General features: G+C 42.8%; 4 protein-coding genes across 10 annotated transcripts; 2 read left to right on the top strand and 2 right to left on the bottom strand.

Annotated features, from left to right (window-relative positions):
- Positions 1-4,864: 4,864 nt before the first annotated feature.
- Positions 4,865-19,294, bottom strand: exosc2 (exosome component 2). Its single transcript, XM_078227574.1, has 9 exons — positions 18,915-19,294; positions 15,015-15,116; positions 13,755-13,800; positions 11,530-11,619; positions 10,313-10,378; positions 8,010-8,078; positions 6,909-7,085; positions 5,674-5,802; positions 4,865-5,005 (listed from the first exon to the last, which is right to left on the bottom strand). Exons 1-9 carry the CDS (start codon positions 19,028-19,030, stop codon positions 4,925-4,927), a joined length of 876 nt encoding a protein of 291 aa, XP_078083700.1. The 5' UTR covers positions 19,031-19,294; the 3' UTR covers positions 4,865-4,924.
- A 4,728-nt stretch (positions 19,295-24,022) lies between these two features.
- Positions 24,023-75,277, top strand: ciz1a (cdkn1a interacting zinc finger protein 1a). Of its 4 annotated transcripts, XM_078226230.1 has the most exons (15): positions 24,023-24,260; positions 32,521-32,696; positions 36,021-36,187; positions 39,238-39,364; positions 42,035-42,140; positions 42,962-43,050; positions 45,502-45,566; positions 46,886-47,065; positions 48,633-48,757; positions 51,364-51,451; positions 56,484-56,597; positions 62,470-62,640; positions 64,579-64,630; positions 68,303-68,424; positions 72,438-75,042. In XM_078226230.1, the coding sequence occupies exons 1-15, from the start codon at positions 24,118-24,120 to the stop codon at positions 73,128-73,130; spliced, it is 2,418 nt and encodes an 805-aa protein (XP_078082356.1). In that variant the 5' UTR covers positions 24,023-24,117; the 3' UTR covers positions 73,131-75,042. The 4 variants fall into 4 exon arrangements, with proteins under 4 accessions (XP_078082356.1, XP_078082358.1, XP_078082357.1 ...); XM_078226232.1 differs by lacking the exon at positions 46,886-47,065; XM_078226231.1 differs by lacking the exon at positions 56,484-56,597.
- A 7,149-nt stretch (positions 75,278-82,426) lies between these two features.
- bbln (bublin coiled coil protein) lies at positions 82,427-84,962 on the bottom strand. The gene is made up of 2 exons (XM_078226229.1): positions 84,463-84,962; positions 82,427-83,943 (listed from the first exon to the last, which is right to left on the bottom strand). Exons 1-2 carry the CDS (start codon positions 84,533-84,535, stop codon positions 83,765-83,767), a joined length of 252 nt encoding a protein of 83 aa, XP_078082355.1. The 5' UTR covers positions 84,536-84,962; the 3' UTR covers positions 82,427-83,764.
- Positions 84,963-89,067: 4,105 nt separating this feature from the next.
- Positions 89,068-107,986, top strand: ptgesl (prostaglandin E synthase 2-like). Of its 4 annotated transcripts, none has more exons than XR_013499327.1 (8): positions 89,068-89,365; positions 93,002-93,196; positions 96,375-96,430; positions 101,353-101,505; positions 102,403-102,603; positions 105,045-105,162; positions 105,942-107,207; positions 107,426-107,986. XR_013499327.1 is itself a non-coding variant. In XM_078226224.1 (7 exons), the coding sequence occupies exons 1-7, from the start codon at positions 89,096-89,098 to the stop codon at positions 106,071-106,073; spliced, it is 1,125 nt and encodes a 374-aa protein (XP_078082350.1). In that variant the 5' UTR covers positions 89,068-89,095; the 3' UTR covers positions 106,074-107,986. The 4 variants fall into 4 exon arrangements, 1 of the variants encoding a protein (XP_078082350.1); XR_013499326.1 differs by having other exon boundaries at positions 105,942-107,232; positions 107,473-107,986; XR_013499325.1 differs by having other exon boundaries at positions 105,942-107,248; positions 107,426-107,985.
- Positions 107,987-111,216: the final 3,230 nt, after the last annotated feature.

Genomic DNA, 111,216 nt, shown 5'->3' with positions numbered 1-111,216 from the left:
AAACCTGTTGGACTTTAACCTGGTGTTGTGAGACTTCTTACTATGCCCACCCCAGTCCAACGCCGACATCTCCTGACTGAGGGCAGTGGAAGGAATTTCAATATTAACTAGCAGGGGAGGGGGACTAATCGGAATAGACTGGCAGAGGGTCGAATGCTGTATGAATCTATCTTTTTTTTTGTATTCATTTTTTGGAATTGTTTCATAGAATTATAGAATCCCTACAGTGCAGGAAGAGGCCATTTGGCCCATCGAGTCTGCACTGACCACAATCTCACCAAGGCCCTATTCCCGAAACCCCAGATATTTACCCTGCTAATCCCCTGACACGAGGGACAATTTAGCATAGCCAATCAACCCAACCCGCACATCTTTGGACTGTTGGAGGAAACTGGAGCACCCGGAGGAAACCCACGCAGCCACGGGGAGAATGTGCAGACTCCGCACAGACAGTGATCCGAGGCCGGAATTAAACCTGTGATGCAGCAGTGCTAACCAGTGTGCCACTGATACCTCATGCCATCCCACAGCATGGGATTTTTATTTTTAAACGTATATCGGGGATGACTTTCAGCCTTTGGGTTAAACGAATGACGAAAGTTGTTGTGAAATTTTCTTATTGAAATGGGGAAGCACTGCCTGGAGAGGAGTCGACGTCAGCTCATACGCAAATAATCTCATCTTGATGTGTGTTTCATTACATGACAATGTGCCTCATTAGCTCAAATCAGTTGCTCATTGCTGCAAACTAGATAATAAGATGAGGGCATTTATTTGCAACATGCCACAATACGAAAGGGAAACTTCTTACATTGGGTTTCAATAGTTTAACTGCAGTCCCCATAGGTGGATCTTATCCCCATGGTATGGGATCTGTATTTTCTGTATAACTACCCATACAGAATCGCACATCAGACTTTAGCAATGGCTTCACTTACTCACTGCTAATTGGATTTGTCACACTGTTGACTTCACTACCAGACTCATTGAGTGAGGTTCCCTTGGCCATGTGGCCCTGTCACTAATACATACTCACCTCCTGACCTTTCAATCACTCCTTCGTTGCTACTCTTTACTCAGGTAAAACCCTCACTCTCTCAGCCCCTGGTACAGCCTGAAATCCACTTCCTCGCTCTAACACAATGTCATTTGAAAAGGGGACAGGAATGGTTTACATCATTGCAACACTCCTCTTCTGAAGCCCTCATACTTTCAAACTAGCGCCCCTTTCCAAGGTTGTTGAAAGTGTATTATCGCCCCCCCCCCCCAAATCCATAGAAATCATGGAAACCCTACAGTACAGAAAGAGGCCATTCGGCCCATCGAGTCTGCACCGACCACAATCCCACCCAGGCCCTACCCCCATATCCCTACATATTTACCCACCAATCCCTCTAACCTACACATCTCAGGACACCAAGGGCAATTTTTAGCATAGCCAATCAACCTAACCCGCACATCATTCGGATTGTGGGAGGAAACCGGAGCACCCGGAGGAAACCCACGCAGACACGAGGAGAATGTGCAAACTTCACACAGACAGTGACCCAAGCCGGGAATCGAACTCAAGTCCCTGGAGCTGTGAAGCAGCAGTGCTAACCACTGTGCTACCGTGCCGCCCATCTATACCTTTCCCCCAGTTCTATGTTTCAATCTCTCCAGTCAGATTTCCAGCACTAGCACAACCCCAGTCATTGTCTGTGACTGCTACCACAGTTCACAATGTCTCTGACTTCTCCAGTCTCGGAGAACACTCAACCATACCGCTCTTCCCCCTTACCTCTCTGCATTGTTGGAACTGCTGTCCTTCAGTTTAATGGCAATGATTCCTCAGTACAATTAAAAGAGGTCACCCAATATCTCATTCAACATTTTAACACTTAATACCACTAAAAACAGATTGTCTGTTTTTTATTTATCCCATTGTTGGTTGTGGGATTTTGTTGGGAGTAAATTGGCTGCTGAGTTTACCTTCAAAAATAATTTGATTCTGAAATATATTGAGCTTGTCTCAGCAGCATAGTGGTTATCACTGCTGCCTCACAGCGCCAGGGGCCTGGGATCAATTCCAACATTGGGTGACTGTGTGGAGTTTGCAGGTTCTCCCCGTCTGCGTGGGTTTCCTCCGGGTGCTCCGGTTTCCTCCCACAGTCCGAAAGGTTGATTGGCCATGCTAAATTGTCCTTTAATGTCCAAAGATGTGTAGGTTAGGGGATTAGTGGGGGAAATACATGGGGTTATGGGGACAGGGCCTGGGTAAGATGCTCCGTCAGAGTCAGTGCAGACTCGATAGGTCAAATGGCCTCCTTCTGCACTGTAGGACTTAGCCTTCCATACACTGCAAAAGGCACTTTACCAATGTTAATTTTTCTATGCTTTTGAGACACACTATGTCAGATGCCTCTGACATCCATCATTATGAAGTGCTTTGAAAGGCTAATCACAGCACAAATCAATTCCAGCCTCCCGGATTACCTGGATCCACTAGTTTGCCTACCGCCACAACAGATGCCATCTCCCTGGCCCTGCACTCAAACCTGGAACACTTAGATAACAAAGACACTTCTGCCAGACTCCTATTTATTGACTACAGCTCAGCCTTCAACACCATTATTCCTACAAAACTTATCTCCGAACTCCGTGGCCTGGGTCTCAGCTCCTCCCTCTGCAACTGGATCCTGAACTTCCTAACCCAACAGCACCTCTTTCACGATCATCCTCAACACCGGTGCCCCATAAGGCTGTGTTCTCAGCCCCCTACTATACTCCTTATACACCTATGACTGTGTGGCCAAATTCCCCTCCAATTCGATTTTCAAGTTTGCTGATGACACCACCTTCGTGGATCGGGATCCCAAACAATGACGGTACAGGAATGAGATAGAGAATCTGGTGAACTGATGTGACGACAATAATCTCTCCCTCAATGTCAACAAAACAAAGGAGATTGTCAATTTCAGGAAGCATAGAGGAGAGCATGCCCCTGTCTACATCAACGGGGATGAAGTGAAAAGGGTTGAGAGTTTCAAGTTTTTAGGTGTCCGGCTCACCAAGCAGTTGTCCTGGTCCCCCCACGCCGACACTATATCAAGAAACCCCACCAAAACCTCTACTTTCTCAGGAGACTAAGGAAATTTGGCATGTCAGCTACGACTCTCACCCATTTTACAGATGCACCATAGAAAGCATTCTTTCTGGTTGTATCACAGCTTGGTCTGGGCTCCTGCTCTGCCCAAGACCGCAAGGAACTACAAAATGTCGTGAATGTAGCCCAATCCATCGCGCAAACCAGCCTCCCATCCATTGACTCTGTTTAAACTTCCCCCTGCCTCGGCAAAGCAGCCAGCATAATTAAGGACCCAACACACCCCCGATGTTCTCTCTTCCATCTACATAAGTCTGAGGTCACGTTCCAACCAACTCAAAACAGCTTCTTCCCTGCTGCCGTCAGACTTTTCAATGGACTTAGCTTGCATTAAGTTGATCTTTCTCTACACCCTAGCTATGACTGTAACATAACATTCTGCACTCTCTCCTTCTCTATGAAAGGTATGTTTTGTCGGTATAGTGTGCAAGAAACAATACTTTTCGCTGAATGCTAATACATGTGACAATAATAAATCAAATATGTTTAGAATCTAATTCCTGAATGATGTGAGGTTATTCAAGAGACAGATGCAGTGATTTGGGAGGAGAGAAAAAAGCTTGGGAGCAATGAGCTTTGAGCCTCCCTTCTGAAATAAACCTCTTGAAATAGCAGACCAAATAATATAAGGGATGACGAATTCATTCATTGATAACAACACCAATTTGGTGAGAAAGAGAGGACACTAATTACAGATACTTGATCTGTATTCCTCAGAGGACAGATGGGTTACTGCTTCCATTCTGGTTCATTGCAGGCCAAGGCTGGTGAATTTTATGCAGGCCACAATACTCCTTCCGATCCACACCATAAGATACAATCTACCTACCCCACCAATAAAGGTTCCCTGTGTCTGTCAATGCATCAAAATTAAAGTTCTCATCCTTGTTTCCAAATCTCTCTGTTGCCTCATCCATAGAACCATAGAAAATTACAGCTCAGAAACAGGCCTTTTGGCCCTTCTTGTCTGTGCCGAACCATTTTATGCCTAGTCCCACTGACCTGCACTTGGACCATATCCCTCCACACCCCTCTCCTCCATGAACCCGTCCAAGTTTTTCTTAAATGTTAAAAGTGACCCCGCATTTACCACTTTATCCGGCAGCTCATTCCACACTCCCACCACTCTGCGTGAAGAAGCCCCCCCTAATATTCCCTTTAAACTTTTCTCCTTTCACCCTTAACCCATGCCCTCTGGTTTTTTTCTCCCCTAGCCTCAGCGGAAAAAGCCTGCTCGCATTCACTCTATCTATACCCATCAAAATCTTATACACCTCTATCAAATCTCCCCTCAATCTTCTATGCTCCAGGGAATAAAGTCCCAACCTATTCAATCTCTTGTCCATCTCTGTGTCCTCCTCCAGCCCTTCAACCTTCTTGTTGTATCAGCACTCCTCTACTTCTGGCCTCTTGTGTATCCCTGATTGCCATCATGCCACTATGACAGTTGTGCTTTTCGCTATCTCATCCCCAAGCTCTGACATTTCCTTCCCAAAGTCTCTCCTCCTCTTGTAGGACAAACCACCTCTTTGAATAAGCTTTTGGTCACCTGTCCGATGTCTCCTTGTTCAGCCTGGTGTCAGTGTTTTGTTTGATAATGTTCCTGTAAAGCACCTTGGTTAATTTTGCTACGTTAAAGGTGATATGGTAATGCAGTTGTTGTTTTCATTGCATAAGGGTCATTTGTGTTTTCTGTAACTCAAGAAACAAAGCCAGTCTCTATTGTAAAGTTTTATTCAAAATATATTACAGAGAAATTAAAAAATGCCTGTGCTCACGTCATCCTTCCTGATCAATGAGACGTTGTCTTGTCTCCATCACTATCTCTTCCATTATTTCAGGTTTCAGGATGTCTTTAATCTGCAATGAGATCAGACAGATGGGCAAGCGGAATTTACCCTGGACAAAACATTCCCCGAAATGAACATTCAATCACTGCAATGGAAGAAAACACAAAGGCTGGGGGCAAAGCAGTGCAAGATAAAACTGCTCAGTCTCTAGCGGACCGAATACAACAGGGTCCGTCAATCACTGACTTTGAAAGGTGCTTAAATGATTCAGAGAGCCTATATAGACACATTACTGACATGCAGTCAAGCAGTTCCATTAAAGTGTATTTTCTCTTAACAACTGCTAACAGACCTACTGTATATTTGCAACAGACACAGGCATAGAAAGGCAGACAGTGACTGCTCTATAAGAAATTATGTTTCTAAGTAAAGCCCAACTATAAATTAGTGACCAGCGTGATCACACAAGAGCACGTGTGCCTTCTCCTCTCCTATAACAACAGTATTTATAGCAAACAAGTCTAAAACTCCCTTAAACTAACGGAGAAGGAAATTTGAAAGAAGAACATTAAGTGTTTAAACAATAACATTGCTAAGAATAATACCTAAGCTATAAAGAAAATTGCTAATTGGAGCAAAGTGTTACAGGACGAGCTTCCAAACTGAGAAAACTATATGAATGCAAAAGCTGAAGACATTAAAAGTTTAAAATCCTTCAGAGCTAGCTGGAAACATTACCTGTTGACTCAGTGAAGCCTCATAGCTATACAGAACACTGGTATCATACAACAGCATCTTGTGAATGTTCAGGGCAATGATACAGTTGCGGAGTCGAGAGATCACCTCTCTGTCTGATAAAGGAACTGGCTGCAATCAGAAGCACAGACATTTTAGATTGAGTTGTTCTTACAAAGCCTTTACAATTAAAGTAACATTGCAGTAAATCAGCCCAGGTTAACACACACAATAATTTTAAACAGTTGAATCCGACTTAAAAATGAGGCTCTACAATAAATGACATCGCCAGATTGAATTGAAAAGCAAATCCCAGAGTTGATAATACACAGGAGACTGTATCTGAAAGCCATGGCTCTGTAAGTAGCCCTATTGCCTCTACACCAGAGGGTTCAAGTCTCACTCCAGTCACCTGAGAGTTTAGACCGACACTCCCAATGCACTACTGAGGGAGGGCACAGTAAGAAGTCTTACAAAACCAGGTTTATTTGGTATCACGAGCTTTTGGAGCGCTGCTCCTTTATCAGGTGAGTGAGGAAGGAGCAGTGCTCCGAAAGCTCGTGATTCCAAATAAACCTGTTGGACTTTTAACCTGGTGTTCTGAGACTTCTGACTGTGCCCGCCCCAGTCCAACGCCGGCATCTCCACATTATGGCTACTGAGGGAGGGTTGACTATCGGGGCTGCTGTCTTTTGGAGAAGATATTAAACCAAATCTCCATCTACTCTCTTAGATAGATATGAAAAACTTGCAGCATTAAAGAGCAGGGAATCTGGTGTACTGGCCAATATTTATTCCTTAAACAACATAGTTGAAAAGATTACTTGGCTGTTACCATATTTCTATTTGTGAGACCTTTCAGAGTGTAAATTCACTGCTATGTTTAAGATCTCATTTGAAAGATGGCATTTCCAGGAGTGCTGTGCTCGAACCCATCTCCTTCTGACTCAGAGGTGGTAGTGCGTAGCCACTGAGCACACCCGACACACTCAATAAGGAGCATGATTGATCAGAGGTTGTACTGCTGGAGGTTTTACTCTTAGTTTCTTTTTTAAGAGGCATGCAGGACCCAAGAACTACCTTGAAAATCATCCAACTGGAACGTTCTGGCAAGTCCAAACTGTCCCCTCCCCTTGTCCCCATCCCCCTGTCCCCTTCCCACCCTCTACCCTTCCCTCCTCCCTCCCCCTCCATCCCCTCCTCCCTCCTAACTTCCAAGCACACGTCCAATGCCTCACCTCCAAATTAGTCACAAATCCTCCTGCCTCATCATCTTTCTGTTCCATGATTGGATAAATCCAGATGTAGCCGTTATTTCCGAGGATGATGGCAGCTCCACAGGGCAGGTTGTGAAAGTGAGTCTTTCGACGTTTTACGAGTGAAGGGGAGACCTGCACCAGCGTCCCCTGGCCCAGCTGATCATGGAAAAGCAAAACAGATATAGGAATTATAAACATGCCATACAGCAGAAAAGAGTAGAATTCATCCACACACAAGCCCTGTAAGTAATTTACAGCAGCAATTTGGCATCATAGAATAGTACAACACAGACCATTCACCCATCGAGTATACAATACAAAGAGCTATCCAATTAGTCCCACTCCTCTGCTCTTTCCCCCATAAACCTGGAAAACTTTCTCTTTCGTATTGATCTAATTCCACCTTAAAAGGTCACCATTCAATTGTATCCAGCACCCTCTCAGACAGTGCACTCCAAACTCCAATCACTTGTTGTCTAAAGTTTTTCCACATGTCGCCTCTGGTTCTTTTCAATAATCTTAAAGCGGATTTGTTCCAATGACTGGCCACATATGTGTCTGGTAGATTTAGGCAGGCCCATGGTTTAGCAAATCCTTCAGTCGTTGAAATAGACATTTTATAAAACAGCTGCATAACAGACAATCCAAAATCATTACACTGGTTCAGTCCAGAAATGTCTCAATTTTGAATTTTCACTCATGTTCAGTCCCTCCAGGGCCTCACCCCTTCCCATCTCCAAGCTCCTCTAGCCCTACAATCTTCCAAGATCTCTATAGTCCTCCAAACCTAACTTCCTGGATTTCTATCACTTCACCACTGTTGGCCATGCCTTCAGCTAGGTCCCAAGCTCCGGAATTTCCTTCCCAAATTTCTCCACCTCTCTTCCTTTAAGACACTATTAAAACCTATTTTTGACCAAGCTTATACCTCAGTAACAAATTTTGTTGGGATAATCGATCGGATGAAGCACCATGAGATGTTTTACAAGAATAAAAGGCACAATGTAAATGCAAGTTAAAATGTTCATACAGCAGATTGTGTAAACTTGTGAATAACAGCATCACTAGAAGCTGCAGTACCTTGCCATACTTCAGACTCCTGGTGTGCAAGGATAGAGCTCCATCGGCAAACACAGCCTGTACCTCTGCCTGAGTGTGTGATAAGGAAAATCAACAATAAACAAAGGGTATTAAAAGATGTAGAACCAAGGACAGGTAAATAAAGTCGAGGTACAGATCAGACCATGATTGATTCTCCAGCCTCCCATCCATTGACTCTGTCTACACTTCCCGCTGCCTCGGAAAAGCAGCCAGCAGAATCAAGGATCCCACGCACCCCGGACATTCTCTCTTCCATCTTCTTCCGTCAGGAAAAAGGATACAAAAGTCTGAGGTCATCTACCAACCGACTCAAGTACAGCTTCTTCCCTGCTGCCATCAGACTTTTGAACGGACCTACCTCCCATTAAGTTGATCTTTCTCTACACCCTAGCTATGACAGTAACACTACATTCTGCACTCTCTCCTTTCCCTCTCTATGAACAGTATGCTTTGTTAGTATAGTGCGCAAGAAACAATACTTTTCACTGTATGTTAATACATGTGACAATAATAAATCAAATCAAATCTAACTGAATGGCTGAACAGACTTGAGGGGATGAATGGCTATCTCTTATTCTTGTGGTGGCGATGCACAGTACTGACGAGATGTCTCTCTCTAGTGATTCTCCATCGAGGGGCTTCACATTAGTGAGTGTGATGTCTGAATACTATCTGAACTCAGGATGTTCCAAGAGAGAACGTTTTTTAAAAGACTAAATTGTACCCGCCTCTATTTAATCTCTGGCACCTTGTTCCAGACACTCACCACCCTGTGTGTGAAAAAATTGCCCCTCTGGACACTTTTGTGTCTCTCTCACCTTAAACCTATGCCCTCCAGTTTTAGACTCTCCCACCTTTGGGAAAAGATATTGATTATCTAGCTAATCTATGCCCCTCATTATTTTAGACCTCTATAAGATCATCCCTCAACCTTCTACGCTCCAGAGAAAAAAGTCCCAATCTATCCAGCCTCTCCTTATAACTCAAACCATCAAGTCCCGCTAGCATCCTAGTAAATCTTTTCTGCATTCTTTCTAGTTTCATAATATCTTTTCTATAATAGGGTGACCAGAACTGTACACAGTATTCCAAGTGTGGCCGTACCAATGTCTTGTACAACTTCAACATGATGTCCCAACTCCTGTATTCAATGTTCTGACCAATGAAACCAAGCATGCCGAATGCCTTCTTCACCACCCTGTCCACCTGTGACTCCACTTTCAAGAGCTATGAGCCTGTACCCCTAGATCTCTTTATTCTATAACTTTCCAAAACGCCCTAACATTAACTGAGCAAGTCTTGCCCGAGTTCAATCGACCAAAATGCATCACCTCGCATTTATCTAAATTAAACTCCATCTGTTATTAATCAGCCCACTGGCCCAATAGATCAAGATCCCATTGCAATCCTAGATAATCTTCTTCACTGTCCACTATGCCACCAATCTTGGTGTCATCTGCAAATTTACTAACCATGCCTACTAAATTCTCATCCAAATCATTACTACAAATGACAAATAACAGTGGATCCATCACTGATCCCTGAGGCACACCCCTGGTCACAGGCCAGTTTGAAAAGCAACCCTCTGCAACCACCCTCTGGCTTGTGTCATAAAGTCAATTTTGTATCCAATTGGTTACCTCACCCTGGATCCTGTGAGATTTAACCTTATGCAACAACCTACCATGTGGTACCTTGTCAAAGGCCATGTGGACAACATCAACTGCACTGCCCTCATCTACCTTCTTGGTTACCCCTTCAAAAACTCAATCAAATTTGTGAGACATGATTTTCCACTCACAAAGCCATGCTGACTGTCCCTAATCAGTTCTTGCGTCTCTAAATGCCTGTAGATCCTGTCTTTCAGAATACCTTCTAACAACTTACCCACTACAGATGTGAGGCTCACTGGCCTGTAGTTCCCAGGCTTTTCCCTGCAGCCCTTTTTAAACAAAGTCACTACATTTGCCACCCTCCAATCTTCAGGCACCTCACCTGTGACTATCAATGATTCAAATATCTCTGCTAGGGGACCTGCAATTTCCTCCCTAGCCTCCCACAGTGTCCTGGGATACACTACATCAAGTCCCGGGGATTTATCTACCTTGATGCACTTTAAGACTTCCAGCATCTCCTAGAATGGCAGCCTGTAGGTCTGACCTGCTGCTCATTTAAATCAGTGGGCAGTGGCGCAGGGTTTACTGAAGAAGCTCACATCACATCAGCACCCCGTGGAGAAATCAGCCCCACACAAACTCCATGTTGGCCAGTGAAAAGGATACACTGATCAGGTCTCCCTCTTGCAGGTAATCCCTCATCATCAGCTCGTCCTCAGCAGATCTTCTTCTCTGTAAGGAGACAAAGTTTATGAAAGGGGAAGAGGAAATGAGAGCACATTCAGCCCCAGAGAAATGCCTGGACAAGCAAAATACTGAGGATGCTGGAAATCTGAAATAAAAACAGAAGATGCTAAACAGTCAGGCAGGTCTGTGGTGAGGGAGACCGAGTCAATGTTTCGAGTCCAATGTGACTCTTCAGAACTCATTGGTTCTGCCACAGATGCTGCCAGACCTGCTGAGATTTGCGAGCATTTTCTGTTTTTATATTAGCCAGCTTCAATACTATGAGAAGCCACACAGCATTTAAGCAGCCTTGAATCGAGAAATGAGACTGAGAAATTCTGCTGGGCAAGGTTCTGATGGAATGAAACAGGAAGCAGGGCTCCCAACAGATATTTGGGATGAATTGCTGCATTGAACTGCATGGCATCCAAAGCACACAGTACACACCACTCAGAAACCGGAGCATAAAAATCCAGACTGATACAATCCGTGCAGTATTCAGCAAGCACCGAACTGCTAGAGGTTTCGTTTTTGGGACATTAAATCTATCAGTTAGACACATCCATTATTTTCATAGAATCCATTGAATCCTACAATCCCTACATTGCAGAAGGAGACCTTTGGGCCCATCAAGTCTGCACCGACCACAATCCCACCCCCAGACTCTATTCCCGTAACCCCACATATTTACCCTGCTAATCCCCTGACACTAAGGGGCAATTTAGCATGGCCAATCAACCTAATCCGCACATCTTTGGACTGTGGGAGGAAACCGGAGCACCCGGAGGAAACCCACGCAGACACGGGGAGAATGTACAAACTCCGCACAGACAGTGACCTGAGGCCGGAATTGAACCCAGATCCCTAGTGCTGTGAATCAGCAGTGCTAACCACTGTGCCATCATGCCGCCCTAACGTTTTGAACAGTAGAGGGTGTTCTGACCAATATTTATCCCTCAACAAATATTACTAAAACACATTATCCAGTCAATATCACATTGCTGTTTACGGGAGCTGTCTGTGCATAGATTGGCTGCCACATACCTGGAGTTACAACAGCAACTACATTTCAAAAAGTACTTCATTGAGGCTGCAATGCGCTTTGAAACATCCTGAGGTAATGAAAGGTGCTAGAGAAATGCAAGTATTTTACTCACCAGTTCCCCTCCAGGAAGGTTAACAGATGAGAGAAGCAACACAGAGTCCAGTCTGGCGTTGGTCTCCACTTTCCATCGCTTCTGCTGTACCTACAATTATTGAGGAAGGTTCAGTTACATTGTTGTAGGACTCAAGCCAAGCCCTGGCCTTTCTCCAGCCTTCTTTCTCCAGACCAGAGGGTTCCTGATCCTGTGCCCAACAAAACGTGGGGGGTATGATTTACTCTAAAATATAGGCAGGGCAATGAACAACAAGCAGCTCTGTAACAGTCAGACACGCTGCATGCAGAGAGATGGTTGAGCACTTTATAGTATGGTGTGACAAAACAAGGGACAACAATTGGTGGGCAATGCAAAGCAAAAATAATTTAAATAAAGAATCTGAAGGCAGGAAGAGGGGTGACAATATAGTGGTGCTGGATGAGAGAATTCCAAAAAGGGTCCAGTACTTAGGCAACAGGTAGTAATGGTGAATCAAAAGTATTGAGGAGGATAGAGTCAAAGGGATAGAGATTATATACAGGGCGGCATGGTGGCACAGTGGTTAGCACTCCTGCCTCACAACTGTCTGTGTTGAGTCTGCACGTTCTCCCCGTGTCTGCGTGGGTTTCCTCCGGGTGCTCCGGTTTCCTCCCACAGTCCAAAGATGTGCGGGTTAGGTTGATTGACCATGCTAAATTGACCCTTAGTGTCAGGGGATTAGCAGAGTAAATATGAGGGGTTATGGGAATAGGGCCTGGGTGGGATTGCGGTTGATGCAGACTCGATGGGCCGAATGGCTTCTTTCTGCATTGGAGGGATTCTATATGCAAGGACATAGCATATAGAGGAAATTGCTGAGATAGATTGGGGTGTGTACATTAATTCACAAATGGTTAATAGTGTACAGCACAAGGAGGGAAGTGGTTAGGTTTCTCACTAAATGGAGTAGAGATTGCATCGCAGAGAAGGTAAATATTTCCAGTAGCAAATGGACGTGTTGAAATAGAGAAACTGGATTCAGCCACACAGATTTACTCAGACATGAGAAACGGTATCTGGGAAAAGCCATCTGTCAACCCAACAAAGTCCATTTTTGCAAGGATCAACCCACAACACCTTTCAATAACTTCTCTGCTTCTTTTTTTCGCTTCAGTGACCTGCCTTTATATACATATCAAAAATAAAAGCCTTCACCAGTCAGTCTTCCAAATCCCCTGTTTTAAAATCTCTGCCCTGTGTCTGAATACTTTGGTAGTCATGATGTGGATAGATTGGGTACACGGTATGTGGTACACGGTACATACTCTTGCAATTCGGCCAACGTTGTCGACCTGATACGCTGCAAGAAAGGATGTCCCGAGGCATGGTACATTGGGGAAACTATGCAGACGCTGCGACAACGGATGAATGAACACCGCTCGACAATCACCAGGCAAGACTGTTCTCTTCCTGTTGGGGAGCACTTCAGCGGTCACGGGCATTCGGCCTCTGATATTTGGGTAAGCGTTCTCCAAGGCGGCCTTCGCGACACACGACAGCGCAGAGTCGCTGAGCAGAAACTGATAGCCAAGTTCCGCACACACGAGGACGGCCTCAACCGGGATATTGGGTTCATGTCACACTATTTGTAACCCCCACAGTTGCCTAGACCTGCAGAGTTTCACTGGCTGTCTTGTCTGGAGACAATACACATCTTTTTAGCCTGTCTTGATGCTCTCTCCACTCACATTGTTTTGTTTCTTAAAGACTTGGTTAGCTGTAAGTATTCACATTCCAACCATTATTCACGTAAATTGAGTTTGTGTCTTTATATGCTCTGTTTGTGAACAGAATTCCCACTCACCTGAAGAAGGGGCTTAGAGTCCGAAAGCTTGTGTGGCTTTTGCTACCAAATAAACCTGTTGGATTTTAACCTGGTGTTGTTAAACTTCTTACTCTGAATACTTTACCGTAGTGATTAGTTTCCCCCAGGCAGGTTGTGCTGGGTCCCTCATCATGATGAATACTCAGCATGTCACAATTCCGATAAAAACAAAACACCCATTTCATCTCCAAGTATCTGTATTGAATTTCAAATTATCATCTTGATGCTCAGTCGAGATAGCTAATTGGCACGCAGACATGTTCACACAACCTTCACAGTTTTACCAAAAACACTTTTTTTTTTGCAATGTTCTCAGCACATGTCCTTCCTAGTAGCTAGAAGAGTTTTCCTCATACAAAACGGAGTGGTTTTAATTTACCTCTGTAATTCTGCCCACAACAACATCTCCAACTTCTCCATTGTACCTATTGAAATAAAAATTCAAAATCACTGTTATTAATCAGCTGTGTTCAAAGACATATCTTGCTTCCCGCGGCAACAACATCTCAAGTTTCTGCAAACTCCTCCAGCCCTACAGGGACTCCACATTCCTCCAGATCTAGACTCTTATACAGTCCCCACTCCTTTCACCCCACCAATGCAGTCTTTGCTGTCTAGACCTTTAGTTATGACCTCCATAAACCACTCCATCCCTCTCCCCCTATTAGATGCTGCTTTAAACCTTTCTCTTTAATCAAGAACTTAGTTGTCTGTTTCTACAGTTCAGTGTCAGATCCTGTGAAGTACCTTGGAATGTTTTACTAAGCTGTTCTTGGTTTCAGTTGGTTTATTTTTCCAGCTCAAATGCAAGTGCTTCCTTTAAATCATCAACGTAGCCACAGCTTTATGGTTTTTGTGATAAATTGGGCAATGCAATTTGCAAACCACCAGAAAAATTCTGGAACCAAAACCAATGAAAACACAATGTGACATATACAGTCACCGTAAACAAGTGACCCGATTAACAACCGTATATAGACCATGGTCCCTAAAGAGTCTTTATATTGTTAACTTGCCTTGTGACAGCAGTGCCCCAGTGGGGATGAGAAAAAAATCAGCCATGATTGATTGGCGGAGCAGACTTGATGGGCCGAGTGGCCTAATTCTGCTCCAGTGTCTTATGGTGTCACTTGAGTCAGAAGGTTGAGAGTTCAAGTCCAACTCTTGGATTTCAATATATAATCTATGCTGTCAGTCCAGTCATGGTGATACATCGCTGGAGTTTTTATCTTGTGGTTTTAAACAAGCCCCTGCCCCCTAATCCTGTCTGCCTGTTTATGTTGACAGGAAATACTTTATAACGGTTTGAAGCTTGGTGGGGGGGCAGAGGCTGGCAAAGGGAGTGAAAAATCAAAGGTGTCCTTTCCATGGAGTTAAGTCACATTGAAAAGGGGACTTACACAAGTTTTGAAAGACCTCAATATGACTTACAGAAAAGGAGCAGGGGCGTGGGACTAATTGTGTAACTCTTTCAAAAGAAACTACACAGGCACAATGGGCTGAATGGCCTCCTTTCAGATTCTAATACAGACAGTCTGTGAAACTGGAACAAAAACATTTTCTTTTCAATTGAAAAGGCTTGCCCCTCACTCAATGATCACATGCACACAGCAGAGACAATAAGTGTTGAAGACCTTGCCTTGTTTGAAGTGGCTTGACACATATCAATTTATTGACTCTTTCCACAGCCCCAGCGACCGATGCAATGAGTTTCTCATCTTCCATGTATGTGCCATGGCCTCTGGAAAAAGACAACATTTATACAATAATAGGAGTCTGCACAAAAGAAAAGAATCCAGAGCAGTTACACACTGAAGAAAGAGCATTGTTCAGTTGTTAGATTTGTCCTCTCCCAGTCAAGGGTTACTGATTGTCTCGGAGTTACTGATTCACGTCCTGGACATCGCTGCAAAAGCCCTGGGGGAGAATTCACAGGGAGGCTGAAAAAAAGAGATTTTTCATTTTCTTTGCTTTAGTCACAAAAATATTAAAAAGACAGGAAGCATTCAATTGGATAATAAAGATTGTTTTTTTTTAAATTCACTTGTTGGACATGGGCGTCGCTGGCTGGCCAGCATTTATTGCCCATCCCTAGTTGCCCTTGGAGGGTGGTTGAGAATCAACCACATTCCTGTGGATCTGGAGTCTCATGTGGGCCAGACTGGGTAAGGACATTAGTGAACCAGATGGGTTTTTCCGACAATGGTCATCAGTAGATTCTTAATTCCAGGTATTTTTTATTGAATTCAGATTCCACCATCTGCTGTGGCGGGATTCATACCCGAGTGCTCAGAACATTAGCTGAGTTTCTGGATCAATAACCTAGTGATAATACCACTAGGCCATCACCTCCCCATGAAATCACAAAGTATTTTACCGGCAACGTGAATTGTAGTCACTTGTTAACTTTAAATAAAAGATTTTTGTTATCCACAATAAACTACAAAAGGTCGTGAATGTAGCCCAATCCATCACGCAAACCAGCCTCCCATCCATTAACTCTGTCTACACTTCCCGCTGCCTCGGCAAAGCAGCCAGCATAATTACGCACCCAGGACATTCTCTCTTCCACCTTCTTCCGTCGGGAAAAAGGTACAACAGGCTGGAGGTCACGGACCAGCTGACTCAAGAACAGCTTCTTCCTGGCTCTTGTCAGACTTTTGAATGGACTTACCTTGCATTAAGTTGATCTTTCTCTACACCCGAGCTCTGACTGTAACACTACATTCTGCACTCTCTCGTTTCCTTCTCTATGAACGGTATGCTTTGTCTGCATAGCGCACAGGAAACAATACTTTTCACTGTATGCTAATACATGTGTCAATAATAAATCAAATATCGAAGGGCTTAAGGGATATGGGAAAAGTGCATGTCCAAAGATATGCGGGTTAGGTTGACTGGCCATGCTATTGCCCCTTAGTATCAAGGGGATTAACGGGGTAAACGTGGGGTTATGGGGATAGGGTGGGATTGTCGGTGTGGGCTCGATGGGCCGAATGGCCTCCTTCTACACTGTAGGGATTGATTCTATGTTCTATCTGTGTGTATGAGCTCACTAAAATGAGTAACAGGCTTGAAGGGCTAAATGGCCACCTCCTGTTCCTATGGCCCAAATTTTAACATCTTGTTGGTCTGAACTTCCCAATAAAATGTGTTGTTGTCCTTTAAAACTATTTCAACACATTTTGACATTATCATTATCTGTGACTTCTCCCTCTTCATCCCCATAAAGGTTACCATAGCAAGACTGCAGTTCTGGCAATAGGGTTAAACTACGAGGACTGGTTTAATTAGGATGTTTAAGATAATTAAAGGATTGATGGGATAAATAAAGATAAACCATTTTTTCTCGTAGCAGCAGAAGTGGGGCGGGGGAGGGAGGGAAGAGAGAGAGAGAGAAAAAAGAAGAAGGGAGGGAGGAGTGGTGGTGTGAGAGCATAACCTTAAAATTAGAGCCTGCCATTCGGGGTGATGTCAGGATGCACCTGCACACCAAAAGGTTAGTGAAAACCTGGATGCACCATCCAAAACAGGCAGCATGGTTAGCACTGCTGCCTCGCAGCATCAGGGACCCGGGTTCAATTCTGACCTTGAGTGACTGTCTGTGTGGTGCCTGCATGTTCTCCCCATGTCTGTGTGGGTCCAAAGTCCAAAGATGTGCGTGCTAGGTTGATTGGCCATGCTAAATTGCCCCTTTTTGTCATGGGGTCTAAAAGGGTAAATACATGGGGTTACAGGGAAAGGGCCTGGGTGGGATTGTTGTCGGTGCAGGCTCAGATTGGCCATAATTTGAACAGATGGGCTGAATGGCCTTCTTTTGCACTGTAGGGATTCTTTGAAGATGCTGAAGCTAGGGTGCCAATTGAAAATTTCACAACTGAGATTGGTAGATTTTTGGTAGAAACAGGGGTAGGCCATTCAGCCCATCTGTTCAAATTATGGCCAATCTGTGTCTAAACATTGTCCATCTACCTTAGCTCCATATCCTTTGGTGAGCATAAATCTAATCTCAAATTTGAAGTTATTAAATCATAATTTCTGAATTGTTTAGTTCTAATGTTAAGATTCTCTCACTTCTGGAAAACTGAATTAAAAATTACAGGAACAAGGCAGATAGATAAGAGTTAGATGCAGATTGACAAAGGCCCACAAACAGACTGCAGCATCGGGGAACAGAGGGAAATGTGAACTCTGACTCCCAAAGCCCCACCAGTGGAAATATTCTCTCTGCCTCTATCCCAATGAACCACTTCCATAATCTTTCAAAGTCATTGTTGGCCCAATATGCTCGCCACTCACAGCAGATTGGTGCTCTTGACTTTTAGAGCGACAGAATATGATGCACAGGATAATAACGGAAGAACCTGACTTTGTTTAGTTGTTGATTTTCACAAAACAGTTGAAGTACCTGACCGACAGATATCATTGCATGCCTGCCAATGAAAGTTTAATGTGCAATTTTAGCAAAATAAGTGGTGCAGCAAATTTCAAATATGCTCAACTTTCACCGAAATAGATGTTGATACTGTTGAAATGAGTGATATTGCTTTACAAGAGGAGATTTCAGGAGGGTAGCCACAAGCTAGAGGTCTATTAAATGTAGATGCAGGAAAGCAAGACAGGAGTCAGAGCACATAAGCAATTTGTTGATTCTTTTTCCTCACTGAGTCTTCGAATGTATCAATTCCGATTTTTTTGAAATCGGGACAATTTATTCTTGAAAAAAATGTGTTCTACAAAAGACTGGAGCACGCCATCAGAAATCAAACAGCTCGGTTAACAGATTGTCACCACCCTTTGAGTTTGCTTTGCAGACCAGTTGGGTTGCAAAACCTATTCGAAGCTGTTCCCACAGTGGCTAGGACTGCTGCCTCACAGCGACAGGGATGCAGATTTGATTCCTGGCTTAGGTCACTGTCTGTGTGGAGTTTGCACGTTCTCCCCGTGTCTGCGTGGGTTTCCTCCGGGTGCTCCAGTTTCCTCCCACAGTCCAAAGATGTGCGGGTTAGGTGGATTGGCCATGCTAAAATTGCCCCTTAGTGTCAGGGCGACTAGCTAGGGTAAATGCATGGGGTTTATGGAGATAGGAGCTGGGTGCGATTGTGGTCGGTGCAGATTCAATGAACCGAATGGCCCCCTTCTGCATTGTAGGTTCTATGAGTGGATAACACTGATGTAAACTCTTTTCTAAAAGAGTTCATGTCTGATCAGTCTTTCCTGATATTTATAACCTCTCATTTCAGGTACCAATCCGCCCCCTGCAATTCTGCACCTTCTCCATGTGGTTGAGGCCAGGACTGTCCACAGTGACTGCAGCTGTGCTAAATACCACCAGATGCTGAGTGTGTCCAGTTGTTGCACATTCATTTATATTTATGAAGATCGGATTTGAACCGTTATTACAGCTATGAACCGTCGATAAAAGTAATTTAAAGCCACAGGCCGAGTACTCGCCGCCTCCACACGTTTGATTTCCTGCTCTCTCGCTTCACTGTCACCTTTTAAACCATACTTTACCTCATGCTTTTTATAGTTTTACCTCATGAAGCCGGTATCGGTGGTGATGGTGTCTCCCGGTGACACCAGGTGTTTACCGACGTCCGCCGAGAGGGAGACGCGCTTTCGCGCCGCTGCTAATCGAATATCCACCGCCATCTTTTAGACTGGCAGCGCCCCATTCGTCCCCGGTTATAACCACCGCGCCATTTTTAATGCTGGCAAGTCAGCTCAAGACAAAGACTGTAACGCCGTCTTTCATATTGGCAGGCAACGTTAATTGATTGCGACTACATTTGACATCTTTAGCACTGGCGAGTGTCCTGCCAGTAAATCAAAAAATAAAATACTGCGGATGCTGGAACACTGAAATAAGAACAAAAATATTCAGCATGTCTGTCAGCATCTGCGTAGAAAAAAGACAGAATGAATGTGTCAGGTCATGAACTATGTTCATCATATTTAACTCTGAGTGATATGTTCGCCATGTTTAATGCTGGCAATCCGCTACCAGCCGCTGCCATGTTTCATATTGGCAAACCGCCATGTTGTGCTTCCGTCGCCATCTTTGTTACTGGCAGATGATTGATTTCGTCCCACTGCCACCGTCGCTTTAATTGGCAAACCGGGTTTCTCGGCTCCCTCTCAGCAACGGGGCGCCGACTTTTGGACGATGTCGCCGTCCGACTCTTCGATGGACTTGACTGAGATAGCGGGCGTATTGTTGCCCAAGTGGTATTGCAACACGTTTTTCTCAACAATAAAGTGATTCGATCGGTCTCCCCGGCGTCTGGAAATGGTGGGCGCCGCCATTTTGAGTCCACAGCCAAACCTGAACATGGTCTTCATGTTCATCATTCTTTAATCTGACAAAACATTGTCGAATGTTGTACACGTATTAGTTTCAGATCCAGAGGTTTGACCTTAGCCCAACATATTCTCTAACTCAACATACTCCCTAGCTATCCATAATACCCACAAAAACACATTGCTTAAGGTAATTATTGTGGCTACATTGCTGCCTCTTATTTACATAGTAAGAAGTCTCACAACACCAGGTTAAAGTCCAACAGGTTTATTAGGTAGCACGAGCTTTCGGAGCGCTGCTCCTTCATCAGGCTCCTTCATCACTCACCTGATGAAGGGGCAACGCTCCAAAAGCTCATGCTACCAAATAAACCTGTCACATTATGACTTGATGTTCTTAAGTTTCCTTTGTACTTTGATTTTTGTTCAGGCTGTTCCCCCTCCTTTTGGGGAGCTGCCCCTTTTACTTTGTCCTGATTTAATTTGAGCTTGTTTATTTGGTTTGACCTTAAAAGAGGCCGAATAAACCTGTTGGACTTTAACCTGGTGCTGTGAGACTTCTTACTGTGCCCACCCAATTGCAACGCTGGCATCTCCACATCTTATTTACATATACACAGAGTTTATAAGTTTCGACATAAGCATGCCTCTACTTTTTCCAAAAATGATTGGCAAAAGAACCAAAGGCCACATGAGGGAAGCAGCCAGTGGGAGAGAGTGACAGCCCTTGCTTCTTTCAGAACCTAGCAGGAACTACCTATAAGATTAGCTCCTCCCCTTAAGCACCAGACTCTGTCAATCAACCTAATCAAAACTCTATTCTGAAACCCCCGGAGGAGACAAAACAGACAAAAATGCATTAACTCAGATTAAAACAAACGCATTGTTAGCTAAAAATTAATCATTAACCTGCATTCTCAGCATGTGAGCTGCCCAGTGCCCAGACAAATTGGCACCGTGTAAAACTGCTGAATTTTAAACATAGCCCTTACAAGAAACATGATATGAATGCATTTCTTAAAGGCACAGTATCAACACACTAGCCAAAATGCTTTTGCAAAGAGGTGGCTTAGTCTCGATAGCTTGACTGACTCCGTGATTCTAAAACTCCCAATATGGTTGATATAGAAGGATGTATAAATATAAATGAGCCATATTGTTGGGGGGGAGGGGGGAATACCTATTCAGATGTTAGTTCCATGTCTTTTGTTGTACATTTACTAAAACGAGTTATACAGCACATTTCACATTCTCAATATCTCAAATCATTTAGGCAGTTTTTTTAAAGTGGAGTCACTGTTGTAATTAGGATATACAATCGCCCATTTGCTCACAGTAACATCCCACAAATAGGCATGTGATAATATTTTGAATGAAATAAATGCAAATTACTGTGTATGCTGGAATCTGAAACAAAAAAACAGAAAATGCTGGAAAATGTCAGCAGGTTTGACGGCATCTGTAGAGAGAGAACAGGGCTAACTGTTTCGAAACTGGATGTCCCTTCATCAGAGCTCTGTTCTTAGTGATGTTGTTTGAAGGATAATAGGCCAGGACACAGACCTCCATTGCTCTTGTTTGAGATAGTGCCGTAGAATTGTGTTCCACCTGAGGGAACAGACAATATCATAGAAACCCTACAGTGCAGAAGGAGGTCATTCGGCCTATTGAGTCTGCACCAACAACAATCCCACATATTTACCCCATCAATCCCTCTAATCTACACACCCCGGACACTAAGGGGCAATTTAACATGGCCAATCCACCTAACCTGCACATCTTTGGAATGTGGGAGGAAACCAGAGCACCTGGAGGAAACCCATGCAGACACAGGGAGAATGTGCAAACTCTACACAGACAGTGACCTGAGGACAGAATTGAACCCGGGTCCCTGGTACTGTGAGGCAGTCGTGTTAACCACTGTGCTACCATGCTGCCCATATCTTGGTTTACATCTCAAACAAAGACAACACCTCCTTTAGTGGTACTGAAGTGAATATTCAATAAAGTGAACTTTGAGGAGTGCAGTCATGCAGCCATCCTTGTTTGGCTGTATGCAAATACCTTTATGAACCCAGCCTTGATTCAATGAATGACCCTTTTCTAGTGGCTCCCGTTTAGCTGAGGGGTGCCTTGGCTCATATATTGCAGTGACTATTTAATAAGAAATATCTAATTTACTGTAAAGTATTTTGAGATGATCTGACGTTGTGAAAGGCACTACAGAAGTGCAAGTCTTTTATTCTTGCCTTGGAGTCAAACTTCAATCTCAACATCAGATAAAACAGAAAAATCTGGAAATCCTCAAGGTCTAACGGCCTCTGTGAGAGAGACAGGATTAATGTTGCAGGTCAACAATCTTCAGACCATTATCTGATGCTGCCAAAACCTACTATTTCCAGCATTTGCTGTTTTTGTTACAAATTTCCACGCAGCAACCACCAAATGTTGATGTTGATTTGCCTCCCTCCCGACCACTGAACCTGTAAATGCCTGCCACGAAGACCCAAGGCTAGACTTTTGCAGCAACAAATCAAAAGCAAAATACTGTTGCGGATGCTGGAAATCTGAAATAAAAATAGAACATGCTGGAAAAACTCAGCAGGTCTGGAGCATTTGTGATCTTTCATCAGAGCAGCATTGCTTTCCATTTCCCTCCTGATGCTTGATAAGGGCTCTGACAAAGAGTCACCCAGGCTGAAACGTTGGCTCTATTCTCTCCCCACAGATGCTGTCAGACCTACTGAGATTTTCCAGCATTTTCTATCTTATTTATTCGTGGGACATGCGTGTCACTGGCTGGTCAGCATTTATTGGAAGAGTTTTAACAACACCAGGTTAAAGTCCAACAGGTTTATTTGGTAGCAAATGGCTTTGCTACCAAATAAACCTGTTGGACTTTAACCTGGTGTTGTTAAAACTCTTCCTGTGTTTACCCCAGTCCAACGCCGGCATCTCCACATCAGCATTTATTGCCCATCCCTAGGTGCCCTTGTTCAGAGGGAAGTTGAGTCAGAGAAACATAGAAACTAGAAGCAGGAATAGGCCATTCAGTCCTTCGAGCTTGCCCTAGCATTCATGATGATCATAGCTGATCATCAAAATCAACGTCCTGATCCCCCCTTCCACCCATATCCCTTGTTCCATTCAGCCCCTGGAGCTATATCTAATTTTTTCTTGAAATCAGACAACGTTTTAGCCTCAGCTACTTTCTGTGGTAGTGAATTCCACACATTCTACAAAATACTACAAAAGGTCATGAATGAAGCCCAATCCATCACGCAAACCAGCCTCCCATCCATTGACTCCGTCTACACTTCCCGCTGCCTTGTCAAAGCAGCCAGCATAATTAAAGACCCCACGCACCCCAGGCATTCTCTCTTCCACCTTCTTCCGTCGAGAAAAAGATCCAAAGTCTCAGGTCACGTACCAACCGACTCAAGAACAGCTTCTTCCCTGCTGCTGTCAAGACTTTGAATAGACCTACCTTGCATTAAGTTGATCTTTCTCTACACCCTAGCTATGACTGCAACACTACATTCAGCACTCTCTCCTTTCCTTCTCTATGCAAGGTATGTTTTGTCTGTATAGCGCGCAAGAAACAATACTTTTCACTGTATGTTAATACATGTGACAGTAATAAATCAAATCAAAACATTCACCACCCTCTGGATGAGGAAATTTCTCCTCAGCTCAGCTCTAAAAGGTTTACCCCTTATCCTCAAACTAGGAACCCTAGTTCTGGACTCCCCCACCGTTGGGAACATTCTTTCTGAATCTACCCTGTCTAACCCTGTTAGAATTTTGTAAGTTTCCATGAGATCCCCTCTCGCTCTTCAAAACTCCAGTGAATATAATAGTCAATCACATTGTTGTGGCTCTGGAGTCACATATAGTCATGATGTGGAGATGCCGGCGTTGGACTGGGGTAAACACAGTAAGAAGTTTAACAACACCAGGTTAAAGTCCAACAGGTTTATTTGGTAGCAAAAGCCACCCAAGCTTTCGAGGCTCTGAGCCCCTTCTTCAGGTGAGTGAAGGGGCTCAGAGCCTTGAAAGCTTGTGTGGCTTTTGCTACCAAATAAACCTGTTGGACTTTAACCTGGTGTTGTTAAACTTCTTACTGTGTCACATATAGGCCAGACCAGGTAAAGACGGCAAATTTCCTTCCCTAAGGGACAATTTGTTGCTGCACCATCATTTGCTGATATCGACGCCATTTTTCTTACTGGTGTTGAATGGAGTGGGGAGCGCCATGTTTCATACTGGCATGAATGGTGGCCCTCCCGGCCACTGGCGGCGCTGTGCCGGGAGTCCCGCCCTGTAGCCGCTGGTTCCCCCCCCCCACCCTCAAACGGTGGCAGGTCGGCGAGGCGCGAGCTTCTCCTTGCTCGACAATAATAGAAAGCATCCGCTTTTCAAATCAAAATAAAGGCGAGATGTTCCCTCAACAACAACCGCAGCAACATTTCCAGCAGCAGCTACTCCAGCTCCAGCAGCTCATTCACCAGCAGCGGCAGCAGCAACACCCCCATCGGCACCCTCACCCTCATCCCCACCCGCCACAGGGAGGCCCTGGCCGGTAAGACATTCAAATTCAGGCCGGGGATGAGACTAGGCCCATTCATCGCCTCTCAACCTGAACAAGGGGAATGGTGGGGTTGGCGATATGGGATAAAAATGTGGCTCTTTAACGGAAAATGATATCACTTTTTAATTTTTAAAGAAAAATGTTTGTTTTAAGTTAAATTCCTTATAAAGCAGCTTTCATGATGTGAAATAAAAACAATAAGTGCTGGGAAAACCCAGCAGGTCTGACAGCATCTGTGGGGTGAGAAAGAATTAATGAGTCTTTCATTTTGGCTTTCACAATGTGTCCAGTTTTTTAGTTAATTTACAATACAGGCAAAATACTGTGGATGCTGGAATCTGAAACAGAAAATGCTGGAGAAATTCAGCAGGTCTGATAGCATCTGTGTATTCTCTCTCCACAGATGCTGTCAGATCTGCTGAGTTTCTCCAACATTTTCAGTTTTTGTTTTAGTCAGCCTGTGTTTGGCCAACTCTGGGGTGGAAAGCTGTCGGTCCTTTTCAATCTGTAAAATATGAAATAAACACCTGTGACATCTGTGGCCTGAATGGGAATTTGCATCGACCTGCGTTCAGAGAGTGGAGTCTGTAATCCAGGCTGACTCTCCCAATTGAAGGAGTGCTGCGTTGTCATTGGTATGGTCTTTCAGATAGGACGTTAAACTGAGACTCTTCTCAGACGGATATGAAAGATCCCATGGATGGCACTTATTTAAAGTGTGTTGCCCAATTTCTTGAGCCAATAGTTATCTCTTAGCCCACATCACCTGACACAAATTATCCAGTCATTTGTCACATTGCTGTTTGTAAGATTTTGCTGTTTGCAGATGTTTACTACATTGCAATAGTGACTACACTTCAGAATTATGTGTGAAATGGTTTGTGGTGTCCTGAGGTGCTATAGAAATGCAAGTGAAAACAGAAAACTGATGGAAATTCTCAGCAAGTTTAACATCTGTAGAGAGAAAAACAGTTAATGGAACTGATTCTATAGACAGTAAGTCAGTCAGTATCTGCAAAAGGTAATACTTCAGATGCAACAACATTCACAACTGAAAGATCACTCCATCTTTTCATTTCTGATGGATTTTGGGTCTTAAGTTTGATACATTTGAGACATCACTACATCTGGTCTCTTTACAAACCTCCCTGCGACTCTAAAGTTGATGTGTGTATACAATTTGAAGTTATGTGCTATTGTTCTTCACTGACTGTTACCATCAGCGTCAGGCTGATGCTAAATAGTTTCAAATCAGATCCAGTTAAAAACAGAAAGCAGAGATAAAAACCCTTTCAGCCCATCAAACCCTATGCCCTCAGGAGAGTGCAACATCAACTTGATGCTGCATGACAGTGTAATCAGAGAAAAATGTAACCGATATTGGGATGGTCTTAGGAGAAAGAGGTGGAGTGTTTTAGGGAGGGTGTTCCAGAGCTTACAGCCTAGATAGCTGAAGAGACAGCTGCCAGTGTTGGAGCGGAGGGGTTGTTGGGGATAAGAAAGGGGCTACAATCGGAGGAATGTGGCTCCCGAAGGTTTAGGATTGGGGAAAGCATATAGGGAGGGGTGAAGCCATGGAGAGATTTTAACACGAGGTGAGAATTTTAAAATCAAGGCTTTTGAGGACCGGGATCCAATGTAAGATAATGGTAGGTTGTTGCATAAAGTTAAATCTCATGGGATCCAGGGTGAGGTATTTAAATGGATACAAAATTGGCTTCTTGACAGAAGCCAGAGGGTGGTTGTAGAGAGTTTTTCAAACTGGAGGCCTGTGACCAGCAGTGTGCCTCAGGGATCAGTGCTGGGCCCACTGTTATTTGTCATTTATATTAATGATTTGGATGAGAATTTAGGAGGCATGGTTACAAAGTTTGCAGATGACACCAAGATTGGTGGCATAGTGGACAGTGAAGAAAGTTATCTCCAATTGCAACGGGATCTTGATCAATTGGGCCAGTGGGCTGACGAATGGCAGATGGAGTTTACTTTAGACAAATGCGAGGTGTTGCATTTTGGTAAATTGAACCAGGGCAGGACTTACTCAGTTAATGGTAGGCGTTGGGGATAGTTACAGAACAAAGAGATCTAGGGACACATGTTCATAGCTCCTTGAAAGTGGAGTCACAGAGTGGTGAAGAAGGCATTCGGCATGCTTGGTTTCATCGGTCAGAACATTGAATACAGGAGTTGGGACGTCTTGTTGAAGTTATGCAAGACATTGGTGAGGCCACACTTGGAATACTGTGTGCAATTCTGGTCACCCTATTATAGAAAGGATATTATTAAGCTAGAAAGAGTGCAGAAAAGATTCACTAGGATGCTACTGGGACTTGATGGATTGAGTTATAAGGAGAGGCTGAATAGACTGGGACTTTTTTCTCTGGAGCGTAGGAGGCTGAGGGGTGACCTTATAGATGTCTATAAAATAATGAGGGGCATAGACAAGGTAGATAGTCAATATCTTTTCCCAAAAGGTAGGGGAGTCTAAAACTAGAGGGCATAGGTTTAAGGTGAGAGGGGAGAGACAGAAGTGTCCAGAGGGGCAATTTTTTCACTCAGAGGGTGGTAAATGTCTGGAACAAGCTGCCAGAGGTAATAGTAGAGGCGGGTACAATTTTATCTTTTAAAAAGCATTTAGATAGTTACATGGGTACGATGGGTATAGAGGGATATGGGCCAAATGCAGGCAATTGGGATTAGCTTAGGAGTTTTTAAAAAAAGGGCGGCATGGACAAGTTGGGCCAAAGGGCCTGTTTCCATGCTGTAAACCTCTATGACTCTATAATGACATGGGTGAATGGGACTGCATACAACTTACTGCAGAATTGGTTCTGAGTGGCATTACTGTTGAAATTGGTATCGTTCCCTAAAGGCTGGGGTGTTAACTGTTCCTGTGCTGGCTGAACCTTTGTATTCGCTTAAATTGCATGCAGCATGTGCTGGTGAAGGAACATAACATAAGATCTAGGAGTCGGAGTAGGCAATTCAGCCCCTCGAGCCTGCTCTGCCATTCAATACGATCACGGCTGATCTTAGAATCATAGTGCAGATGGGGGCCATTCGGCCCATCAAGTCGACACGGACCACAATCCCACCCAGGCCCTATCCCCATGATCCCATGAATTTATCCTAGCTAGTTCCCTGATACTAAGGGGCAATTTAGCATGGCCAATCCACCTAACCCGCGCATCTTTGGACTGTGGGAGGGAAACCGGAGCACCCAGAGGAAACCCACGCAGACACGGGGAGAATGTGCAAACTCCACACAGACAGTGACCTAAGCCAGGAGTTGAACCTGGCTTCCTGGTGGTATGAGGCAGCAGTGCTAGCCACTGTGCCACCGTGCCGCCCATCTTGCCTTGGCCTCAAATCGACTTCACTGCCTGTTCTCCATCACCCTTCCACACATTAATTAAAAATCTGTCTATCTCAAATTTACTCTGTCCTGGTTTCCAGCGCATTCTGAGGTAGTGAATTCCACAGATTCGCAACCTTTTGAGAGAAGTAATTTCTTCTCATCTGTTTTAAATCTGCTACCCCTTATCCTAAAACTGTGACTTCTTGTTCTAGATTGTCCCACAAGAGGAAACATCCTCTTTACGTCTGCCCTGTCAATCCCATTTAGCATCTTGTATACCTCAATTGGAGCTCCTCTCATTTTTCTAAACACTAGAGAGTATTTGCCTATGAAGCATTGCAAGTGCTGCGTTGGAGGACTTGTGATGGCCAACACTGCAGAACGGGGAGCACCAGAGCTCAGGTGAAAACAACTATCAGTCAGAAAACAACAGTCTAATCTTGTCTACAGGGTCAACAATGAAATAGAGGAGTAATCTGAAAACTGAGCCACATGCAGTTGTAAACTTGCATTCAGGGTGAATTCGCTGCTGATGTGTTCAGTTCATCTGCGGAAAGGGGTTAAAAATTGCCTTGTTTAAGGGTGTATATTTTGAGATTCTAATCTTGCAATGTGAACCAATGACTGGCTGTGAGCTTGAGCTTTTATTGCCTCTTGGCACGTTGATGAGTTAGGGGCAGCAAAATGCACGCTTTGGATTGTCAAAAAGTGACTAGTTGTTTTGAGAAAACCATACCCAGCAGAGCATGCAAGATACTGCAACAATGCTGCAGAGTGCTGTGGAAAGCATTCCATAAATTAATAACTATTCCAAAACTTTCCAGCTGGTCTCCCATCCTCCGTAAACTGGAGTCTATCCAAAACTGACTACTATTGGCTCCTGATCCCCAGACACTTTGATTTTTAAAATCTTTATCACTGTACTTAACAGATTATGTGGCATTGTCCCTCCCTATCTCTTTAACCTGCTATAAACTTTTGGGATCTCCACGTTCCTCCAGTTCTGACCTATTGCACAAACCCAGATAACTTTGCTACACCATTGATGGCTGTGTGTGTCTTCAGTTGTCTTGGTCCTAAGCTCTGCAGTTCCCTCCCTGTAGCTCTTTGTCTCCTACAGTGCATGCTTTAAAATCTATCTCTTTGACCAAGCACCTGTCCTAACGTCTCCTATGGCTCAGTGTCAATTATTTTATCTGATTGTAAAAGTTTCAAGCTTTACAACAATACAATCTTAAAGGTGCTATAGAAATGTAAATTGTTGCAGGATAGAAAACGTGCTCACATGTAATACTTGCGGTTGCGGTTTTGATTTCTTAGTATAAGCTGATTGCTGTTTGCCCGGTGTCCCATTAATGAGCCGCATACAGTGATCCAATTACAAATTGTCTGGATCAAGATGTTCTGAAAGACCAAACTCAGACAAAAACATTTCTAGAGAACACTTTGAATGGATACTAAAGAACAAAGAAAATTACAGCACAGGAACAGGCCCTTCGGCCCTCCAAGCCTGCCCGACCATATGCTTTTTTAAAAAATCCTTCTTGTTTCAGCAGTATTTAATTACAGCATAGTGTAGATCTCTGGGACCCATCTCTTCATCTCTGGGCATGAGATATTTATGATTGTCAAAAGTCTTGCCTTCTGACCATTTCCACAATATGACCTCTTTCTTCATTAAAGTTTTTCTTGTTATTTTCACCTTTCTAAGAACACAACTAAGGTCAGTCTAGTCTCTTAGCCTCGTTTCGGTGTTGTTTAGTTGGTGTTGATCCTTTTCAATTGTGTTTTTAGAGTGATTTTAATCAATATAGATATATTTTATGACATCCTTCATATTTGTTACTGTCACTATCTTCCACATTATACAACTTGAATGGATAACTTTTTTTAAGGAAGGATGTAAATGCATTGGAGGTGGTTCAGAGGTGGTTTACTAGATTGGTAGCAGGAATGAGTGGACTGTCTTATGAGGGGAGTTTCGACAGGCTGGAGTTCAGAAGAGTCAGGGATGGCTCGATTGAAGTATGTAAGACCTGAATGGTCTTGACTAGGTTGACGTGGAAAGGACCAAGGTGATTTTGTTTTTAAGCAGTTAAATACTCTGCCCCTTGGTTTATGTGAACTTCAAAGACTAAATTCAATCACAGTAACAGGTCCAACAGGTTTATTTGGTAGCTCAAGCTTTCGGAGTGTCGCTCCTTCTTCAGGTGAGTGGGAGTTGTGTTCACAAACAGGGCATATATAGACACAAACTCAATTTACAAGATAATGGTTGGAATACGAGTCTTTACAGGTAATCAAGTCTTAAAGGTACAGACAATGTGAGTGGAGAGAGGGCCAAGCATAGATTAAAGAGGTGTGTATTGTCTCCAGCCAGGACAGTTAGTGAGATTTTGCAAGCCCAAGCAAGTCGTGGGGGTTACAGATAGTGTGACATGAACCCAAGATCCCGGTTGAGGCCATCCTCATGTGTGCAGAACTTGGCTATCAGTTTCTGCTCGACGATTCTGTGTTGTTGTGTGTCGTGAAGGCCACCTTGGAGAATGCTTACCCGAAGATCAGAGGCTGAATGCCTGTGACTGCTGAAGTGTTCCCCGACAGGAAGAGAACACTCCTGCCTGGAACCATTATCTTGTAAATTAAGTTTGTGTCGATATATGCCCTGTTTGTGAACACAACTCCTCATTCACCTGAAGAAGGAGCGACACTCCGAAAGCTTGTGCTACCAAATAAACCTGTTGGACTTTAACCTGGTGTTGTGAGACTTCTTACTGTGCTTACCCCAGTCCAACGCCGGCATCTCCACATAATAAATTCAATCAATCAGAGGGTAGTTTGATGAATTGCTGTTTGAGTTCTGCTGAAGCATAACCAACTTCTGCAGTCGAGTAGCTGTGACTGGCATTCCCTTCATTTTGCTTTCCTTTGCAGAAGTGTTTTTTTTTTTAAAAAAGGGTTTTTACAGCAGCGGTTTTGAATGTTTCCATGAGTGGGAGAACTACTGCAGGTATTCACAGCTGCTGCAAAATCTGGCCTCTTCCAGGGACCTGATGAAATGTTAAAGAAAAAAAAACTTGAATTTTTCTATTGCTTTTTATGATCTTACAAAATCCCAAAGCACTTTCCAGCTGGCAAAATACCTTTTGGAGTGGAGCTATTTTGCGAAAAGAGAAAATGTGGCAGCCAAATTGCACACTGCAAACTCCCACGAACGTGATAGCAATCTGATGATCTGTTTTAGTGATTGGTTGAGGGATGAATATTGGCCGAGGACACGAAGAACCTCCCACCTCTCCATGGCAATAATGTCATTAGATCTTTTGTGTCAACCTAACAGCATAAGAAATATAACATGGGTGTATCATACAGCTCCTTGAGCCTGCTCTGCTATTCACAATGATCATGGCTGATATTGTATGGTCACAGTTGACCTTCAATCTCAACTTCACTTTACTGCCAATCCCCATATCCCTTGATTCTCATAGTATCCTAAAATTCTTTGATCTAGAACAAAGAAAATTACAGCACAGGAACAGGCCCTTCGGCCCTCCAAGCCTGCACCGACCATGCTGCCCGACTGAACTAAAACCCCCTACTCTTCCAGGGACCATATCCCTCCATTCCCATCCTATTCATGTATTTGTCCAGACACCCCTTAAAAGTCACTATTGTATCTGATTCCACTCCCTCCCCCGGCAGCGAGTTCCAGGCACCCACCACCCTCTGTGTAAAAAAAAAAAACTTGCCTCGTGCATCTCCTTTAAACCTTGCCCCTTGCACCTTAAACCTGTGTCCCCGAGTAATTGACTCTTCCACCCTGGGAAAAAGCTTCTGACTATCCACTCTGTCCGTGCCCCTTATAATCTTGTAGACCTCAATCACGTCGCCCCTCAACCTCCGTCGTTCCAGTGAGAATAAACCAAGTTTCTCCAAACTCTCCTCATAACTAATGCCCTCCGTACCAGGCAACATCTAAGCTGAATGACCTCAGTTTAATGTCTCATCTGAAGGACTTCATATCTGACAGTGCAGCAGTTAGAATCTGCAGCATTGAAGTACTGCACATTGCCCCTTGAACCATGGCGGACACCGTAACCCACTGATGGACCCCTGGCTCTGGTGGCGAAATGGCAAAATAAAATGGTGTTATGGTTATCTGTACTGTTTTATTCACATGCAATAATGCAAATAACGCACTAGTAAAGCAAGTACAGATAAAATAATATAAAATGTTTGAACTTCTGCATTTGCAGTCCGTTGTGTGGACCTGATACTATGGGCACCAGTTTTGAAAGCCTGTGTTTTAAAACCTTGATTATTCATGATGGGGCAGACTGAAGGACCTTGTTTCTTCATTCAAGATTCTCAGATTTAGCTATTGGACGGACATGGGTGGAACAGTAGTGATGTGGTTTTGCTGTGGCGTTTTGATGTATGGCATGAAGACCATTATACCGTGGAAAGCATAATTGTACTATGAAAATATCCTTTGCACACAATGCAATGAAAATGTCCTGAAGCACCAAACTACATCTTCACACACATGCGCGCACACACACAGTTACCTAATCTTGGTTACACCAATCTGGTATCAAATTGCAGTAGGAACCCTGAAAGGATTCCAGCCATTTCACTGTATTAGAATAGGTAAAACCACAAATAAAGATGAGCAATAATTCTCAAGCAATCATTAGCACAAGGACAGATGGTTCTTATGTTTTAATGTAATACAATACAACAATGAATTGTTACTTATTAAAGATTAAAATTGTTGGTGTCACTTATTGTGTATTGGAAAGTCCATGTCTTATATTTTTAATTCAATCCCATGAATATGTATCTGTTGGAAAGATATCTTTATTTTTAATGTATGATTATTTTTCTTTGTAGGGGTGTGCCGCAGCAGCAGCAACACCATCACCCTCACCCTCAGCAACATCCGCCGCCGCCGCCACCACCGCAGCAGCAGCCGCCACAACACCTAAACATAGGCCCAGCCACTCAGCCTTCACTCATTAACCCAAACCCCATGCTGCATCGTGCCCTGATAATGCAGCAGATGCAAGGTAGGCCGGTGTTTGTTAGTAGGCAGTGTTATGATTGCATAAATTATTTTCTTGAACCCGTAGTAACCTTTCAAACATGTGCACTGTTTTAGATTTTAATGTTTTGAAGCTTACAATTGGTGACATTATTTCATCGAGGCTAAAATCATGTTTAACACCGGGAAATAGAGTTATAAGTGTCTCTTTAATGAGTCTGCAGCGACTCAAAACTGTGCAAGTTTACTGTGTGTCTGTGTTTATACTCAGTTTTTTGGTTCATTGCATATGCTAATTAAATTAATTGAGCATACACTGTTCAAAAACACTTCCCAAACAATTATTCCAAGTAAATGACAAGGGTGTTCTGGTATCCATGGTGATTTGGAGTCACTTGCCCAGTGTGCTGAGTTTAAATCCCAGCCTCAGTCAATATTGTAACAGATACCTGTGATTTGCTGGGCTACTGCCAATTCTCAGCTGTTGTATGCAGAAGTGCAGCTCAGTGCGACTTACAATTAAGGTTGGTGATCTGTAATGACCTAACAACACCCTATGACAAATCTCGTGATTTTCGTATACTAACAAAAGCAAGATTTTGTTTTGAGTAGCTCAATTCTTCCCCTACCCCCTTTAAAACTGTGACTTCAATGAAATTTATATTCTTAAATCTAGCACTGAATATCATTACATTGCACCCTTTTAAAATAGAAAAAACATAAATCTGAGCATCTGTGTACTGCAAACAGCTGTAGGAATGCAGCACAGTACTGCCTGTGTATTGTATTTTATATTCCATTTGATTCTGACATTTCAAGTTTGAGTGTTAAAGATGCAACTGAGTAAATTTGTTGATAGAAACAGGAATTGTTGGACGAAGGAAAAGACCCAAGGGCACGATCTTACCGGCCGTTCACGCCACGCTCCCCCTGCAGCGGAGTCGGAGAATTTGGTGCCCACTGAACGAGAATAACATTCTAGCCCAAGATTCACCTTTTTGCCTTCTACCATACATATTAGGGATACACCCTGTGAAAGAATAAATAAAAACAAATCCCTAATAGTCTAATCATACCATACCATGACAATGGAAGTTTCACCTAACCACAGCGACCAGTCTCGAGCAATGACTAATGAGCAGATCCAGACATGGCGAGCCCCCCCACCCCTCGAGCAATGAATAATGAGCAGATCCAGACATGGCGAGCCCCCCCACCCCTCGAGCAATGAATAATGAGCAGATCCAGACATGGCGAGCCCCCCCACCCCTCGAGCAATGAATAATGAGCAGATCCAGACATGGCAAGCCCCCCCCACCCCTCGAGCAATGAATAATGAGCAGATCCAGACATGGCGAGAGACCCCCCCCCAACCATTGTTGTTCACCTCTAACATGCTGAGTTCACCACATAATCATGTCTCAAATTACTCTTTTATCCTGTATCCCAAATGAGATTTCTGAAAGTATCTTATCTAATTTGCACTTTGAATGTATCAATGCTAACTGCTTCCAGCATCTCCACGGGGTGCCTGTCCCATAGATTGACAACTTGCTCACAGCTCACTGAAATAATGTTGCCTCAATTAGTTTTGAATTTGCCTCCCTTCAAGTGCAGGTCTGACCTTCTCGATCAACTGTTCTGGACATGGTGAATTTGCTTATTATGGTACAAATTTACAGCCCAGGAGGGCATTCGGCTCATCATGCTTGTGCAGGCTATATAATAGACCTGTCCAACTAGTCCCAATCTTCTGTGGCTCCTGCAATTTTTTTCCTTTCAAGTATTTATCAAATTTTCTTTTGCGTTACGGGTAAATCTACTTCCACCGCCCTTTCTGGTAGTGCATTCCAAATCATCATAACTGAGTGTACAAAAATGTTTCCCCATATCATCTTTGGTTCTTTTGCTAATTGTTATAAATTATATCTTCTGGTTATTGATTCTTATTCACTCTTCCTGATTTTGAACACCTCTATGAAAAAAATTGTTTAGGTTGATATTATCTAGTCATTTTGGAATCCTAAGAACATCTATTACATCCCCTCTCAACCTTCATTTTTCTAGTGAGAAACTGCCCAATTTACATAAGTCCTCATAATTTAATCCTTCGATCTGCTCAATCATTCTGGTTGTCCTTGGCTGTGTACTTTCAATAACTGTATATTGTGACAACAAGGGACAAGCACAATATTTATGAAGGGGAAATGTTACTGTGTTTTCAGCTCAATATTCCGAAATACTGGTTTGCTTTACTCCCACTAAGCATTGATTTCATAGAATCATCGAACCCTTTAATCTCATGCATTTACCCTAGCTAGTCCCCCTGACACTAAAGGGCAATTTATTGTGGCCAATCACCCTAACCTGCACATCTTTGGATTTTGAATTTAGAAAGTGATTCTCTTTTTAGAGTGGTTGTGCTAACTTTCTGCCAGCACCAAAGCATGTTGTAACGGACATTGCTGATAAAGCACGCTTCTGCACCAGAAAAAGATCCTGATGGATATTTTTTTAAAATTAAATCAAGTTTGTTGAAATATTCTAAATCTTACCATGAGAACCAGCATCAGACGGTATTGACTGCTGTACATTGGCTGTACTGAAAGAGGAAATTTGCATTAATCATATCTTTCAAGATGTTTCAAACTACTTGACAGCCAATTATCACTTTTGATAACGTTATCACTATCATGTAGGCAGATGCAGCAGCCACTTTGCATGCATCAAAGTCCCCAAAAACCTTGTTGAGATAAACAATACATGTTTTCTCAACAGTTGAATTTCCCATAGTATCATTCTGTATTTACCTGTTGTGACATTACTCATTAGGTGAGTGTTATGTTTCGCTGCTGGTCTGACGTCCCTTTAATGACACTACTCAGATACTTCTACCAGGAATCGATCTAATTGGGAAGCATATTGGAACCTGTTACTTTTTGATAATTCTCCAGATTTGCAGCTACTTTGTCCATCACGATATTGCCAGGTTATCTCGGTCAGTAAAGTATATTTTAGAGTGGTTTAATTTGGATCTTTTTGGTGTTTTATGTATGATGGGAAATCTTGCTAACTGCACTCAAAACTTTAACAGAGGTGCTGGTGATTTGCATTAAATTTAGATCTTTTTTTTGTAAATTATTGTAGTGCAGGTCATTTGCCCAAAATGCATTCTCTACATTAGTATTGGAATGGAAGGTATTTTATTAAATGTTTCAGTTCTGATGAAACCGACAGGCCCTTACTAATAGTGAATGTAAAGTGTGTATAAAACCGATGAATCTCATAGTACTGGTAACCAGTTTTATTTCCTAAATCTCTTGATTCTAAAAAGAATTGCATTTTACAGGTAGTCTTCGTGGGTACGGCATGACTGCTCCAGGCCTTCAGCCTTTCTTCCCACCAGGATCCAGAGCATCAATTCTGGGCACCCCGCCCCTTGGCATCCAGCTGCAGACACCTCGCATCAGATTTGGGAACCAACTGTTCCAGCAGCAACACCGGAGATTTAACAAAGTAAGAGGAAAGCTCATTTCAATGGAGGTGAATTAGATCTTCCAAGTGAGAATGATGTTGTGTAAAATATAATTAGCTGGTGTGATGAAAACGGAGTATACATAAGCAAAACAATCTTACCAGTAAATGCGTGAATAGCAGCCCCTTGCATTGTAAAATTTAGATTTGTACCCAACAATAATGGCAAAAATATCAACTGCCAGCGATATTTTTAATCAGGAGAGAGGATTCTCCAAGGAAGAGGGGAAAACGGGAATTTGCATTAACATTTGTGCATAAGCGACATTGTCCTTTTGATATCATAAACTGTTGCTGAACCTGATGCATGAGGTGAGATCAGAAAATATTCAACAAAGATTTTTAGAACTTCAACCAACTTCAGGTTGACATTTTAAGATCCTGCTTGAACAGCTGCAGTGGTAGAGGCGGTTTTTAATTATCAGTATCTTACCCATGACCCTTGTAAACTTCCCTTTCAGCTCCGGTTACATTCTCCCTTGCTCATGTTATATTTGCTCTAATTTGAAAACGGGTGGAATTGTCTGACTGGCAGTGTAAACCGAGGAGGATAATGGCAGAATTGCTTCATGCAATTGTGTTTATGGCGATGAATTTCAGATTGAATGTGCACCAAGTCTTTGTAAAGTTTTGCACTGTGGCAGGTGTGATATCCTGCAGTGTGAATGCTCACTTTTGACAATATGTTCAAATAGTAGTTTAGATTTCCATTGCATTTTTTTGTGGCGGGAAAAAGGTGTAGTGCGTAATGAGTGGATTCTGAGTGGGACTGGGAGGCTTTGGAGAGAATTTCAAGGGGACTCCTCAAAAGAATCTTTCCTCTTCCCACATGCTGATCTTTGACGAAGATGAGCAGGACAGACAATAAAGAGGTGCATTTGTTCCTCGGACATGTGCTTGGGAGAAAGTTGAGCCATGGATAACTTTATGATTTAGATGTTTTAAAGCGTCATTTCTCCTCCAGTGCTAATGGTACTTCTCACAACTGGACCTTGATCTGAAGTATCTGGAAGTTGTTGTTCACTCTGCATTTGCAGGTAGTAAATGATGTGTCACAATAACCCAACATCAGTGATCAGCCAGGCATTGCAGTATAACACAGAGGTAAAAACTTTTAATATATTTCCACTTTAAAGGATGCAAAGAGGTTTTAGAGGGACTTTAAAATATTGAGCTTCATTTTTAGTTTTAGGTGATCAGAGATGACAAATTGTCATACGCCCAGTTATGATATTGTACATAACAGAAAAATGTGCTATTGGATGTTCACTGGTTTAATCCTTTTTGGATCTGCTGGTGAAAAAAGTTAGGATGTCATATTTAGTCCCGTTGTAAGCTTCCAACCACACACTCATGCCAGCACCAAGACCACCTATTTCTAAACTGCCAGGCATCACCTGTGTCTCCACTCCCCTGTAACTGAAACCTTTGTTTACACCTTTGCTACCTGTGGACTTCACTAAATCAGTGCACTCCTAGCTGGTCTCCAACATGCTATCTGAGGTCATTCAAAACTCTGTTACCCGTATCGTAACTTACATCAAGTTCTATTATCATCACCCCTTGAATTCGCTGATCATTGGCTCTCAGTCAAGAAATGCCTTATTTTAAAATTCTCTGCTTTGTATTCAAATTGCACCATTGCCTCACCTTCCCTATGTCTGTAGTCTCCTCTAGCTCTACAGCCCTTTGAGATACATGCGCATCTAATTTATGCCCCATGAACGTCCCCAATTTAAAATGGTGGCCTTGCCTTTGGTTATCTAGGTCTCTCCTCCTCTCTACCTTAAATTCTGGACCCAGTATTTTGAACCTAACTCCCCAAGTCCTAGTCTCCCATAAAAGGGAAGACACCTCCTGAGCATCTACACTGTCAAGTCTCCTCAAAATCTTAAACGTTTCAATAAGATTGCCTCATTCTTCTGAACTTCAATGAATACAAGCCCAATCTCTTGAATTCCCACCCTACGTCTGTCTGCCTCTCTATCTTGCTTTTCTCCGTTTTCATCACACCAGCTAATTATAATTTACACAACAACATTCTCACTTGGAAGATCTAATTCACTAATTTCATAGATCAATTTGTCTATGAAACAAATTTTAAAGTAATTGGGAAGAAGTATTGGCTTGATATCAGAATTTGTGTATTAGTGGGAGTCAAGTGAAGCCAAAGAAATCCTAAAGGGGTTGGTGCAAAATCCTGGAGTAGATTTGCTGTTAAAAGTGGAGTGGAAGCTTTGTTTAAAAGGGACATTAAAATCTGGACTGGATTTCAGAATGCAACCTGCTGATGGAAAGCATTGTTGCAAGAGAAGGTTTGAAGCATGTTTCTGGGAGTAGAGTGTGGAAACTCTCATATGTCAATTACCTGAGGGGATTCTGAGAAGAAATCCTCAAGACACTAACTTGGGTTTAGAGAGAAGTGTGTACTTTACCACAGTCATCTTGTGGGCGTCAAAGGGACTTTGTGTGTTAAGATGACCATTGTAGCTTCAAATGTACCTTGTTCGTGTTAGTCTTAAAACCTGTGTGTTAAGCTAAGGGAGGTAACGGTTCTCTGACTCTGTTCCTCCGCATTTGATTTTTTTTTAAAAAGTAAGTTACCGTCTTTGAGCCAGGGTTCCATTCTGGGACCTTCCTGTCCAGTTGTAACATCATCTGAGATCATAAAATGATGCAACATCCCAAGGTCCCAAAGACCTTGGAGCTGTCAGACATTTTAACAAAGTCTCATGGTGAAAGATATTAACTGCTAAAACACTTGGTATCAGCACTACAATTGCCATGCATGGCTAGACTAGCACCTTTGGGATTAAAGGGCTACTCTGCTCCACTTAAAACTTTTTTTTTTCTCAGTCAAATATTCAACCGTGTATGTGTTAGGATAAATGCAGCCAGTGACATTGTATTGTACCTGAGTGCACCTATACTACAGCTTCACCTTGCATGTTGAATATTCCTGTATGATACTTGAGACCATGATTTAGCTTTGGTGTATCACTTTCCACTAAATATACACTTCTGATATGCAGGATTTCAAAAGAATACAGGATATGAGAAGGGACCGCTATCCTCCACGGGAGCCATTCCGAGCAAAAGTGGCTGAAAAACATGATGCAAATAAAAGCAACGTTGCGTCTGTAGCACAGGAATCAACAGGTACTAAGTGTGCGAAAAGGGCTTTATTAATATCATTTATAACTCCAAAGCCTTAGAATAGAATTGTATTGTAATCTACTGCAAGGTAATGAAATAGAAAGGCCAGGCAAATATGTTTTTGGTACTGACTTTGCCTCTTTAAGCTTTTTGCTCTGTATATTTGCTAATACAATTTTTTTTTAAAAAGCTCTGTGTTTTCTGTAAGAAGGCCTTTATCTACAAAGTTCACATTTCAGGCAGTTCTAGGTATGATGGCTAATTTCAGGTGGCCATCTTTCAATATAGACAAACGTAGCATCATGAGCTTGGATAGGGCACTGCCAGCATGTATATACCATGCAGGGGATTGCCTGGCTGGTGAATGGGGCTGATGCTGTGCTGGGATTACAGTATGATAGTATAGGACTGATTGGATGAACTAGTCAATCCTTTTCTGTTCATATTCATGTCATGGCGATAGTTGTATTTACCAATTGCATCTCTTCAAATTAGTGTTCTACAAGAGAAGCTGCCTGCTATCAAGAATCCTTTCCTGTTTAATGGTCTTGAGGATACAACCAGAAATGGGAGGGGGTGGTGGTGGCACAGTGCAGACTTGTTGAGCTAAATTGACTTCCTGTTGCTGGATTTTCTATTGATTTGGTCACACATGCTCTTTTTCTCCATCTTTCTATCCTATTACATTGCTGTCTACACTGGCAATATAAATATAGAATTAACACGACAAATGCTTTTCTTGCTGCTCAACACATTTGAACAAATACATTTGAAAAGATTTACTAGGATGCTACCGGGACTTGATGGTTTGAGTTATAAGGAAAGGCTGGATAGACTGGGACTTTTTTCTCTGGAGCGTAGGAGGCTTAGGGGTGATCTTATAGAGGTCTATAAAATAATGAGGGGCATAGATAAGGTAGATAGTCAATATCTTTTCCCAAAGATAGGGGAGTCTAAAACTAGAGGACATAGGTTTAAGGTGAGAGGGGAGAGATACAAAAGTGTCCAGAGGGGCAATTTTTTCAGAGAGTGAGGTGGTGAGTGTATGGAACAAGCTGCCAGAGGTAGTAGTAGAGGCGGGTACAATTTTGTCTTTTAAAAAGCATTTAGATAGTTACATGGATAAGATGGGTATAGAGGGATATGGGCCAAATGTGGGCAATTGGGATTAGCTTAGGGGTTTAAAAAAAAAAGGGCGGCATGGACAAGTTGGGCCAAAGGGCCTGTTTCCATGCTGTAAACCTCTATGACTCTATAACTCGTGTGTTGCGCTGTTTGGAGATGATGCACTGCTGAGTGCCATTCTCGTGAATGAAGATGCCTTATCATCTCCCAAAGCAGTTACTGCATAAATACTTCACATCTCTGTATGTAGAATACTTCACTTTTTATAGAAGCATTTAGATTATCAAAGGTATTATGATTCTTTCAAGCTTATAATTTGGTAAAAGATGTTTGTAGCAATTAACTCATCAATGTTTTTAAAATAAGAAGTGTTGTACACTTAATGCATAAAGTAATGTTTTGTTGTTGCAGAACACTTGTTTCAAGATTGCTTGTTAGTACAAATATTATGTTAACAAATGTTGCTTTAGACACATTATCTCCAGCACCGTGGCTGCTTATTTCCCCTTTGCTTCTCCACACAGCCACCAAAACCGTAACTTGCACAACTAATTTGAAGCTCTTTTTTTCCCTTTACTCTCTTGGCAAATTTCTTTGAGCCCACTCTCGTAAACTTAAACACATCAAAAACTCTTCCACCACAAGTTCTTCACTAGGTGTTGCTCCCCTGTTGTCACTGTCCTTTGGCAGCTATCCATTAGCTCCCCATCCCCAACTTATTATATTCAATGTTTGCCTTTCTTCTCAAATAACTGTTGCGTTGACTCCTGCTTGTCTTTGGAGTCTCTTGTGCCTAAACCCATGCATCTTGGGCTGTTCTGCTCCTGATCTCTTATGAACTCTGTGCACCTTTAGAAAGGCTTTGGGAATCTTTGCGACGCATCCTGAAACTTTCTCGCGATAACCCTTTCTATTTTCATTCTACAGCAGGAGCAGCTTTTAGTCGCATGGCCCTGAACTCTGGAAATGCCATTCACAAAGCTGCCGCCTGCCAATTTCTGAAAAACCTGCCTTTTAGACCACTCCTTTATCACCTCCCCATAACGTATTGCACACTTATTGACTGCCAGCACTCTGGGATGTTGTGTAAATACTCGAGTGCAAGTCAGTCTCCCCACCACCCCAAAACCTTTTGGGTGCTTGCACCTTTGTAAAAACCCATGGTTGTTGTCGGTGGCAATACAGTGAAGGGTTGTTCAGGAGGGTCACATACCTCTCCCTTTATTAAATCTGTTCCTCTATATTGAATGCAAAGTAATGACAGGCCTAAACAACAAGGAAACCTTCAAATTATTTGCATCATTCATCTTTACCTTGCTGCTTCACCCTTCCCCCTGTTGAAATTATAATATTATATTGCTGCAGTCTGAAATCATTTAACTATAGCTGTAAGAAGGTGGTGTGGCAACTTTCCTAACCCAGTCCATCACAAAGATAGATGAGGTGTAGAGATTAGTGTAATTGGCATTTTAAAAAATCAAATTAAAACATTTGGAGGGTAAGCAAGCTTCAGTTGTAACATTTCAAGTGGATTTATTTTTACATCAGATGACAAAGTTGCTGACACTAAAAAGGAAGCTGATTGTATACCTCTGGAAACTGAAAGCTCTTCACAAACTGATGAACCAGAAGTAAAAAGGAGAAGGCTTGAGAGGTATTTACAAGTTTTTATTTTTAAATTGTCTTTGGCTCAGGGATGGTTGAGAAAAGCCACGATCTAACACTGGAGTATCATGCATTGGCACCACCTCATACTCAGTGCCTTTTTGAAGTGCTCAGTCTATGCATATCTAAGCGGGGGCCCTGAGAGGAGCGGGGCTGCAGGGGGCCCAAGAACCTTGTGACTGAGGTGAGAGTGCTGCCAAGTATATGCAATGGTTTGCTAATACAATTTAGCCTGTCATTAATATAATTGCTTCTAGGAGGAAAATGTGAGGGAAGATGTGACCCCGTGTCTGTTTGTCTTTTTCTCTCCCCCTCACCCCTTATTTTTGCCCCAAATATTTACGGTAACATTATTGGTGTGTACAATCTGAATCTTGAAAAACTGTATTTTCCACTCCATCTTTAAAAAAGTATACCTCAACTCTTTGCATTTCATGTGTTGGGTCACATTGCAGAGTGGGTTTGCAATTATCTGGCCTGTCTAGTTAGTGTTACAAGAAAGCAAAATATGGAGAGTTGCCATGTATTGTCTGTTGCTGTCCAGAATACAATATGGGGTGTTGGCTTAGCTCAGTTGGCTGGACAGCTGGTTAGTGATGCCGATAGCGTGGGTTCAATTCCCATAGTGGCTGAGGTTATTCTTGAAGGCCCTGCCTTCTCAACTTTGCCTGAGATGTGATCCTCAGGTTAAAATCACCACCAGCCAGCTCTCCCCCCTCAAAGGGGATAGCAGCCTATGGTCATCTGGGACTATTACCTCTACCTTTATTTTGTTAAGTTTTAACAAAGTTTAAAATCTTTTGCCGACAGTGAAAATGATGATGATCTCACTAATCAGTCAGGCACCGGGGAACCGACCACATCCAAGAGCAAACTGCAGGGAGAAGACATGGAAAAAGGTACTGTGGAGGTCTGGAGTTGATGTGAGGAGGAAGATTCATAGTAATTGCCAGAGTCCAGTTGGCCAATCATCATCTATATTTGACGACAAAATGTAGCATTACTTGGTGTATTGCAGTTGTCCAGATGATGCCCCTTGTGCCCTGCCCTTAATTTCAAAAGCAGTAATTCCAGGTGCTATGCTGTTGCTCCCCACTTGAAGAGGCGAGATGTGTTAGTATCTGCAAGGTGGCCAATGCCACAGCTCAGGTCAGTAGAAGTGGGCGGCACGGTAGCACAGTGGTTAGCACTGCTGCTTCACAGCTCCAGGGTCCCGGGTTCGATTCCCGGCTCGGGTCACTGTCTGTGTGGAGTTTGCACATTCTCCTCGTGTCTGCGTGGGTTTCCTCCGGGTGCTCCGGTTTCTTCCCACAGTCCAAAGATGTGCAGGTTAGGTTGATTGGCCAGGTTAAAAAAAAAAATTGCCCCTTAAGAGTCCTGGGATGTGTAGGTTAAAGGGATTAGCGGGTAAAATATGTGGGGGTAGGGCCTGGGTGGGATTGTGGTCGGTGCAGACTCGATGGGCCGAATGGCCTCCTTCTGCACTGTAGGGTTTCTATGATCTAAGTGCTGAGACTGGAAGTGGAGACAGCCCATTGAAACCAGCTCAACATCCATGTGGAAAATTCCAAACCTGCGATTGAGCAAATCAGTGCCTGACCAGTTGATCTGTTGTGCTCAGTGACGTTGATTAAGGGAGAATTTTAGCCAGATTGCTGGGAGAATTTCCTGTTCTTCTTTGAATAGTACTGGGGAACCCAAAACGGCAGATAAAGCCCGTGTGTAATCTCTCAATTGGAAGGACAATACTCTCGGCTGCAGTGAAATATTGGTCTAGATTAGACATTCAGTGGGCTTCTGACCACATAGCAAAGCTCACACAGAATGATTCAGATAATCTGGAGAAGAGTTACAGAGACTATTAAAATTTAGATATCAATAGAATTATGCTAGTCAATATGCTGTCCTTGGACTTGCCAATAATATTTGTGTGAGAGTATTTTGCAACATCATGTTAACATAGAGAGCTATGGAGCAGATATAGCAACATTGGTGTTAATTTCCTGCAATGGTTTTTTTAATAGTAAATCAGATGCAGCCTAAATACATCAAGCAATTCAAATGGCAAATGGTATGTTGGGTTTTATTGCAAGGAGATTGGTGTGCATGAATAAAGAAGTATTTTTCTAGTTGTACAGCACTTTAGTGAGACCACACCTAGAATACTGTGTGCAGTTTTAGTCTCCATATTAAAGGAAGGAAATGCTTGCCTTGAAGGCAGTACAGTGAAGATTTACTAGATAATTCCTGGAATTAGAGGATTATCCTAAATTGAGAGGTTTAATAAATTGGGCCTATGCTGTCTGGAGTTTAGAAGATCGAGAGGTGATCTTATTGAAACTTACAAAATTCTGAAGGGGCTTGACAGGTAGACACAGAGGCTATTTTTCCTGACTGGGGTATCTGGAACACAGGGCACAGTCATAGGATAAGGGGACAATCATTTGGGGCTGAGATGAGGAGAAATTTCTTCACTGAGGGTTGTAGTTTTTGGCAGTGTCTAACCCAGAGGGTTGTGGATGCTTGGTTGTTGAGTGTATTTAAGGCTGGGATAGATGGAATCTTAGGGAATCGAGGGATATAGGGAGCAGATGGGAAAGTGGATTTGAAGCACGATCAACATGGTTGTGTTGAATAGTGGAGCAGACTCAAGGGACCATGTGGTCTTAGTCTACTTTTTAAGTTCTGCTTACATTTAACAGGCAGGAGAGAGAGAGAGAGAGCTCTTGTCTTTGGGGCATCTCCAAGTGCTTTAAATAAATTATTTTGTCACTGGTGTGTGGAGAAATGTAAGATCTAGTCAGTGCACAAATAGATCACATAAGCAGCAAATGAGATGAATGACCAGTTAATCGGTTAGATATAATTATCTCAGATTGTATGATTATAAATATCAGATTCTAATCTGACATGTTTTACTTTATCCTTTTTTTTTGTTACAATTCGCTTACCAGACTTGCTGCTGTTTGCAGCCATCTAGGTTTTAGCTGCCTGCAGCACAGTGAAACCTGGATTACTGTAATGGAATAAATCAGGTTATTGAAACCACGCCAAGCAAATTCATAATTTTTGGTTTAAAGATAGCTTGAGTTTGTTTTTCCCAGTGTCCTTACCTTGATAAGGAAGCTGTTGTTCTCTGCATTGTAAGTTTCAAATCTTTCTCCACAGTTTCAGAGCTTGTTTCGTAAATAAAAATATATGTTTTTACTGGAAAGCTGTGCCATATTATGTTCAGTGACCAGTCCTAGACTGGCCTATCAATGGATGGTGCATTCAAATAAGCAAACAATCAATCATAGAATTGTCATTTGGAATGCCAGATCATTTTTTAAAAAATTGTTTATTCACAGAAACCAGCGAATGTGAAGAGAGCGGAGCTGACCAGAATTTGGAGCACAATGCAGCTAACACAGAGGTGAGAATAAATGCATTTCTCACTTCAACCCTTAATCTCATACCTTAATGAAATGCAATAAATCGTAATGTTTTAACTGAAGCCAAAGCTGCCCATGAAGATGTACAACTTTTAATTGCTCTCTGTGTCAGAAGTGACCATGGCTGATCTTGCTCAATAAAGAATAACAAATCCTAACTTGACTAACTCTCCATGAAGCTTGGTTAGAAGGCCATAAATTCAAGTGCAAAAGTTGTTGGTTGTGCATGCTAACATTCTTTAGTTCTTCCTTTTTTGTTTTTGAAGTCTGCCATGAAATGTTATCTGGCAAATGCAACTTTTCTATTGACAAAACAAGGCTAACAACTAAGCTATACATAATGCAGGAAACCTTAAAAAGATGGCAAAGATAGTGATGGGAAGCTTGCATTTCAAAGGCCTGTAGATTGTAAAAAGAAGGGAAGGAAGGCTGAGGGTAGTCAGGATCTTCAGCTTTGAGATCCTTAGAAGGCATGATACTTGGGGAAAATAAAGTCAAAAGATAAACATTGTTACCTACTGAAAAAGCACTGCTAGAAGTTGTTGGGAAATTTTCACTGGCAGCAGACCCTACCAAATGCTACAAAAAGGGCACAGAGCAAGCTCAGCAGCAAGGAAAACATTTCTGGGACTTCATTCAGTAATGTGATTTACTGGTGAATATTGGGTGTCATTGATTCTGCACATGCACAGACCCAGGGAATAAAGGTTTTATTTATGAATTATTTTGTTTCCTCTTGCGTTTTTGTATATTTTGGTTCACTGTCTCTGGAAATTATAAAGCTGTTGAATGAAATGGTAATTTGTATGCTTTGTGCTACTTGGTAAGTGGTGCTTTGGAGACCGGGACCAGGGCCTTCATTGCTTGTTTTTCTGATGGTTATTTATTTGAGGGTTTTTGTTTTGGTTCCTTTAGGATTTGTTCATATTTAAGTAGTTGGATATTCAGTAACTTAACAAAGTAGTTATTTGAGCTGAACATGATTTTAAATTTGTGCTTTATAGTCCTGTGCTACTTTGGAGGTGTGACACTGTGGAGACCATACTTTTAGGTGTGAAGGACATGAGGCTACAGGCAGGAGCTGGGTGCTTAATTATACAGATGTATGTGGAGCTATCATAATTCGTGGTCGGCAGACAAAACAAGCATTATCCTCTTCCAGGCTCTTTCTCTCCCCTCGGTTCCCTATGACTGTCACCTCAACACCCCAACCCTTAATCCCAGTGGAATTGGTGGCAATTTGTCTCTGAATGGATTGCTTGATGGGTTGAGAAAGCAAGTGAAAATATATACCTTACAGATGCTGAGCACCGTGAGTACACTGAAAGTGACAATCCAGCAGAGCAGTGAGAGTCGGGCAATCAGTACGTCGGTGCCAGACTCAGGGACCAAGGGCAGTGAGGACTCTACTGAGGAGATGGATTCCATACCTACCAAGTTTATCTGTTACATCTGCAATGCTAACTGCTACAATCAAAAGGTAAAGAGAGCAACAATGGCTTGCATAACTGAGTGATTGTAGATGAAGAGGGTCTCTGGTCAGTGGCCCAATGCATGCCTTAAGATAACTATTTAACTGAATAGCTCCAATAACCAAATACACTTACTGTATTAACCTCCATCTAATCACTATAACACAATTAGCCAATTAAACATTTTTGTTTGTGGAATTTGTGAGCTAACAAAGGGAGAAAAGTAAATTTTTTCCTTGGTTTTCATAAAGGCAGAATTTCCTGGATGTATTAAATGATTTTAGTGAACAATGGAAGCAGCATCCTTTCAAACAGAAATTTTCTGTTCTGAATAAATGGCCAATAGAATGAAGAATGTGTGGTTCTGGTGCTGGTACAACCGTCTGATGCAGGACTATCTGTTTGTAGAGACACTGAGTTAAAAGACAAAAATGTGGAGGGTGTCTGATCTGGACAAGTGGAAAACAAGAAAATAGAACAGAATATAAAAGGAAGGAACTATTTAGCCATCACTCCTGTTTTTTGGAAAGTGCTGTCAAGCCCCCTGAGAATCCTATATGTCTCAACAAGGTCACCCCTCATTCTCCAAAACTCCAGAGTTCAGGTTCAATCTCCTCATGAGAAAATCCCTCCATACCCAGGATCAACCTCGAGAACGCTCTCTACACCATCTCCAATGCCAGGATATCTTTCCCTAGATAAGGGGACCAAAACTATTCGCAGTATTCCAGGCATTGTCTAACGAGTGCCTTATATAGTTTTAGCAGGAAGATTTCCCAATTATTATACTGTCTTGCCTGCTCAGTTGGGACATTTGGGGAAACAGAAATGTAATGTTGCCGCATTAGTTGAGAGCAGAATCATTTCTGTGGAAGGAGGCAGGATGAGTTGCTATAGCCAGGTGGCATTTTGATAACAAGAACAACAGACCACACAATCTTTGAAAACTTTAGCCAGTGTTATCGGGTAATTTTGACGATGTATGCAACGATTTATGGGATAAATATGTACAATCCAACAGTATGCTGTTCATTGCATTATATTGCACAGCAGTATGACAGCTGTAAAGTGGACACAAAATATATCATTTAGCAAAGCTTCCATACGTTCTGTGCAGTTGTCTGCCTGCAAAGATGACATCCATGTTCCAAGCAGTTTGATTAAGATATTGGTTCTCAGAATATACTTTTCAGAATAATTAAAGTGGCATGGTGGCACAGTGGTTAGCACTGTTGCCTCTCAGCACCAGGAACCCGAGTGCTCCGGGTTTCTTCCCACAGTCCAAAGATGCGCAGGCTGGGTGGATTGGCCATGCTAAATTACCCCTTAATGTCTCAAGATGTCTAGGTTAAAGGAGTTAGTGGGATGCTCTGACGAAGAGTTGGTGCAGGCTCAATGGGCCAAATGGCCTCCTCCAACACTGGAGATGGGATACTATGATTCTAGATATTGTTTGAAGAAAAATGCAGTCCAATGTAGCCAGCGATTGAATTCTTGTATCTGGTGTTGATGAAGTGTTGTTTACGTCTAAGTTCTCTTTTGTAATTCTACATTTTTTTTCTTTTTTTTTTGAAGAATTTTCAAAAACACATGAATGGGACTCGTCATCACCAGCGACTCATGGAGATTCAGCAAATGAGTAATGCTTGTCTGGCCACCCTGATTCCTAAATCAGGTGCAGTGGGAAGAGGCAGGGATGGGTACGTACATATATCCGAGCTAATAAGTGCAGAGCATGTATTTGGAATCTCCACTAGTTTATGGTCCATAAGCATATAATTTACAGCATAGAAACAGGCCATTCAACCCAAATGGTCCATGCTAATCTCATGCTCCACAAAAGCTTCCCCATACCTTTCATCATTGAACCCTGTCAGTTAATCCTTAATGGGTTTATCTAGTTTTCCCTTGAATGTATCAGTGCTATTCACCTCCACTACATTTGATACTGAGCTTCACATTCTAACCACTCTTTGGGGTAAAGAAGTTCCTTCTCAATTCCCTATTGGATTAATGACTGTCTTATATTAATAGCCCCTAGTTTTGGTCTCCCCCAAAAATGGGAAGATCTTCCCCATATTTATTATATCAAACCATTCTAGAAACATAAAGACTTCTATCAGACCACCCTTCAACCTTCTCTTTTCTAGAGAAAAGAACCTAAGCCTGTTTCGTCTTTCCTGAAATGTATAACCCCAAGTATTTTTGCTAGTCCGGAGTACCTTTATATCCTTTTTATGATATGGAAACCAGAGCTATGCTCAATATTCAAAGTGTGGTCTAATCAAGTTTCTCCATGTAAGTTTAACTTGTATAGTATAATATTATAATATATAATTGGTCCAAAGATGTGCGGGTTAGGTTGATTAGCCATGCTAAAATTGCCCCTTAGTGTCCTGGGATGCGTAGATTAGAGGGATTAGTGGGTAAAATATGTAGGGATATGGGGGTAGGGCCTGGGTGGGATTGTGGTCGGTGCAGACTCGATGGGCCGAATGGCCTCTTTCTGTACTGTAGGGTTTCTATGATTTCTATGATTATGGTACACACTTATATCTGGACAAATTTGCATGCTTGAATACAGTGAAAGCTGTTTTGAATCCTTTGCGCGATCTTTTAAATCAGGGCTCTATAAATTGTAATCCCTGTAGCCCTTGCAAGCAACACCCAGCTAATTCCCTCTGCTTTTGCTTGCATGTTTTTCATATCTACTGCTTTGCCTTGTTTGAACTTTATGGACCTTGGTGTTTTGGAAAGAACTGTTGTTGGGTCTGTTGTTCGTTAGGATATAACCTAAATCAGACCACCAAGATCTGTCGGTAACGGCAATTTGGTGTGTAGGTGAATGAAAGAGATTTCAGTCTTTCTATTCTGCCTCCAAACCTTTGAGCCATCCAAGTATACTACTTTGAAAGATCTCACTGTTTTAGATTGTGATCTATTACTTGTTAAATCAAGTACAGTCAGAGGTATGGGTGGTGCTTTTCCCTAAAGGAAATTGGTAGCATCTGTCAGGTTGTTCAGCTGCGATGAACATCATCAATCAACAGTTGGAATGGGGTGAGAGGGGACCTGATTCTGTAATCACCTTCTAGGACATGGAGGCCAAATGTAATATCATGTCTCAGACTGAGATTGGTTAACTCCGCACAAGTTGGGGATAGAACCAGTGAGTCTTTCTGGGTCTGTTTGGAACCGTTAACTGAAAACACTTACTGAGCTATTGGGAGAATGTCTGTGGTTGTTAGAATTAATTGGCCTTTCAGCGGGCTTTTTATCTTTTTATGCCATTGTTGTGTCACTGGTGTTTTAGAATAGCCGTTAAACACATGCAGAAACGTGAGGCATCCTAATTCTTTTCAGTATTTAAACCCAGAGATACCCTGATAAAAGTTGAAAAATGCAGTGCAGGATAACATTAGAAACCACCTAAAGGTTTGGAAGACCTGAGTGGCTTTTTGAAATTAGAGAATGATACTGGGGTTTGGAGGGTTCACTTATGAAGGCAGATTGCACAAGCTTTGCTTTAAGTAGAGAAGTTTGAGGGTTTTTCTGATTATGGTATTTAAAATGGTAAAAGTATTTGATAAGGATAGAGAGAAACTATTACCTCAAGTTTTTAAGGTTTATTTATTAGTGTCACAAGTAGGCTTACGTTATCACTGCAATGAAGTTACTGTGAAAATCCCGTAGTCGCCACACTCTGGCGCCTGTTTGGGTACACCTGAGGGAAAATTGATCATGGCCAATGCACCTAACCAGCATGTCTTTCGGACTGTGGGAGGAAACCAGAACGAACACAGGGAGAATGTGCAGACTCCGCACAGGCAGTGACCCAAGCCGGGAATCGAACCCGGGTCCCTGGCACTGTGAGGTGGCAGTGCTAATCACTGTGTCACCGAACATGAGTTAAGCCATTTAGAAGGGAAATCTAGAAGTAACTTTTCATAGGGTAGTGGAAATTTTGAATTCTTTCCCACAAAGTCTAGCTGGGGTCAGATGAAATTTTCAAGACTGAGACTGGTAGATTTTATTGGGGAAGGATATTAATGGATATGGAGCATGGACAGATAATTAGTGGTGAGACCTGATCAGCCATTATCTGTTGAATTGCAGAATAGATGGGAGAGGAGGGTTTCCTAACTGTTTCCAAAGAGATATGACCTGAGGTATGCAGATAAATTCTTGACTTAATCTGCGTGATGGAGAGGAGAAAGCCAAACGCCTTTTTATGGCAAGTGGGAGGAGGAGGAGAGGTGAGATAAAATCCAAGGCCAGTTCTAAATAACCGATGATTATCTTACAGTGACAAGAAACGGCCCAGATGGTGCAGCACCTGTCAGGCCCACTTCAGAGGGAATGTTATTGAGCATCGCAGGACACAGAGACATAAGGTAGACAGAAAAGCTTTCTGCGAAATTGCTAGAGTCACGTAGCCATTTAATCATTGCCTCAAAGAGCAAGATAGTTTGCCATTTGACTGGAGATATCTCATCCAAACCTTCCAGGCACTCCCTAACCTGCTGTGCATTTGTAATATTTAATGTTTTCTTTGTGCAATCATATATTCTTGTATCCATAACCTGCAAATTATTGTCACCAGCTTTTTTAACAAGTTTATTTTGCCGTAAAATTTATGCAAGTTCACTCTTGGTCTGCAATAAGTCGGGATGGGTAAGGTCTCTTGGAAACGCCCCGCGTGCTAAATGTAAAGATTTAGCCAAAATGCAGAATATGTTGATTGCAAATTGGTGTCATCCACGTGCCTCCAGCTAGCACCTTTTTTTAATTTTAGTTTTGGTTTCAATAATTCAATTCAATTTAATTTAAAAGCTTCCTTGTCTCCCTTGATGCTTACTGTGTCTCTTCTGTTCCTTTCTCCTCTGTGTTTTAACCATATCTTTAATTGCTTTGCCGTTCTGCAGAGCTATTCCTTAGTTTTAATGTTTATTCTGTTCTTTAACCTTTCTGTAGCTTGAAATTCAGAACAGAATGAGTGGGGAAATATAGCTCTTCAGTCTCCACAAGCAGTTGAACAAGTCCTTGCAACCATTAATAGTGAATGTGTCCCATATTTGGTGAGATTTGCTTACAATGTAATCTTATCAGTAGTGGCTCTGGTGGATTGATGCACTGGTGTGCAAGGCCTTTACCTAGGAGACCCCAAACAAATATAGCAGTCTACTTACCTCTCTCTCTCTCTTTCTCTCCCATATATCCATTTCTCTCTCCTCTCTCTCTCTCTCTCTCTCTCTCTCTCTCTCTCTCTCTCTCTCTCTCTCTCTCTCCCCCCCCACCCCCCCCTCAAAATCAGCCAAAGAATCATAATCCTGAATGATGTGCGTTGCCGGTTATAGGGGAGATGGTGGCATCGTGATCATGTCACTGCAGTATTAGTAATCCAGAAACCCAGCTAATGTCTGAGGACATGGGTTCAAATCCCACCACAACAGCTGGTGGAATTTAAATTCAATTGATTAGAACTTGGACTTGAAAGCTAATCTCAGCAACGATGACCATGAAACTCATCAATTGTTGTAAAAAACCTATCTATCTAATTCACTCATGCCCTTTACTGTGCTCTTTAGAGAAGGAAATCAGCTATCATAACTTTAGTCTGACCTTCATGTGACTCCAGATCCATAGCAATTTGAGAAAATGCTGGAAAATCTCAGCAGGTCTGGCAGCATCTGTAAGGAGAGAAAAGAGCTGCGTTTCGAGTCCAGATGACCGTCTGTCAAAGTTTTGACAAAGGGTCATCGGGACTCGAAACGTCAGCTCTTTTCTCTCCTTACAGATGCTGCCAGACCTGCTGAGATTTTCCAGCATTTTCTCTTGGTTTCAGATTCCAGCGTCCGCAGTAATTTGCTTTTATCCATAGCAATTTGATTGACCTCTGAAATGATCTTGTAAGCCACTCAGTTCAAGGGCGTTTGGAGATGGGCAACAAGTGCTGGCCTTGCCACAAAGCCCGCATCACATCAAAGAATAATATATAAAAAAGCATCTTTAAGTGCTCCATTTATTTCAGAAGGAAACAGTGCTAACTCTAGTTCATGTCTCGTTACGCTGCACTGAATACATGAACAAACAAAAGATAACGAAGACATCGGTAGTGATTAATTATATAGTATACTTAAGGCCCTCTATTGTCCCTAAGCACTTACTGGAATTTAACCAAACTTAGTTGTATTACATAAATTTTTAGTTTTTCAATGATAATCTGCAACATTCCTGTTGATTAGTCTAATTACACTGCCTGTTTTGCATAGTACAAATATAATGTTCACACCAACACGTTCTGTGAACAATAGGAAATGTAGTATGTTCTGATGCGTTATGCTCTGTTTTCCTGTTTGGGCTAATTTCTTTCTGCATTTTGTTGCACATTTGTGTTTTTATGGAGTGGTTATGCTGGGGGCAGATGGGCCCAAGAATTCCTCATCTGGTTGTGCCAACATGGAAAATAAAGTGTCTATTAAGTGAGAATTTGATAACAGATGGCATTGTTATAAATATGTGTAAGTTCTAGGTATATGATATCAGTGGGAACTCAGATGTTGCTCATTGTTACATAATCATGCAGTGGACAATGATGGAGTTCATACCTGCAGCTTATGTGGTTTATAGCTGCCTACAGATCCTGTTCAGCTGCTTTGATGTGTACATTATTGGAAATCTCTAATAGTTGAAATGAGTTGAAAGCTATGTTCAAGTGGCAGCATAAGCACAGGGTCACGAAGTGCACTCTTAAGACTGCCTGTTACAGAATTGTTACACTGCAGAAGAAAGCTACTTGACCCATCATGTCTGCACCGGCTCTCTAGATAAGCATTATGCCTATGTTCTCCTGCCTTTTTCCCCATAAGTCTGCACATTATTTCTATTCAAATAATCATCTAATGTCTTCTTGAATGCCTCAATTGAACGGCCTCTACCATACTTCCAGGCAGTGCATTGAAGACCCAAACTACTTGTGTGTAAAAGTTTTTTTTTCCTCACATTGCGTTTGTTTCTTTTGCAAATCACTTTAAATTGGTGCACTCGCATTCCTGATCTTTTTTACAAGCTGGAATAGTTTCTCCCTATCCACTCAGTGTCTAGCCTTCATGATTTTGAACACTTCCTTTAACACTTAATATTCCTCTCTCCCCATGTTTATCACATCCATATTTCTTACTGCTTCACAATTACAATGTCTGCATCGCCCCTTTTTTGAAGACAGCTGTAAAGTATTCATTCAATTTGTTGTTTAAATCTATCCCTCAATTTGGGGAACATGTCTGTCTGCTGTTCCTGCAGAATACTTAATGAAGTATATAAACATTTTAAAGAACAATAGCAACAACTTGCATTTATATAGCACCTTAATGTGGTAAAACATCCTGAGGTGCTTCACAGGCGTGTCACCAAACAAGTTTTGATACCCAAACCACATAAGACAGATGATCCCAAAGCTTTGTGAAAGAGGTAGATTTTAAGAAGCACTGGGACACACGGACAAAGTGGATAAGGAGCAGCTGTTCTCCTTAGTTGAAGAGTCAGTCACGAGGGGACATAGGTTCAAGGTGAGGGGCAGGAGGTTTAGGGGGGTTGTGAGGAAAAACTATTTTACCCAGAGGGTGTTGCTGGTCTGGAATGCACTGCCTGGGAGGGTGGTGGAGGCGGGTTGCCTCACGTCCTTCAAAAAGTATCTGGGTGAGCACTTGGCACATCATAACATTCAGGGCTGTGGGCCAAGTGCTGGCAGATGGGATTAGGTGGGAGTTTAGGTGTTTCTAATGTGTCGGTGCAGACACAAAGGGCCTCTTCTGAGCTGTATGATTCTATGATCTTAAAAGAGGAAAGATGAGTAGAGGGGTGAAGAAGTTTAGGGAAGGAATTCCAGAGCTTAGTTCCTCCTGCATTTGAAGGCACGGCTGTCGATATTGGAGTGATAAAAATTGGGCATGTGCAAGAGGCCAGAACTGGAGGAGCTTGGAGATCTCCGAGTTTGAGGGCTGGAAGAGATTACACAGAAAGGGAGGAGTGAGGCCATGGGGGGATTTGAAAACAAAGATGGGAATTTTAAAATTGAGGCAATTGTTCAAATGGGAGCCCGTGTAGATTGACAAGCACAGTAATGATGGGCCAATGGGACCTGGTACAAGTTCGGATATGGGCAGCAGAGTTTTGCATCAGTTTTAAGTTTTTGGAGGATGGGAGGTGGAACAGAAACTCTGCCTCTTCACAGATGCTGTCAGACCTGTTGAGCATTAACAGTACTTTGTTTTTATATCAGATTTCCAGCATCTGCAGTATTTTACTTTAAAATCTATCTCTTCAACATAAGTGTTGGCCATCTTTCCAGTTTCCCCCTTCCTTGGTTCCCAACTCCAGGGAGTTACTTTAAGAACAATGTGTAAATAGTGTGGTTGTTGTCCCCACAGACTCACTGTGATGTGTCTATGCAGACTTCCAGGGAGCAAATTGTCTTTAAGGATTGTGTGAATCAGTGTTTGTCTTTTTCAATTACATATGCGCCTTTGGAGTATGAGATGAACACAGCCCCTTCTAAAGGAACCATCTGGATCTTTTCAGGAGATTTATAGCACTGCCTAAAAGACCCGTGGAAGTTGATTCAAGAAAAAATTGCAGTACTATGGGAAAAGCCTGATGTGTAGAACTAATTGGATAGTTCTTACAGAGAGCCAGCACATGAACGATAGGTTGAATGGCCATTTTCTGTATCATTCTATATAGAGATCTCTACAATGATGATTTTCGAAAAACAAGGAAAGGATTTGATAGAAAGTTTATTATTAGGGCTGTTAAAACATAGTTAATACTGCTGTTCTATTTGTGGCTGGCACTCCTACCCCAGCCAGCTATCTCAGTTATTGATCTCAGGGTAGTACAGATTCATTGCCTTTGAAACAAAAGGCTTTCACAACTGAGCAGCTTGCTAAGCAACTTTAGTAAGAAATGAACATGTAATATGGGCAAGTGAACCATGTAATGTAGCACTGGAGTCATGTAGGCATCACCAGGTGTGGTTTGAGTTCCTTTATTTCAATGAACCCTGTCAAAGTTGTGTCACTGGGTTCTTAAATCACAAAACACAACTGATGCAAAAGAATCAGCTGCTATTGTGGGTCAACATAGAAAGATTTTGCAACTTTTCATGGGGAGATTTGAGTTCTCTGGGCTCCTAGAAACATTGAGGTATCCATTCATCTTTGTTCTTCCCAGTAGACGAAGTGAGTGCAGTCTTGGCCTAAGAAGCCATGAATCATACAATCCCTGGGAAAGATACAGCTGTTTCAAAGCCCCCACACTGTGTACTAGGGACAAGATTCAGCTGGTCCTTTTTTTTTGAGGGAGATTGCTGGTCCAATCCCACCTCTTGCTGTAGCTGTGTCATTTATGTTCTCTGTTTCTCACCAGCTTGCTAAGTACTCGCTGCGGCCTTTCTGCACTGTCTGCAGCCGACACTTCAAAACCCCCCGCAAGTTTGTGGAACACATGAAGTCGCCAGAGCACAAGCAGAAAGTGGAAGAGGTACACTAAGCTTTTTCTAGGCTTTTCACTTGTTTCCATGTTGGAATACAGGGGAAATTAAGAATGAAAAAAAAATGTTTACACCTTATTTCTGAATGGCTATCCTCGTGCTTGAGGAGAGAATAGGCAGGTTACAGTCCTCAATAACATCTTCCAATTATGTGCTTTTAATGGATTTAAACATCCAAAGTGCCTCATAGGAGCATTATCAAATTAAATTTGACAATGACCTACATGAGGCGATAAGAGGATAAACCAAAAGTATGTTACAGGAGTAGAGAAGGACTGAGAAGTTTAGAGATGGATTTCTAGATCTTAGGCCCTGGGTGGCCAGAGCACAGGCATCAAAGCTGAAGTAAAGGAAATGGGGAAACGAATGAGGCCAGAGTGGCGATGCACAAAGATCTTGAAAGGTTGTGGGCCTGGAGGAGGTTACAGGGATTGCAAGGGGTGAAGCCATGGAGGTTTTTGAACACAAGGATGAGAATTTCAAAATCAAGGTGTTGCTTGATCAGAAGCCAATGGAACTCCAGGACTGTTCTATTTTATGATGACGCGACTGCTACACATGATGTATCTGAGCACAGATGAGTTGGACAGTGAGTGCATTGCCTTTAATGTTTGGAATCTGTGATCTTTTAACTCAGTAAAAAACAGTGTTGACACTCAATTGAAGTATTCATTCAAATATAACAAATGTCGTTATCTGATTATTTTCTCTCTCGTTGGGAATGTTCTCCAGGGCCCCAACTTGGCACTCTAGTCTGAATTTTGTCTTAGTTTCAGAAGGTTGTGGGTTTGAACTTCACACTATTGGCTGACATTCCAGTGTGGTACTGAAGGCGTACGTTAACTGAAGCTCTTTTAACTGATACTTGAGTAATGGGAAGATGGTAGGGTTGGATTCTAAAAGGAACAGAATGATTTGAAAACCTTCATTCAAACTAATGTTTCCTGTATCCATCCTTTCTTCCATTGTAAGAACTGGTTGTAACTAGATCACTTGAGATGTGTTTGGAGTGAGCAGGCTTAACTATCCACATTGTATCCCTCTGAAATGAACCAACGTCTAATAGTGATGACCTGCTTGATGACTTAATAACCAAATTATTGCCAATGTGAGTGGTGAGGGATTGACCCTGCCTGCTACCTGTTTTGGAGGCAGGCATAAGAACATAAGAAATAGGAGCAGGAGTAGGCCATTTAGCCCCTCGAGCCTGCCCCGCCATTCAATAAAATCATGGCTGATCTGAAGTGGATCAGTTCCACTTACCCGCCTGATCCCTATAACCCCTAATTCCCTTACCGATCAGGAATCCATCTATCCATGATTTAAACATATTCAACGAGGTAGCCTCCACCACTTCAGTGGGCAGAGAATTCCAGAGATTCACCACCCTCTGAGAGAAGAAGTTTCTCCTCAACTCTGTCCTAAACTGACCCCCCTTTATTTTGAGGCTGTGCCCTCTAGTTCTAGCTTCCTTTCTAAGTGGAAAGAATCTCTCCACCTCTACCCTATCCAGCCCCTTCATTATCTTTTAGCTCTCCATAAGATCCCCCCTCAGCCTTCTAAATTCCAACAAGTACAAACCCAATCTGCTCAGTCTCTCCTCATAATCAACACCCCTCATCTCTGGTATCAACCTGGTGAACCTTCTCTGCACTCCCTCCAAGGCCAAGATATCCTTCCGCAAATAAGGGGACCAATACTGCACACAGTATTCCAGCTGCGGCCTCACCAATGCCCTGTACAGGTGCAGCAAGACATCTCTGCTTTTATACTCTATCCCCCTTGCGATATAGGCCAACATCCCAACAACCTGCAGACTGGGTTTTTGCGTCTCATGCACAAGGACCCCCAGGTCCCTTTGCACAGTAGCATGTTGTAATTTTTTTCCATTTAGATAATCCAATTTGCTATTATTTCCTCCAAAGTGAATAACCTTGCATTTGTCAACGTTATACTCCATCTGCCAGATCCTCGCCCACCCACTCAGCCTGTCCAAATCTCTCTGCAGACCTTCTACGCCCTCCACACGATTCACTTTTCCACTTATCTTTGTGTTGTCTGCAAACTTTGTTACCCTACACTCAGTCCCCTCCTCCAGATCGTCTATATAAATGGTAAATAGTTGAGGCCCCAGTACCGATCCCTGCGGCACGCCACTAGTTACCATCTGCCAACCAGAAAAGCACCCATTTATTCCGACTCTCTGCTTCCTGTCAGATAGCCAATCCCCAATCCACGCTAACACCCTACCCCCAACTCCGTGTGACCCAATCTTTTTCAGCAACCTTTTGTGAGGCACCTTATCAAACGCCTTTTGGAAATCCAAAAACACCGCATCCACCGGTTCCCCTCCGTCAACCGCACTAGTCATATCTTCATAAAAATCCAACAAGTTCGTCAAGCACGACTTTCCCCTCATGAATCCATGCTGCGTCTGCTTAATCGAACCATTCTTATCCAGATGGCCTGCTATTTCTTCTTTAATGATGGATTCCAGCATTTTCCCAACTACAGACGTTAAGCTAACCAGCCTGTAGTTACCCGCCTTTTGTCTATTTCCTTTTTTAAACAGCGGCGTAACATTAGCCGTTTTCCAATCCGCCGGCACTACCCCAGAATCAGGCATGCCGCCTGAGCCCTGGACCATCTATATTCACCTTACTGGAAAACCTGCAAGTGTATTATTACTCAAATTTGCGCACTCCTTGTTCTTTGGATCTAATCAGAGCAATTATGACTCTAATTTAGTTTGTTCAGTAGCCATAAGGGCTCTGTTAAAAGTCATTGACTGTTTTTTGATATGATGATTAAAATGGAGACTGAAATGTGTGTCCTGAAAAATACAAACGGAACAGTCTATTAACAAGTCATTCAGGCCTTATTGAACTGGAACTGGAAGCTGCCCTTTGTCCATATATTATCTAAGTTACAAATGCTTTAATTTACAGGGAACAAGGTATTTTTATTTGGAACATTACAGAGCCATTTCAAACTGGGTTCTGCAAGGTTTGTGCAGTTACTGACTGTGAAGAGAAATACTTCCTGCCATCTAATATTATGCTTTGTCTACCAATATTTTACACATTGCCTATATCCCATTACCTTTATCCATCTATTTCACTTGACTAAATACAGCTCTTATCATTTTTAATACCGAAATTATATATCCTCTAAGCCTGCCTTAACCCATGGGTCCTGAGACTGGGTATTATTTAATCATTGTCGCTGCAAGTCCTCAAGTGACAATGTTCTTTATCATGTACAAAGAAAAAAAGGGATTCAATATTATGAGAGTTTCTTGAATTTGTCCCGTGTCTCCTCCCCTCGCACATGTACATGCTGCTTCTTGACAACATCATCCAAAAATGTGGGATCCGGTTCCATAAGTAAAGCTTTTAAAGTTTATTTATTAGTCACAAGTAAGGCTTGCATTAACACTGCAATGAAGTTACTGTGAAATTTCCCTAGTCGCCACACTCCGGCACCTGTTCAGGTCAATGCACCTAACCAGCACTTCTTTCGGACTGTGGGAGGAAACCGGAGCACCCGGAGGAAACTCACGCAGACATGTACAACTTCACACAGACAGTGACCCAAGCCGGGAATCGAACCTGACCCCTGGCGCTGTGAGGCAGCAGTACTAACCACTGTGCCACCATGCCGCCCATAAATATTATACTTATGGAACCAGATACTATATTCCTTAGTCACTGTCTCATGGTAGGGAGTGGGATAGCTTGATCTTGGTTTCAGATGAAGGTCGGCACAACATCGTGGGCCGAAGGGCCTGTTCTGTGCTGTACTGTTCTATGTTCTATGTTAACCTGACTGTTCAGAACTGTGGTAGCCTATTTAACCTATTTTAAGTTTACAATCCCATATCCTCTCGGTCACAAACGCTGCCTCCCTAATCTTGTCCATCCACTTCACCTCACTGTCTGCTGTCAAAACCCTCATCTGAGTCTTTGTCACCTCTGGACTTGAGTATTCAATGGGACCCTGAGCTACCTCCATCATACATCAAGTCCAGTGATCACTGACCTACATTGGCTCCTGATCTCCCAACTTCTCACATTTAAAAATTCTCATCCTTGTGCCTAAATCTATGGTAATCTGAAATTAAATGGGAAAATACCGAAATGCACAGCAAGTCAGGCAGCATCTGTAGGGAGAGGAAGATAAGGTTACTTATCTTCCCTACTGTATTCCACTCTTGGAATTTTTGGGCAGTCAAATTTACCATAGTTTTTTGTGGTCTTGTTTCCATGAACCTATGCTGATTTAACTGATAACTTTGTTTTGTATCTGTTGCTCTTCTGACGCACACGAACACCTTTTCAGCTTTGACAAAGGGTCATCGGGAGTCGAAACGTCAGCTCTTTTCTCTCCTTACAGATGCTGCCAGACCTGCTGAGATTTTCCAGCATTTTCTTTTTTGTTTTCAGATTCCAGCGTCCGCAGTAATTTGCTTTCACCTTTTCAGATTTGTTGGGTTTAGAGTTTTTTTTATCCTTTGTTCCTGAATCTTGTTGACTCCTTGCAACCGTGCTCTCTCCTGTTAAATGGGTCCATGATATGAGCTAGGGCGGCCATCAGTGTCACTCAATCGTTCATACCTAATGACCCAGTCCAGTTAGATTGGCTGAATAGCATCAGATTTTCTATGAATCAGGGATGTGTAATTCACTACACAGTCTCTAAACAGGCAGTACATTGGATTAGCTTCAACATCCATCCTTCACCGTCCGTGCACTGTAGCTGCAGGATGTATGTTCTACATGGTGCTCTGCAGCAACTTGCCACCCAAGATTACTTTGAGAGCACATCCTTCCGCTGACCACCAAGAAGAATAACAGCAATGTTGGGAGGTCACCATTCCATCATTGCCACTGGGTCAGAAACCTGGCGTTCCCAACCTGGCACCACCATGGGCAGCAATCACCATAAAGGTTGCAGCAGTTAAAGTTTATTTATTCTCCCCCTGTCTGCGTGGGTTTCCTTCGGGTGCTCTGGTTTCTTCCCACAGTCCAAAGATGTGCGGGTTAGGTTGATTGGCCATGCTAAATTGCCCCTTAGTGTCCTGGGATGCGTAGGTTAGAGGCATTAGCGGGATAAATATGTGGGGTTACAGGGATAAGGCCTGGGTGGGACTGTTGTCACTACAGACTCGATAGGCCGAATGGCCTCCTTCTGCACTGTAGGGATTCTAGAATTCTATTAGTCACAAGTAAGGCTTACATTAACACTGCAATGAAGTTACTGTGAAATTCCCCTAGTCGCCACAGTCTGGCGCCTGTTCGGGTCAATGCACCCTAACCAGCACATCTTTCAGAATGTGGGAGCAAACCGGTGAACCCTGAGGAAACCCATGCAGACACGGGGAGAAGGTGCAGACTCCACACAGATAGTGACCCAAGCTGGGAATCAAACCTGGATCCTTGGCACTGTGAGGCAACAGTGCTCGCCACTGTGCCACCATGCCGCCCATGGTTCAAGAAGAATTCATAGTATCACTTTCTCAGCAACTAGAGATGGGTAATAAATGTGATCTTGCTGCGTTATTCAGCTTGCCTCTTGTGTTGAAGGTATACAATTCAAACAATAAACTGATATAATACTGCTGCACTTGTGGGAAGCTGTAATATCAGTGTGACAAGTAATTTACTGTGGCAATTTCTATCACAAATATAGACTGAGAAATTTATAATGGGGCGGAAAGTGTTGGCTGTAGGTGGAGACAAATGTTTATATTCTTTGTGGATAATCTTTGACACACAATCCAAATATTTTTGCCATATCAACGTGTTAGCAACGCTAACTTGTATAGTAATTGCACATCAGTGAATTTTATTCTGGTTTCAGGTGAAGCTGCAGCGAAGTTCCCAGGATAAAGACCAGGCTGGACAAGACGATCCAGAGGACCTGATCACCGTTGATGCAGTTGGTTGCTTTGATGAAGATGATGAAGAAGGGATGACTGAGGAGGATGATGACAGCATTTCTGATTGTTTAAGTGATAAGGATTCTCAGCAGGTTTGTCAATATACTGTTAGATTGGTTTGTATTTCCCTGCATTCACACATCTAAATCTTATTTACTGTATGATTTTATTAGAGGCGACATTTATTATTACCTACTGTGTAATTACTTGTGGGATTTTGCAGTGTGTACTCTCTTGGTGTAGTTGGTTTTAGTGTTGTTTTATTATGTTGCAAAAGTGTGCAATTCCATTGATACCTATTATTTTTCAAAATTTAGCACCTCTTCTACAACAACAATATGCATTTATATCATGCTTTTAACTTGGTAAATATGACTAGATGCTTCAAGGATATCGTCAAACATAACTTCACATTAAGTATATATTTGGATAGGTCACCAAAATCCTTGATCAAGAAGTAGCTTTTAAGGCCTGTCTTAGACAAAGTGAGGTGGAGAAGTTTATGGCGAGTATTCCAGATCATTGGCCTAGGCAGCTGAAGGCATAGCTGCTAATGGTGGAGGAAGGGAAATTGGGGGTGTGTGTGCAAGAGGCCAGAATGGGAAGAACACAGACTTTGAAGGGTTGTAGTGTTGGAGGAGGTTACAGAGATAGGAGTGGGTGGGGTCATTGGAACGATTTGAAAACAAGAATGGGAATTTTTTATATGTTTATTGAAAATTTTCATATTTTACATAGCGAACAAACACAGATACAGATCCATACAGTGCTCCGTGTATATTCCAACGCGACTGGGCTCAGGATTCCTCGTGGCCAGGGAACAGAGGGATGTTTTTTACACAGAGGGTGGTGGGGGCCTGGAATGCGCTGCCAAGTAGGGTGGTGGAGGCAGGCACGCTGACATCGTTTAAGACTTACCTGGATAGTCACATGAGCAGCCTGGGAATGGAGGGATACAAACGATTGGTCTAGTTGGACCAAGGAGTGGCACAGGCTTGGAGGGCCGAAGGGCCTGTTTCCTGTGCTGTACTGTTCTTTGTTTCTTGTATCCCCCGGCACCCACCCCGCCCAAGTCCCGTCTAATTGCACCGGGAATGACAGGGATAATATAAAAACAAAAAGGCAGAGGAACGCCACTGGAGAACCAACGGAGTGCCCAAGCAACCCAGGCTATAAACTAACGGGCGGGCAGAGAAAAGAAAGAAGGAGACAGTGAAGGAGGGAGAAGAAAGTGAGAGGGAAAAGAAAAAAGTTCTCATGTTGGCCCCCACGTCTCGGCAGGGCGGGCGGGCGTATTCAGCTAAAGGGGCAGGGTGAGTCCACCAGTCGAGGGGAGGGGTTGCAGGAGCACCCAGGATCCTGTGGCCATCGGGTATCGACTCGGCCGGCCGGCTCCAAGAATGAGAATTTTAAAACCATTGCTAAACTGAAAGCCGATATGGGTTAGTAAACCCAGAGATGGGAACTGTGTAATATTCCAATGTAAAACTTATTCTGGGGTAGGAGCAAACAGAAACATTATTCAGGCCTTTAAAATAACGAAAGGTATAAATTCAAAGTTGGTAAATTGGTTCAATTTTGGTCATGGGATCGTGATGAAAATGATCAACCCTCGCGCAAGTTTAGAAATGAGGAAAAACATCCAGAGGATGGTGGACAGGTAGAACAGGCACTTTGGAGAAGGTGCTTTATTGAAGGCCGTTGGATGCCTCATAAGAAGGTAATGGATTGCCAGGAGAAGGCAGATAATAGAGGGTCCACTTTTCATGGGGAGGTAAGAGAAGTGGTTTGATGGCCGTTAAATTAGGGGATCAGCAGATTGTATGGAGTGGAAGAGGGAAATATCCATGATGGAACATCCTTAAATGCACCCTGGAAAGAAAGAGCTTGATAGAAAGAATGGCCATTTTCACTGGATCTCTTTAATTGCTTGGCTTCCCTGAAGCGGCATGGAATTTTACAGCCTCTTGAGTAAAATGTGCATTTCCAAATGGGGAGGAAAAAAGTAAACGTGTGCTTTGTACATTTAGGCTTTGCTGTCAGAGTTTGAGCAGGAGCCATATGATGCAGAGGCTGTGTATGGTGAGTACAAAAAAAGTAAGCTAATGTATTATACTCAATGTTTTTTCTAATAAAATCTATAAATTTACCAAAATAGCACATTATAGAATTTAATGGATACTTTATTCTGTCAAACCGTGATTTTGAAGGGTCATCCAGACTTGCAATGTTGGCTCTATTCTCTCTCCACAGATGCTATCAGACCTGTTGAGATTTTCCGACGTTTTGATTTTGTTTCAGATTTCAGCATCCACAGTATTTTGCCTTTATCTTTGAGATGTTGAGGTGTTTAATTGGATCAGGGGGTTTGGCTAGTTGCATTTACGTAGTGCCTCGATGGCTCCATGGCATTTCACAGAAACATCATTAGACAACGACTGACACCAAGCCAAAGGAAATATAATATAAATTTTAAGGAGGGTCATAAAATAAGAGAGAAAACAAAAAAAAAATATTTGGGGAGGGAATTCCAGAGCTCAGGGCCCAGACAATTGAAGGCATGGCCTTTAGTGAGGGATTCACAAGAGGCTGAAGTTTGAGGAATGCAAAATTCTCAAAGGGTCGTAGGGCTGAAGGAGGTTCCAGAGATGTGGAGGAATGCGACCATGAAGGGACTTGAGTGCAATGATATGAATTTTACATTCAAGGCACTGGTGAAATGCAAGCCAGTGTAAATCAGTAATAACCAGAGGATATTGTTTTATGACAGGGTGCTGGCTATGACATAGTTGGAAAGTTTTAGCAGAGCTCGTGTTTATGGAGAGTTCAAGGTGGGAGGCTGGTCAGTAAAGCATTGGAACAGGCAGGCTTAGAGCTACCAGAAGCATGAGTGAGGGTTTCAGCAGGAGATGGGCTGAAAGAGGGGCAGAGGCAGGTAATGTTCCAGAGATAAAGGTGAGTGGTCTTAGTGATGGGGAGGATGTTGAATCCAAAGCTCACTTCAGCGTCAAATAGGGCATCATGATTGCAGTCCAGTTCAGTCAGCGACTGGGGTGGGGATGCGGGGACCGGTGGGACACATGTGGGATTAAATCAATGATAACGGAATGTGGCTAGTGTTGGGAGCTTAAGATGCCAGCAAATAAAGGGATGATGGCAGATTTAAAAAGGGAAAGGGGGAACTGGTTCCAGTATTGGTTAGCATGGAGGCCAGCAAGGTAAATTGGGTGGTCAGCAGTTTAATGGGAATAGGGTTGATGGAGCAGCTGGGTCTTGTGGTTCAGGAGAGGAGTTGAGGAGGAATGGGAGGGAAACTAAATGCATAAGGGATTGTGTTACAGAACTTGTAATCTGGAGGCCTGCGTTAATTAATCAGCAAAATGAGTTCCAATCCCACCATAGTAGCTGGGGAATTTAAATTCAGTTAACTAAATTTTAAAAAATACCTGGAATAAAATGTTAGTTTCTGTAATGATGACCCCTGTAACAAAATGGCCTCCCAGTCAATTCATTGTACCAAACAATTATGTCACTGCAAGAGTAACTTCACCAAAAAGACTGCAGTTTTTCGAGAAGCTTGCTCACTCTGGAAGTCAATTGAAGGTGACCAATAAATGCTGGCCTTGTCAGTGGTGCTCACATCCCATGAATTAATGTAAAAAAAACTTAAGAGAAAGAGAGCAAGGATGGGGGAATGCTTGCTTGGTGTGGGAGGAAAAGATACGGCAGAGGCTGCTGAATGGTTGATCTCAATCTTGGCCGCCTTGATGACAAAGAAATCCATGAGCTGTTCTACTGTTGGGGAGGCAGGGGCGAAGGGTTTAAGGAGGATGATTGGTTTCAGAGAAAAGAAGCAAGAGATTATTTCATTTGGGAGTCTCCCTTAAACCTTTGCTGCCAAGGGAATTGTGATACTGATGCTCTTTCATATGTTTCTCACTCTGCAAAGATGCTTATTCCTCTGAGACTGTTGTGCGCTGTGGTTTAAAATCATCAGTGTTCATTCTAATTCCAGCACTTTCAATTTTAAATAAAAAAAACAAACCTGCTAAGCAAAATGAATTGGATTTAATCCACAGTACTCAAAATTGTTCATTGCAGTTAGCAACTGACTACTTTCCCTCTGAGCAAAATGATGGACTGGTGATATACTGAACACTAATATTGTGGAGGAAGGGGAGGATTGTTGGGTTAATATAAACAAAAACTCTCTATTTTAATAACTAACCTGCAATTACCTCATGCTATCAATTTGCAGAGTGGGAATGGTCTGATTTCTTAAAAGGGGAAGGAAAATGTAGCAGCACATAGCTTACGCTAAGTGTTCCCTCCTCTTGGCTATATTGTTTTAGAAAAAAGCAAACATTTTTAAAAATTCTTTTCACTTAAGCTTCCTAGCCCAGATGTCTTATTTCACATTCCTGGGTGGGTATGCCTGCATTCTGTAACACCTTTATTCATCTCAGTAGGATTACAACTTTTCTCTGATCTAAAATAGATCCAGGGCTAATCAATACTAAACACCTGCACAAGTGTCCAGTTGTACAGCATCATATAGTGCACACTGCCATTGCGTTACCTGTTTCAGTCTTTACCACCCTCCATCGCGATGCAGTTGGTGAGATTCTTCTGGAGCCATCAACCCTTGGGAGCGGTCCCCTCAAACCTGTTCTACCGTCATTCAATTATATTGTGACAGATCTGAATCACAGCTCTATTTCCCAGCTTTGACCCCCATCCCTTGAAACCTCTAATTTAATATAAATCAAATTTGGGGGGGGGGGTGCATATTTCACCTTTCCATTACTCTGTGTGAAAAAATGTTTCCTAATTGATGTAGTTCTAATTGTAAGACTACGCCTACCTGTTGTGGATTCTTCCAACAGAGTAAATAGTCTCTTTGTCACTAACCTATCAAAATCTTTTAAAAATTTTAGCATCTGTATTAGATCATCCTTTAACCTTTTAAACTAAGTAAACACTGAACAAGTTAATACAAACTAGCCTTATAATTAACCCTGCCAGTCCTGGTAGCAAGGCTTCATCTTTTTGTTTTGCTTTTGCACATCCTTCCTAAGCTAATTTCTTCAGGGACTCCAAATGTATCTCAGTACGAGTTCAAGGAAAACACTTGATTGTTTTGTATTGGAGAGTTGATCTCTGAAAATAATGGCTTAGCTTAAGCATCACTGCTAGACCCATAGCTGTTGAGTTCACAGACTGCACAACAGAACCTTTGGAAGCAAGTTTGAGTGAGGCTTTTCTTTTAAAATTCAATTTCTCTTTTCTGAAATTGGAATATCTTTAGTTTATCTAGAATCATTTCTTCCCCAGCGTTAAATCTCAAATTTGAAAACCCTAGTTTGTATCTTAGTGCAAATAAACTGGTCCTGTTAATTGTCTTGAGTTTATCCTATGGCATAACTATATGTATCCAGATTCATTGCTGTGGCTTTCCATTATGGTATCATTGCAAAGCTTTCCTCTCACTAATGCACCTCCATATCTCTGAATTCTGAAAGGGGATTTCTGCTTTTTGCACATAGCCATCAATCTTAAAAAGCTAATTACGCTGACATAGGCCGAGAGCCAAGCTTCTGTTAACTCTTATACAGCTGATTTTTTTTGGTTAAAACAAAACTCTTGTATGCATTTCCTTTTTTTTTTACTTCTGATTTGTTTTGTGTGTTTTGATGACAAGGGCACATTCAATGTAACATACAGTGATCGTCTTGGTTCCCCTCCCCTCCACAGGCCAGGAATTTGTGGTCCCTGTGACCGGTTTCCTCTGCAAGCTGTGTCACAAATTCTACCATTCTGAGTCCACTGCCAGATTTACCCACTGCAAGTCACTGATGCATTTTCAGAACCTTCAGGTTAGATGGTTGTTCCATGATGTGGCCTGTGTTTCATTCTCTTATTTTCTCTTCCATACCTTTATGCTCTCTTTCTCTTCTCACCTGACCTCTCTCCATCACTCTTTTAACCTTTTGTATCTGCTTTTCCTTCTCTACCTACTTCTTGTCACTCCTCGCTACCCATCTCTCCCACCCCTCTCTACACCTCCAACACCTCTCCCACTCCACCACTCTTTATCTTTATGCATCTTTCGCATTCACTCTGGTTTTTCTCCTCTTCTGGTGTTTGGTGTTGTCCCAGACTTGCTTTAAAGTCCCTCCTACTCCTGAATACAGTTTGATTATTGTGGAAGCAATGAAAATTTTCTAATTTAAGCAAAAATGCCCTGATCTTTTAGTCTTTTGCTGCAGTTTGATATAAAGTTAGTCATATATCTATTGCTGGAAACTTATACCATGCTGCTTCATGTCTTGCCCTATTCAGTGTACCTCTACTCATTAACAGGCCAACATAACCATGAACTTGTTTAGGTTTAATCTTTCTACACTCCCTCCCTCCATTGACTTGGTAATTTTGGAAATGAGCAGAATTAGGTATTTTAAGATGCCAAACAAACTAGCTCGGGATTACATTAACTTACTTCCAGCAATCTCTGTTCAGCTCCTTTATGGACTTGAAACAACAGAAAGATTTGGGATTGAATTATTCTTGCTCAGAGAGGCTGCAAAGTGCGATTTATTTTTTCTTTGAAAGTTGCATCAGAGGAGATTTTGAGTTTGGGTTTGAGGTACATTGCTTAGGCAAACAAGATTAGCTCTGCTTTGCACCTGTCCTTATGCAAGACCTTGGATGCGTTTAAAGCTGCCACTACAACGCGATTCCTCCCCCCTCAGTGAAAAATGATAATGATGAGATATTGATACCTTTTTGATGGGAAAATTGGAGCAAGTCTGTGACCCATTATGCATTCATCTTTTATTGAACTGTTTGCACTGATGTTGTTTTACATTGTGAGTTTTGTGTGATTTGTTCTATGTTTGAGGTATTTGTGGGATATTGTTGCAATTTATTAGTCACCTGTTCCACGTTTCACCTTTCATTTCAATGTTCTCATCTAGTTTGTAGTTTGTACTTCCAAAGTCTGTCACGCTAGAATGCATAGCCACTTTCTTTAGCTGCAGTCCATGTGGTTTCACATTTCTCCTCCTTTCAATTTGAGATTACAGCATTATCTCTCTTGACATGTTAATTGTTCTACAGAAAGTAATGAAGCAAAAGGTTATGTTGTCAGTTTTACATTTCAGTTCGGGGCTAATTTGCTGCTTCCACCCCAAAGCATGCTGCCCTGAGCACAGAATTAGGCAATGGCTCCTCAAAATGCAAGTGCAACAGACTCAGGATTTGAAAACAGTGACATTTTTGTTCGTGTCACTGTTGTGCAAGTGTACAGTGCTCCCAGCACTTCTAAGCCAAGCAGTGATAGATGATTTGTACTGATGCGTTTGATCCACCCCCAGTTTTTGCAGGTCAAACAAATGTGGCTTGTTCATTGAATTTTTCAAGTAAATTTGACTCCCGTAGGGTTGATTATCAACTTGAAAGCTTCATATTTCACTTTTTCTGGTCCATTTCATTAAAGCAATTCAGATGTTCTTGTGTTTTGATGGTGCAGTTCTACAGCATGCTTTTAAGTTTTTAAACTTTCATATGTAGTTGAGGTCAATGGGAAAATATTATTGGCTTTCTTCCATTAGGATATAATCTGAATTTTTGAGTTGAATTCAAGAAAAAAGGTCTTTATCCTTTTCTGATCTCTCAATCTTGCTGGATCGAAGGTGCTCGAATAGCATCACTGGGACCAATGATTCAGATTTGGACAATCTGTACTTTCACAGTGTGATGCTACTGATGGTCCACTGTATTCTCTCTTCACAGATGGGATTGAGACATGTGCCAGTTGCAAGTAGACTCCTTCAGAGTCAGTTATGAAACAAGCAAAACGGACTGGAACAAAAATAGCAAACACTGGAACTAGCGTGTCAGACAGCATCAATGGAGAGAGAAACCTAATCCATATTTCAACTTGTGATCATGTTTTGCTCTCCACAGATGCTGCCACACCTCCTGAATATTTCCAGCATTTTCTGTTTTCATTTTAGATTTACAGCAATTGCAGTATTTTGCTTTTGTAGAAAGACAAGAAGTTGCATTGCTGCAAGATTTAAATAGTTTCATTGTCTACCTGTTCCTTTACAAGTAGCTAATGCTTGGTATCTGAGTACAAATTCCTAATATATCCAAGATGCATCTTATGGATTTCTCTGAATTTTTTGTGAGGCCCTTGAAAGGATGATAGCAACAACATAAAAGAATCGACCAATGCCACACTTTTTGGTTTCCAGTCAGTGAAATGTATGCTTCAACATATTCTGTGTGACTCACTCTGCTCCTCCAGTACTACCTATACCTGTAGAATTAGAGTTCTGGGCAATTCCCATGGAGCTCCTTATAAAATCAACATCCTGTCACATTTGAACACCTATTATATCTGTTTGATGGTTAAAACACAAAGCAGACTCATGACGGGCACAAGTTAAAACAGAAAGATATGGTCATGTAATCTTGGCCAGTAGTTGCATTCTGGAGAAGAAAACTGACAAATAGTGGGAGTTAAAACCATAAAGGGTTTAAGATGGATTGAAAAACTCCTTCCAGTTGCTGAAGGGTGAGAGAGTACAGATGTTAAGGTGATTTGTAAAAGAGGCAGAGACGACAGGAAGAATTTTAAAATCTAGAATTCAGAGTGCACTGCCAGAGGTGGCGGTGGATACAGATTCAATGGATAATAGCTTTCAAAGGGAATTATAGAAATACAATTTTTTATAGAATTCATAGTATTCCTACAGTGCAGAAGGAGGCCATTTGGCCCATCAAGCCTGCACCGACAACAATGTCACCCAGGCCGTATCCTCTCCCCCACGTATTTACCCTGCTAATCCCCCTGACACTAAGGGGCAATTTATCATATGCGGTTAACCTTACACACACACATTTTTGGACTGTGGGAGGAACCCCGAACTTGAAGGAGATAAAACTGCAGGGCTATGGGACAAAAGAGAGAGGAGTAGTACTACCGGCTGGGTTGCTCTTTAAAAAAGCCAGCAGACTGGATGAGCCACCTCCTGTGATATGCTGTTCTCTGATTCTAAATTTTCTTTGTTGTAACATTTTCAGAATGAATAATAAGAGTTGGATGGTTTGACCCTGTTAATTCAAGACATAATTGTAGTCAGAAAATATTTTAATTATCAAACACAAATTGACAGCAAGCCACATGAGATATTAGGACAGGTGACCATAAGCTTGGAATGTTTTAAGGAACCTCTTGAGAAAGGGGTGGAAAGCTAGAGAAGGATAGGAAGATGAAAGCATGGCTGTCACTGCTAGAGCGATTAAACCTAGGCTTGTGCAAGGTGCCAGAATGAGAGTAATGCAAAGGTCTGAGGGTTCTGTGGCAGGAGAAGGTTGCAGAGATAGGATAAGACAAGCCTGTGGGCAGATTGAAATCCTTCAAAATAATATTTCAAAACGAAAACTAGTATTAGCTGGGAGAGTGAATAGGCTTTTGTTTTGATGGGCAGATGCCAACTGATAATTGAAGTTCATTATGTTCCAAGTTGTATCACTGAGCTTGTACTATTTGAGCTTTTTCCCAGGCAGTGGTTCGTGATGCTGCTAAACAGAAACTGTTTAGTTCCCATAAAGTGGAATGGAAAGTTGGCAAATAATATTCTCACTGACTTTGTAGCATTGGTTACAGGACAACACAAGATTATGGAGCAGATCACTTTCCCGTTGACTCGACCAGGGAAGGGCAAAGCACTGGAACTAATGCTTTTTATAAATCGGTGACCTGCTCCAGTCAGTATCAAAAACTAATATTGGTTTGACTGAAAGTATGTACTTTGTTACAGTGACTCCCAAAGGTTTGGAGCCTTTGCCCATTTTTTTGTGTGTTTTCTTTATTCAGAGTTACAAAGCACAAAGAGCCCAAGATTATTCATCTGCCTCTGTTCAGGAGCCAGCTCCTTCTGGGGAGAGCAGCCTTGGTTCAACAGATGATCACAAGCCAGGAGATGAGAAGCAGGTGGAGACTGACAACAAATCTCCTGAAGCTGCTACCAGTAAGACCCAAACGGAGCAGGAAAGTTCCGAATCCGAGGTCCAGGCTCCTTCCACGTCAGGTGATGGCACCGTTCCCCAAGTGGACAAGGATGATGCTTCTGAGTCGCAGTGTGTCCAGCTCGAGAACCCAAGTGATGGAACTGGACTGATCTCCAGCGGTACGTCTGATTGCAAACTTTCAAACGATGAGGCGCCGAACAGTCCTAAGGAAGTGGTAGAGAAGATGGCCAGCCCTGATAAGTGTGAAGCGAGTTCAGTCACTGGCAATGAGGCAGTAGACGATGAGCATGATGGAAATGAGGAGTGCGACCCGAGCTTGACCAAGGCTGAGGAGCCGAGTGAAGCAGAGGACGGTGAGGAGGAGGCCATTACTGATGGCTGCCTGGCAGATAAGGAAGGCGAGGAGGTGAATGTCAAAGGGGAGGATACTGAGGCTGAACTTGAGGATGATTGCGGCCACCTGGAACGCAACACCCCCAAAACGAGATCCGGGAGGGCAGCCAGAGGCCGCCGTCTCTCCTCGAGGCGGAAGAAGTAAATTAAAGATCCAGATCCTCTTTTTTTTCCTAGGGTAACTTGTACCACGGTTGGGATAAATCTGGTTTTCCACAGTGTTAGATTCACAGTGGGTTGTCTATCAGTGGTTATGTATTTTTCTTTCACCAATGAGAGAAGAATCATGTGCAAGTCCACTGCTGATTTATATACTGTAGTGTCCCAATAAAGTACCCATTCAGAAATATTTTATCACCCTCTTACGGATTATAAAGTAGAGGTGACTGCGGTGCTCGGAGATTTTAGTATTGTAACTTAGAGCATTCGCTTTCAGTGTTTTCTTTAGGGAGTAACATCACTGCAGCCTTTGCTTCGTGTACTGCAACTGGGTGATCCTGTTTATTTGAACACTATCCCTTCACCGCTGACACCTGAACCATGGGCCATTGTGCGACAGAGTAATTCCTTGTAGGCTTGAAACCCTATCATATAAAATAAAAGCTCCTTTCAAATCACCAGTTAGTTATGGAAGCCATTGAGATATCACAGGGCAGAGTGGAGTTGCTCCAACTTGAAGCCCTTCACTGTGTGACCATTGAACCACAATATACTGCAACTAGAAAATAGAACCACTTCACAGGATCTTGATAAGTAAATCACTTAATTTTTAAACATCATGCACACCTCAGTGTAAAATCGGCATTGGTGATATTTGCACTGAGTTGGTTTCTGTGCAAGTTGTACACTTGCATTGACAGATGATAGAAACATAATGTAGCATAGTCTGAAATACACAACCAAGGTTGTTATGCAGTTCCCATTATTGATTTCAAAAATGGCTAGCTGCCCTTTCATCTTGATGCATCAGCTGGGGGATAAGGGAGAATGGGTACAGGTTTTGAGGAGGCATGGCATCTTGACTAAATTATTACGGTGGAAAGTAAGCCTTATAAAAGTGAGCATTCCAGTTTCTGTGTTTGAGCTGTGGGTACAGCAGCTCATTGGGTGTTTCTTTGCATGACTTTGATCAGCTGTGATGGACTAAAATGGGAAGTATTTTATTCTCTCACGGGATGTGGGCATCACTGGCAAGGCCAGCATTTGTTGCCAATCTCTGATTTCCCTTCAGTTGAGTGGCTTTGCCAGGCCATTTCAGAGGGCAGTTAAGAGTCAACCACATGGCAATGGATATGGAGTCACGTGTAGACCAGTGCATATCTAAAGAACATTGGTGAACCAGTTGGATTTTTACAACAGGCGGTGATAGTTTCAAGGTCACCATTATTCATTCTAGCATTCAATTCCAAATTTATTAATCAAATTTAAATTCCACTGGCTGCTGTGGTTGGATTTAAACCTACGTCCCCACAGCCTTAGCCCTGGACTCTGGCTCACCAATACAATGATATTACCAAATCAGTTCTTGGTGCATGATGCAGTTAAATCTTATGCAGTTCTTGCATTAACAGGAGATGAGTATTTATTGTGCTGTTCTCAGCTTTAGTGACCATTCAACCAAAATGACACTGTTTAAAATAAAAGTGTGGGTGATGCGAGCAAAGCCACATTTTTGTCCATCCCAGTGTACTCTGAGAAGATGTTGGTGGGTTACCCTCACTCCTCCTTGATGGATTCCCACAGTGGGGAAATCCAGCTGGTCATGTTTGCAGGGGAGGGAGATGTTGTTCAGTGATGTTAAGTAGATTGCTGCAGTGTGGTGTAGTTGTAGCATTGCCAGACCTGGCTGGATATATTCCTAGTGGTGTAATCTCCTGACCTCCAACCACTCCCATTTCCATTGCCCTTCCCATTCCCAGCTTTGGTTGCCCAACACATACAGTCTTGCGATGCACAGCCTTCCTCAGCCAACTGGAAAGTGAGCAGACTCTTTTTCCAATTGGATAATTCTTGACTATTAGTCAAGGGTTCTATTTTTGCCCACCTCAAAATTTTAAGTAGTTAACAAGTTTAAAGAAGTATATTTTTAAAAGCACTTTTTTTAATGTGTCTGTGATTTTTCTCCTGGGTGGCTCAACGTTCTGTCCTAGAAATTAATCTTTAATTTCTGAACGATTCCAAATAATCCTGGAGGGATGACAACCACAGTGCGATGCTATTGGAGGGAATGGATAATGATTGCAAACTGCTTCAGGCTAAATTCTACCCGAACAAATTCAAAAGTGGCTCCCTAGACATTTTGAAATGTGGAATATTATGCAAACATGATCGAATCCTTCTTGGGAATAAGATCTGGTTGCAATTTTCTGCATGCTTTTCTTTTTTTGGGGGGGGGGAGGGGGGTTGTGGGGAGACTTGATTTAATTTATTTTATTAAAGTCATGGTAATCGGTACATTGTAACTTGGTGCTCAAAAGTACAAAACAGGCTTATCGGGATTTGAAGGGTAAAGTTCCGGGTGTAGACCCCTCATCAGAACAGTCTGAACTCAAAATGTTGACTGTTTCTCATACTCACCGGCACTGTGAGCATTTCCAGTACTTTAGTTAAAACCTTCTTTAGCCTATTTAATTGGTCTATCTGTTATAGCATGTAATGCTCACAGGGCTACTGGTGAAATTGCAGCACCAGCCAACAGTCCTGGCTCCAGGAAAGTGCTCTTGTAATCAATCCAGCTTGGTCTTTAATTGGATCTGCTTTCCCAGTCCTGGTAATGCGTACTCCTGGTAAGAGGGGTGTGTGGGGTGGTGGCTGGTAAAGCACTTGGGAAAGGACCCTTGTGTCTTCTCCATTGGTTCCTCATTAGCTAATGTGGTCATGCAAACGCTTAACATTAATTGTGCCAACATGGTTTCCAAAGAGAGCAGCCAGTGATGTTGAAGATTTTTTTCAGTTTAACTTGAATCTATTTGACTCACTGTTCTGGTAAATCTGTGTAAAGTGCCTGCTGCCTTTATTGAGCTTTCTTTCAGAGGGATTCATTTCATGGTCTGTAAAATAGCCAGTGGCTCTCGAGATAATGGAACCACAAAATGCAGAGAGGAATTACCGCTTTCCCTGGTTTGGTTGAGGTTACCTGATTCCCCTCACAGTGGCTGCTCTTCTACCCCCACTGATTATCTTGGACCAGTCACTGGTTGAGTGTCTGTCTTGATTCCCCCGCTAGTTGCTTCTCACTGAGGACAGCTCAAGAAGCTGCCAGCACATTGGGTAATGCCCCAGATGATTACTCAGTGGCACTGTGTGCTGGAACTCTAACCAACTGGCATCAATAGAGTTTCCTTCAAACATATGCATTTTTTGTTCTTTTTAAAATCCTGAAGAATTGATAACTGCAGTAAAATTTATTTAAATATGGTTAATAATTGCATACAGGACTAGCAACCCAAATTTAAATTCCATTGTTGTAAACTTTACTCCAATAAATCTATGGGCTGTTTGCCAGAAAAGAAAATATGGTAGTAAAAAATGCTCAACTGGGATCTGTCACCCCTAATCTGCTCGAAGCTGTGTAGTGGCCTGTAGCCTTTCTCCAGGAGACGAGCTGTCAGCTGCTGCTCAAATCTCATCTGGCATTGCCCCTGTCCCGACATTTTGGCCAATGTAAAACTTGCCCAATGGGTTTTAGTATTCTTAGTTCAGTGAACCAATCTGCTCATTTCATATCAAATCCTTTAGGTGGATGTACCTTTCTATTCAAGTGCCAAGTCTGCTACCATGGCTGCAAAGCCTGGGTTCTCTCTGTGCCAGGTTAAGTTGCCCTTGGTCAAGGAAGCGTGAACATTCCTGACAGTGCAGCCTTTAACAACAGAAAATAAACAGCGATTGTCAGCAGTCAACTGAGTGAAGCCCATGAACCTAATTTTGTAATTAAGTCAACCGTCTGTGATCAGTAATTGAACTTCATTTTGACCAAGGATAGGGTTGGGGTGGGGAGGTGGCACAGCAGAATGAGGTGCCATTTGTGTATCTTTGTTGTTCCTTCTCCCAGTGCCTCGAGGGGCTGAACTGCCTGGCTTGCATTAACACTCAATGTGCACACAGTGGACACTTCTTTTGTAGAAATTGTTGAAGGTGAAAGGACCTCAGCGGCTTGAAGGCAGCTCGCCACCACCTTCTGTAGGGCAACTCAGGATGGGCAATAAATGCTGGTCCACCGAGGGATGCCCACATCCCATAAATACATTGTAATAAACCTGAGCAGGGGTGGACCATCAGGCCTAGTCTATCAATCAGTAAGGTCATGGCGGATCTACCTCCGCTCCACTTTCCTGCCTTGTCTCTTCATCCCTCTACAATCCAAAAATCTGTCAATCTCTTGTCTTCAATGTGCTTGGCAACTGAGAATTCAGAGTCGTCTTGAGGTAGAAAGTCAGGGAAGAGCTGGAATCTGGAACATTAGATTCTCCTACTCTAGGTGCTCTCTGGTCAGAGTTTGTATGGGAGTCTCTAGTAGAATAGAATGCTGTAACAGTGCGAAGAATGCAATAGCTGTCTGGACATTTGGAGATCAATATCCAAATTTGATTTGTATTAGTTGACACAAGTACTGACAAATGAAGGATAGCTTTATTGTGTGGAATTTGAATTGAAAGCAGCAAAGTTTAGGCCTGTTAACACTCCACAAACTTTCTCTATTCCCAAACCCTTGAAAGGATTGCTTTTCCCAATTAAACAGCAGATCTTTATTCTAACCGTCTGGTAGGGATTAAAGCTGGTGAAAGTAATAGTGTGTTTGCCTCGTGACAATAAGGAGTGTTGTGCATTCCACATAAATCCTCTAAGTAGCAGTCTGTGAAGCCAGAATAGATATCTGAGCATCTTCTATTTTTAAATTTTACATCACTGCCTCAGATTAGTTGTTTGTAAATCTAGTGTCTGTCTCACTTTTGAATAGATGCAGTGTACATAGTCTCACAATGCTGTCACCCTGATTAAGTTGGCCTTGATTTAGAAGAGAGAAAAAATCCTGTACACTCTTCGAGCCAAAATCCAGAGTGACCAAATGTTAACCTGTGGGACGTTTCTTTCTTTTTCCCCCATGTGATCCATTTAAGTGTTAAGCGGAGGAGATGTGTTCAAGTGAGCCACCCGGTTCCCCGTCAGATCTTCATTCCATCTGTCTGGGGTGGACTAAAACAAAGGTTAAAAAGATGAGGTCCTTTGCCTGTGGATAACAGATGTCATCTGTTGTTTCTGTGATACTCATCTCTCATCACTGTCTGAGGGGGTAAAATGAACTTATTGTGAGGTGCATATACTATTACCTATTATGTGCATCCTTGATCAAGCTGATCTGTAAAATGTTATGATAAATGCACCATCAGCTGTTAACTTCATTCCTTACAAATCCTCTCAAAACGTGACATTTGGATTGTAGCAAAGGAATATTTTGGATGGACAGTGTTCAATGTATTTAGGGTAATCGGACATTTAAGTGCTACCTTTTTTGGAGATGGATGTCCCTTTTAATGTTGATTACTTTTTTTTAAACAAGTCATTCATGTTGCTGTTTGTGAGTACTGTCATTTTTCCTTCTTCTAAATAAAATGCTGTTTTCAGTGTAGTTTCAGAAACATGTTTGTTGCTTTCAGTTGGTGATTGAGTGACCTGCTGTGAGATTTCCAAAATAAAGCTCAAGTCACACACTGTTTGAAATAATTTTGAAATATATGGTAAGCTTGTGTCTCTCACTAAAAGGTTGTTGGTATTTTGGAAATTAATCACACTTTTGCCTTCACTTGATTTGAACGTTTTTGCTGCTTAATTACCGGAACACACACTTCAGGGTACAGGTTAATGCCTGCCATCAGTTTCAGTTGCTACATCATCTGATGTTTCCACATCCAGCAATTGAACAACTGAAAGTCAACTTAGAATCATAGAATCCCTACAGTGCAGAAGGGGGCTATTCAACCCATTGACAACAATCCCACCCAGGCCCTATCCCTGTAACCTCACGTATTTACCCTGCGAATCCCTCTGACAGTAAGGGGCAATTTAGCATGGCCAATCCACCTAACCCATACACCTTTGGACAGTGGGAGGAAACCCACACAGATATGTGGAGAATGTACAAACTCCACACAGTCACCTGGCGCTGTGAGGCAGCAGTGCTAACCACTGTGCTGCATCAAGGGGCCAAAGAACCAAAAGTGAGATGAGGGGGAAAACATGTTTATCCAGGGAGCAATGATCTGAAATGCTTTACCTGAAAAGGTGGTGGGAGAAGATTTAGTATTTCAAGTTCTAGTTGTTCTCCATGAGTTGAAAATTCTAACTCCCCACCTTGCTATTCTAGTGATCATCCTGATTCTACTAATTTGCCAACCAGTGAAAACAATTCTTCAACTACTCAACTATTTCAAAATCTTCGCTAAATTTTCAAAATTTACCGGCAGTGGTTGGCGCTGCTGCCTCACAGCGCCAGGGACTCGCGTTCCATTCCCGGCTTGGGTTACTGTGAGTGTGGAGTCTGCACATTCTCCTTGTGACTGTGTAGGTTTCTTCTGGGTGCTCCGGTTTCCTCCCACAGTCTGAAAGACGTGCTGGTTAGGTGGAATTGCTATGCTAAGTTCTCCCTCAGTGTACCCGAACAGGCGCTGGAATGTGGCAACTAGGGGATTTTTCACGGTAACTTCATTGCAGTGTTAATGTAAGCCCACTTATGACTAATAAATAAACTTAAAATATCTTCTGGCGGAGATTAGTTCCTCCCGAGGTATTTCAGCTGACAGTGTAGCTAGTGTATGTGAATTTCAGCAAGGACTGGGAGCCTGACTGTGGGAACTCGTTATGAGCTCTGTAGCCAAGTCTGGTTTACTCGGAAGGAACATTGTTTTCCATTTGAGCTGCAAGTGCCCCCTGCAGTTGGTGATGGTCAGCTTCCCTTCCACAAAAGCTAGAACTACACGTGAAGAGATGACAGATCAGATGCCGAAATGGTGTTTCAATTCCAATTGGGCAATTGCCCAAATATCTGGTTGCTCTCAAATTGGCTCCAAACTCTTATCTAATCAATAAAACTGCAGCAATCGAACACTTTTTACAAACTTCTATTAAAAACTGAAATAATTCAACAGTTTTCTCAAAACAATAGAAACTGAGTTTTGTTGAAAAAATACATTTTCATCTTGCAATTGTCCGAGTACCCAATGCGATTTTCCTGATGACTGCAAGATGAAAAACTTTGACAAAATATCTTTTTTCAATATTCAAGGACCAAGTATATATGAGACATAGATACAGTGCTAAGTTATTGCATTGATTTTGTGGACATAAAAAATCCGCAGAGGAAAGAAAAGGATTATAGAAGCAAAATGTTGCACAAGCACATAAGAAATAGGAGCAGGAGCGGACTGACAGCAAGGGAGGAAGCTATTTGGCCCATCAAGTCCATGCTAGCTCTGCAAAATCTGAAGTAAGTTGCTGGAAATGTTCAGGTCTGCTGATATCCGCAGAGTGAGAATCAACTAATGTTTCAGCTCCAATTGTTTCCATAGATGCTGATGGACCTATTGAGCATTTTACGGTTTTATTTAGGTGTGTTAAGGAGATGGGCTGCTGTTAAATTATAAATTTTCACAGTAGTTGTAATTTGTTCCTCCATATCAACTAATTTTAGAAGCAGTGTAAAACCTTCATTGAGAAATTCTCTTAAGTCAGGAGCAAGCTTTAATTTACCATATCCTTGGTTGAGGGGTCAATCATGAAGGGGCATAGTTTTAGGGTGAGAGGCAGGAGATTCAGAGGGGATTTGAGAAAACAATTCACTCGGAGGGTGGTGCAAATCTGAATGTATTGCCTGGGAAGGTGGTGGAGGCTGGAAAGAGATATACAAGGAACTGGAAAATGGGATTAGGGCGACTTTAGTGGCAGTTATTGTCAGTGCAGACTCGATGTGCCAATGGGCCTTTTCTGCACTGTCTGACTCTATATATCATGTTGGATAAGACGACCCCATTCTTCTGGCCCCAAAAATTGTTTTTGCTATACTTGACATACAAGTCGACTTCCCTTTTCAGTCAATGACATGCTAAAGTTGCACTGGTAGTCGGCCTCAATTTTTTGCCCCACAAACACATTTTTACTTTCCCTGTTACTGGGCCTAAGGTTTTGAGCAAGTGACAGAGACTGCGTTGTGGATATACTAAGACATGCCTATACAGGGCAGACCCTAGAATGATGGCATGAGTCTTCCAATGAACCAAATGATGAAGCTGGTTTCAAACTAAAAGTCACAGCATTTACTAACTCGTCAAGTAACTGCTGTAGCAAGCAAATTCAGTGGAAATGAAAATCTGGTGCAAGAATGGAAGGAGCAATCTACCCTGAAAAAGAGGTCCAAGATCAAATATATCACATGCGCAGGGACCAGCCACTGGCCTGATTTTGTGAATCTTTGTATCGGAATGGGTTGTCAAAAATCGTCAGAATGGTTACATTATCACCAGAAATGCAATGCTCACTTAAGAGCCAAATCAAACCCTAAATCCGGCAAATATTTTAGAACAATGGTTAGTTGGTGTAGCTGATCTATGGAACGAAAATGTCCCATGGCAGAACAGCAAGATTGCTCAGACTACCAAAAGTCCTTGATGCCAAAGTTACTTGTTCCCAACAATTCATCATCAAACAGTAGCATAAACACATTGTGACATTTTCAACATGAATTTCAATATACCCAGCAACTGAACTGTGGAGTTGAAAGGTTCAAAAACAGTTCCAATGCAATCCACAGGGTATGAGAAGACAAGATTCATGGTGGCACTAGCTACTTGGTCAAGGGAATGAAATTACAACCTCTGGTCAAACATAAATCATGCCAAAAAATCAAATTCCCTATTTGGTTTTTGTACATGTCCATGACCAAAGTTGGATGGAGGGAAGTTATAGATTTCTGTGTATAATAGGCTTCCTTGTGGCCTACGTAAAGAGTATAGTTTATTATTGTGAGACATACAGATCCCATATAACTGACAATAGGCACCTGCAAAGAGATAACACCTAAATTGCAGCTCTTGTCAAGGGGTCCAATATCCAGTTCGACCTCTGAATCTGTTGTTAAGACATGCACTGAATGGAATAGGTGAATGGTTGACAAGAGTGGAAATACACTTGCTGCGCCACTTGATATTTTGTGTGGTTTTGCTATCAAATTGTGGGATGTTATTAATGCACAAAATGGTTCAAAAATGTGGAATATCCAATTCATTAGATGGAGAGAAGGATGATTTGTTGTGATGAATGAAAGCACCACACCTGACCCAGAGTGGGATCCTTACGGTCATGTCATAGTCAAAGTGACTTAATGAACTCCCTTGCATCAAATGAAGACTGAATTTGAAAGGTTTAAAAAAAAACTTTCATTGTAGTTATAAGTATCTTTGTACAATTAATTTATTCAATGAACAGTGCCACATTAATTATAAATTACCAGAGTTACATTTTTTACTGAAATTTCAAAATTGCAACTACCCACACAGGCGATTCACATTTTATTCTTGGTGTGTCAGTCGACACCTGTTTTTGGAACAATTTTTGGAGGCTTTAAAGGTTGGCTTATCTACGGACATCTACAGTCTGTAAAACAGCAAAAAACCTGCTGCAAGATGTCCTTGTGTTTTTTTTCAAACCATTTTTTCACTTCTATACAAGACTTGGTAGATTTTCAATAAAGAAATGACAATGTGTAACAACAGTCAACTTGAGTAACACAGCTTTAAATGTAGATTACAGGAATGGCAGAAACATTCAGTAAAGACAGAAAACTATTAAGAGGGAGAGAATCTCAAGGATTGAGCACGAGTCTGACTCTAGCGAAAATACCAGGTACAGATTTCTCTCTGGTACTGGGGCACCTGAATAATGTGGAGATGCCACAGAATCTGGAAATGTTTACATAAGAGGACTTAGGAGATTATTAGTTAAGATTTTAAAGGGTACAGATAAGACAAACAATAACTCGCATTACTTAAAATGGCATAAGCCCTTACTTAGAAAAGGGAGGGTGAAAAGACAGTTTAACTTTTTACACAGAACGGATGAAATGGTTGACAGAGATTCTGATTCTATTTTCAAATTCGAGGGGTTTTACATTTATATAGTGCCATTCCTGATCATCAGATGCCCCAAAGCACCTTACAGTCAATGAAATACTTTTGAAATGTCGTCACTAATGTGAGGAATGGAGCTGTTAATTTGCACGTAGCGAACTCCCACAAACCACAGTGGCTTTCCGATGTTGATTTGAGGGATAAGTATTGGCCAGGTCCCCAGGAAGAACACCCCTGCACTTCAAAATTGCTCCCATGGCTGCCACTGGAAAAATAAAATGTAAACAGCATGGTGGATTCTAAAAACTGGGACTAATCAGATAAATTACAATGGTCCATGGGATCAAACACAACTTTTCAAAATTTTTGAATCCCATTGAAATAAGATTTCTTGTCTCAGTAACTCACAATTGGAGCACAGCATCCATTACAAATGAGCTTTCTCTGGAAGGAAGAAACAGAAATTCCACAGTCAAAACCAACAGAAAGATAATAAAGACTGAAGATGTCACCACAGGCAGAACTACAGCTCAGTACGACGAGTGAAACTAGTCGGTGTCACAGGAAAGTAAAGTTGTTAGCAATGCTTACAGCTGACAAACAAGATTGTTTTAAAAATTCTTCAGCAGGACATGTACTATTAGAGCTTGATAGAGAAACAGAGTCAAGCATCACGATCCTGGGAATCTGTCGACGCTGTTTGTTGCTGCCTGAATTCCATCCTCACCTGGCGATTTGACTCCAGCAGTTCATGAAGTTTCGCATTCAGGACATCGTTCTTCTCCTCGAGGTTGTCCAGGCAAGAGTTGATCTGGTCAAGCATCAGATTGAGTGCAGCGTATTCTGAAGAATGTAACATTTAACTGTCAGCAGAATAAATTACAAAAAGAGGAACTTGTATTTTTCACCTCCTAAGGCATTAAAACAATTAGGGTTCGAGCTTTTTGATCTAGTAAACTATAAGGGATTCACTGTGGGGATTCTATGAACATTGCACACCCCACAGAAACGTGATGTTAAGTATTGACTGGGGCATTGCGGATTCCTCAATGGCATATGAAATGGAGGTTTAAACTTCTCATCTGTAAGATGGCACCTCCGACAATGCAGCACTCTCAGTACCCAAGCCAAATGAAAATGTAATTCTGCAACAGTATGCTTTGTCTGTATAGCGCGCAAGAAACAATACTTTTCACTGTCTACTAATATATGTGACAATAAAAAATCAAATCAAAGCGGACATCTCAGGGTCTGCTGGAGGAGTCTAGTGTGCTCCTGTCAAGGTGTCGGGGGGGGGGGGGGGGTAGACAGCTCCTGTCAGGAATCCAATGGGATCCAGTTGATTCCTTCTGCCGGGTTTACCTTCCTCGGGCACCTCTTCCTCCTCCTCCTCCGGCCTCACTGTGACACCCGGTTCTCCATTCGGTCCCGACATCTCCGAGATCCGGATCCCCAGCGGAGCCTGGGGAGTGACAACCTTTCCTGGGCTTGGGCTCCCTCTCCCCGGACTCTCTATCCCTCTCCCCCGGGCTCTCTGTGTCCCTCTCCCCGGTGCTCTCCGTGTCGCTGTCTCTGTCCCTCTCCCCGGGGCTCTCTATGTTTCTGTCTCTGTCCCTCTCACCCGGGCTCTCTGTCGCTGTCTCTATGTCCCTCTCACCCGGGCTCTCTGTGTTTCTGTCTCCGTCCCTCTCACCCGGGCTCTCTCTGTCTCTGTCCCTCTCCCCCGGGCTCTCTCTGTCTCTGTCCCTCTCCCCCGGGCTCTCTCTGTCTCTGTCTCTGTCCCTCTCCCCCGGGCTCTCTGTGCTTCTGTCTCTGTCCCTCTCACCCGGGCTCTGTTTCTGTCTTTGGAGAATTTGACCTCTGACCTTGCAATGTAACAAATCCAGATGTTCGGGGTCCTAACGCGGTGTGTCCAGAGAACCGCCTGAGAACAATTCTCAATTCCGCCCCAGTATCGATTATAATCCCCCTGTAACAATACCGCAATTAATCTTTCAATTATAAATAAAATACGGAATTTTTCCTTTATAAAAAGTCGGCCACAGGCACAAAAGAAGCCACCTGGCTCTGAGGCCCCTTTGTTGTAATCTGTGGGCAGGTTGTTGCTCATTTAAAGGGGAAATCCTGGCCACAAATAGGTTCCAGAAATATACCCAAACTATCAGAGTGAACTGGATATAATAGGCTAAGCAATTTACTTGAATGGGAATAACATTTGTAACAAACCAAAATACAAAGCAAAGACTTGCATTTGTATGGCATCTTTCATACACCTTCAATATCTATTTATTAACTAGTAACTCCTTTGCTGGTCATCATAATAGTGGCTGTGAAATCTTTTACGTCCACCTAAGAGGGTAGAAAGGGTCTTGGTTTAATGTCTCACTTCAAAAGCAGCACCTCCAACATTATAGATCTTTCACGATGTTGCGCTGTGAATGTTGGCCTAGATTTTGTGCCCATGTGGAACTTGATTAGACAACCTTCTGACATAAGCAGTCCATCGTGACCCGATCTAGGTTGATGTGCTGTCTCATATATCAATTGCTATAATTAAGAAAGTCCACCAATGCCTCTAATTTCTCAGAACACTAAGGAAATTTGGCATGTCAGCTACGACTCTCACCAACTTTTACAGATGCACCATAGAAAGCATTCTTTCTAGTTGTATCACAGCTTGGTATGGCTCCTGCTCTGTCCAAGACCACAAGGAACTACAAAAGGTCGTGAATGTAGCCCAATCCATCATGCAAACCAATCTCCCATCCATTGACTCTGTCTAACTTCCCGTTGCTTTGGCAAAGCAGCCAGCATAATTAAGGACCCCACATACCCCAGAAATTCTCTCTTCCACCTTCTTCCATCGGGAAAAGGATACAAAAGTCTGAGGTCACGTACCAACCGACTCAAGAATAACTTCTTCCCTGCTGCCATCAGACTTTTGAATGGACTTACCTTGAGTGATCTTTCTCTCCACCCTAGCTATGACTGTAACACTACGTTCTGCACTCTCTTGTTTCCTTCTCTATGAACGGTATGTTTTGTCTGTATAGCGCGCAAGAAACAATACTTTTCACTGTATGTTAATACATGTGACAATAATAAATCAAATCAAATCAAAGACACAATTTCTTATTTTACCAAAGGAAATACTGCCCACTTGTCTCTCTAAGATGCCGATACTGTTCACCTTCATTGCATACACCAAGATATCAATTTCCAAGTCAATAATCAGGATGCATAATTCTTTAATAGATTCTCAAAACTGCCCACTGGCAAGAGTTTTAAATTCTTACACAGTGTGTAACTGCCCTAGAATGGGCAAAGTGGCAGATTTGATATATCCATGATTGATTCACTAATGTCAATGAGGATCATCCAGACAAGAAGGACTCACTGTATCTGTAGGTTGGGTAAGGAGGGGCAGAGTTTTGAAGACTGGCCCATTCATGATCAGGGTTGGACCACATAAGTTTCTATCTCATCCTTTCCAAAAGGGACATGTATCTCTTCAGATGAGCTGGTCATTTAGCTCATTGCTGTTCGTGAGAACTTGTTGTATGCAAGAAAGCTGTGGCATTTCTCAACCATGGCTACTCTTCAAAAGCACATATCTGATTGCAAAATGCTTTGGGAATTCCTGAGGTGATAAAAGGTGTTAGACAAATACAAGTTCAGTCTTTCTCTTCCTTTGACCTTCTATTTGACCTGTTTAAAAGCTGCAGAAAAGATAGAATTCACAAATTCTCATATTTTAAGTTTAAAGTTTATTTATTAGCCACAAGTAAGGCTTACATTAACACTGCAATGAAGTTACTGTGAAATTCCCCTAGTCGCCACAGTCCGGCACCTGTTCGGATCAATGCACCTAACCAGCACATCTTTCAGAATGTGGGAGAAAACCCACGTAGACACGGGGAGAACATGCAAACTCCACACAGACAGTGACTCAAGCTGGGAATCGAACCTGGGTCCCTGGTGCTGTGAAGCAGCAGTGCTACTGTGCTGCTCCCATATAGGCTCTACTTTCCAACAGAATCACTGGATCATTATTGGGAGCTGAATGCCCTGTGCCTGTTATTTCCTTCCAGAATGTAGGGACACAAGGAGACCAGTTATAACACACCAATGGCTTTCAGGCTCAAATCAACTAATTCACCTTGACTCTCATACGTTTGTGGTCTGTGTGACTCAGTAGTTGACCAGCTAGTGCATTTATTTGTTGCAACATATAAGACTATGAGACTCTGAGAGGGTACGAGATGAAAGATTCTTTTTTTTGGATGGAGAGTTTAGAAGTAGGAGTCAGTGTCTCAGGATAAGAGATTATTCATCTAGGTCTGAAATGTGGAGATTTCTTCACTCACAGGGCAGTGAATCTGCTCCAGAATGACTTGGATGCTCAGTTTTTGACCTTGAGCAGTTTGTGAACACTAAAGCTCTCAAACTGGAGCCCATGAACCTTGGATTCTGCCAGTTGGCCCACGGTGCAGGGCCAGTCAATGACATGGGCAACCTCCCAGGGTGACACCATGGTGAAGAGTTAGTGAGTGAGCGGCAGCTGGAGATGTGAACAACTCCTCCCTTCTGGTGTCTCCCTGCTCCTTCACCGTGCACACAACCCCCGCCCCACCCCCCGCTCCGATCCCCACCTCCCCACCCCGGCCTCCCCATCCCACTCTGCTCCATCTCTCCCCTTGCCCTTGCATTCCTATGTTGCTGCTCTCCCCTTGCTCCTTCTGTCTCCTGCTCTCTCCTGCTTTCTTTGCCCTCAGCAGGCTTTTCACTGTAGGAGCCTCCCCGTTGCTCCTACTTGCCTCTGCTCTCCAAGTGCTCTCTCCATACTCTACCCTGCCTGTCCCCCCTCCAAACTGCGCAACCCCTCCTCCCCCACATGCACACACAATTTTCGAATGGATTCAAACACACGGGCCTCTGCTCCCCCTGCACTTCTACTCTCTCTGGTTTCGTGCTCCTCTCAGTCTCCTGCTCTTGTTGGGTCTCTGTCATGGAAAGACAGGCTGTGCTGTGAGAAGCAGGGACACACATCTAACTGATAATTGCAAGCAAATCGCAATTTCTTAAATGCATTATTGAAGCACTTTGAAACAGTATTATATGGTATTTTAATTTAGATGGAAGGTCGATGATTATGAATCCATTCGAAAATGGGTCCGCCAACCAAAAATGTTTGAGAATCACTGCTCTGTGATCATCACAGGATAGAGGGATGGAGCTGAAAAGTGGAGCTGATTTTATTTTGATTTAATTTGATTTGATTTATTATTGTCACATGTATTGGCATACAGTGAAAAGTATTGTTTCTTGCGCACTATACAGAGAAAGCATCCCGTTCACAGAGAAGGAAATGAGAGAGTGCAGAATGTAGTGTTACAGTCATAGCTATGGTGTAGAGAAAGATCAACTTAATGCAACGTGGGTCCATTCAAAAATCTGATGGCAGCAGGAAGCTGTTCTTGAGTCGGTTGGGAGGAGATTGACTGATCATATTGGATGACAGAGCAGGCTATAGGGCCTACTCCTGCTCCTCATGTTCACTAAACTGGTAATGTGTGACCATTTTTGTGAGATAGCAGATGTTAATAAGATTATGATTTAATTCATTTTATTTTTAATGCACAATTCAGGTTTTTTTCATTGTGTCCGATTTAAAAAGGGGGAGCTTTTGTTTTTTTCTTTTTTGAGCTGATAACAAAGAGATTAAAAGAGGCAAAAGTTGGTTTTGATTGGGAAACAATTGTTAATCTGAGGTTCTGATTGTGAGTGAGCCAATAATTTATGTGTACAACCAAAATTAAATTCACCATCAATTTTAGTAAATCTCTTATTTTGAGGGGTAGGAATATACAGGGTGGAAACCGATGTCTTCAATTGCAGCAGGAAGACGGGTGTTTGGGCGAGAGGGGAAATCGCAGTAAAGCAGTGGAGTGCACCTTTAAGAAGGCCAGGGTGAACCTCGCTGCGCAAGGTGGAGATGGCAGCTTCCTATGTGAGAGTTGGGAGGCTTTGTGCCGGCTTCCTGGCTTTCAACAAGGCTTGCAGCTGGCAGGCTCTAGCACCTCAGCCTGGCAGCAGGTTGTACGGGAAAGGCAGAGGCTTGCAGGAGAAGTTGGGAGGAAGCCTGAGAGTTGGTAGCACTGCCCTGAGCTTTGCATTTGTGCTGGGTGGGACCCTGGGATTGTACCACACGCTCAAGCACCATCTGCAGCAAGAGCGGCAACATGCTGAGCAGCCAGACACGAAGGTAAACCGCGATTAAATAGGACAAAAAGAGGAGTTCAGGGTCAAATACGCTGTCAGTAACCTATTTGCAGGTAGATAGTAAAGGTTTGCATTGTTTGTTAGTTTCTTATGGCTTTCCTTATGTTGGGGAAGGGGTAATCGGCACTGATTTCGTTTCATAATCTTGAGTGCAGCGCAGTGTTCTGTCTTGTGTTTGCAGTGCCGTCAGACATTCAGTTTAAATGCACTTTGCACTACATGTGTCAAATGTTATCTGCTAAAATGTGATGATGCAGTTTATTTCGACAAATGTACCAGAGCAACATTCAAACGTTTTTAGGGTTTAAAAATAATGTACAATTGTTGATGCTATAACTTTCAATTCCATGCATATACACTGGTAGATTTCAAACTTATTGGTATAAGGGGCAGTATATAACCACTATACCACCAATGGTGGCACAGTGGTTAGCACTGCTGCCTCACAGCGCCAGGGACCCTGGTTCAATTCCCAGCTTGGGTCACTGTCTGTGCAGAGTTTGCACGTTCTCCCCGTGTCTGCGTGGGTTTCCTCCGGGTGCTCCGGTTTCCTCCCATAGTCCAAAGATTAGGGTTAGGTTGATTGGCCATGCTAAATTGACCCTAGTGTCAGGGGGATTAGCAGGGTAAATATGAGGGTTGGGGGAATAGGGTCTGGGTAGGATTGTGGTCGGTGCAGACTTGATGGGCCGATTGGCCTCCTTCTGCAAAGTAGGGATTCAATGATTCCATAGGGAACCTCTTGAATATGTTCAAATATTTTCCCCATCCTAAGTTTTCAAAGGCAGTGATAGCCTTAAATATGTTTTGTCATTGTTAGACAGCAACATAAATAATGTTGAGACACAAGAACAACATGTTTGTATTTGCCTGCTTAACACGCCTTAGGTTTCAAGGTCACTCATTGTATAAACACAAGTCTTTTTAAAATTCATTTACAGGATGTGGGCATTGCTAGCATTTATTGCTTATCTCTAATTGCCCTTGAGGAGGTGCTGGTGAGCTGCCTTCTTGAATTGCTACAGTTCAACACCCACAGTGCTGTTGGGGAGGATGTTCCAGAATTTTGACCCAGCAACAGTGAGGGAACGGTGATATATTTATTGGTGGCACGATGGCACAGTGGTTAGCACTGCTGCCTCACAGCGCCAGGGACCCGGGTTCAATTCCGGCCTTGGGTCACTGTGTGGAGTTTGCACAATCTCCCCATGTCTGCGTGGGTTTCCTCCGGGTGCTCCGGTTTCCTCCCACAGTCCAAAGATGTGCAGGTTAGGTGGATTAGCCATGCTAAATTGGCCCTTAGTGTCGGGGGACTAGCAGGATAAATATATGGGGTTACGGGAATAGGGCCTGGGTGGGATTGTTGCTGGTGCAGACTCGATGGGCCGAATGGCCTCCTTTTGCACTATAGGGATTCTATGATATTTCCAAATCAGGATGGTGTGTGACTTGGTGGGGAACCTCCACGTGGTGGTGTTCCCAGGTATCTGCTGATCTTGTCCTTCTGGATGATGGCAGCTGTGTGTCTGGAGGGTGTTGTCTAAGGAAATTTGATATTGTGGTGTGAATTTTCATCATTGCAAAGTTGTGTAGCATATTCCAAGGGGAACATAGAAACAGGAGGAGGCCTTTGAACCCGTTCCGTCATTTAATTAGGTAATGGCTGATCTGCATCTTAGCTCCATCACTCTTGTCAGTCTTCAAACTATAAGGGATTTGGATGGTTTGCTTAAAACGGGCAAGTGTTAGAAAGGTGTTGGAAGTAAGCAGTGGACGGTGGAAAATAATACTGGCACAAGTGCAATAGGTTGAATGACCTGTTTTCTGTACTGATGTGATTGCAATAACGATGCACTCATATTGCTACAATACTTCAATCTAATGGAATTCTAGGTGCACAGTGGCATAAAAGTGGCAGCTTGACAGATAGACCTAATCTGTTTCTTGAGCACTCTGAAGCCAAGTGTGTGAAATGCGCTTCCAGGAGGTAGTCAGTATAACTAGAGACCAGCGTCAGCTGAGCTCAATCAACTGCGCTTCCGGCTTTGAGTCAAAAATCATAGAATCCCTACACTGCAGAAGGAAGCCATTCGGCCATCAAGTCTGCACCGAGAACAATCCATCCCAGTCCCTAACCCCACAACCCCACACATTTAACCTGCTGATCCCTCTAACCTACACATCACAGGACACTGAGGGGCAATTTAGCATGGCCAATCCACCTAACTCGCACATGTGGGAGGAAACCCACGTAGACACGGGGAAAACATGCAAACTCCGCACAGTGACCCACCCAGGAATCAAACTCAGGTTCCTGGAGCTGTGAGGCAGCAGTGCTAACCGCTGTGCCGCCCCAGAAGGTTCAAACTCCACGCTCAGGACTTGAGCACCTAATTCAGGCTGGCAGTAGTGAGGGGTTGTTGTACTGCTTAAGGTGTTGTCTTTCAGATGACACAGTAAATCAAGGCCTTTCCTACTTTTTAGTTGGACTTAAGAGTTGCCGTGGCTGCCACTTTGAAGCAAAGCAGGGGCATTTCCCCAGATGGCCTGTCCAATATTTATCCTCAGCTGACATCACTAAAGGTTAGCGGGTCTGGCAGCGTCTGTGGAGAGAGAAACAGAGTTAATGTTAGAGAAACGTTAACTCAGTTTCTCACTCCATTGATGCTGCCAGACCTGCTGTTTTTCAAGCATTTTTTGTTTTTATTTCTACTTTTGGATCACTAAAGGTTATCTAGTTGCTATCACATGGCTGATTGTGGGAGTTTGCTGTGTGCAAATTGGCTGCCACGCTGCTTAAACTACAACAGTGACTCCATTTCAACGTAGTACCTTTAGAAGTGTTCAATTGGCTGAAAAGTACTTTTAAACAACCCGAGGCCATGAAAAGTGCTACCTAAATGCCAGTCCTTCCTCCAACCCAGTCAGATATGTAGACGTGCTCAAATAAATGCACTCCACATCTTGGATCAGTTCTGAATGTTAAAAAAAAGTGTTACACAAGTGAGGTCCCAATTGCCCACATTTGGCCCATATCCCTCTACACCCATCTTACCCATGTAACTGTCTAAACGCTTTTTAAAAGACAGAATTGTGCTACTACTACCTCTGGCAGCTTGTTCCAGACACTCACCACCCTCTGTGTGAAACAATTGACCCTCTGGACCCTTTCATATCTCTCCCCAGTCACCTTAAACCTATGCCGTCTAGTTTTAGACTCCTCCACCTTTGGGAAAAGATATTGACTATCTCGCTGATCTATGCCCCTCATTATTTTATAAACCTCTATTAGATCACCCCTCAGCCTCCTACGCTCCAGTGGAAAAAGTCCCAGTCTATCCAGCCTCTCCTGATAACTCAAACCATCAAGTCCCGGTAGCATCCTAGTAAAGTATAATCACTACTGTAATGTAGGAAACACAGTAGCCAATTTGCACACAGCAAACTTGCACAAACAGCAAAGTGATGATCGCTGGATCATCTGCATTAGTGATACCAGTTGAGGATGGGTGATGGAGGTGGGTATAGATGGCGGAAGGGATTGTAGTGTTGTAGTTCAGTCATCCAGGTGTGATTGAAACTTCCTATCTCTTCCCTCTATGTTCTTGCTTTGTTGCAGAAGTCCAGTGCCGACCTGTCACTCACTCTGTACCAGTACAAGACCTGTCCGTTCTGTAGCAAAGTCCGGGCATTCCTCGACTTCCACTCGCTGCCCTACGAGATTGTGGAGGTCAACCCAATCCTGCGCAAGGAGATCAAATTTTCCGGCTACCGGAAGGTTCCGATTCTGATTGGGGACGATGGAGAGAAAGTGGTGAGTTTGTGCAAAGCTACATCAGATTCCCAATATACAGTATGAAATAATCAACGATATTTTTAATTCCCTGGGACTCCAAAGACTGGAGCACGATGATCTAGACTCCCAGTACAGTAATGAGGGGGTGCTGTATTGTCTGAGGTGCCATCTTTTGGATGAGATTTTAAGCCAAGCCCTGTCTATCCTCTTGGGTGGACATAAAATATATTTTTAATTTTGTGGGATGCGGGCAGTGCTGGCAATGCCAGCATTTGTTTCCCATCCCTAATTATCCTTTGAGGGCAGATAAGCATCAACTACATTGCTGTGGGTCTGGAGTTACATGTAAGCCAGATTAGGTAAAAGGATGGCAGATTTCCTTCCTGAAAAAGCGTTAGTGAACCAGATGGGTGTTTACGACAGTCTGGTAGTCTCATGGTCAACATTACATAGGCAAGCTTTCATTCCAGATTTTTAAAAATTGAATTTAAATTCTACTGATGATGGGATTTGAACCCATGTCAGAGTGTTAGCCTGAACCTCTGGATCCAGTAACATTACCATCCCACAGTCATCTCCCAAAAAGCTGTTTTGAAACACAGCAAGATGAGTGTTTCTCGTGCCCCGACTCGATATTGATCCCTCCACCAACATCCCCGAAAGAGAGTCTCCAGTCATTATCACACAGTTGTTTGTGGGATCTTTTGTGATTTTGCTGCCACGTTCTCTTGTTACAACTCTGACCATGCTTCAGAAGTACTTTATTGGCTGTAAAATGCTTTTGGAACATCCCGAGGTTGTGAATGGAACCATATAAATGCAAATCTGTCTTTATTAGAATCCACAATTACTGGGTTGCTACTTTAACTGTTACACGACCGTACCTCATAGCAACGATGTGTTAACCATATCCATGCAACTGTTCAACTCAACTTCAAATCACTGAATTACATAACACAGAAGGAGGCCATTCAGCCATTATGTCTGTGCTGGCTCTCTGAAAGAGTCCTCCAGTTAGTCCCAGTCCCCTGCTCCTTCCCCAAAGCCTTGCATATTTGTCTTTTTCAAGTATTTATCCAGTTTCCTTTTGAAAATCACTATTGACTCTGCCACTGCCACCCATTCAGTATAGCAGTATTCCGGGTCACAACAGAAAATAAAAGCAAATTACTGCGGATGCTGGAATCTGAAACCAAAACCCTCACCCTATAACTTAAATATCTCCCACTTTTTATGCCTTTTAGTTTTGACAAAGGGTCATCTGGACTCAAAACGTCAGCTCTTTTCTCTCCTCACAGATGCTGCCAGACCTGCTGAGATTTTCCAGCATTTTCTCTTTTGGTTCTAGGTCACAACAACTCACCGTGTTAAAAAAAAAAATAGATTCTTAACAACTCCCTGATCCTTTTTCAATAAATAGAATAAATGTTGAATTTACTTTTTTTGTCTTTCCATATTAGTGACATAAATTAGGAAGTACAGTCTTCGCTGAGATTAGGTAGTGGCATCGGAATGTGGAAATCTGTCGGAACCCTTTCAGGTTGCTGACTGCGGCATATAATTTAAATTGGCACAGTAACTTCATTGCAGTGTTAATGTAAGCCCACTTGTGACAATATTAAACAAACTTTAAACTTTAACTTTAAACTTGGCACTTGAATGCCAAGTGAGGGATTGCTGCATTGTATGAGGTACTGCCTTTCTAATGAGGGTTTAAATCATCTGCTGCTGATGTTTAAGACCACATGAAACTCCTCAGAACAGAACGGTGTCTTTCCCGCGACTCCCTCCCAACACTCAGTCGGCTCATTGTGGGATTTTGCTGTGAACTGTTTGCTGTCTTTAAATCTCAAATTGCTTGGGCCATTGGAGAGCCATTGAAGTTTTATCCATGTGTCTCTCTCTCTCTGTTATCTCTCCTCCTGTGATTCCTCCCTTTCCTCATTCAACTTTTTCAATTTCCTTTTATCTCTCTATTATTCTCTGTCTCTTTTCCCAATCCCCTCTTCCTCTTCACTGAACTTCTCCAACTCTCTCGCTGTCGAAATTAGTATAAATTCCTGACTTTTGTTTACCCGAAATTTGAGAAATTAGTGTATTGGAATAGAGATCCGGGAGCGATTCTCCCATCCCACTGCGTTGGGCCGGGAGATTTAAGCAGCGCCAGATTAGCGCAATCCGCACTGGGTGTCCGACCCCGAGCGCGTCTCCCAGTGCCGGATTTCCAGCACCGTCAACTCCACGCCGGAAATAGGTGTGGAGCTGCATTAGAGGTGCAACCGCTCATTTCCATGTAATTTCAATATCATCAGGGGACCCGGGACTGAAATCTCTGGGTCCGCTAGCCTCTCACCCCCCCGCCAGGAATGGTTCACTCCAGCGGGTTTACAGTAACTCCCCATTTGCTGGGAGCTAGTGGCCCGACCCCGCAGGAGTGAAAGAGGGGTGGGGGAATGATGGAGGCCCTACAGAGGGTTGGACAGCGGGAGGTGCCCCCTGGGCATTGGCACATTGGCAGTGCCAGCCTTGGCCCATGGCACTGCCCCGGGGGTAAAGTGCCAATGCCCAGGGGCACCTTGGCACTGCATCCTGGGCATGGGGCAGTGCCAAAGGGGTGGAGCCTAATGAGGTAGGGCCTAATGGGGGCAGGGCCTCTGGGGGTGATCAGTGGGGGGTGGGGAGGTCCCCCTGCCACTCTGCATTTGGGCTGAGTGACAGGGAGGGAGTCCAGCGATTGGGGCTGGCCATCGGAGGGGAGGAGGTGGGGGTTAGGGTTAGGGAGAGGATCGGGGCCCCCGGTGGGGTGCTTGGGGGGCTCGGAGGGCTGGCAATGCGGGGCTGGCCAGTGATCGAGAGGCCAGCAGACAGGGGCCACTGTGCATGCGCCAATCTCGGCGCTGACAGATTAGCGCATGCGCAGTGGCCCACTCAGCACACTGATTTCAGCCTCTCCAGTGGAAATAGGCCTCACCCACTGATTTTTAACGCTATTTACACTGAGGCACTCAGCAGTACACAGAGTGTGGGAGATTCTTCTCTGAACTCCCACTGAAAAGAACCAGTGAGATTTACTCCAGTTTTCACACATTCAATACTTAGAATTTTTTTGGGAGAATCGCCCTCCCATACATTTGGATGATTGTTAATTAAATGTGGGATAAGCACATTTTAACTAATTTAATTTCCTTTTTTTCAGCAAATCAACGATTCCTCAGTTATTATCAGCGCTGTAAAGACATACTTACTGTCCAGGTAAATCTGGGGTGGCTACTGACAATCATTTGGATATTTTGTTTCCTAACTTTTTTGTTTTCTGAATTTAGATTCTTTTTTTAAACAGAGCTTTTAGTTTCATTGTTTCCTTTTGTCAAAATAATTCGCATCTTCCGTCTCTGGTTATTAATTTTATTTCAGATTTTTCATCTTTTGCTTGCGATCTCCCTGTCCTTTGATTATAAAGTTTTGTTTTGTTATTTAGTTGAACTCCAAAAAGCACTTAATTTTTCAAGAAACATGGATTTTCTATTCCCGCCTTGTGTTCAGTTAATTCACTTACACGTGTCTGACTAGATCTGATTTATTATTGTCACATGTATTAGTATACAGTGAAAAGTATTGTTTCTTGTGCGTTATACAGATAAAGCATACTGTTCATAGAGAAGGAAAGGAGAGGGTGCAGAATGTAGTGTTACAGTCATAGCTAGGGTGTAGAGAAAGATCAACTTAATGCAAGGTAAATCCATTCAAAAGTCTAATGGCAGCAGTGAAGAAGCTGCTCTTGGTACAGGACTTCAGACTTTTGTATCTTTTTCCCGACGGAAGAAGGTGGAAGAGAGAATGTCCGGGGTGCGTAGGGTCCTTAATTATGCTGGCTGCTTTGCCGAGGCAACGGGAAGTGTAGACAGAGTCAATGGATGGGAGGCTGGTTTATGTGATGGATTGGGCTACATTCACGACCTTTCTGTAGTTTCTTGCGGTTTTGGGCAGAGCAGGAGCCATACCAAGCTGTGATACAACCAGAAAGAATGCTTTCTATGGTGCATCTGTAAAAGTTGGTGAGAGCCGTAGTTGACATGCCAAATTTCCTTAGTCTTCTGAGAAAGTAGAGGCATTGGTGGGCTTTCTTAACAATAGTATCAGCATGGGGGGATCAGGACAGGTTGTTGGTGATCTGGATACCTAAAAACTTGAAGTTTTCGACCATTTCTACTTCATCCCGTTGATTTAGACAGGGGCATGTTCTCCACTCAGCTTCCTGAAGTCGATGATTATCTCCTTCGTTTTGTTGACATTGAGGGAGAGATTATTGTCGTCACACCAGTTCACCAGATTACATGTTCACTTGCATATACACACGCACACACATGTTCCTCTTCAAACACATTCCCTCCCACACTCTCACAGACTCACACGCACCCAAACGCAGCTTTGTGTCTATTTTATAAGATTCTTCAATTTCCACCATACCCCTCAGTTCTTACCTGCTTCTGAAAAGGCCAAAAGATTCTGAGGATTTTTTTTTTCAAGAGTAGGGATGAGAAAAAGCAGACCTCTGCTGTTGAAGTGTATCGCTTTATGAACAATTTGGGCCTATCGATTTGGAGGATAGCATATTATCTTAGCTTCAGTCAGTACCACTGTGTAATGGTCCTTGTGTGAAAGCAGCCTAATTTTCTTCCTCCTTGTCTTACCGCTTGTGAGTAAGTGGGGCTGATTGAGCACCTCATTAGTGGTGCTGTTGAAATTAGCAGCTCAAATACATGGCCAATTGTGAACGCAGTTCCACCTCCCCCCACTTTGTCTTGGAGTTTTCACTTCGCTGCAATTAGCAATCCAGTTGCAAACTGCACCCATCTTGAGCAGTATTTTTTTCTTCCCCTCGAGTTACTTTCAGATTGATTTGCTTATCATAGAATCTACAGTGCAGAAGGAGGCCATTTGGCCCATTGAGTCTGCACCGACAACAATCCCACCCAGGTCCTATCCCCGTAACTCCATATATTTACCCTAAGGGGTGACACTAATACCAAGGGGCAATTTATTATGGCCAATCAACCTAACCCATTATACATCTTGGACTGTGGGAGGAAACCGGAGCACCGGGAGGAAACCGGAGCACCTGGAGGAAACCCAGGCAGACAAGGGAAGAACGTGCAAACTCTGCACAGACAGTGACCCAAGGCTGGAATCGAACCTGGGTCCCTGGTGCTGTGAGGCAGTGTGCCGAATGCTGAATTGCCGATTGCCGAATGTGAAAATCTGCCATGAGCCAAGGCAATTGGCAGCATTTTGGAATGTAATTTGCAATGAAATAAGCTTTAAAATTTGAATTGGTAACCTGATGCAGTTTGATTAATATAAGACATAGGAGCAGAATTAGGCCACTCGGCCCATCGAGTCTTCTCCGCCATTCAATCATGGCTGATATTTTTCTCATCCCCATTCTCCTGCCTTTTCCCCATAACCCCATGTCCCCTTATTAATCAAGAACCTATCTATCTCTGTCTTAAAGACACCCAATGACCTGGCCTCCACAGCCTTCTGCAGCAACAAGTTCCACAGATTCCCACCACTCTCTGGCTGAAGAAACTCCTCCTCATCTCTGTTTTAAAGGATCATCCCTTTCGCCTGAGGTTGAGCTCTCTGGTTCCAGTTTTTCCTATTAGTGGAAACATCCTCTCCACGTCCACTCTATCCAGGCCTCGCAGTATCCTGTAAGTTTCAATAAGATCCCCCCCTCATCCTTCTAAACTCCAACGAGTACAGACCCAGAGTCCTCATACGACAAGCTCTTCATTCCAGGGTAGCTGAAAATGTGTTTCTCACAAGAGATAATAATTTTAATTAGACGGTCTGGTCTGAGTAACCTGATTTTGAATAACTGAAAATTACTTTAAAAGAATGTTATGGAACAATTTGCCAGTTATATTGGGACATAGAGATCAGCTCCTTAGTAGATTAAAATGATATTCAAAAGCTTTAAAAATAGTGTTCTTACACCCAGAAGAATTAGCTTAATTTTTACAAAGGCCTGTAAACAAGTGAAATTAGCAGAAACTCTAAATGCTAATTAATTTGATGAAGAAGTGTGGCCAGTTTCTGGGCAACTTCTAGCGAAATGTCTTTAAAACTAGAGTAAAAGGTCTTGGGAACTTGAGTTGTATTTGATGCAGTCAGCTGGTTTGGCCAATTTCAGACAAACTGCATAAAAAAAATACAAAGCAGGCCCCTGCACCCACATCAGTGGTGAGCCCACTGCAAGGAGGTGGACAAGAGTGATTTGGGGTACCTCTTGAGCTGTTTCCCCACCTCTCCGAGAGAGGTTGGCCTTCCACTCTCACCTCTTCCCCTGACATGATGCATCTTTGATCATAAACTGGGTGGATGAGCTGTGAATCAGTCACGTGAAAGCTCTGATATTGTTTTTTGGAAGTATTGTTGGTGGTGAATACTAGAACTGTTGACATAAACGTGGGTTGCAATTTACAAAACAAGAGTTAGCAGCATTGCGAACTGGGAGGAGGATGGTGATAAACATCAAGAGGGCATAGGTTGGTGGAAAGGACCGACACATGGCAGATGATATTTAATGCAATGGGCGGCACGGTGGCACAGTAGTTAGCACACTGCTGCCTCACAGCGCCAAGGATCTGGGTTCGATTCCGGCCTTGCTGTCTGTGCGGAGTCTGCACATTCTCCCCGTGTCTGCGTGGGTCTCCTCCGGGTGCTCCGGTTTCCTCCCACAGTCCAAAGATGTGTGGGTTAGGTTGATTGGCCATGCTAAATTGCCCCTTAGTGTCAGAGGGATTAGCAGGGTAAACATGTGGGGTTATGGGGATAGGACCTGGGTGGGATTGCTGTGGGTGCAGACTCGATGGGCTGAATGGCCTCCTTCTGCTCTGTAGATTCTATGATTCTATAACGTGTGAAGTGTTGCTTTTGGTCGGAAGAATGAGGAGGGACAATAAATAATAAAGGTACAATTCTGAAGGGTATTGGAGCAGAGGGACATGGGGGTATATGTACACATTGTCAAAGGTGGCAGGACAGGTTACAAAAGTGGTTAAAAAGGCATGCAGGATCCTGGACTTTATAAGTAGAGGCCTTGGGTAATGAAATACATGACAAACCTTTATAAAACTCTGGTATGACCACAGCTGGAGTATTGTATCCAGTTCTGACCATCACACTTCAGGAAATCTGTTCTCTGGGTCTCACTATTTTGTGGAACATCCCGTGTAATGTTTCCTAAGATATAGAGGTTGAGAATCGGCCTGTTCAGTTGAATGAAGACTCATGGCAGACACACGTGACCCTGAATAGACGTCATCCTCGAATCGAGGGACAGCTGGCAATGATGACCATTTGAGGAAGAATGTGGGAGCACTAGAGAGTTGCAGAAAAAAGATTGATCAAAATGGCTCCAGGGATGAAGGTCTTCAATTACATGGATAGATTGGCAGCACGGTGGTGGTCTGTGTAAAGTCTGCACGTTCTCCCCGTGTCTACGTGGGTTTCCTCCCACAGTCCGAAAGACGTGCTGGTGAATGAGACGTGCATTGGCCGTGCTAAATTCTCCCTCAGTGTACCCGAACAGGCGCCGGAGTCTGGCGACGAGGGGATTTTCACTGTAACTTCATTGCAGTGTTAATGTAAGCCTACTTGTGACTAATAAATAAACTTTAACTTGAGATTGGAGAAGCTGGAGCTGTTCCCTTTGGGAAGAGAAGGTTGAGGGGAGATTTGATGGAGGTGTTCAAAGTCATGAGAGGTCTGGATAGATTATATGGAGAGAAACCTCCCATTAGTGGAGGGATGGAGAACCAGAGAACATTGATTTCAGGTGGTCAGCAAGAGATCCAGTGGTGAAGTGAGGAAAATCTTTTATACGCAGCAAGTAGTTGGAAACTGAAATCCACTGCCTGTGAATGTGGTGGAGGTAGATACAATTGTGCATTTCAAAGGGAATTGGATAAGCACCTGAAGAGAGAAAATTTTCAGTGTCACGGAGAAAGAGTGGGGGAGTGGGATTAGCTGAGTTGCTCGTGCAGATAGCCATCACAAAGATGATGATGGGCTGAATAGCCTTTTGTGCTGTAATCATTCTACAACTTTATACAATATGCTGGTTTGCCTCTCCATGCGCTTTACTTGCTGTTTCTTAAAAATTTCAGGCACAAAGACCTGACACGGGTGTTATCATACTATCCAGAGATGAAATCTAAAGATGAGAAGGGGAAGGATGTGTTTGAATATAACAACAAGTACTGGGTGATGCTGGAGGACCAGGATGAAAGGCAGTATTACCCCAACAAGGAGGCCAGGAAGTACGTAAACCTGAAACATACTTAAAAAAATCATATTTTTTACAAATAACATCAGGAAAACAGGCTGTTCTAATTTGGGCAGATTTCTGTAATGTCTAACGTCCTGTGCAGTCCTGGTAGGTGGAAAGGATCTGCCAGTGTGCCTTTGTTATCTCCAGATGCGACTATTCCAATGTCCCCTCAGCTGGCATCTCATCATTTTCCCTGCATAAGTTTGAGCTCATTCAAAGCTCTGCTCCCCGTGGATGAATGGGATGATGCCATCCTAATTGGCGCCATCCTAACTGGCATCATCCCATTCATCCATCCACTCCACTTGGTTCCTGGTCAAGCAGTGCCTCGATATTTTTCAAATCCCTCCATGGCCTTGTCCTTCCCTATCTCTGCAACTCTACTCTTGCAGCTCTACAAACCTCGTGCACCATCTGTGCTCCTCTAATTCTGTTCTCTAGCACATTCTCCACTTTACTTGTTCCATCATTAGCAGCCGTGTCTTCAGCTATCTTAGCCCTACGCTTTGGAATTCCCTCCCTAAATCTCTTCACTTCTCTCTCCTCCTTTAAGATGTGCCCTGCTTGACCAAGGTTTTGGTCACCTCTCCTAATATCTCCTTGATGTCAAATTTTATTAGCTAATACACCTGTGAAGCACATTGGGTGTTTTTGCTATAGTTAAAGGTGATATCTAAATGTAAGCTGTTGTTGTGCCCAAACTTCAAACGGCTGGCCACACTGCTTTTGCCACAGGGAAAGGAGGAAGGCAGTATCTAGTAGTTGTTGCACATGCCCTATGCTCTCTCTCTCTCGAGGTCACGGCCCATTACAAGGTTGATTTGCTGACTTTGGTTACCGGTGTTGGATGTATTGACCTGTGCTGGGTTTTTTTCTTTAATATCAGGGAGGAAATGAAATGGCGCAAGTGGGTGGATGACTGGCTGGTTCATCTCATTTCACCCAACGTCTACCGAACTCCTGGAGAAGCTCTGGAGTCCTTCGACTACATTGTGAGGGAGGGGAAATTTGGAACGTTTGAAGGATTTTTCGCTAAGTATTTCGGAGCTGCAGCCATGTTCTTTATCAGCAAGAGACTTAAGTCAAGGTGCGTGTATTTAAGATTCCTTGGGAAGTGAGAGATAGCCCACCAGAGATGGAACCAGGACTGGACTGAAGGATATCAAGGCCATCGAGAGGGTGCAGAGGAGATTTACAAGAATAGTAGCTGGCATGTGGGATTTCAATTACTTGGAGACACTGGAGAAGCTGGGACTGTTCTCCTTCAAGCAGAAAACATTAGGGGGAGAAATGCTCAAAAACATTCAGATTTTTGAGAGAGTAAATAAGGAAAGATTGTTTCCAATAGCAGAAGGGTCACTAACCAGAGATTTAAGATAACTGGTAGAAAGGGGGAGATGAGAAGTTCATTTAATGCAGTGAGTCGTTGTGATTGGGAACATGATGTTTGAAAGGGATGTGGAAACAAATTCAATAGGAACTTTCAAATGGGAATTGGATAAATACTGAAAGAGAAGAAAACTTTAAGGTTATGGGAAAGAGCAGGGAGAATGGGACCAGTTGGATAGCTCTTTCAAAGGTTGGCATGATGGGCCAAATGGCCTCCTGTTGCACTGTAAGATTCTATGACTTCGCTGACCTAAATTACTACCTCTGAACCATTGATTTCAGAGTGCAAAAGTAGGGAGTGAAAAATACTGAGAATTTTAAATGGGTCCATTCTCTCAGATGGTGAATTGTTGCAAAGGACTGTAAGTAATTGAAAAAGGACAAAAAATAATGGGGATGTGACAAGGTCCCACACAAGAGATTAGTGAGCAAAATTAAAGGCCATGATATTGGGGGTAATGTATTGATGTGGATAGGGAACTGGTTGGCAGACAGGAAGCAGAGAGTGGGAATAAACGGGTCTTTTTCAGAGTGGCAGGCAGTGGGGTACCACAGGGTTCAGTGCTGGGACCCAGCCATTCACAACACACATGAACGATTTGGACGAAGGAATTGAATGCAATATCTCCAAATTTGCAGGCAACACTAAACTGGGTGGCAGTGTGTGCTGTGAGGAGGATGCTAAGAGGCTGTAAGGTGACTTGGACATGCTGGTTGTGTGGGCAAATACTTAGCAAATGCAATATAATGTGGATAAATGTGAGATTATCCACTTTGGTGGCACAAACAGGAAGGAAGATTATTATCTGAATGGTGGCAGTTAAGGAAAAGGAGAAGTGCAACATGGCCTGGGTGTCATGGTGGAACAATGGCTGAAGGTTGGCATGCAGGTACAGCAGGCGGAGAGGAAAGCTAATGGCATGCTGGCCTCCGTAGCAAGAGGATTTGAGCACAGGAGCAAAGATGTCTTGCTGCAGTTATACAAGACCTTGGTGAGGCCACACCTTGAGTATTGTGTGCAGTTTTGGTCTCCTAGTCTTGCTATTTGGTGTCTAGCGAAGGTTCACCAGACTGATTCCTGGAATGGCAGGACTGACATATGAAGAGAGACTGGATCGACTGGGCTTGTCCTCACTGGAATTTAGAAGAATGAGGGGGGAATCTCATAGAAACATATAAAATCCTAATGGGACTAGACAGCTAGATGTGGGAAAATGTTCCCAATATTGGGAAAGTCCAGAATTAGGGGTCACAGTCTAAGAATAAGGGATAAGCCATTCGGGACTGAGATGAGGAAGAACTTCTTCACTTAGAGTTGGGAACCTGTGGAATTCTCTACTGCAGAAAGCTGTTGGGGCCAGATTGTTAAATATGTTCAGGAGGGAGCTGGACGTGGCCCTTGTGGCTAAAGGGATCAAGGGGTATGGAGAGAAAACGGGAATGGGATGCTGAAAGTGCATGATCATATTGAATGGTGGTGCAGGCTCAAAGGGCTGCATGGCCTACTCCTGCACCTATTTTCTATGTTTTCTATGTTGCTATGGTTTCTGTGTAGTTCAAAATCTGAGGGATTTAACTGTACCTCCTTGGGGAAACTGGGCTGGACGGCAGTTAAAGTGGAGAAGTTAAAGTGGCTGATTTCTTGCTCTGAAGTCACTGATTAAAACTTTAAACTGGAGGCACTAAGGATGCTCACCTGATGCTGTAGGTCCCTTTCTATAAAGGCAGATCTGGTTCTACCTTTGTAATCGGGACTCAATAGCTAATTGGATATTGGCAGGCTATTTGAGCCGCAAACGTAAAATCCCCGATTTCATACTTCCAAAACCATCTCCTTCCCTCAACACCCATTGCCGAGGGGAAAAAAAACTATCCCTTTGGATCCAGCCATTGGCCCCCCAAGACACATGATTTGGATTTGAGAGAAACATCAGATTATTTGGATTTTTTAAAAAAGGGAATTGGAACGTGAGCGATGGGAAATGCCACGTGCACTGGTCTTTCTAACCATTCTTTTCACCGCTTCAAGCAGTCAAGCAGTTGTTGTCTGGACTTAAGCTCTTACCCTCTCATCCTTTTGGACCTCCTGTGCTGTGTCTTCTGAGAACTTGCTGAATCTTTGACCTTGCTGGTTTTCAGACATAACCTTCATGATGATGTCCGGCAGGATCTGTACTTGGCAGTCGATCAGTGGGTGGCTGCTATTGGCAAGCATAGACCATTCATGGGCGGAGACATGCCCAACCTTGCTGATCTGGTAAGAGATGTTAATCATTGAGGGTTCTCTTCGGATTTACCCAGGTATTAGAATTGGGGGGGGGTTATAACTATTAGGAAAGATTGAACAGTTTGGAGCTCAATTGTCTAAAAGAGAGAAGGCTGAGGGGTGATCTGATTGAGGTCTTTAAGGACGTAGAGATATGTTTCTACTTGTGGCACAGAAACAGACATTCAACCCAACTGATCTATGCCTGTTTTTATGTTTCACATCTCTTCATCTCACCCTATCAGCATATCTTTCTATTTCTTTCTCCCTCACGGGTTTTTCTAGCTTCCCCTTAAATGCACCATCACCTCAAACTAAGTGTTAGCGAGTTCCACATTTTAATCACTTGCTGGATAAAGAAATTTGTCCTGATTTATTAGTGACTATCTTGTATTTATGTGCCCTGATTCTGGTGTCACCTGCAAGTGAAAACAACAACATCTCCACATCTATCCTATTATTGTCTCTGTGTCAAAGTCCTGGAACCTCCTCCCTAACAGCACAGTGGGTGTACCTACAACACAGGGACAGCAGTCGTTCAAGAAAGTGACTCACCACCACCTTCTCGAGGGCAATTAGAGATGGGCATTAAATGCAGGCTTAGCCAGCGACCCTCACATCCCATGAATGAATTTTAAAAACTCATACTCTTAAATACCTCTATCAGCATCATCCCTCCGTCTGTTAAGCTTTCCTGATTGTTATAACATCTCAGTTCTATAAGTCTGTCTCTTGTAATGCCACTTCTCTTTTGATTTCCATCTTCACAGGCAGTCTATGGGGTACTTCGGGTAATGGAAGGTTTGGAGGCATTCAATGACATGATGGCAAACACCAAGGTCAAGTCGTGGTATCAAAGAATGGAGCAAGACATTAAGAAAGGACAGGAAGTTGAGCAATAAATTGCTGCAGGAGCCATTGAGAAAATCATGTGAAATTCCTGTTGCATTTCTCTTCTATTAATGGCTTCGGACAGACAAGACCAGATGTTTACAGAGTGAGATCTGTATGGAGAAAACAAACTATGCTTTAAAAACTGCAACCATGCAACACTCATCATCAGTTACTCAAGGGTGCTTTTCCATCACAACAGAAAGATTTGGTGCAGTGCTACATTCAGACTTTAAATGCTGTCTAAATCCCAAATTGGGGACTGGCCTGATACTTGAAAGAAACTGATAGATGGCAGCATCTCACTCTGCTTTGCTTGAAACTCAGTTCAAGGTTATTAGTGGATTTATGCATACGGTTTAGCATTGCTGTCAGGGCAAAAGCAAAACAGCTTGGCACAAAACTGCTAAGTGTGAATGCAACTGAAAAAGGCACAAAGTAAAAACTCACAGGAATTAAAAAGTAAGCTTCTTAAAAAGCTATAAAGTCTATAAATTTAACAGTGCAATGTTTGTGAGCATTGAAGTAAGTTGCGAAATAAAAACTAGAAATCTCAAAGAAACACAAGCTGTGCTGGTAATGCAAAAAGATTCAGTCTCTATGGAGACAACAGACACATTGATGATTCGGGTAAAACCCTTAATCTGAACTGGTAAAATTGAACAACATTTGAATAAGAACAAAACAGGGAAGAGAGAAATACACATAAGCACATGAATGGTAGAATGTCCATTACTCTTTTTCACTTCCCTTTGCTATGTTTCGATTTAAATGCTGTTTGTTTTTCAGTTCTTTTAAAGGGTTACACCTGAAACATTAATTTAAGAGCAGGGAAGTTCTTCCAATAGCCAGGCCAGCATTTATTCCCCGGCCAACAACACTAAGGACAGAAAATCCTAGTCATTTTCACCTTGCTGCTTGTGAGAGCTTGTGTGTAAATTGGCTATCGGACTTCCTATATTGCAACAATAACTGTGTTTCAAAAGTCCTTCCTTGGCTATATAGTGCTTTGGAATGTCCCTGAAGATCTAAAAAGTGCTATGCAAGTCACTCTCTCTTCCTGAGGTTAGCTGGAGGAAAAATACAGAGGAAGGTCTTATTGGCAGCTGTTTGTAAACACTGGCTGTCACACCCAAGGAAATGATGTGGAGATGCCGGCGTTGGACTGGGGTGGGCACAGCAAGAAGTCTCACAACACCAGGTTAAAGTCCAACAGGTTTATTTGGAATCACGAGCTTTCGGAGTGCTGCTCCTTCATCAGGTGAGTGGAGGTAGGTCCACAAACACGGTATATATAGGCAAAGACACAATTGCAAGATAATTACAGATTATCTCACCTGATGAAGGAGCAGCGCCCCGAAAGCTCGTGATTCCAAATAATCCTGTTGGACCTTAACCTGGTGTTGTGAGACTTTTTGCTGTGCACGCTCTGGGAAAGACAAGGTTATCAAGTTTAGGAAAATCAGTAGGTTTGGATCTGTAGTAAAGTGTGATAGACCACGGGCTAGATGCAAGATGGATTAATTTCTATTGTATCTGAGTGAGATTGAATTAAAGAGTTACACGGAAGGTAACATTCTTCCAATTGACAATTTTAATAGATTTATGATGTCTTCCTCCTGTTTTTCTCCTCTGCTTCCCTCTCTCCCTTGATATAACATTTTTGGGTGGATTTCTTTTGCTGAAGCTGCGCTGTCATCACCTCTTTGTGGCAAGTAGTAATGAGTTTCTGTTGAGGGGATAAGCAGGTACTTTAGAATCTTACAGGGTGTGTTCGAGACCATTTTTTTTTCTCCTAAATGTACCTTTTTCACAGGGGTGAGTGAAATCTTGGCGAGGTCTTAATGGTAGAGGGTGATCCCTGGCTACAAGTGTATAGCTGGATATTGTGTGTAAGTATTTAATAAAATGTATTATGAATTTTATTAACTGTAACTAGATTATTGTTGGATTGCAGAAGACAATGATTAATGGAGTTTTTAACAACAGGGTAAGTGCTGCATTACAGACCAATAACAATTCTCAGTCTTATCCTGACTACCTGATAGGGTAGTAGTACCTGGGGTGCAACAATTGGGGCCCATAATGAACACTGTCAACCAGTCAACCCCTCCTGAACCATGTTGAAATGTGGACACGAAGTGAGAATCAGGTAAAGTGTGGTTTGGGTGCCTGCATAAGAACAAAGTACAGCACAGGAATAGGCCCTTTGACCCACCAAGCTTGCGTCGACACATGACGCCTTTCCAAACTAAAGATCTTTTGCTTCTACATGGCCCGTATCCCTCTATTCCCTGCCAATTCATGTATCTATAATTAAATTGTGTCAGCCGTGCCTCAGTGGATAGCACTCGTCTCTGAGCCTGAACGATGTGGGTTCATTTCCCATTCCAGACACTTGAGCACACAAATTTAGGCTGATACTCAGGTTCAGTACTGCAGGAGTGCTGCACTGTTGGAGGTGCCATTCTTCAGATGTAATGTTAAACTGAGGCCTCACCTGCATTCTCAGGGGGAAGTAAAAGATCATACACCCTCTGGGCCAAAATCTATCCTTTGATCAACAGCACTTAAAAAAAAAAATGGTCACCCTCACATTGCTGTTTGCAGGAGCTTGTGTGTAAATCACTGTAACGTTTCCTACATTGCGATGGTGCCTATACTCCAGTAGTAATGGCTGTGAAACACTTTGGGACATTCCGAGGTAATGAAGATGCTATATAAGTGCAAGCTTTTAATTTATTCAAGCAATGACCATTTGGAGAAACCAAGGGAAGATTCATGGGACAATCTTGAATGCTGTATAATTGCTCCATAAAGATGCTGAAGCAATTGTGGTAAACATATTCCATCATTGTGGAACAGTAGAGAACAAAGCAAATAGATATATCCTCCGCAGTAGAGTACAAGATGAGAACAAATACTGGTAGCAATTGCACAATATAGTGTTCCTGTCAGGCTACACGTCTTGAATAATGTGTCTAATTCTCATCTGTGAGACACAAGGAGGACATTTAAGAAGCAGAAGGAGTGCACAGATGGGTCGTAAGACTCATTCCTAGGTCTAGGTTGTGAGGAAAGACTGGAGAAACATGGGATCTTCATCCCTGAAAGGCGTTGACCATTTAGAGAAGTAAGCCCTGCAACCCTCCGATATTTCTGCACTCTCCATTTCTGACCTCTTACATCTCCACCTTTGACAGTCATGTCTTCAGCTGTCTACACCCTAAACTCTGGAATTCCCTCCTTGAAACTCTATGCCTCTCTACCACTTCATCCTTTAACATCTTCATCAAAACCTACCTTTTCTGATCATACTTCCTGGGATGAAGGGATTATTTTATGAGGAAGGATTGAGTAAGTTGGGCCTGGACTTATTGGAATTTAGAGGATGAAGGGTGACCTTGTGGAGACATATAGGATTCTCAGGGGCTTGACAGGGTAGATGCTGAGAGGTTGCTTCACCTTGTGGGAGAACTTAGGACCAAAGGGCAGAGTAAGGGGTCACCCATTTAAAACAGGGATGAGGAGGCATTTCTTCTCTCGGGGTAGTGAATCTGTGGAATTCTGTACCACAGAGGGCTGTAGAGTCTGGGTTGTGAAGTATGTTCAAAGCTGAGATGGACAGTAGGGGAATCAAGGTTTATGGAGATAAGGCGTGAAAGTGGAGTTGAAGATCATCACTCGATCAGCCATGATCTCACTGAATGGCAAAACAGATTCAATGGGCCGAATGGCCTATTTCTGCTCCTACGTCTTGTAGAATGAGAGGTAATCTCATTGAAACATATAGGATCCTGAGGGGGCTTGACAGAGTGGATGCTGAGAGATGTTTCAATGTGTGGGAGAGACCAGAATTAGGGGACACAGTTTAAAAATGAGGGATCCCCCCCCATTTAAGGAGATGAGAATTTGTTTTCTCTGAGGGCTGTTAGCCTATGAAACTCTCTTCTCCAGAGAGCAGTGGTGGCTGGGTCATTGAATATTTTTAAGACGTCGGTAGATAGATTCTTGATTAACTAGAGATTCAAAGAGGAAAGGCAGGAAAGTTGTGTTGAGGCCACAATCAGATCAGCCATGAGTTTGTTGCATGGTGGGGCAGGCTGGAGGGGTCGAATGGCCAACTACTCCTAATTTGTATGTTTTAGGTCACCTATCTTAATATCTTCTTGTGCGACCTGGTGTCAAATTTTGTTAATGCTTCCCTGAAGTGCTTGGGGTGTTTTTACTACCTTAAAGATACACATAAGTATGAGTTGTTATTGATAGGAAAAATATCCTGAACAATACCCCACACTAAACTGCAATAGTAGAGCAAGGGTTCATATCAGTAAAATGCAAAATTAGTACTGAGGTCAGGTACACACACAGACTCATAAATCTCTGTACCCTTTTGAGTGTGATAATAATGTGACCAGGGCTGTACACAGTACTCAATTTTTGAATTTAACTGGTGTTTTATACAGTTCTAGAATAACCTCCCTGCTCTTTATATTCTATACCTGGGAGGCACAGTGGTTAGCACTGCTGCTTCACAGCGCCAGGGACCCGGGGTCAATTCCGCCCTTGGGTGATTTTGGGGCGTTTGCACGTTCTCCCTGTGTCTGCATGGGTTTCCTCCGGTTTCCTCCCACAGTGTAGGATAGGTGGATTGTCTATATGCTAAATTGCCCCTTTTTTTCCAAAGATGTGTAGATTAGCTAGATTGGCCATGCTAAATTGCCCCTTAGTCACCGTATGTGTGGAGTCTGCACGTTCTCCCCGTGTCTACGTGGGTTTCTTGGGGTGCTCTGGTTCCTTCCCACAGTTCAAAAGATGTCCTGGTTAGGTGCAATGGCTATGCTAAATTCTCCCTCAGTGTACCCGAACAGGCGCCTGAGTGTGACAACAGTAACGTCATTGCAGTGTTAAGCCTACTCGTGATGCATAAACTCCTGTAAACTAGTGTCCAAAGATATATAGATTGGGGGATTAGCCATGACAAATGCGCAGGGTTTTGGGGATAGGGGAGGGTCTGGTTAAAGATGCTCTTTCGGAGGGCATTCTCCCCATGTCTGCGTGGGTTTCCTCCCACACTCCAAAGACATGCTCGTTAGGGGGATTAGTGGGCTAAATATATGGGGTTACAGGGACAGGGCTTGGGTAGGATGCTGT

The sequence above is a fragment of the Mustelus asterias genome, chromosome 13 (assembly GCF_964213995.1).
Source record: "Mustelus asterias chromosome 13, sMusAst1.hap1.1, whole genome shotgun sequence".
Taxonomy (NCBI): domain Eukaryota; kingdom Metazoa; phylum Chordata; class Chondrichthyes; order Carcharhiniformes; family Triakidae; genus Mustelus; species Mustelus asterias.
Note: the sequence above shows the minus strand (reverse complement) of the source record. Positions and strands in the feature narration are given on the sequence as shown.

Bases quoted from the DNA above. Each gene is read 5' to 3' on its own strand.
- exosc2 (XM_078227574.1), bottom strand. From the start codon at position 19,030: ATGGCGGTGGATATTCGATTAGCAGCGGCGCGAAAGCGCGTCTCCCTC. The intron at 5,803-6,908 runs GTGAGGCATTGG...TTCTGATTGCAG, and splicing joins GATTTGTGACTAATTTGGAG to CCAGTTCCTTTATCAGACAG. The intron at 5,006-5,673 runs GTAATGTTTCCA...ATCTCATTGCAG, and splicing joins AGGCTTCACTGAGTCAACAG to ATTAAAGACATCCTGAAACC.
- ciz1a (XM_078226230.1), top strand. From the start codon at position 24,118: ATGTTCCCTCAACAACAACCGCAGCAACATTTCCAGCAGCAGCTACTC. The intron at 36,188-39,237 runs GTAAGAGGAAAG...TCTGATATGCAG, and splicing joins AACACCGGAGATTTAACAAA to GATTTCAAAAGAATACAGGA. The intron at 45,567-46,885 runs GTGAGAATAAAT...TATACCTTACAG, and splicing joins ACAATGCAGCTAACACAGAG to ATGCTGAGCACCGTGAGTAC.
- bbln (XM_078226229.1), bottom strand. From the start codon at position 84,535: ATGTCGGGACCGAATGGAGAACCGGGTGTCACAGTGAGGCCGGAGGAG. The intron at 83,944-84,462 runs GTAAACCCGGCA...TACATTCTTCAG, and splicing joins GGAAGAGGTGCCCGAGGAAG to AATACGCTGCACTCAATCTG.
- ptgesl (XM_078226224.1), top strand. From the start codon at position 89,096: ATGGCAGCTTCCTATGTGAGAGTTGGGAGGCTTTGTGCCGGCTTCCTG. The intron at 93,197-96,374 runs GTGAGTTTGTGC...CCTTTTTTTCAG, and splicing joins GGGACGATGGAGAGAAAGTG to CAAATCAACGATTCCTCAGT. The intron at 102,604-105,044 runs GTGCGTGTATTT...GCTGGTTTTCAG, and splicing joins AGCAAGAGACTTAAGTCAAG to ACATAACCTTCATGATGATG.